This window comes from Panthera pardus, unplaced genomic scaffold, assembly GCF_024362965.1.
Source record: "Panthera pardus isolate Hobbes unplaced genomic scaffold, ASM2436296v1 HiC_scaffold_11, whole genome shotgun sequence".
In the NCBI taxonomy this organism is placed as follows: Eukaryota; Metazoa; Chordata; class Mammalia; order Carnivora; family Felidae; genus Panthera; species Panthera pardus.
Genome location: NW_026526666.1, coordinates 101,025,612 through 101,167,044, shown reverse-complemented (window position 1 = coordinate 101,167,044; position 141,433 = coordinate 101,025,612). Strand labels below are relative to the sequence as shown.

The window sequence follows — 141,433 nt, the reverse complement described above, 5'->3', positions numbered from 1 at the left end:
TATGGAAACGTTTTCCAAGGGAAGTATCACAAATGCGCTGAATTGAAATTTTTTCTAGGCTTTATGTAGAGTGTTAAAGCCCAAAACCTGTGTTTTCACCTCATCTGTAATTAGATACTTGAGTTTTGGAAATTTTTTTTTTGAGCAGGGAGGGAGAGGGAGGTTGGGGGTAGGGGGGGGGGGGAGAGAATCCCAAGCAAGCTCCATGCTCAGCAGAACCCAACTTGGAGCTCAATCCCATGACCCTGGAATCATGACCTGAGCCAACATCAAGAGCCGGACATTCAACCAATGAGCCACCCAGGGGCCTTGATACTTGAGTTTTCAAGAGTGACATTGCAGATAAGGGGGGACAGGTTGGTTATCCAAGCAGAAGAAATGGAGTGGAATCCCTACCTCACCCCATTTACAAAAATCACTTCTAGATGGATTATTAAAACAGAGGGAAAAAGGTCATCAAATTAAGCCCTAAACCCAGATGACTTTACTGTTCACAGTAGTCTCTTATGACATGGCCAAGCTCTATCCTGCATAGATTACTTTACTTGCTGTGTGGAACCTGGGTGGGAGGCAGGCTGCTGGAAGGCAGCTGCAATGGTCCAGGCAAAAAGTACTGAAGGCATGAATTAGGATAGTGGCAGTGGCAGCTGGGACCAAAAGGTGGGACTGGATTCTGGAAATATACACTGAGATGTACGGGTTAGTTAAATGCAGATGGTGAAAAAGACAATCTAAGGATACTAATCTGTTTTCTGCCATGGGAGAGGAAATGAGAAGGGCTGGTTTATGGAGGAAGGTGATATTTACTAAAAAAGCTGCCATTCATCGAGGTGTTCTATGGATCAGGTACTGTGCTGCATGATATATACAATCTGAGTGAATATATAAACTCACTAAAGCTTCAGGAAATGTGGGTAAGGCAGATGTCCTTGTCTTCATTTTATAAATGAGGAAACAGACCTGGAGAGGTTAATCCAGTGCCGTCAAACCCCAAGCAAGGAGTGTCGATCATTCTGGAATATCTCGAGTTTGAGATGTCTGTGAGAATCCATGCAGACTCGCCCAGCAGATAATTGAGCGCATGAGGCTGAGCCCTGGGTTAGGTCGGGGAGAAGATTCCAAGCAGAAGGAAGAGCAAATTCAAATGCCCTAAAGCAGGAAAGAGTTTCTTATTTCCTGTCCATGAGCAAATATTTTCTTTCTTGTGGTGAGTCATGCATAGTCATCGGACTACTGGGTTACTAGGGAACAGCATCCCTAATTAGGTACCTTTTACTTCATTCTCTTTAATTTGGAGGCATGTTATTCTTTGAGGATAACAGACTCTGGCAACTAGCTCCACGATCTCAGACAAGTTGCCAAACTTCTTAGGCCGTCCTTCTTCCCATCCACGGAAGGAGAGGCTGAAATTTTACAGCCTCTTGCTTCCTTTCCCACCCAGCTCTTTTCTCTCTCTGATCCCTGGCCAGCCGCCTGCACCGAGTGGTGTTTACTGCCCTCTTGTGGCAGAGGCGTCTTGTTCTTTGCAGTGTATTGTAGGACGTAATGACTTCTAATGAAATCTAAAAGATCGAATTTTGCAAGAGTAAAGGCCTGCACATATGTGTTATTATGTTTACATTTGAGTATCAGGTTTGCTAAGAGCAATAGGAGAGGAGGGATGAAGGAGGAAGAGAAAGAGGAAGGAAGAGAAGGAGGAAGGGAGGGAGGAGGGGAAGAGAGAAGGGAGGGAGAGAAGGGACAAAGGGAGGAAAGGAAGGAGGAAGGAGGGGAGGAGAGAAGGGAGGGAGAGAAGGGACAGAGGGAGGAAAGGAAGGAGGGGAGGAGAGAAGAAAGGGAAGGAGGAAGGAAGGAAAGGGAGGAAGACAGAGGAAAAAGGAATAAAGAAGCTACCAGTTTTTAGATTCTGAGCCACGCCTCCAAATAGTTACCTTGTTTCTCCTTGACTAGTAAGTAGTAGCTCAAATTTGGGATTTGAAAAGTGAGCTTCATGTGTGTTACTACCCATTTGATGTACTTTTCTTCATAACGAAGATTAGGTGAAAGATTTTTTTTTCCCCACAACTGCCGAAGTTAGAATTCTAGAGTTTTGAGATTTCTAAAATTCAGATCATAGAATAAATTTTTTTTCTGGATTATATTTGAATCTATTTATTATTGACTTTAGGATATTTTAGTTTGCATTTTACACATGGTATTTAAGGAACGTGACAAATAAATAAATATGGTAGCCAGTGTTGGCTTTTTGGGATGAAGCTGAAACAGTGATTGAAAGTTGACGAAAGGAAGCAGACCTCTGACCGTTCTCGGTGTCAAGAAATCAGGTTGCACAAGAGAAAAAGCTCACGTGGCACACGCTTCTAGAAAAGGAGAGAGCCCGCAGGTGGCAGGGAGCAGCCGAATTTGGAGCCAGTTCAGCCCTGTCCACGTGGTGGCCTCTGAGTCAGACCTTGGGCAGGGAAGCAGTCATCTGAAATCAACTTCTACAAATCATGCTGGAAACGTTGTGTTTGAGAGATCTGTAAAGTCTGGAAGAGTTTTTTTTTTTCAATTTTTAATTAAGTTTTCATTTTAATTCCAGTATAGTTAAGAGTGTTATATTAGCTTCACGTGCGCAGTATAGGGACTCACCAATTCTATGCATCACCTGGTGCTCCTCACAAGTGCCCGCCTTAATCCCCATCCCCATTTCCCCACCCCCGCCCTCCTCCCCTCTGGTGACCGTCAGTGTGTTCTCCGGAACTAAGAGTCTGCTCAGGGGCGCCTGGGTGGCTCAGTCGGTTGAGCCTCTGACCTCAGCTCAGAACATGATCCCACAGTTCATGAGTTCAAGCCCTGTGTCAGGCTCGAACTGACAGCTTAGAGCCTGGAACCTGCTTTGAATTCTATGCCCCTCCCCTGCTCATGTTCTCTCTCTCTCTCAAAAATAAATAAGCTTTAAAAAAAAATTAAAAAGAGTCTGTTTCTTGACTTACCTCTCTAACTCTTACTTATTTTTGAGACAGAGAGAGACAGAGTGTGTGATCAGGGGAGAGGCAGAGAGAGAGGGAGACACAGAATCCAAAGCAGGCTCCAAGCTGTCAGCACAGAGCCTGATGCAGGGCTCAAACTCACAGACTGAGAGATCATGACCTGGACCAAAGTCGGACACTTGACCGACTGAGCCACCCAGGCACCCCAGTCTCCCTCTGCCCTCTCCCCTCCCCCCTCCCCCTCCCTCTCCCTCTCTCAACCCTCTCCCTCTCTTTTTAATCTTTGCTTGTTTTGTTTCTTCAATTCCACGTGAGTGAAACCACGTGGTATTTGTCTTTCTCTGACTGACTTCATTTACCATCATACTCTCAAGCTCCATCCGTGTTGTTGCAATAGCAAGATTTCGTTCCTTTGGATGGCTGAGTAATATTCCATTGTGTGTGTGTGTGTGTGTGTGTGTGCACGCACGTGCGTGCTTATCACATCTTCTTTATCCATTCATCTATCAATGGACACTTGGGTTTCTTCCCCGATTTGGCTATTAGAAATAATGCTGCTCTAAACATGGGTCCATATATCCCTTTGAATTAGTGTTTTTGTATTCTTTGGGTAACTACCCAGTAGTGCAATTACTGGATTGTAAAGTAGTTCTATTTTTACTTTTTGAGGAACCTCTATACTGTTTAAATCTGGAAGGTTTTTAAACTGCCTATGTACCCTCTAACTGGCCATACATGGAGTATATGAGGCAAATCGAAAATCTCAGGTCAGTGAGCTTTGCTCCTTCCTTCACTGCACGAAAGGATCCTTGGAGAATGTTATATAATAAGAGTGCAACCGCAAAAATAAATCTGTTTAAAATCTTAATCAGATTATAATTGGCCTCCGATTTCCTGCTGGAAATTGTCAGGAATCACCAAAAGTTTAATCAGGCAGATAAATCTCTTTTTCCCTTGCAGTGTTCCTTAAGATGAAATGTCAGGTCTTTCCCTGCCTCTGTTTTAAAGGAGACAGGCAATATATTTAGGAAGCATTTAAGCACATACTATATACTACATAGGAATTGAGGATTCAGAGAATGAGTAAGCCACACTTCCTCTCTCAAGGGTTTTACAGCCAGGCAAGAAGACGGATGGATGGATGGATGGATGGACACGGGGCCAATATGCATACAGCGGGAGGCCCAGGGAAGGAGGGGTCTATGGAGGGAGGTCGGACTCACAGAAGGAGGCTGCTTTGGCAGATGTTTAAGGAAGAGCAGGATTTTGTCAGGCAGATAGGGTGTTTTAAGCAGAGGGTAAAAGACTGCGGTCGAATCCAGAGTCATGAAACAGCTGGTATGTGCGGAGAACTGGCAATTCAATGCAAGACTGGCTTGGTGCTGGCTGGGATGGTGACCTGGGAGTTTTGAACTTCACCCTGGGGACACTGGGAATCCCTTGATCAAGGGTGGGCAGCACAACGATGGGGTTACATTTGTGCAGTTGGAGACATGCCTGAGGTTGTAAACAGGCTTGATGGTGAGGGTGAGGGACAGGAGCCAGGTCCTTGCGTAAGAGTGTTCGCCTTAAGGCCTCCTCAAGCAAGAGGGCAGGGATGCTGGAGGAGGGGCAGGGTCTAGGGATTACATAGTGAATTCAGCTTTGAAATCTTAGTGAACACGAGACCTCTTCCATGTGGATTAGAGGTTCTGTCTCCTCCATCTGTCCAGCCAGCCTTCTTTTTTTTTTTTTTTAACTTTTTTTAATTTTTAATTTTTTTATTTTTGAGACAGAGAGAGACAGAGCATGAACGGGGGAGGGGCAGAGAGAGAGGGAGACACAGAATCGGAAGCAGGCTCCAGGCTCTGAGCCATCAGCCCAGAGCCTGACGCGGGGCTCGAACTCACGGACCGCGAGATCGTGACCTGAGCTGAAGTCGGACGCTTAACCGACTGAGCCACCCAGGCACCCCGCGTCCAGCCAGCCTTCTATCAGCGTGTCTGTATCTATGTACTTACACATGTTTCCATTCTTCTATTTTTCAGTCTTCACTTTTATCTGATGGTTTCCTCCTTTGATGATCTTTGTCTGAATTAATTACTTCATTAAGGGCTGCAAAATGGTGTCACTGCTGTTGCTTTCTGGTATCATAATTTCCCCCCCCAATCGGGGGTATTTGGTTGCCCTGAAATATGATATATATGGGACAGGCAGGATAAATGTTTAATTCCCTTTCTTTGATTGGGACGGGAAATTTCTTAATTTTTTTAAGTTTGTCCATTTATTTTTGAGAGAAAGAGAGAGAGAGAGAGAGAGAGAGAATCCGAAGCAGGCGCCACACCACCAGCACAGAGCCTGAGGTGGAGCTCTAACCACGAACCATGAGATCGTAACCTGAGCCAAAATCAAGAGTCAGGCACTTAATCGACTGAGCCACCCAGGCACCCCAGGACTAGAAAATTTTATTTCGACACTTAGATTATCTTAGATAAAATCAGAAAAGATGAAAGGATAATTTTTCTTCTGTCATTAACACTGATAGGAAGATGCCCTGATCCACATCCCAGCATCCTATGTGGATCATCTTCAACAGACCCTTCCTCTCTTACAAAGCCACATGAGCAAATGGTGGGTTTATCATTTTTTAAATGTAAAAAAAAGTATTTCTTAATTGTCTATAAAAGTTATTTGTCTAATAAAAAAAAATAAAAGTTGGGGCACCTGGGTGTTTCAGTCAGTTGACCATCTGACTCTTGATTTCAGTTCAGGTCATGATCCCAGGATCATAGTATTGAGCCCCATGTCAGGCTCTGTGATGACAGCAAGGAGCCTGCTTGGGATTTTCTCTCTCTCCCCCTGTCTCTCTGCCCCTCCCCTGCTTGTTCACTCTCCCTCTCTCTTTCAAAATAAATAAACATTTTTGGGGCGCCTGGGTGGCTCAGTCAGTTGAGCACCCAACTTTGGCTCAGGTCATGATCTTATGGTTTGTGAGTTCAAGCCCCACATTGGGCTCCCCGCTGTCAGCATGGAGCCCACTTCGGATCCTCTGTCCCCCCCCAACTCTGTCTCCACCCCTCCCCCACTTGTGCACTCTCAAGAATAATAAACATTAAAAAAAAACAAAATAAATAAACATTTTTTTAAATTTACCATTTTAACCATTTTTAAGTGTACAGGTTATGTACACAAAGCAGTCATACTGTGCTGCCACCACCATCAGTCCCCATCAGTTTTTTCGTCTTGCAAAATTGAAACTCTGTCCTTATGAAATGCTAACATCCCAGTTCCCAGAGAAGGCTGCTTTGTCGCTTTGTAAGGTGCTGCTGCACCTTATCGTCACCCTGTGTTTTTGTTAACCTGGCTTCAGAAGGATTGAATAAGGTATTAAAATGGCCTTTATAACAAGTGCACAATTAATGCATAAAATATGAACATGGAGTCCTTTTGCCACTCTCTTGCCTGTATCTTCAATTTCCTTGTCCCTCTGACCTTCTGTCAGTCTGGGGGCAGTCTGCCCTGCCTCTCCTGACCCTACACAGCCCCCAGTGTATCTGGACCTGCATCCCTGCAGAGCGAAGGCTCACCTGGGTTCTAGCAGCAATCCAAGCCTCCAATAAGGCAGGTCTCATTCTCCCATCCATCAGTCTCCCCTGCACACCCCATATCCATAAAGAACCCCGGAGAACCTTCTAGCAGGCACCCCTCCTGTTCCCCTCCATCAAAACCGGGGGCCTACCACCATCTTCACTCATCTGGCCCCATCCTCCTGTAAAACTGGGGTCTTCTGTCATCACTGTTCCCTGTGTTCTAGGCCATCCTCTGGGTCACCAGGCACCAGCTGCCATGACTTGAACATCTGTATATCACGTTGTTTGAGTCTCCTCAACTAAAAGAGAACACAATTTAGAGGGGGGAAAGATGGCATCAGAGTAGCAGGACCCTAGGTTTGCCTCATCCCAGGAACACAACTAGATAACTATAAAATCTTCCTAAATAGCCCAGAAATTGACCTGAAGACTGGCAGAACAAACTCCACAATTAAAGGGAGAGAAGAGGCCACATTGAAGAAGGTACGAAGTGTGGAGATGTGGCTTGGGGGACAAACAGATCTCGGGTGCTGCAGGGGGTGGGGGGAGCCATGGTCATGGAGATAGGTAAGGGAGAGGAGCACACAGGGGAACACACAAGGAGAATGTTCCCCAATGCCACTGGACTGGAAAATGAGAGGGGTTGAATCTCATGAGTTCTTGCAACCCACAGGGCTTGACTGGGATAGAGCCCAGAGAGCATTGCACTGCTCCTGAAGAGAAAGCAGGCAAAAAAAAACAAAAACAAAAACAAAAAAAACCCAGAAAACAAAAAACAAAAACAAAAAAAGAAACCCACAACAACAACAACAAGGGTCAGAAAGCATGGAAACAGCAATCTGAAAAATGCTTGGGACACACAGTGGGAAAGATTATTTGCTCTTCTCAGAGTGTGTCCCTGAGAAGTAGTGTTCATGGAGACACCTCTCTGGGGAACAAAGGGGCTGTCTGGCACCATTTCTCTCCCCTGCCCCTCAGCATAAACACAGAGCTACCTGCGGGAAGCCCCATAGCACTCACATTGGCTGCCTAACTTGCTTATACCAGACCCCACCCCCTGTGCTCTGGCAGGACACCCCTTCTAAGTCAGGCCTGCCTCAGTCCCAGCACAGTGGGCTGCGCCCCTGGAAGACCAGCACAAACCCAGGCCCACACCATATCTTCTGACCAGAGAATTTTACAGGGCCTCAGTTCTGGTGGAGGTGGTGTCAGGTCTCATTTTACAAGCAGACCAGAGCACATGTGGTTAACACTCACTACATTCAGGCCAGGGAGCAAACACTGCCCACAGCAAGGACAGCCTGAAGAATAGAGCAGCCATGACACAACAGCAGAGTGCACGCAGCACACACCCGAGACACTCCATGAGGCACGAGGTCCTGGACACTACATGATCTCCTCTTCAAAAAACCATTACTTTCAGGAGCAAGAAACATAACTTGCTTTTCTAACACAGAGAAGAAAGCAGAGACTCAGACAAAATGCCAAGACAAAGGAATTCACCCCAAATGAAAGAACAAGATAAAGTTGCGGCCAGAGATCTAAGTGGAACAGATATAAGTAACATGCCTAATGGAGAATTTAAAATAACAATCATAAGGATACTCACTGAGCATGAGAAAAGAAGACATCAGCGAGACATGTACTACAGAGATAAAAGACAAAAAAAAAAGAATCAATCAGCAATGAAGAGTGCAATACAAGAGATTGGAAACAGATTGGATGCAATGAACAGCAGGTTGGAAGAAGCAGAGGAATGAATTAGTGACATAGAAGGCAGAATAATGGAAAATAATGGAGCTTAACAAAAGAGAGAAAGAAGAATTATGGATCACGAGAATAGACTTAAGGGAACTTGGTGACTCCATCAAACATAATAACATTTGTTTCATAGGAGTCCCAGAAGAAGAGAGGGAATAGGGGGCAGAAAATTTACTTGAAGAAATAATAGCTGAAAACTGTCCTAATCTGGGGAAGGAAACAGACATCCAGATCCAAGAGGCACAGAGAACTCCTGTCAGAATCACCAAAAGCTAACCCACACCAAGACATATTGTAATTAGACTGGCAATATAGTGATAAAGAGAACACAGGTTAGAACTGCACAGGTCAGGGGCACCTGGGTGGCTCAGTCGATTGAAGGTCTGACTTTGGCTCAGGTCATGATCTTGCAGTTCTTGAATTCAAGCCCTACATTGGGCTCTCTGCTGTCAGTGCGGAGCCTGCTTCTGAGTCTTTGTCTCCCTCTCTCTCTGCACCTCCCCCATTCATACTTGCTCTCTCTCAAAAGTAAATAAAACATAAAAAAAGAACCACACAGTTCCACTTACAGGCAGATTTTTTCCCCAATAAATACAATAAAGTACTGTACATGTGTTGTTTCTTATAATTTTCTTAACATTTTCTTTCTTTGCCTTACTTTATTGTACATGTCACATACACAATATGTGTTAATCAACTGTTTCTGTTATTCTTAAGGCTTCTGGACAACAGTAGGCTGTTAGTAGTTAAGTTTGGGGGGGGGACTCAAAAGTTACAGGCAGATTTTTGCCATGGGGGTGGAGGGATGGGTGCCCCTAATCCCCCCCACATTGTTCAAGAATCGACGGTACTCCCCACTCCACTAGGTTTGCCAAACTCAGCAAATAAAAAAATACAGGATTCCCAGGTAAATTTGAATTTCAGATAAGCAACAGATAATTTTTAGTAAAAGCATGTCCCAAACCTTGTCTGGGGCACATTTATACTGAGAAATTAATATCATGTATCTGAACTTCAGATTTAAGAGGGCATCTGTGTTTATGTGACGCCTGACCCGCAGGCAACCCCCACGTCTCACACCATCTCCTTTCTTCCACCGTCTGACTCTTGAAAAGTGTGGGTACATTTGCTGTCACTCCCCATGCCTTCCTGCATCCCACGGCTTGACTTTTAGGGTCACCACACCCCTGAAAGGCCTTCCAGTAAGGTGACTGCTTTGTTGCCAAACCTAAGGTATGTTCTACTGTCACCTCCTGGCCTCTTGGTGACTTTGGCCCTCCTGACTCTGTTTTCATCCGCCGGTTCTGGGCACCCTGCCCTGGTTCTCTGCGAGGCCACTTTTCCCTGTCCCTCTCTCCCACCACCAACGTGGTCCTCCGCGGGGCACCCCCAGGGTCCGTGCTGACACTGGACCAGCTCCTTCCTCCCTCATCTCCTCGTGCAGGGCCTCGGCTCTGCCTGTGCATCATTCCCCACAGCAGCCCTGGCCAGAAACCAGGCCTCGTGCCCCACCCCGACAGGCACCCCGACTCCTGTAGGAGCCCCCTCATCTGGCTTGGAGATAAAGGACCCACTGGCCACCTGAGGGCTTTGAGTCTTGACTCTCATTAATCCATTTTCCTTACTGTAATCAGGGAGATCTTTCCTAAGTGCGTATCTGCTCAGATACATAATCTGGCTCTGCAATCATTATCCACAGTTTAAAATCCAAGCTTCTTGGGGCACCTGGGTGGCTCAGTCAGTTAAGTGTCTGACTTCAGCTCAGGTCGAGTTCGAGCCCCACATCAGGCTCTGTGCTGACAGTTCAGACTCGCGCCTGCTTCGGATTCTGTCTCCCTGTCCCTCTGCCCCTCTCCTGCTCACGCTCTGACTCTGTCTTTCAATAATAAATAAACATTAAAAAAATAAATAAAATCCAAGTTTCTTCACATAGCCTATGAAATCTGTGTTTCTGGTCCCTGCTGGCCCTATAGCTTCCTTCATCTGCCCTTGGTCCCCAGCCCCAGCCCTCCCTCCCATTTGCCTGGGGTCTTTGCTCCTTCTGGGAAACACAGTGGAAGTAGATGGCTCCTCCTCCTTCTCCAGGAAGCCCTCCCTCCACCCCTTCTCAAGTGGGCTTCCCACTGGCACAGAGACCCCCCCCCTCCCCCACGACAGCTGTCTCCCTACCAGGCTGGGAGTACTAGTCAGGCAACACTCCTTCCAACTACTTGCACAGTGGTATTCCTGGCACAGAGCAGGTCCTGGTGACATTGCGTCCTTCTCGGGTTGTACTGGTCAGTCCCCTGGACTCAAAGCCCTCAGGCGGGCAGTGGGTCCTTTGTCTCTGTGCCCTCACATGGCCCCAGGTGCAGGGCACTGGAAGGATGCTAGTTCAGCGAACGGGTCGTTTATATTTCAGAGTCAGTCCCTTCGATAGGTTCATCAGAATCAGCCTGTTCACGGGGAGCCTGCGTGGCTCAGTCGGTTAAGCATCCAATGTCGGCTCAGGTCATGAACTTGCAGTACCCGAGTTCGAGCCCTGCGTTGGGCTCTGTGCTGACATCCTGGAACCTGGAGCCTGGAGCCTGGATTCTGTGTCTCCCTCTCTCTCTGCCCCTTCCCCACTCACCCGAATTTGTAAAGGACATATTTGACAGGCTTCAATGACAATTCCAAAGACAGCTATCAGAATCAATACTGGTATAAAAAGCATTCGTTTTCATGTGACTAAAATGTCAGTCGCTGGGAGCAAGAAATCCCAAACTCTAAATCCTTCACATACCTTGGCACTAAAGTCTGCCTCCATGGTTCCCAAAGAATGACATGTTATTTCATTATTAGCCTTTACAATTCAATGTTGCAAGAGTAACGTGAACTTTCTAAAAGATAAGCTTTAAAAGAAAATAAGATACAAGATAAGCGTTTTTCTTAGATATTCTTTTTTTTTTCTGTGAAAATGGTAACTTTGTGTTTTATTATAGAATCCCTTTTTTAAAAACATCAATAATGACCAATATTCCCACCACTCCACCCCCACCCCACAGACCGCATATAACGCACCAGAGCTGACGCCCACTCGTACATCCCACCCACAGATGGAAATGTCTGCTCTCCACAGAAGGAAGACACTCACTTTAGCAGTTGTATGCCCCTCATATCAAAAGTTTCCATCAGAATGACACCTTCCACCAGAGAAAAAAAAAATAAAAATTTGTTCAGAAGTAACCTAAGCTTGTTTTTAAGTATTTAGAAAACCGTTTCCAGCTTGTTCCTCCCTAAATATGCTCATCTATTTTTGTAAAAATGTACCCTCATTTCTATTAAACTGAACTCTTGGATTCCTAAATTAACTCTTAAAGGGGATCCTATTATTCTGTTTTGATTTCCTTCCTCTGTTAACTGCCACTTAAGGAAAAAATGACTCATTCTCCAAGTTGCCGTGGTTTTCATTTTTAAATTTTACACATTTTACCAAAATCTACTATGTTAAAAGTGTCATACAATCTGTGTCACAAACACAGCCTCTGTCAGCGAGGCATAATAAACGGTGGATTTTCCGTGTTTCTTATCTGGGACAGATGAATTTAGTTGAGTTAGTGAGGGTGACCCATGATGGTAGGCCACTACCAATCCCTTTGAGGATAATGGCCAAGGGAAAATTAAACATCGGGTGTCGGAAGCGGAGAAAGGAAGCCACATCAGAATTTATTCCCGAGCCTTGTTCCTGAAGTGGCCTTTGTTATCCACAAGATTCAAAGGCAGATAAAGGTATTCCATCTACTTAAATTAAAATAACACATTTTTGATGGGGCCACCTGGGTGGCTCAGTTGGCTAAGCATCCGGCTTCAGCTCAGGTCATGATCTCACGGCTCCTTAAGTTTGAGCCCCTTGTCGTGCTCTGTGCTGCCAGCTCAGAGCCTGGAGCCTGCTTCAGATTCCGTGTCTCCCTCTCTCTCTGCTCCTCCCCCGTTCACGCTCTCTTTCTCAAAAATAAATAAGCATTAAAAAAATTTTAAATAACACATTTTTTTCTGAACGCATATAATTTTATCATCCACCAAAGTACTTTTAAAAATACATCCTTTAAAGAAGAGAGGAAAACAGGAATACCTATTATGACATTCAATTTCCTTCAGACAGTAATTTTCTTGGAATGTGGCTGAAGTTCAGATCCAAATCAAAGATGATAGAACCTCTGGCTGAGTCATCGGCAATCAAATTATTTTTTCTCCCCCAAGAAAAGTCATTTGGTAAAATTTGACATGCATTCATGATTTAAAATTAAAAACTTAATGTCTGCACAAACCAGGAGCAGAAGGGAACTTAACCTGATTACATTTATCAAAAAATCCCCTGAAAATATCCCCTATAGATAAGATGGAAAAGACTGTTACTTTGTACTGTAGGACCAGCACTAAGTCAATCAGAAAAGACATAAAAGACAAAGGACTAGAAAGGAAGAAACTATTATTATAGTAAATAACACAATTATCTGTACAGAAAACCCCCCAAAATCTACATACGTACTACCGGAAGTAAAGGTTTAAGGGGCACCTTAAACACTTCAGTGGGTTGAGCACCCAACTCTTGATTTCAGCTCAGGTCATGATCTCAGTCGTGAGACTGAGCCCTGTGTCAGGCTCCACGCTCAGAGTGGACTCTCTCTCTCCCCCCCTCTCTCTGTCTCTCTCTCTCTCCCTGCTCTTCTCCTGCTCGAGGTCTCTCTCTCAAAATAAATAAATAAACATTAAAAAAAGAGAAGGCTTAGCAAGGAGGCTGGCTATAAACTAATAGAATCAAATCAATTATATCTTTATGCTCCCACAATAAACACAATCATCTAAAAAGCAAACACAAGGGCCACCTGGCCGGCTCCGTCGGTAAAGCACGCAACTCTTGATCTCCAGGTGGTGAGTTTGAGCCCCGTGTTGGGGTGGAGACTATTTAAAAATAATAACAAATAAAAATATAATTATGGGGGCGCCTGGGTGGCTCAGTCAGTTAAGTGTCCGACTTCGGCTCAGGTCATGATCTCACGGTTCATGGGTTCGAGCCCCGCGTCAGGCTCTGTGCTGACAGCTCAGAGCCTGGAGCCTGTTTCGGATTCTGTGTCTCCCTCTTTCTCTCTGACCCTCCCCCGTTCATGCTCTGTCTCTTTCTGTCTCAAAAGTAAATAAACGTTAAAAAAAATTAAAAATATATATATAATTATGGGGGCACCTGGGTGGCTCAGTTGGTTAAGCATCCAACTCTTGGTTCCAGCTCAGGTCGTGATTTCACGGTTCATGAGTTCGAGCCCCGCATCGGGCCCTGTGCCGACAGGGTGGAGCCTGCTTGGGATTCTCTCTCTCTCCCTCTCCCTCTGCCCCTCCCCTGCTCTTGCTCTCTCACTCTCCCAAAATAAATAAACTTAATAGAAAAATAAATAAAACAAAATTATAAAACAAGAAGCACACACATCAAATTATAAAATAAGAAGGTGCCTAGAAATAAATCTAATAAGAGATGTACGAGCAAAGCTTCTGGAGAAACTTTATAAAACTCTGTGGGACATTGAATTAAATACTCGTATTACCGAGGATCAAGAGTTTTTATAAATCTACTGTAACCAAGACAGTGTGGTACTGGCACAGGGACAGACTCGTTGACCAGTGGAACAGAACAGAGAGCTCAGGAACACACCCACGGATATGGAGAACTTGGAGAAGGACAGAGGCAGTAGTGTAGATCCATGGGGAAATGATGGACCGTGGAATAAATGACACCAGGTCTGGCAGTTATCGGCATACAGAGCTCAAAATTGGACCATCACCTCCCAGCACACACAATAATCAGTTCTTGAGAGATTACACTTAAAACTTTCAGAATAAAAGGTGTGGAAGTATCTTTATGAGACTGAGGCGTCGAAGGGTTTCTTTCATCAAGAAACAAAAATGTGTTGACGATATAAGAAACGAGTTGTAAACTTAACCAGAGTCAGAACTTTTTTGCCAATTACCGGAAAGACGGAGAAGGCCATAATGAAAAAGAGAAAAAAATTACAAACAAAGCAGATATTCATGACACGTACAGGCGACCAAAGATTATTATCGCGAATATATAAAGAATGACGAACCAATAAGAAAAAGACAACCAAGTGTTTAAAAACGAGCAAACAACATGAGCAAGCGTGTCACAAAAAGAAACACCAGTGATACAAAAACACGGGATGAGATGCTCATCAGTAATTCAGGAAATACAAAATAAGACCACAGTGAAACCGCCCTCTAAAACCCACTAGATGGGCAAAATCGAGAGTCTGCCAATCCCAGACAGTAGCAATGATGGGATTTGGTGAGGCTGACAAGACCATGAGTTAGAACTACTGCTCTGAGAAGCGTTGAGCACAGTAGCAGAGTTATATTGTTTGGCCATATTTTCTGGCCCTCCCTGCGCAAAGATTACGCTCTCTGCCCTGTTTGATGCCAGCCTCACCACATGACTCGCTCTAAAGGTTAGACTCTAACCAACCAGCTCTGAGCAAAGTGGCACGTATGCCTTTGCCCTGAGACGGCCAGTGTTCCAAGTAGAAGCTCCCCCTCCCACTAAATCTGAGTGAAATCACGTGGGACGGAGCCACTCTCAGCCTGCCGTGGCCATGTAATGATAGCAAGAAATGCACCTGTTGTTTTGTCCAAGTCCATGAAGATTGGGGGGGGGGGGGAGGGTGGGCAGGGAGGGACATTTGTTATTTCTGCATAACTTAGTTCATAAAGTTGAACATTCATACGCCCAAAGGTCCAGAAATTTCACTCGGAGGAAGTTTCCCTAGAGACACTCTTCCACAAGACACACATGAAAAAAAACATTCATACCGGAGCGCTTGGGTGGCTCAGTCGGTTGAGGGTCCGACTTCAGCTCAGGTCATGATCTCGTTGTGCGTGAATTCGAGCCCCGCATCGGGCTCTGTGCCGACAGCTCAGAGCCTGGAGCCTGTTTCAGATTCTGTGTCTCCCTCACTCTCTGACCCTCCCCCGTACATGCTCTGTCTCTCTCTGTCTCAAAAATAAATAAATGTTAAAAAAAAATTCATACCAACATTGCCTATAATTGCAAAAAAAAAACAAAAACTACAAACGACTCAAATGTCTTTTGATTCAGAACGCATTGATAAATTATTGTATATTTGCACAATTATACAATCGTTAAAATGAATGCATTCTAGTTACACACAATTATATGAATGAATCTTATAAATAAAATTTTGAGTGATTAAACCAAGTCACATACAGTGTAATACCATTGTCATAAGGCTAAAAAACAAGCAAAACTAAATAACATAGTTTTGGAGTACATAAATATGTGAGCGATGATTTTTTTTAAAGCAAGGGAATCGATCGAATTGATGTTCCTGAGAGACGATGCCTGGGGGTGAGGTGGAGAGGTAGGCAGAAGATGAGGGAGGAAAAGCAACACGGAGAGGATGCTCTGACCTTGACCCTGACCCTATAAAGGGTCAGATGTTACATATTTTAGGCTTTGTGGGCCATACAGTCTCTTGCACAACTACTCAACTCTGCTGTTGTAATGCAAAAGCCACCTGAGTGTGGCTGAGTGTTCCCATAAAATTTTATTTATGAACTCCGAAATTTTAATTTTACATACATACATACATACATACATGTCATGAGATATTAGTCTTATTTTGATTTGTTTTTCACAATTTAAACATGTAAAAATCACTTTTAGCTCAGAAGCCATACAAAGCCTCAGATTTGGTCCTTCGGGGTCTGGCAACTTCTGCTCTCGGACCCTGTTTGGGCTACGGGCTCACGGGTGTTCATTCTAGAATTGTTCATTCCTACCCGTTTCCTCGATTAGTATATCAAATATTATGTTTAGTGGTTTCAAGAATTAAAAACACATAAGCCAATTCTTTTTAATGGGCAAAACAGATGAAGGGGCTCAAGAGACACAAACTTCCAGTTGTAAAATAAATAAGGCACAGGGATGACGAGTATAGCACAGGGAGTATAGTCAATGACACTGTAATGACACCCTATGGTGACAGATGGGGACTACACTTATAATTGTGGTGAGCTTGAGTAATGTACAGAATTGAGCCACTATGTTCTACACCGGAAACTAATATAACATTGCTTGTCAATTACACTTCACTAGTAAATTAAAAAAAAAAAACATTAAACAACAACAACAACAAAACATAAACCCTGTCTCAGAGAGGAGAGTCACAAAGCAGAAGACACAGGGTGGAGGGGACCACAAGATGTGCAAAGACATCCGAACTCTTTCCAAAACTCTTCCTGAAGGTCTGAGATATTTTGCCCTTGACCTCAAATTTGGGCCCTGTCATAATTTCCCTCCTCACATTAGTAGAGCTCATTGTGTCGAATGTCTGAACCAAAGGAAGATTTGGTTGGGGGTATTTCCTGGATCTTATGGCTTTTTGTCCTATTAGCGCGCACACACACACACACACACACACACACACACACATACACACACACACACAAAACGGAATTAAATTTGATTATCATTTTAGCTGGACCATTGGCCCACATGATTTCATTTGAAGTATACGTCTCTTTAGAATTCAAAAAAAAAAAAAAAAGAAAGAAAGAAAGAAAGAAAAAAAAAGAAGCATCTCAAGGCTATTAAACATTATCTAGAAAATGCCCCGGTCCCACACATCCACTTAAAAGGGATACATTTTTTAAAGGCCAACCTGTTAGCATTCTGAGAAAACTTGGGGGGTAATCCTGAGTCTTATCTAGGATGGTCTTTTTCGATTTAGAAAGCTATGATAGAGGGATCACTCATGTTTCTGTGCTGATTCTTCTCAAGACGCTCCCAGCGGCGCCGTGGATTTCTGCTTCACAGAACAGTGTGAACACACTCTCCTTCTTCTTCTTCTGGAAATCGGCAACTACAGGCATCTTCCTCCTGGGCGGTTTGTACTCGTCTCATAAACGCTGAAAAGTAATTTAAAAGTGAGTCATCTTTTGTTGTTGGCCGTAACCATTTAACAGCCCGGTTCCATAAATCACAGTCACGGGACATCTTAGAGCAACCACGCTCAACTTTGATTTGAACAAGTTCATCGACAAGAAAAGCGACAGCACGCACGGAAGAGCTTTTTCTCAGGATTGTTTGCAATTTCTTTTTGCCAGTGACTCTTGTTGGCCCTGAACAATGATTGTCTTTATTTGCTGCAAGGGCTTAAAAACTGGAGTGTGAATCATTGGCGCATAAAATTAGTCATATCCCGAACGTAAGCATAGTTTCAATTCAGCGGTGCTTATTTGAGTCTTGAGGTGCTTCGATTACACCCCAGACACTTTCTTTTGAAGAAAATGCTTATGGCACCAAGATATTAGATACTCCCACCACCTCCATCTCTGCAATGAAAGAACTGATCTGCGCATTCGCTCCCAGGTTTCCTTTGACGCGTTGGTGTGAAGTAATTTGTGTTACCGACGAGCAGCTCGGCATCTTAAACTGAGTTTTTTTTTTTGAGTCGCGTGACGAAGCAAAAGCGCCTGCCTCGATATCACATGCTTCTTACTGTAAAAAATCACCGAAGGGAGTGACCTCATGTCACAGGCAACCGCATGTGCTCCTGACTTTGCTTCCCCTTCACAAGAAGAATGACTAAAGACTATTCAAGGGTCGGGGCGCCTGGGTGGCTCAGTCGGTTAAGCGACTGACTTCGGCTCGGGTCATGATCTCGCGGTCCGTGAGTTCGAGCCCCGCGTCGGGCTCTGTGCTGACAGCTCAGAACCTGCAGCCTGTTTCAGATTCTGTGTCTCCCTCTCTCTGACCCTCCCTTGTTCACGCTCTGTCTCTCCCTGTCTCAAAAATAAATAAATGTTAAAAAAAATTAAAAAAAAAAAAGACTATTCAAGGGCAAGACACCACTGGCAGAACCCTAGGACGCAGGGGTGAGGCCGAAGCATGCCCCACCTCGACACTACAGAGGTCAAGACAGACTGTATTAGAAGAGTGACAGAAGCAGCCGCTGTTGACCTCAATGCCCCTCCATCAGGCCAGCACAGCACCACACAGAGAGGTTCTCCCTGAGCCTCCGGCCCCTCCAGTGCCAAAGAAAAGAGAACCCCCAGGGGACCACCAGCCTCTCCCAGCACTAGGGCCGCTTTGCGGGAGACCCTGTTCTGATCTCACGCCACTGGGATGGCAGAGGAAGCTTCAGGGTCCAACCACTGGGAATCTGACAGCAGCGGAGAAGCGGGAGGCGCTTACGGCCACCGGCGCACAGATCCTGGCCTACGGAGTACGTACTTGAGAAGCCCGAGTAGCAAACATGACCAGTAGCTTTGTTCTTCTGCAAAGCCAAGTTGAGGGCTCACCCTGAACAGGGAAGCTGACAGGGTGCACATCTGCCTGATTCAGATCCTCGAGCAAGGGGGTTTGGCCACCCGAGAGCCTGGTTTGCCCAGGCCCAGGCAAGGAGCTGAACCACAGCTCCACTTGCTGTGGGGAATGTCTTCCAGCCCCATGTGACCTGACGGGCCGGCGACAACTCCTGCGAGCCCAAATTCGATAGCCGGCGAAAGTATCTTTCAGGAATGAAGGGGAAATCAAGACACTCTCGGCTGAAAAACTAAGAGAATTTGACACCAGAAGTTCTAGCCAGCACATGGGGCTCCTGGGTAGCTCAGTCGGTTGAGCATCTGACTTTGGCTCAGGTCACGATCTTACGGCTCATGAGTTCGAGCCCCGTGTCAGGCTCTGTGCTGACAGCTCAGAACCTGGAGCCTGTTTCAGATTCTGTGTCTCCCTCCCTCTCTGCCCCTCCCCTGCTCACGCTCTCTCTCTCTCTCTCTCTCTCTCTCTCTCAACTAAGTAAATATTTAAAAAATTGAAAAAAGGGGCGCCTGGGTGGTGCAGTCGGTTAAGCGTCCGACTTCAGCCAGGTCGCGATCTCGCGGTCCGTGAGTTCGAGCCCCGCGTCAGGCTCTGGGCTGATGGCTCGGAGCCTGGAGCCTGTTTCCGATTCTGTGTCTCCCTCTCTCTCTGCCCCTCCCCCGTTCATGCTCTGTCTCTCTCTGTCCCAAAAATAAATAAAAAACGTTGAAAAAAAATTAAAAAAAAAATAAAAAATTGAAAAAGAAAAAACAGGTTCTAGTCAGCACAGTAAGTCAAGAAAAAAAAAAGACATACAGTTTGGAAAGGAAAAAATAAAACTGTCTCTATTTGCAGATGACATTATGGTCCATGTAAAATCCCCGGGAATTCACAAACTCCTCCCATGACAAATAAGTGAGTTCAACAAAATCAGAATATTAGATCAAGTTACAAAAATCAACTGTATTCTGATAATAGTAGCAATGAAGAGGTGGAAACCGAAATTTAAGATACAAGACCACTTGCAATTGTTTAGAAACTTTAAATGCTAAGGCCTAAAGTTATCCAAATATGTACAGGACTTCTGTGCTGAAAACCACACAATGCTGATAAAAAATAAAAGAAAATATACATAAATTGGAGAGACACATTTTGTTGCCCTGGAACACTTTACCTAGTAAAGACATCAGTTCCCACCAAATTAATATACGGGCTGAACACACTGCTTTCAGAATCCCAGCTGACTTTTTTGTAGATACAGATAAGATTGTCCTAAAATTTATATGGCAATGAGAAGGAACTAGGACAGCCGAAACAATTTTTAAAAAGGAGACTAAAGTGGCAAGACTCCACCGACCCTCTACCTAAACTCAAAACTTGTTTTATACCTGCTGTAATCAAGACTGTGTGGTATGGGCAGGGAATAAACACACAGATCAGTGGAACGAAAGACAGAAACCAGAAACAGCACCCACACAAGTACGGCCAACTGATTTTTTGACCAAGTCACAAAAGCAATTCAGTGAAGAAGGATGGATGCTTTTAACAAATGATACGGGAGCAAGTGGACATCCCCAGGCAAAGTAAGTAGCTAAATAAGTGAATAAGTAACACTGAAAAAAGTCTTGATGTAAACCTTTCACACCTGATATAGCACTTAGCTAAAATTAAACCATGGATTTCAATGTAAAACATTTAGAAGATGACACAGGAGAAAATAAAAATCTTTGCGATCCAGAACTTGAAGAGTTCTCAGACATGACTCCATAAATTAAAACAAAACAAAACAAAACAAAAAAACCTGGCAAGTTGGATGTATCGAAATTAAAAGCTTTCTCTCTAGGGGCACCTGGCTGGCTCAGTCGGTGGAGCACGCGACTCTTGACCTCAGGGTTGTGAGTTGGGGTCCCACGTTGGGTGTCGCGATTACTTAAAAATAAAATCTTTAAAAAAATAAAAGTAAAGTAAAACCTTTTTCTCTGCAGAAGACCCTGGGAAGAGGAAGAAAAGGCGAGCTGCAGAGTGGGGCCAAACAATGAAACCACACACCTGACGAAGGACTCATCTAGAAGATATGAAGAACTCTCAAACGTCAACAGTAAGACAGGCAAACAAAAGTCCAATCGGAAAGCAGACCAAAGGCATGAAGGAACCTTTCGCTGAGGAAAACGCACAGATGGAAAGTCAGTACATGGAAAGATGTTTGTTCGCTCCCTAGGGCAAGGCAACTGAAGACCAAAGTAATCCACCACCGTAGGCCTCTTCGAAAAGCCGCGTAAGACACCGTGGCTGCGCGAAATGCTGCTAAGGATGAGGAGACGTGATCACTCACACCGCTGGTGCGATGTCGAAGGGCACGACTCCTCTGGAAAATAGTTGGGCAGTTTCTTCAAACAACAAACATACGCCTACCATATGACCCAGAAATTGCCCTCCTGGGCATTTATGCCAGAGACACGAAAACGTAAGTCCGCGCGAAACTTGAGCGCGATTACTCACAAAGACTTTACATGCAATAGTGAGAAACTGGAACGACCAAAATGTGTCTCAGTAGGTGAATGGTCAAACAAACCGAGGTTCGATGCCACGGAATGCTGGTCGATGGTAAAGGAAAAACAAAAAAAAGGCCACTGTGGAAGCACATTATACCGGGATCTCAGGGACATCGACCTGAGTGAAAACAATCCATTCTTAAAAGGTCACACGCTTATAATCCATTTATTATATCGCATGCTTCTATCTATATCACCTTCTTAGAGTGTCAGGTGTAGGAAATAGACTCGTGACTGCCAGGAGTTGGGGCGGGGGGAGGAAGCGGATGTGACCACAGGGGACCTGCAGGATGGGGATCCTCGCGGGGAGGGGACAGTTCTGTATTGATTGTGCCAGAGGTTATGCCAGTCCACGCGTGTGATCAGGTGACAGACAGCTGTGCACCCACGACACGCCAATGTCAACTGCCCGGTTCGGATATTGTGCTACGGTTACGGACGATGCAACCCCATGAATGGCACGCGAGACTTTTCTGTACTGTCTTTACAACGTCCCGTACACCTATGGTTATTTCAAAACAGAAAGCTTGTGTAAACGACCTAAAACCTTAAAAAATGGGTTACAGTTCATCGCATCTCACCAATTGCCCATCACTACTCTCCTGAAGCATTTTTATAAAGAACTCCATTGTAACCGGGGCTGAAGGTGGGAAGGATAATTCTTTAAATCAGAGGTTTTGGTAAGAGCTGAGGGGGGATAACTCTGTTTTCCCGTGCGTTGTGGGATTTTAGCAGCCTCCCTGACTCCTTTCACCAGCTGCCCTCCACCCCCTCAAGGTTGTGACCACCCAAACTGTCTCTAGATGTTGCCAAATTGCCAAATTGCCCCTGCTCGAAACCATTGTGTTGTACTAACCCCCCAAAAAGAAACTTTTCCTTTCTGCTATAAACACTCTTGCCTCAAAAGAGCTCATAACAAATACAATTGTGTTGGTCTTACGTCGTTTGAATAAATACAGGAGTTTCTTTCTGCTGTGTTTAACAATAGAGAAACGGAGTGCCAGAAAGAACACCAGGAACAGCACGGCAGCTGACATCAGCGCAAGGAAGACGACGAGGATCTGGGAGGTAGGACCTTCAAAAAAGAGCAAAAGGAAAAATGCAAAATGCATGCAGATACACAGTTTTGCAAACATGCTCATATCTACATAGGTATAGGGTACATCGGTAAACCCCCATTCGCAAAGACAAGTGGTACCTTGGACATCTCGAACCAGCCAACCTGATCAACTTGCCTGCGTATAAGAGACCTCTTTTTAAAAACCTAAGTAATTTTCCTAGAGGCCCACACACATTAAGTGCTTTGGCTTCTCTAGAATATAGAAAATATGGGACTCCATAGCCGCCTTTATTTCGCATTATCAAAGGTGAGGTGTTTGTCTGGGTCAAGTCTCACCTTGCTCTGCTTACTAAGGTGTGTGTCAAACTGCATGACAAACACTTGAAGAAAACCGGTGGGCTTCTAGATGCCAGGATACAAGAAGGGAGGCACGGAGGAGGTGCCTGTTGCAGGCAGAGATGTGAGACATCATGGCACTGGGGCGACTTCGATTCCGATCGGAAGAGCCATAATACATTCCCTCCGATTTAATAGCAAGGAGTCAGCTACCTGGATCTCTTGCAGGGGCGGGTATGGTGGCAGAGGTTGTACGTGGAAAGATGTCGGACGAAGCTGGTCCGCATAGCACATCACGTTCCTTCGTCCCGTTCACAAGTACAGACTTGCCATCCAACGAACAGCTTAGACGGTCCGATGAAAAGAGTTCAGAGAATTAATTTAGGTACAGACCATTCTCTTTAAAAATACTGACATCTCCCATCCAATAAAGCAGCCTAGTGACGAAGCTGTGTGGGTCTGGGTTCATAAAGGTATTGTGGAAAATGCCCATTTGGCTGGCTGGCTTCCTGCAGCTTTTACGGCTCTCCGTAGTTGATCCTATTCTACCCACCTAACTGGATTCTTCTTTCTTCCCAGGCTGCGGAGCCTTGTCCCATGACAGCTTGGTTCACTATTGGGACTGGTTAGTCTCTCACCCTCCATTTCCTTTTATTTATTTATTGTTTTTAGTTTTTTAATCTTTATTTATTTTTGAGAGAGACAGAGCATGAGTGGGGGAGGGTCAGAGAGAGAGGGAGACACAGAATCTGAAGTATGTTCCAGGCTCCGAGCTGTCAGCACAGAGCCTCACATGGGGCTTGGACCCAAGGACCGCGAGATCATGACCTGAGCTGAAGTCGGCCGCTTAACCAACTGAGCCACCCAGGTGCCCCAGCATGAACGGGGGGAGGGCCAGAGAGAGAGGGAGACACAGAATCCGAAGCAGGCTCCAGGCTCTGAGCTGTCAGCACAGAGCCCGACGCGGGGCTTGCACTCACCGAGCACGAGATCATGACCTGAGCCGAAGTCGGACGGTCTACCGACTGAGCCACCCAGGCGCCCCTCTACACGCTTATTCTTAATGTGTGCAGTGTTCTTGCCACGGACAGACAACCAACTGTCTGTAGGTCAGCACCCGTCCACGGACCACAATTTGAGTAGCTCTGGTCCTGATCACACAAGGCAACAAGCATATTCTCATGTATGCTGTTGGCTGTCTTACTTCTGTGATGGTCGTGTCTGTCCAGGTAGATGTTATGTTTTTGGGGGTAGGAAATACACTTTACCCTTCCTGTACAATTCTCAGTGCTGGCATTGTACTTGAAGATGGGCTGATCGATGAGGAAAGTAAGAGGCAGCAAAGAGATTGGAAGGCAACAGAACAGGACAGCTGGGGCTGAGGGGCTGATAGTAACAAAGTTCCAGCAAATCTGAGCTAAATGCTCTGGGCGTTGCTTCTGGAGAAAATGCCCACTTTGTGCATCAAATCACTATTACCTCATGCTGCTCCCATGCTGTCTATTCATATGTCCTTCTATACCTATACTTGATAGATTTTTTAAGTAGGCTCCAAGGCCACGTAAAGGCTTGAACTCACAACGCTGAGATCAGGAGTCACGCGCTCCACCAACTGAGCTAGTCAGGCGCCCCTGTATACTGGATAGATTTTTTTAAAAGCTTCAGTGAAAACATTCTTTTTCTTTAAAAAGGTTAACCCAGAGGGGCGCCTGGGTGGCTCAGTCGGTTGAGCATCCGACTTCGGCTCAGGTCATGATCTTACAGTCCGTGAGTTCGAGCCCCGTGTCAGGCTCTGTGCTGACAGCTCAGAGCCTGGAGCCTGTTTCAGATTCTGTGTCTCCCTCTTTCTCTGACCCTCCCTGTTCATGCTCTCTCTCTTTCTCTGTCTCAAAAACAAATAAATGTTAAAAAAAAAATTAAAAAAAAAAAAGGTTAACCCAGAGGGGCGCCTGGGTGGCTCAGTCGGTTGAGCGGCCGACTTCGGCTAAGGTCATGATCTCGCGGTACTTGAGTTCGAGACCCGCGTCGGGCTCTGTGCTGATGGCTCAGAGCCTGGAGCCTGCTTCGGATTCTGTGTGTGTGCCTCTCTCTCTCTCTGTCCCTCCCCCACTCACACTCTGGCTCTGTCTCTCTCAAAAAATGAATAAACATTAAAAAAAAAAAAAACAAAAAGGTTAACCCAGATTTTTTATTTTGAAAGCAAAAGGAAATGATACATACTTTGTCCAGGGTCGACAGGTCCCATGTTTCTGATCATTAAATGTCCCAAAGCAGCAGTCTTTACAACCTTCCATAAAAATTAAAGCAACAATAAGAAAGGGAATATTTTCATGATTTTATAGCTCTCTCTGAGATGAACATAATTACATAATAATAAAGGCATTAACTTAGTACAATCTACACAGATTGTTCAACAATGCTCCTGGAAACGAACCCCCAAGATGATTAAAATTTTCATTCTAATTGTACAGAGAGGATTTTATATATATGTAGAGAATGTATGAAAATACATAATCCTGGTGAATAACAAATGTTGAAATTTCAAGTTTTCTCCATTGATTGCAAAATAATTTTGTAAACATCATAGACTTGACTCAGTGGTTCATTGTGTGTTACTTTAAGGTTCTACTAATCTATGTTCCACTTTATATTCAAAGGACCAAGACCTAAATCAATGACATACATCTGGAGAACAGACTTGCACTAGATTGAGGAAGAGTGAACTTACCTTCTTTGGTTAATTCTTGACCTTGTTTACAATCCTGCTCACACATGGTACATCTTTCCCCCAAGCAGTGGAATCCTGAGATGCACTCACACTCTGCATTGCTGGTGGGGGAACACATTTTCTTGGTCCTGAAAACACCTACAAAGTTTCCCAGTGTTACATTACACTTGACCTCTGAACCCAGGAAGAAAATTTATGTTCTGTGATTTTAAAAAAAACAAACAAAAAACCATGCTCAAAAACAAACAAACCCAAAAAACAAAAACAAAAACAAAAACAAAACAAAACAAGGCAAAAAAACAAAACAAAACAAAACCAAAAACAAAAAAAAAGCACATGCTCACTCTATTTACAATGTTCCTAATGACCTTCAAGTATAAAGTTTCTTTTTAAATCTCTACAGAAGACATTTTTACATCTTCCCAATTAAAAGCTTCTCTCTTGTCAGACATGTGTTTCCTCTAATATTTAAAATCTCAATCCACAAATTACTGCTTTTACAGTGAATTATTTTACTGGACTTGCCTTTTGACAAAGGAACCAGCCTATTTAACACTTAACACTTTCCATCGAAATCAATACACTAGGGAATAAGAACCTGTCTTCCCCACACAGGTCCGGGTAAACAATACATCTTTTTTTTTTTTTTTTTAGTGTTTATTTCTGAGACAGAGACAGAGCATGAGTGGGGGAGGGGCAGAGAGAGAGAGGGAGGCACAGAATCCCAAGCAGGCTCCAGGCTCTGAGCCATCAGCACAGAGCCCGACGCGGGGCTTGAACTCACAGACCGCGAGATCATGACCCGAGCCGAAGTCGGACTCTCAGCCGACTGAGCCACCCAGGCGCCCCAACAATACATCTTTTGAATCTTACCTTCACACTGCCTGCATATGTCACAGGCCCTCTGTCCACTGGTGCTGGAGAAACTATTTGAAGGGCAAGCAATGCAGATGTGATCCTTGTTTTTCTCACAGAAAGTACCTAGGAAGGTAGGTAATGGCTGTACGTGTTGGACAACGGACAGGCATCACCCGAAGTATCGTGACGTTGACAGGAAAACGAGAATACGAAACAATGATTCTCGTCTCTGGCTGGTGCAGCCGTACACTTTCTTTTGGTGGACTTTCTAGAACTGCAGTATTGCCCTTAGCATAGCCACAGAGCTACAACTAAACGAAGTGTGGATATCGCAACAAAGAAACCAACAGAAAGAGCAGTTTCCTTCCTCTGCTGAACAAAAAACAATGATATCTCTCGATGGACCCTGGAGACCAATACAACCGATTCAGGGGATCAGGATACTAACAACGTTCGTGGGTCTGCTCTTCCCTACTCTGTGAAGCCTCCTCCCATGGCTTATGCCCTGCTGTGCCCCCTGCTGAACACAGATCCTTACAGATAAGGCTGACACTTACCAAGGTCTTGCCATGTGCCACGCACTGTTCACAACCTGTCATATGATCTTCCCAGCAAAGCTGGGAGATAGGATCTTTTATTATCCCCAGAGGACAAAGCTGGGGCACAAGAGAATAAGTGACATGGCTGGTATGTCCACCCAGCTAAAATGTAGCATCCAAGAAATATTTGTAAATCAATTAATACAACATCATTGAAACAGAGCTCATTAGCCCTGACTACTAGACTAACCGAACCACGGTGTTCAACAGAATAGATCAAACACACATGCTAATTTGGTTCTTACCTGCTGGGCATTTGCTACAAGAATCCTGCATTGGTCTCGTCCTCTCAAAATTCATGACCAACAACACGGTAGCCAATATGTTGTAATAGCCACTGCCCATGATGAAATCTTGCATAGATGGGATACAAGCAAGGCAGATTGCAGAAGGATTTTAGCCAAAGTAGCTGGTTTCGCAAATACCACTCTGCAAAAGGTAAAACATTTCAAGAATGAGATGGTTTCTCCTTTTTAGAATTACCTACATTTGGACCATTACCATTGCAATTCCATAAGACCGTAACTTGGGGTTTTTCCGAAACAATCACTGATGGAATATTATGGAAAAGGTGGCGAATTCATAGACGTGTCTACGATCAGACAGGCCTGACTACACACACAGCTTTGTGCAGGCTGGCCAAAGTCTAAGAGCACACTTTCCAACATATTTTGCCAAAATGCAGAAATAGCAATAGCAAGAACTTTTGGGGACTTTCATAGACACTTAGCACTGACGTCCAGATTTCAACAATGCCAGCTGCTTGCTGCCTCTGAGACAGAGTTCTTAAAATGACAATCTGTCAGTCGACAATCTGCAGTCATATCTGACAGTTCAGCTCAGTGGGAAGGCATCTCATTATTACTCTCCCCCCCTTGTCAGAACAATACGTGAAAATCTCAACACCGAATCGCTAAAATGTTGAAGCACCTCTCTGCTCAGCTGATTATCATATTTTCTTAATAGACATGTATTTGCCCATTTTGAGGTCTGAAGCTCATATGGTAACAAAGCTCAGAAGAATGAAATCTCCTGAGGCCAGGTTCTTGGTCCTCATGTAATAGGCTATGGATCAACAGTTATTAGAAGTTGGAAGGAAAAAAGTCTAGACCTGAAGAAACAAAATAAAGCCTCTATCCCCACCCCGACTCCATTCCCCCGACTGCCCCAAACGGACAAACCTTGAGATCTCAGGGCTGGTGAAGAACTTTCCACTCCTTGATCTTTCAGAGCTGCGAGGTTCTGACTCTTGAGGAGAGCTGCCAGGTCAAACCCAAGAGTTTGGTGACTCAGCCGGGGGCGGGGCCTTGTGGGAAATCCCCGCCACAACTCTGTGAGGTTGCTCACTTGATATTTGCTGACCCCAAAATCCCCTAGAGCCCCCGTCCCCACTTGATAATGGCACCTCAAGCCGTTTCTTGGAAGCAGCTCTCTACTGTTAGGACATCTCTCTGATGACTTTGGGAAAAGGGTTTTGTCATTTTTTAAAAGAATCTTCCATGTCAAAACCTTTAATGGGTCCCGAACATCTTTGAGGTGTCAGGGATGAAGCCCACCTCTTAGATAAATACCAGCACTTTCGCCATACCCTACCTCTTACCTGTATAATCATGATGATTCTATAGCTATAACTCATTGAGTGCGCTGATGTACCAGGCATCGCATAAGCCCTTTAATGAATACGGTCCTCAGAAGACCCCCAGGAGTTGATATCATCATCATTATTAGAACGGCACTATGCAAATGAGAACATTGAGCCTATGAGTCTGGCCAGACCGTCAGCAGGACGGGGAGCCAGGATTAGAACCCAGGTCAACCTGATCCCTTTCTACTGCGCTCCTTGCTGTGTGGGTGAGATGCGGGAAGGAGGAGGGAGAAATAGCATGGAACTTATATGGCGGATGACTTTGGGTAAAGTTGAGAGCTACGAGGGTTTTTCAGAAAACCATTATTTCAGTTTTTGTTTTCCAAACGGAAGAAGAGGAAGGGGAGAGCAGGGGAAGGAGAGGTGGAGGAGGTGGTCAGGCAGGAGGAAGAGGAGGAGGGTGTTCCAGAGATACTAAGAAGAACCTGTCCAGTATCGAGAGGCTAGGGGCCCTCAGGAAGACAACCAAGGGAACTGTAGAGCAAGAGTGGTTTCAACGAAAACAGATGGTTTTCTGTTAGGATCCAAACAGAAAAGAACTATTTCCCCCCAGGAGACATGGGGGCTTGGTGTCTCCCCCCAGGAGAGATGGGGTATGAAGAGGGAGAGGAGAGAGCTAATGCTTAGTAAACACTTGCTATGTGCTAAGCACTTTGCACGTTTCCACGACTCCCATCATGCCACCGTGCTCCTTAGAAACTTTCAGTGGCTCCCTGTTGTCCACAAAACAAAACAAAGTGGAAAGAAAACCTGGATCCCATGGTCCAGATGGCCCAATATTCAAGGACCTCTGAGACCTGAAGTCTCCGTTTAAAAAAATTAACGGGGCGCCTGGGGGGGCTCAGCTGGTTAAGTGTCCGCCTTCTGCTCAGATCATGATCTCACAGTTCGTGAGTTCGAGCCCCGCATCAGGCTCTGCGCTGACAGCTCGGAGCCTGGAGCGTGCTTCGGCTTCTGTGTCTCCCTCTCTCTCTCTGCCCCTCCGCCGCTCACACTCTGTTTCTCTTTCTCTCAAAAATAAATAAACATTAAAAAGTAAATTAATTAAGATATACCTCAAATAACATAAATTTCACTATTTTGCTTTATTATTAGTTTTTATTTATTTTGAGAGAGAGAGACAGTTCAAGCGGGGGAAGGGCAGAGAGAGGGGGAGAGAGAATCCCAAGCAGGCTCCATGCTGTCAGCGCAGAGCCCGTCACGGTGCTTGTCTCATGAGCGTGAGATCATGACCTGAGCCAAAACCAAGAGTTGGCCACTCAACCGACCGAGCCATGCAGGTGCCCCAAATTTCACTAAAGTGTATATTTCAGTGCGTTTTGGTACATTCACTAGATTTTGCAACTATCATCAGCATATAAATCCAGAACATTTTCATCCCTCCAAAAAGATACACATGAGCCGTCAGTCACTCCCCAGCGTACCCTGGTAACCGCCAATCTGTTTTCTGTCTCTGTGAATCTGCCCGTTCTAGATGCTCCCTGTTCACAGAATCATACAGTGTCTTGTCTTTTGCATCAGGCTTCTCTCGCTTAGCACGTTTACTCACGTCCTCGCGTGAATCAGAACTTCATTCTTTTTCACTGCTGCATAATATTCCGCCGCACCGAGGTCCGCATGTCGTCTAGCCATTCATCAGTCGATGGACATTTGAATTGTTCCACTTTTGACTACGATGAATAATGTTGCCATGAATATTTGCCTACACGTTTTTGTCCGGGTGGGTTTTCAGTTCCCGGGTGCATACCTAGGCGTGAAATTGCTGCATTGTATGGTAATTCCGTTTCACTTTTTGAGGAATTGCCAGACTCTTTTCTCCGGCAGCTGCATCATTATATATCCCCCACCAGCAGTGCGTAGGATTCCAATTTCTCCACAGCCTTGCTAGCACTTGTTATTTTTCCGTGAATTTTTTTAAATTTTTTATTTTAGAGAGAGAGAGAGTGAGAACATGCTCGAGGGGTGGGGGAAGCGGGGAGGGCAGAGGGAGAGAGAGAGAGAATCTTAAATTCAGTGCGGAGCCTGACGCGGGGCTCAATCCCACCACCCTGGAATCATGACCTGAGCTGAAATCAAGAGTCGGATGCTCAACCGACTGAGCCACCCATGTGCCCTCTGTTTGGTTTTTTAAGCGTAAAAAAAATTTTTTAGGGGCGCCTGGGCGGCTCAGTCAGTTGAGCATCCGACTTCGGCTCAGGTCACGATCTCGCGGTCCGTGAGTTCTAGCCTCGCGTCGGGCTCTGTGCTGACAGCTCGGGGCCTGGAGCCTGCTTCGGATTCTGTGTCTCCCTCTCTCTCTGCCCCTCCCCCACTCATGCTCTCTCTGTCAATAATTAATAAACATTAAAAAAATTAAAAAAAAAATTTTAATGTTTATTTATTCTTTGAGAGAGACAGAGACAGAGTGCAAGCAGGGGAGGGGCAGGGAGAGAGGGAGACACAGAATCCGAAGCAGGCTCCAGGCCCCGAGCTGTCAGCACAGAACCCGACGTGGGGCTCACACCCACAAACTATGAGATCATGACCAGAGCCGAAGTCAGACACTTAACCGACTAAGCCACCCAGGCGCCCCTATTTTTAGTTAAAATTTTTTTGTTATAGTCATCCTGGTAGGTGGCATTTCATCGTGGTTTTCATTTGCTACCCTTAGTCCAATTTTATTATGTACCCCCCCCCCCCCCACACACACACACTGTCCTCCACATAATGGGACCAGTAGAGTATGGCAGCTGCTTAAGAGCCCAAGCTTTGCCATCAGACTGGCTTGGATTGAATCGAGGCTCTGCAATTGATGGTCATACGACCTTGGCTAAATTTCTTAACCTCCGTGAGTCAATTTTTCCAATCACGTCTTACAGATACAATAACGCTGTACTTCATCCTTATCTAGTGAGGACTAAATGAGACATTGAACACGAAGTACCTAGCTCAGTGCCTGGCACATAGTTCTCAAGAAGAAAGGAGCTGTTATGATGTGACTTACGACTTTAAAATTTCCCTCCCCCAGTTTCCCATGCTGATCATGTGTACAGCAACCAGGGCAAGTAGCAAGAGAAGGAAAATGCACGGGCTGTCTACAGAATTTATTCCCAGAGTCTGAGAGTCCTCCAAAAGCCACTTTACCTGGGGTCATTGTGGGATCCCCTGCAGCGACTTCAGAGTTCGCCCCGTGGGAGTTTCATACCGCATAAAAATGACACTGCCGATCACCTAACGCTTTCAAAGTCACGATCGAACCAGGTGACCTCCTCATTTACATGTGGTGCTCTGTCTGGGTTTAACGCTGCAGCATGACATTTAACTGGACTAGATTTTCATTTAACTAAGTGCTGCTCACGGAGCTACGTTCTGGATAGTCTGTGGGCACGTTGCCTCCTCTGAAAGTGACGTCTGTCATTTCCCAGCACAGCGGTTAGCTCCCTGTTTCAAGCGGCGCTAGTGACACAAAAGTCTTTACCTAGAGAGAAGATTCTCAAGGCTAGCTTGACCAGCTCATGTTACACAAAATCCACCATTTTCAGAATTAATCCACTGAAGGCTCCGCACAGATTGATTCCGATGTTTAAGGAATTGTCCGCCGTTCGTGTCACCACATTCTTCTTTGATAAAAAACGTCATAGGCAGATTCTGTAGTTCACCTGATGCACACACTCTCTGAGCTCATCGAGATAACCGCTTCCCCGCCGCTCTCGGTCTAGGGCCTGGAATCACATGGTGACAGCATCCCTGTGCTGGGCGACTAGCCTCAGAGCGCAGACACAGCGAGCCCCAGCGTGCTGCGACCGGCAAAGCCAAATCCGTCTCGAATACCTGGCACGTAACCGATTCCCACATAATCTATTATTTTGCAAGAATATTGTGGCCAGTGTAGTTTCCAGAAGTCCCAAGTGTCCATCTTCTTGGTCCTATTTATGTTCCTGTAGTTCTGAAAGTCCTTGTGAATCAGCACAGGATTTGTAACAGTCGCACACGAAGTCTGAGGAAGCCTTTGCAACATTAATTCATATTATTTTTTTTATGTTTGATTTATTTTTGAGAGAGAGAGAGAGCGCGAACAGGGGAGGGACAGACAAAGAGGGAGACACAGCATCCGAAGCAGGCTCCAGAGCCCGACACGGGGCTCAAACCTACGAACCGTGAGATTGTGACCTGAGCCGAAGTCAGAGCCCCCATGTGGGGCACAGAGCTTACTTAAATAAATAAATAAACATTTTTAAGAAAAGAATTTTAATATTGGTTCTTTACTAAAATCAACAAGAAGGACATTGAACCTCAGAATTGCAGAGGTTTAAATTTCTGTGAAAAATATTTAATGGAATTTAATTACATTTCAAAAATAAAAAGTCTCAGATATATTTAAATAATTTTAGATATTTGACATGTATCAATTATAATTTTTATTTTAATAACTTTAAAGCTTTTAGTAGAGTAACTTTTCGAAAACAAAAAATAATGTGAATTGAAAAATTCTGCATATTCACATTTACAATTTACATTACACGCATATAAAGTCTGTATTCTTCGAGTACAATTATATTTTATTCTTTTACTCCTCCAAGTCAGTACTGTCAGCAAAGCACGGATTATGTGACGTTCTCAACAAGTGAAATGAAGGCAAGAGAAAGAAATTGTATGGAGCAAACAGATAGTAATTTACGAGTTATGTGTCTTCACCACCCATTTAAACATTTCCACACCATCAGAGTACATTCAGGCATCTGCAATAATTAAATTCAGTCATCACTGATATTTTCCCAACTTGGTCACATAAAAACAATAATATTTGTATTCTGTTCTTTTGAAGACTTCTCTGTTGGAGTAGAAAAACAGAACACATTTAACACGTCTTGCGCTTGATTTGTCACTCTTACATATGACACGGTGTGCGAGTGCCATTTCTACACCTGCTCTAGGCCCCGCAAACGTCAGTGACAATATTGAGAGGCACGAAGCAGGCATTCAAGAAACCTTTGCCGAATGAATGAATGAATGAATGAATGGGTAAATGAACAAACGAGTTTGTTAACTCCAGTCTCATAGTCTGCCTACCTCTTCATGACCTAACGTTTTCCTCCCCTCTCCCTTGTGAGATCATGCTGGTGGGTGTACCCCAGCCTAAGTTTTACAGTTTCCCTTCTGTGGGGCTCACATAAGATGCTTTCGTGCTGGTTGCTAACATTTGCTGCGGGCTTACTCCTGCAAGGCTCTATTGTATGCGTTTACATAGATCATGCCGATCATACCTTCCAACAGCCTCTGTCCCTACTTTCCAGATGACAGAACCGGAGCATGGAGAACCCGGGTAGGCTGCCCAATGTCACCTGGCTGGGAAGGAGCAGAGAAAGGGTTCAGACCTGGCTGGCTGGCTGGCTCTGGAGCCCTTGCTCTTAACAAGGACTCTTAACCGTTCTGTGCTCAGTACCCTTCAATCCTGTGGACTCTATGCTTGTGGACCCCTCATGGAATTCTCTTCTTAAGTTTGTAAAATATAATACAAAGGACTACAGAGGAAACCAGTTGTTTTGAAATATACCCACCAAATATTTATTTATTTATTTAAAAAAAATTTTTTTTTTTTTTTAACATTTATTTATTTTTGAGACAGAGAGAGACAGAGCGTGAACAGGGGAGGGGCAGAGAGAGAGGGAGACACAGAATCCGAAACAGGCTCCAGGCTCTGAGCTGTCGGCACAGAGCCTGACGCGGGGCTCGAACCCACAGATGTGAGATCATGACCTGAGCCGAAGTCGGACGCTTAACCGACTGAGCCACCCAGGCGCCCCTCACCAAATATTTAAAAAGCCAACTTGTCTGGATGGTTCAGTCGATGGAGCCTCCGACTTCGGCTCAGGTCATGATCTCGCGTGCGTGGGTTCGGGCCCCGCATGGGGCTCTGTGCTGACAGCTCAAGAGCCTGGAGCCGGCTTCGGATTCTCCCTCTCTCTCTGCCCCTCTCCTGCTTGCTCTCTGTCTCTGTCTCTCAAAAAATAAAATAAAACGTTAAAAAAAAAATTTAAAGTCAACTTGCAATGTATAGTAATAGATGGATTCCTTCATTAAGACATACCTGTCCTAATTACAGATTAATCATGAGTATAAATGGTATTTTTGGGTATCTGCAATAACCATAACGTGATATGAAAATAACTGATTTCTACTGGTGCAATATCATAGGTTCCGCTCCCTTGGCTATGCTCTGAGGATTTTTAAATTCAAAAAAAATTTTTTTTATGTTTATTCATTTTTGAAAGACAGAGAGAGACAGAGCACAAGCAGGGGTGGGGCAGAGAGGGGGGGGGGCGACGCAGAATCCGAAGCCGGCTCCAGGCTCCGAGCTATCAGCACAGAGCCCGACCCGGGGCTCAAACTCACGAACTGTGAGATCACGACCTGAGCCGAAGTCGGATGCTCAACCGACTGAGCCACCCAGGAGCCCCCTTTTTTTTTTTTAAAGAAATTTTTTTTCTTTATGAGGATTTTTAAATTCAAGATTGAGGGAAATACTAGATTTCTGCTAGAGGTTAGTGAAAATACAAGATGTGATTTTCACTGTCCGGCTTCATAGACCCCTGAATGTTACCTGTGCCCCCGGGCATCTGAGGACCCCAGGATCACAACCTCTATGCACAAGGCCTCCTTGCTGCCTTTCATGTCTTGTGTTGAGACAGACACTCAATGCTTGGTTTTAGCTCTGGAATTTGCTCTTCCTCTTTCTTCTTTCGAATCTTTATACAGATCCTATGGCTGCACCTTAAGGCAAAACGTCCATCTGTACAATTTGTATCCCTCACCATCCCCATCAAGATGGCACATTTTTATGGTCTATCACTTCCCGTGTTCCTCTCCTGTGGGCCCTTCGCCAATGAATTTAGACAGGTTGCAACACTGACAAATCAACGTCTTCTAATACTTAATAATAGCCAGTACTTGTCAGTTGCTGCCTGCGTCGCTGATGTTCTACTCAGCACACTAAATACGTAGCCTCTTAACGAGTCTACAAGGCAAGAGCTGCTGTTACTCTTCTAATGTGAAAGAAACAGAAGTTGAGAGAACTCAAGTGACTGAGCCAAGCGTTAATGGCGGCACCAGAGTGTCCACTACGGACCAACGTTCTAGCTTCACCTCTGTTACCTCCTTTGATCCTAACTCTATGAAGTGAGGGCCCTAACTCATATGGGGGTCCTGAGGCATGAGGGTCGGGGAACTCGTTCAGGATCATCCAGCTAGCATGGAGGGAGCAGGTCGGGGAACTCGTTCAGGATCATCCAGCTAGCATGGAGGGAGCTGGGCTTAAACGCAGACAGGCTGGAATTCGAGCACATGCATTTTCTCAGCACACCAGACAGCCACCTTTAGAGCAAGGAGACGCCAAGGCCTGAGCCCAGGTGTTCTCATTCCCAGGCTCCCTTAACATTTGGCCAAGGGCTCTGACTAACCCGGGAGCTACTCGTTCCTGTGAATGAACACAAAGATATCTGACTCAGCAACGGAGCCTGAGACTGCCGACGTAGTGGTTTGCGAGCTGAGTCGGAAACCACATCTGATCTGATCTCATCGATGTGAAGGATTGCCAATAAACTGACAGTCAATTTCAACCTCGAGAAATGTGATGAAGGCTGGAACCGATAGCAGCCACGTTTTGGAGGAAGCTAGGTTAACTTTTCAAAATTTAAGAGCATGGAACCAAAGCTTCTTAAGTAAGCAAGTGGTCTGCATTTGAAAATTCTACTGGAGAGAGATAGCTGCCACAGGTCACTTAGAGGGAAATGTTTTGTGGCCTGCAGCTGATAACTGTGATGAAAGAAAAGTCACCCCAACAAGCAAGGTTATCCTGAAGCTTATGACTTTCTGCTGAAAGCCAGCTTCTGCCTGTGGAGTACTGGCCTCCTCTCCCTAGCATTCCCCTTAGCCCTGGGGAAGGAGAGTGCGTCTATAATTAACAAATACACAGACACATCCAACTATTTCCTAAGCTCGACTTCTGTCAACTGATACACAAGTATTTTTCCTCCAAATCAAAAGCAAGACAGCATCAGAGGATGGATTTGGTTTCCTTTTGAACTTTTTATTTATTTTTTTTTAAATTTTTTTTCTTAATGTTTTTATTTATTTTTGAGACAGAGGGAGACAGAGCATGAGCAGGGAAGGGGCAGAAAGAGAGGGAGACACAGAATCGGAAGCAGGCTCCAGGCTCTGAGCCATCAGCACAGAGCCCGACGCGGGGCTCGAACTCACAGACTGTGAGATCATGACCTGAGCTGAAGTCGGACGCTCAACCGACTGAGCCACTCAGGCGCCCCTCCTTTTGAACTTTTTAATGGTGATCAGAATTATCTCCCAAATGATTCCACTCACATGTCAACCCATATCTTCCTTCACAAAACCTGCCTCCTTTTCTTCCGGAATTTCCATTATCATGGAGGGCCACTTCATAAACCATTGGTTTTCACTAAGATTTTCGGGGGCGCCTGGGTGGCTCAGTCGTTAAGCATCTGACTTGGGCTCAGGTCATGATCTTACGTTTGTGAGTTCAACTCCCACTTTGGGTGAACGTGAGCCCTGCTTCTCTCTCTCCCTGCCCCTCTTGGGGTTCTCCCTCTCTCTGTCTCTCTCTCTCTGCTCCTCACTCACTTGCTCCCTCTCTTGAAAACAAAAAAGAAAAAAAAAGATTTTTTGTCCATTCGATAACGCTGCACTAAATGAGAGCTCCAACACACCTGCGCGTAAGTTGTGGGTACTTAGGTACGCCTACTAGGTCTATACCACTCAAACAATTTCCAAGTTTCATTGTTACTGTCATTAAATTATTCTCTATCCCTTAGCAATTCAATAAATTCAACTCACAAGCATCTACTGAATGTCTGATGCAAGTGTGCCCGGGACCTGATCTGTCACTTCTCCTGCTTTGTGTCCTGCCCCTCCCTCAAGCCGGCCTTCCCTGCCCCTCTCGGACGGATGGACCGCACTCCCACTCCTGGGTCTTCGCTGCTCTCTCGTCTCAGATCCTGCCCTCTCACTTTCTAGGTGACTTGTCCCCTCATCTTACCCAGGTCTCCTCCTCTCTAAAAGAGCGCCACCCTGTGATTCTCCATCTCCTCTCCCTTGTACTTGCCTTCCTAGCACATATCGCCACCTGGCACCCACAGTCATCCATGCAATTGCTGACTATCTGTCTTCTCGCACTCTCATGGACATCAGCTCTATCATAGGGGAGGTGTTTTTTTCACGGCTGCGTCCCAGACACCCGGAGCAGTGCTGGGCACAGGACAGGCACTCAATAGATGCTTCGTGAGTGAATTTTGCTGCCTTGCGAGGCATATCTAGATAGGACACCATCCCAACAGCCTTCACAGCCTAGAGAGGAAGGAAGGCGTTTATACCCATAAGGAAGGTAAGGCCGTACAGCCTTACAGATTCTGTAATAGGAGGACAAAGTGCTGTGGGAATATACCTTCTCCTGGAGCGCTTGACAAGGGAACGGGGTTTTGCAGGATGGAGAGGGGCTTGAAAGGCTGGCGTGGGAAGCAGATGGCATTCCAGTTAGAGGGTTATGCCAAAGCATGGAGGAGGTAAAGTACAGCGCATGTTCAAGGAACAGAAAAAATGAATGAGGGAGAGTAAGGTAAGAACGTGAAAGATTTGGAAGATGTCTGAACCCCGGTGTGGAGGGATTTGAACGCATGAGCATACCTTCTATTGATTGTCATCACCTACATGGGCGCGCACGGCCGAAGCCAGCGGATCCACAGCGCTACGCGGGCGTGCCAAAGCTTGCCGAAATGTTTTCACCGTGGGGGCCCCCACGTGCACTAAGTGGGCTAGAGAAAAGAAAGGGATACAAGATACAGTCAGAGGGCAGGAGCAAGGAGTCAGAAGGTTCTGCTAGATTCACACGTGTACTGCTGGGAGGAGTAGCTGATCACTTTGACCAGTGAGAGAAACGTCGGCGTGGCTCCCGGATCACCGTGATCCCAAGATCACTGGAATCTGCAAACACTGCAGCAGAACAGGACTAAAGCACCGCCGCAGGGACCAGCCGCGTTTCAATTCCTCTGAGCTCTTTTTTTACGTGAGCTCTCACTAGGTCCTCACCAAACTAAGGGCGGGCGTTCCTATTCACGTCTTACAAACGGGGGGTGTTTGAACGCTTTTGATAACCCAGTACTGAAGCCCCAATCAGACCCTGCTGTCTCTTCCAGCAGTAAGATGCCAGTTTAGAGCAGAGCAGTGTTTCCCACCAAGACCCGGAGAGACGTGAGAGCAAACGAGGCGAGCGCGGCACAGCCTCGATTCCGACGCCGGGCTCCGCAGATGCTCCCCCAAAGCCGCCGTGGAGCCCTCTGTGACCCCGCGCGCCCGCTGGCGTCCGCCACCGGAACCAATCTGAGCTGAGGAGGCGGGAAGGGTGAACTTCCTGCCTCGCCTACGCGGACCGCAACCTTCCCCGGAAGTTCGCGGTGTCGCAAGGGTGCGACGGTGACCCCACCGTGTCCGGAGGGTCGCTCAGATACTTCCGCCCGCCCACAGGGAACGGGACGCGCGACCCGGACCTCGGACACGGCCGACCGCCCCGCCCCCTCGCGCAGCGCCCCGCCCACTGCGGCGCGGCCCGACCAATCCCGGGCGCCGGCCGCGGGTCTGACGTCACAGCGGCTGGGCCGCTGACCTCCGGCTCCTGGCGGGCGGTGGGATGGGTGCCGGGTGGCCCACGCTCGGGGGGCTTTCACACCGGGGGGGAGCAGAGGCGAAGCCACCCCCCGGGCCCCTCACAGGCCTCGGTGTCAGAATTTCCCCCTTGCGCCAGCGCTGCCTCAAATGTCAGGACTCGCCCACTCTTCTCCTGTTTCGCCGACCTAACCTTTCGGGGGCTCGGAGGGGAAATTCGCCGTTTCTGCCGGACGTCTCCGGAGCTTGCCCCGAACCATCCTTCAGTGGATGTTGAAAAATACATTCGTTGAATTCCGCAAATGGCTTCCTTCCACCCAATAACTCCAGTTTAGCGCCCTCGCCCTTTTTAGTGAACCCAGGAAACGGATGGAAAGAAAGTTACCTTATCCACTGTACATAAAAGTTCCTGTTCGCTGTGCGGTGAAATGAATTAGACGTGGAGACTAAGATTAAAGTAGGGATAAGAAATTGGTTGGAGCCACGTTGTTAACTGTAGTGTTGTATTACAAAGTGTTAGCCTACGGCCATAGTCAAAGCCAGGAACATCTAGGTGAAGTTAAGATAATGCTTAGCAAGTATTGAGCACCGGCTGTGTGCCAGGGACTGTGATAGATGCTATGGACCGAGACAGGAAGGTCCTACTGAGTTCACAGGATTAGAGGAAGACAGATAATAAGTAAACAAAAGACAAAATGCTAAATAGGTACTATCAGTGACATAAAAGATACATTCACATTAATAGAAAATGAGTCTTTTACTGAGATGAGATGCGAAATATAAGTGAGGCATGAAAAAATAACCTGGTAGCAGTTTCTTTGCTATTTATGGTGATCAGGCTAATTTGGGGGAGAGTTGTTTTTTGGAATTAGGATCAGAATGGCCACTGGTGGCCTGTTAACGTTGGGCAGGCGAAAGTTTTGCCTCCTTAGGCTCTCTGGCAGAGCCTGAGAACTAAATTCACAAAAAAAGGTTAACAGGACAAAAGTCCACAAACTTATTCAGTGTGTTACATGACCCAGGGGCTTTCATGAGAAAATGACACAAAGAAGGGACAAAAGCTAAATGTTTACATATGGGGTTGAACAATTGTGGCTATTGTGGCAAAGCAACTAAAAGAAAACAGGGAAGGCTCAAGGAAGAGTCATTTTAAGGTCTCTGTGTGAAAATTCTTCCAGACTCAAGTTCCTCTCTGATGAGGTTTCTTTCCTCCTGGTGCTGGGATTTCACCTTCCGCTTTCAGGAAGAAAAAATGGGAAGCTGAGCACCTTTCTTGCACCTGTTGTTTAAACAAATGCCTGTAACTCGGGGTGCCTGGGTGGCTCAGTCAGTTAAGCGTCCGACTCTTGACTTTGGCTCATGTCATGGTCTCACAGTTTGTGGGCTTAAACTGACACTGTGGAGCCTGCTTGGAATTCTCTCTCCCACTCTCTGCCCCTCCCCGACCTGTGCTCAAATGCTTTCTCCCCGTCTCAAAAGAAATAAAGTTAAAAAAAATTTTAAAAACAAACAAAAAATGCCTTTAAGTCAAAATAATGTGCCAACGTGACATATTTGGAGATAGCATGTCCTGAACTCCGTCACTAACATTATCAACATCATTTCTCCATTGTTGGATTTTGAGCTCAGCAAGGCAGAACAATATCTTTTAATTAAATGTTGCAACTGCTATAAGTTGAAACTGATTTTAAGCTCCTTGAAAACAGCCAGTCCTTTAGTTGGTATTTATGCATAAAGACTTGTCAAATATTGAATAAAAGAAGTGAATAGAATGAGGTTTTTCTGCCCGGAAACAAAGGACTTAATTAGGAGGCCTCTTCGCTACCAGTAATAGAGCAATTATTTTTTTGTGAATGGTTTAATTTTTTTTTGTTTTATTCTGCAAATGTGTGATGAGAAATAGGTATGAACTAGAAAGTTAAGAGAGTGTCATGAGTGTTGTGGACCTACTAATACTGGTAAGAGTTTATGGTGGCAGAGTGTGAAATTTGGTATGAGAATTTAACCAAGGTTCTGCAGGACCTTTTACAGTCATTTCACCCCTCCGGACCCTCAACCTCTGCATCTGTGAAATGGAAAGTATGTTTTCCAGGAAGTCAATATACAATGTCTAAAACCAAGAAGGAGAAACAACAGTATTAGAGTACTATTTAAAAATACAGTTGGCTCTTGGAATAATACAAGGGTTAGGGGCACTGACACCCCCTGTCCCCTTAGGCAGTCAGAAATCCACATGTAACTTTTGACTCCGGGGAAGACTTAACTGTTTTTTTTTTAACAATTCCTTTTTTTAAAAAAAATTTTTTTTTAACGTTTATTTATTTTTGAGACAGAGAGAGACAGAGCATGAACGGGGGAGGGTCAGAGAGAGGGAGACACAGAATCTGAAATAGGCTCCAGTCTCTGAGCTGTCAGCACAGAGCCCGATGCGGGGCTCAAACTCACGGACTGCGAGATCATGACCTGAGCCGAAGTCGGACGCTTAACCCACTGAGCCACCCGGGTGCCCCAAGACTTAACTGTTAATAGTCTACAGTTGATGGGGGAAACCTGATAACAGTCAGTTAACATATTTTGTTTGTTACATTTTATATATACTGTAGCCTTGTAATAAACCTAGAGAATACAAAATGTTAAATCATTAGAGAAAATATTTAGAGTACTGAACTGCGTCCATTGAAAAAAATCCGAGCACAAGCAGACGCACGCAGTTCAAGTGTATGTTGTTCGAGGGTCCACTGTATTCACAGAACTACAGGAAATAATTTAAGGAGTTGAAAATATTTGCCTCTGGAAAGCAGGGTTGAGGGGTAGGAAGGCCTGAGTCAGAAGACTGCTGTTTTTCATTATGAATCTTTTAAAGTTGAATCACTGAGCTGAGGTGTAACAAAATCTGTGCTATTGGGCACCATTTGGCTAAGGTGACTCCTTCAGGTGCAGGTGCGGGTTGGCCGAGGCAGCTCTGTTCCACTTGTGTTCATTCTGAAACCCGGGTTGAAGGGGCAGCAGCAGCCCTGGAGGAAAGCTCTTCCTACGGCAGCACAAAACTACTAGAGAGCACGCCTGATCAGCAGGTCAGTGCTTTTCAGAACTTTGGGCCTCGTCTGTTAACATTCTATTAGCAAAAACAAGGGCAAACGCAAAGTCAACGGGCAGGGAGTATCCCCCACTCATGCAGGTGAAAGAGGAGAGAGTGAACATTTCTAAAAGATAATCCAATCTACCAAAAGTAATACTTTAGTTGTGAACGCTGTGTGTGATGTATTCATTGGATAAAAACTGATACTGACCCAGGTCGATTTCAGATCTTGTTGGTGATGCAGATGTCTCAGGAGTGCTCAGTCAGGTTCATTCCCTGTTTCCCTTTAACTAAAACCATCTGCCTTTCCCTTTTTCTGTCCTACCTCGCATGGCAGCAGGCTACCGGCATGGATGCCTCCTTACTGTCTCCCCATGCTATGGGGACTGGAACCCAACAGCCCATCTTCTCTTGGGTCTTCCTCCAACTACCCAAAATCCCACCTTTTTGAAACACATCTGACCACTGGCCTCACTTTCCCCACCATACTCAAAACTAAAAGCGGGTGGCTTTTGCCTGCTTCCTTGGCAAATAGTCAAAGATGAAGTCATTCCAGAACTCCCAAAATGTCTTTCTCAAATGCCAAAAGATTAAAGACAGTCAAAAATTTTTGCACAACGCAGTGGTGCACGAAGAAATCTACTCACAATTCTTAAAATTAAACAAAAACCGTGCTCACCACCATTGTAAGGATCTCATGAAATCTATTCAAGTGCTTTGTAAACGAACAAAGGAATGTAAGTTAGTTCTTGAAAATAATCATGTTTTTAACATCTAAACTGAAATGTCAAGAACCTGACATACTTAGAAGACTGAGCTCCCATATTACTGGTGAGAGTGCTAAGTGACTCACTCAACTTGCATGGAGTTACTCCAGTGTATTCACACTTCTGAGAATTTCCTCTCCAGTTTCACCTACACAAGTAGGACACAACCTTATATAAATAAGGTTATTCGGTGCAGTGCTGTCTGTACAAAAAACAGCTGGAAATAACCTAAGTCTTACCAGTAGGGCATCGGTAAATAAACTACGGGACATTCCACAATGGCATACTATCTGGAAAAAAGAGAGGAAGTTCTTTTTGATAAGGAAAGATCTCCACCACGTTCGTTTAATAAGCTGGTGGCAGTGCGAGGTGAAGGACACAACAATATGGATAATCTGCTACATTTCCATGAGAAAGAAGTAAAAAGTGTATTTGCTTATGCTTGCATAAGGAAACGCTGGAAAGATGCCCAGGAAACGAATACAAGGTTACCGGTAGGCAGCAGCAGGGATGGAACCACATGGGGACAACGCTGGGAGTCCATCTGTTCAATGTAACTTTGATCAGCTTGGTTTTTGGAATGGGTTAAACCATCAGCATTCAGGGGCGCCTGGGCGGCTCTGTCGGTTAAGCATCTGGCTTTTGGTTCTGGCTCTGGTCATGATCCCACGGTTTAGGAGCTCGAGGCCGGCATCAGGCTCAGGCTCTGCCTGACAGTGCAGAGCCTCCTTGGGATTCTCTCAAAATAAATAAAAACTTTGGAAAAAGCGTCAGTATTCAATTCATACTTGTAAAAACGAAATCTGAGATTATAACTTAAACAGATGTCATTAAAGGGACTGTCAGATCACTGTGCTCAGCAGGGCTCCACACCCTGGGATCTTTAGAAAAAAAGAACTTTTGAGAAACTAGCACACGTGAAATCACCGCATGCAAATAATGCTAAGAGTCGCCAGAGACCGAGGACCTGCAGCCCGCCCTGGGGAGACGAGGTCGGGAACAGGTGGGGGGTGCGGGGGAAGGGGGACACGGGCAGGCCCTCCAAGAAAGGAAAGCCAAGTGCACAGAAGCGAGAAGGCACAACTCCACTCCAGGAAAACGCACGTTTAAAGCAAACCGCCACGAAGGGGTCCCGCCGGGCGCCTCCGGCCCGTGGGGAAAAGCGAGTTAACTCCAGCGGCGCCGAGGGCAGGCCAGACCGCGCCACTCGGGGCGGGGGAGATTCCGTGAGCACGCGTGAGCCCACGGGACTCTCCTCGCGTTGGGTGCTCCAACTGGAGACGTCCCCTAGACGCAGAGTCAGGGCGCGGAAAGGCGGGCCGTACCCCGCAGCGGTCCAAGGTGGGCTCGGCCGGATGTGACGTAAGCGAGCGAGCCGCAAGAGTCGGTTCAGCTCAAAGCTGAGGAGGAAGTGGGGGCCTGGACGGCGGGCGTTTGCGCAATACCGGGGGCGGGGGGTGTCGGGGCAGAACAAGAAGCTGGGCGTCGTGCGCCTGCGCATTATAGGGCTGTGAGGCGGGCGGGGGGCGGGGGGGAAGACGTGAAGTCTGCGCGGCGGGCGTCTGCGCAGTACCGGGGAGGCGGGGCAGGACGTGAAGCCGGGGGGCGCGCGTCTGCGCAGTGCGGGGCTGAGGGCGTGAACCCTGGCGACGCGCGTACGTGTGTGCGTGCGGCCCGTTTAGTCCGGTTCTGGTTCCGTTCGGTCGTCCCCGGCGCGGGATTGGGCAGAGTCGAGGTTCAGGTCGGGGTCTGGGGAGCCCTGAGGGTGGCGAGGGGCCCGCGGGCATCCCGGCGCGGGCTTCGGAAGGGGGCGCCGAGGGACGAGGCCCCGCCGCGTCTGTGGAACGGGCGGCCTTCGTCCAGGAGCGCACGGGGCGACCTCGGACCCTCCAGGATCGTGTGCAGGGTGTCCAGCAGTTTGGAACTGGCCAGTGCTGTGTTTGTGGGAGTGCTTTTATTAGCTTCTGATTTGCATGGACAGCAAGCTGCAGAAAAAGAACAGGCTAAGAACTATCCAGACCCTTGCTTAGCAGCTGCCATTTGCAACGAGAGGGCAAAGTGCAGAGAGAGAATCCAGTTGGGTTGAATGTAGTGGGGGATTCCCATCTTTCTGCGTCATCAAAGAGTGTGATAAAATATTTAACACCGTTAACTTTCCAGAATTTTTCGTACAGTTATTGGAACTTAAAAAAAAAAATCCCCTCCAAAAATCTCACCGGCTAATTGCCAAAGACTACGTGCAGCTTTTCCCCGTGAAATTTAAGTTTAGTCGTTTCTCTGAAATAGTGCTAACGAAAAGAAAACTATCTCCCTACTTTGTGTGAAATGCAAGGCCTGTGCGTTACTGTCTACTGGGTTTTTAAAAAATATGGTCGAAGGAAATCCAAGTGGTAGTATCACGTATTAGCAACCTTACTGTGTTCTCGCAGAAATCCAGCAGTTGAAATTCTGTGTAAACCAATATTAACCTAAGGTGCTTTTTTTTTTTTTTTTTAAATGTTTGTCTCTCCGAACTTTTCCCCTAAGAGGCACCTAGTTACCCTGCTTAAAAATGTTACTAAGCTTAAAGTTTTTGGCTGCTTTAGGGTTGCAATGGAAGTTTTTTTTAATTCTTTTTTTTTTTTTTTTTAAATTAAGTCTTTAAAAAGTACAACACAAAAATGGCTTCCAAAAGAGCTCTGGTCATCCTGGCCAAAGGAGCAGAGGAGATGGAGACAGTCATTCCTGTAGATGTCATGAGGCGAGCCGGAGTAAGTCCCCTGATGTCTTCTACCTTTTTCAAAATGTTGGGGTTTTGAAGTCATTTTGAATAAAATAATATTCAGTGTACTTTATAAAATATTTCAAACACCCACAAATACAGAAGACTGTATAATAATAATTACTTGTTTATTCACTGCCCACGTTTAGTACTTGTTAGTATTTTGCCATGTTTCTTTTAGACCCACTTCCAGAGGAAGAGATGCTTTAAAACATTTTTTTTGTTGTTTATTTATTTGGAGAGAGAGAGCACGTGCATATGTGAGCAGGTAGAGAGGGAGGAGAGAGAGAATTCCAAGCAGGCTCCATGTGCTATCCACGCAAAGCCCAGTGTGGGACTTGAGCCCATGAACCGAGAGATCATGACCTGAGCTGAAATCAAAAGTCGGATGGTCGGCTGACTGAGCCACCCAGGTGCCCCTTTAGGAACAGGTGCTTAAAACAAATAAAACATTACACAGCCCTCTTTGTAAATTTCCCCAATACTATTCCCCTTCTTGCCCCAGAGATAGCTCTGTCCCCTCACTGGTGTGTGTCCATCCCATGCATGTCTTCAAAGTAGCATTAAACTGCAGTTGCATTTTGCATGTGTCTCTGTGTGTGTGTGTGTGTGTGTGTGTGTATGCATATATGCATCCATAGTGAGCGCTTAAATAGCATTTATTGATGCTAGGTGTTATTCTAAGTACGTAACATAAACTTGTTTAACTCTTCCAACAGCCCTGTGAGTTATTGCCATTCTCATTGTACAACTGAAGAAACTGAGGCACAACGACACTAGATGAAGTGTCGACATTGTAGACTTAGCGAGGAGAAGAGCCGGTACTCAGACCCTAGCAGTCTGGTCCCAGGATCTGTTACCTTCATTTCTCTGGTTCCCATAAGTGAAGACACACAGATGCACTTCGTTTATTTAAAATTGCTGCTTGGGGCGCCTGGGTGGCGCAGTCGGTTAAGCGTCCGACTTCAGCCAGGTCACGATCTCGCGGTCCGTGAGTTTGAGCCCCGTGTCAGGCTCTGGGCTGATGGCTCGGAGCCTGGAGCCTGTTTCCGATTCTGTGTCTCCCTCTCTCTCTGCCCCTCCCCCGTTCATGCTCTGTCTCTCTCTGTCCCAAAAATAAATAAAAAAACGTTGGAAAAAAAATAAATAAATAAAATTGCTGCTTAGTATTATGCTGTACGAATATGCTGCAGTCTGCTCTGTTCCAGTTTTGTGCCATTTCAGTTCTGTAATATTCTCCTACGGGTTTCTTTATGCAAATGTGTGGAAGTTTTTCCAGGTTTTGTGACTGAGAGTGGAATTGCTAGGCCAAAGGACAGCCCGTAGTTGGCCTTACCGGATTTTGTCAACTCCCCAAAGTACCGACATGTGGACCCACCAGCAGTGTAGGAAAATTCCCATGTTGCCAGTACCAGCTCTTGCTTATGTCAACTTTGTACATTTTTGCAGGCTAAAGTAGGATTTCATTGTTTTAACTTGTCTTTGTATCTTCAGAAAATTCCATGACACTTAAATGACAACAGTAACTTTGCAAGATGGATTATTAACAGGATGATCATGTAATTGTCGCCCAAACCATAAAGGACACTTGTGGGAGAAAGGACACTCACCAGACAGGGTCCCGGGACAGCATCTGTAAATCAGGACTGTCTCAGGCAAACCGGGACAGACCTGGTTATTAAATATATTTAGCTAACTTACTGGCTGCAAGGCAGCATGGTTTTGTCGCAGTATTTCCTGCCAAGTTATTTTAAAACACAGCAGCTGTGAAAATGTTACTCTAGATTTTTGTTTCAGTGTTAAATGTGATGATGTCTTTCTCCTAGATTAAAGTCACCGTTGCGGGTCTGGCTGGGAAAGACCCGGTACAGTGTAGCCGAGATGTTCTCATTTGTCCGGATGCCAGTCTGGAAGATGCAAAAAAAGAGGTTTGTTGTCCACACCTGGAATTACTCCCTCCTGTGCCTTCTTTGTCAGTTTCTTGAACTGTCTTTTGACTACATCTAAGGCTGTGAGCACAGACTTATTTTAAGAAAGTTACTTTGCTTGGATGTCTTCCCCACTATAATAAGCCCTGGGAAGTCAGGGACTCTCCCTTTTTTGTATCCATGGAATCTGGCAGTTCCCTACTGCCTGTGCTGGCTGGGGGGGGGGGGGGTGGGGGGGGTGGGACGTTTTCATCAGGATTCTTCTGGCTTCGCAGGCAGCTTAGCCTCCTGTTATGACGTACCTGATAGAAGGAATCACCTGCCACATTTCCTGTTCATTTCTTCTTTTTTTTAAAATGTTTATTTACTTTTGAGAGAGAGAGAGAGAGACAGAATGTGAGCAGGGGAGGGGCAGAGAGAGAGGGAGTCACAGCATCCGAAGCAGGTGAGGTCATGACCTGAGCCGAAGTCGGACGCGTAACCGACTGAGCCACCCAGGCGCCCCTCATTTCTTATTCTTTATGCAAAAGTTCCTTTTTGCCTTTCCTTTTTCAGTGTTCCAGACATAGTTATGTGATCCATTTTATGTGAACAGCTCGCAGTTGATTAGTGGTGGGATTAAGGGAGCATTAAGAATTGTTGTTAAATCGTGTCACTTTATGTTGACAGTTACCTTTGGTGGCAGCTAACACCGGGGAATCTGTCAAGAGCTGAGGGTCCTGTCCTCAGACGCAAGCTCACCCACATGTGCACAGATGCTTTTGCACACCCTTTCATGTAGTTCATTGCTTAATGGCCAGTGTGATAGGGGTGTGGGCTCTGTGCTCTCAGGGCATAGATGTGGCAGAAAAAAAGTGGAGGCAGCTCATGGACGGCCACTTGTGCCCTGCTCAGGAACCCGGAGCATGATTCCCATGCCCAGGTGGCCTCAGATGCATAGAGAAAAGTTTACTCCTTTCTAATAAATTCACATAGTTCAGTGCCAGATTGTGGGGTACAGGAATGTTGGTATTTACATAAAAATTGTTGAAAACATTCTAAATAGCACGTTTCGAGTGGGCGAGTAGAAGTAAATACTCGCTCTTCTCTGGTCTTTTTCATCTTGTGGTGTCTGGGTATTTTAGAACCGTGGTTACCTTTGGTGTCTGTTTATCAGATTCTAAAAGGAGTGAAAGAAATTCTGTACTTCATACTTTGTTTAGTTGGTAGTTTTGCTTGGTTTGAAAACAGCAGAATGTTCATAGTCTTGAGTAATTCTGAGTAGTATATGTTGCACTAAGTATGTACTAAATTTTTAAAATGCTAATGACTAAACTTTTGAAAATTTTTTTTAACATCTTAAAGTATTGTTACATCAAATTCCATTTCATGAATTGAATCAAGTTTGGAATCAGCAGATTTGTAGGATGTTAGGTGTTTGGGATACTAAAATACTGTATCATTATTCTCCCCTAAGTTCCATTTTTCATAGAGGTAAAAAACCTTTTTCTGTGCATTTTACTTGAAATTGTTCTTTTAATTATTTTTATTACTGTGCACATTATCGTTGAAAAAACAATGCGTGTAGACCGTGTATACCTACAGAGTGAAAATGTTAAATGTCCCCGTTCTCATTGTCCTCGCCCCACCATCCCACACCACATCTCATTAGCAGCTGAGCTCTCTTCCGTGTGTGGGTACCTGTAGACCCCGTGTGTGTCAGGGACATACACACACATCTGCGTTTTTTTTTAAGCGAGCTCTACGCTCAACATGGGGCCCGAACTCACAACCCTGAGATCCAGAGTCTCGTGCTCCACCGACTGAGCCAGCCAAGCGCCCCCTTTTTTTCCTCCCTTTTTACAAGAATGAGATCATGCTACCCCTGTCATCCTGCAACACGGGCATCCTTTCCTGTTACTATATTCAGATTTTTTGCTAGTTACAACATTCCATCATAGAGATATATACCTTAATTTGTTTAGCTGTGCTTCCATGAACAGTTTTTTGCTATGACCCACGTTTAAAATGTGAAAGTATTATCGGACTATCACTTTAGTGCACATCTCAGATGAAAAGTGTTTGTTTACTTTTTTTGTTTTGTTTTGAAACTACAGGGACCTTACGACGTAGTGGTTCTGCCGGGAGGTAACCTGGGTGCACAGAATTTATCTGAGGTAAAAACCGTGTAAAGGAAGTACTTCAGCATCTGCCCGTGTTCTGTTGGTTTTGTTGTTACTAAAATATTTCAGGAAGGAGGCTGGGAGGAAACTAGAAACAGGTGAAGTGAACAAAATGGTGTTGTAGCTTATTTAGGAAAAACATCCCTAATGACATTTACTATATGAGTAAGCAGAATTGGTGGAACAGTTAATTTGGGAACAGATTCTGTGAATACAGTCCGAATGTAAGACTTCTTTTTTCCTCCCCCACAGTAGAAAAATGAACCTAATTTTGTGTCTTATGAAGGTTTAAGCATAGAAAGATAAGAGACTGGCTGTCTGCTCAACACTAGGGCTGCGGGGGGGGCGGGGGGGGGGGGGCTGCAGAGGCTGGAATTGCCAGCTTGCATGAAAATGGCATCGGAATAGGCCCCTGCTTCTTCATCGAAGTCTTCATCGAGTCCACCTGCGGGAAGAGAGAGGGGAGGGAGGGGCAAGAGACAGAAGCGCGCAAGGCAGGTTGAATCAGACGTTTGGGACTGTGCTGGGCCCTGTTCCTGGCTCTGCCTTCTGAAAACATTCCAGACACCACATGTCCCCCCCCCCCCCGCTTTCCTCGCGGAGCACAAAGCGGCAGGGGTCAGCGTACCCAAGGGGAATTGCTCTTCTCGTCTCATCTTCAAACACCTTTAAGAAAAGAATGCCCTTCTCCTGTAACAAACACCTTGATTAGGGTTAAAAATGTAGAAACTATGAATTTGAGAATTTTTCTATTAATGATTTAGAAATACTATTAGAAAATTGATTGAAGATCTTGCATTTTAAACTAAAAGCAGATTCTCTCCCAGTTTCCAGCTGGCCATTGGCTGTGGCTTAATGATAACTTGATGTGTTTGGGTTTTCTTTGAATAGTCTGCTGCTGTGAAAGAGATACTGAAGGAACAAGAAAAAAGGAAGGGCCTTATTGCCGCTATCTGTGCAGGTAACGTGCGGAACCATCCTGTGTTAAAATGTGTTGTTGGATTTCTCCCAAAAATACGTGATGGGGTAGTCTTTAATTGTGAGATTTTGTTCTAGATACTTCTTTTCCCTTCACAGAGCGTGCAGGGCATCTGTATGGGCATATTTAGCTTGGGCGGCATGAACTCAGTGTCATTTCAGAAATGAGTACAGCTCTCTTTTCTGCTTCTCTGTGCTTTTTGGTCTGCGTTCTGTGAAACTACATGTTTTCCGTCTCTGGTTGACCTCTGAGGAAAATAACGCCCTCTGGAATTCAGTAAACAGCTTGTTACAGCAAATCTCTGTGCCAGAAACTAGGTCTGCCAGCACCAGTCAGCAAGAATCGGTCGGACGTGAGCATAACAGCTCTGTCCTGTGCCTGCCCTGCGGGTTCCGAGGCCTCGGGTGCTTTCCGCCTGGTCCTCAGTGTGGAATGTTTGGTTTCGGGCACCGTACTATCTGTCACGTAAGTTAGAAGAAGAAGGTTGTTCGTGCTTCCTGGATGTCCCCACATCTTGGAAGTCAGTAATACTTTGTTTTCTGGAACCACCATGAAATCCATTCTTAATGCTCCAGTATCATGATATCCAGCCATCTTGCATTTTTCCAGAGTGCAGTTCTTTGTTACAGGTCTCTCTGAGACATTTGTCGAAAGAGCAAGTAAATCAGTGAATGGATGGATGGTTTGATAAGATGACAGTGTTTTGTTCAGTACAGTGGATCTGTTAAGGAAGTTACAAGTCGGGGACCCTGGGGACTTTGCATCACAGCAGACGTTCTCAGAGCTCTTTCAAAGGCGTCATAAGGTGAAAGCAGATACTGATGTTATTTGTCCTTTTCCTTCTTATGGAGAGTGTGATGATGCCACCATTGGGGTGTGGCACACGTGCTCCCGTATTCTTGTGTCGTCAAAATGTCCCAGTTGTAATTTCTGACTTCTAACGCGGCAGTTACAGGTAGATGTAACTCACGTAAAAGCTCAGGGGGGTTCCTAAAGACCCGGATGTTCGAGGACCCCTGCATTGGAGCCTGGGAGGGACCACAGAGGTGACCACTCTGGCAGGCCCTGTCCTTGGGTTCCAGTCAGCACCAGCCTCTTGACCTGCCCTGGGGGCCCAGGTCTGTCCTCGCTGGAGGACCCTGCGGTCCCTACCGCCCGCGCAGGTGCCACTCTCTGGGTGGGGGTCTCAGGTCCTCTTCGATGTACGAGGACTTGGTCCGGTCACTCTCAGCCCCTGGCCACGGCCTCATTCTTAGGTTCTCTAACCTAAGGAAGGGTTTAGTCTGGATTTGTTCCCTTATGAGTCTGCTGAGAGGAAAAACCACACGTGGGTTTGTCCTTTTGTATCACTGAGGTGGCTGGATGATTGGCCATATCTGGTTCACTGTTTTGTGCTCAGGCAGCTCGAATGCCGTGGTAAGGAGCTTAGACTTTAGAATCCTTTAAATCGCTGTTGACATAAACAGCGCTCTAATACGGTGTTTGTATCGTTGAATATCCTGTACTGCCTGGCCTTCTGGTGCTGCAGAAAGTAGGAAGTGTGGTGAAAAATAAGGTGGTTCTTCAGTGTCACAGTTAGGAACCGGGGGCTGCTTACTGAACTGAAAGACTGTTGGCTTAGCCCCGAGTATTGAGTGCTTGAGACAGAAACTGGAGGGCAGACTATCTGGATAAGAAAGTAAAATGACATTCACTCTGGGTCTGGAGGGAAAGGAGCCTGGAGACTGGGTCTAGGTACAACCTCCAAGGGCTTGGAGGAGCTGGGGTGACCGAGGTGTTGTCTGCGTGAGTCACCACACGGTGGCGCTGTTGGCCGTAGTGTCTTGGCTGCCCAGGGGCTCCCGCTGCGGTGCCCTCTGCTCTCGGCTCTGGCTCAGAGCCGGATCCCCGCATACACGCAGCAATATTTTCATCTGCCAGAATGTCAAGTAATGGGAGTTAAATATTTCTTCTCGAATTCTCCAAATAGGATTCTTAAGCTTCAGAAAGCAGAAATTATGGGCTTATCAGGGTGAATAAGCCATCACTGAAGTCCTACGTTTGGCCGAAACGTAAATTTATTAACATTACCGTAGGCAGCAGTTTCATCAACTGAAGGGAGCAGCCTAAAAATTTCTAACTTACCGTACGAGCGATTGTTCTCCTCACTGTACGGTCACCTCTGGAGGTTTGCTTTCATAAAATACAAGATCGTGTAGGTAGTTATTTACTTCTTAACATCTCACAGTGTAAGAATTAAGGGAAACTGATGAGTCCATTCACATAAATATTGAGTGATAATTATTCAGTCTTTACAGACTTAAAATTTGCCACCGTACATAGCTGTCTCGTACACAGGGTAAAAATAAGGTGAGAGGGACATCAGATGTATCTGAGGACTTTGATTTAGGAGATAGAAGTCGGGATTGGCCTGTCAGGTGGAAAGCTTATGTAATTAAGCAGTATTTGTTGATCTTCCTGTGTGCAGCTGCTGTGATCTAGCCGGCAGGTGTAGTCTGTAGCTCCCTTTTCCTTGGAACTGGGTTGAAAACTGAAAGGTCAGAGCAGGTGGGCGGGGTGGCTGAAGCCGAAGCGTACGGGCTCTGTCCTCGGGTCCCAGCCACGGCGTTGCATCCTGACCTGTTTTGAGGGTCGCGTTGCTGTTCTGAAGCATGTTTTTCTAGGTGTGACGTGAGGCTTAGAGAAAAAAGGTAGAATTTTTTTTTTTATAACTTTCAAGGTAACACGACAGTCATAAAATGTCTTTGTTGTAGTCCTTATCTGAGAAACATTACATACAAAAGATGGTTGTGATTCTCCGTGAAATTGACCATTTTCAGTGAATACATTGGGATCAAAATCTGTTAGCAGCTGCGTATTTTAGAGGATCAGAAGCGGACATCTGTGCATGGTCTTTAGTGGTTATTAATAAAGAAACGCTGGTGCCTTTATGTCTCCAGATTTCTGGGCATTTCACAGGTATATCTTCTTCAGGGCTGGACAGTGTCCTAGTCACCTGGGAGGTACGGATGGATAGACGGATGAGTGAGTGCTCATTTTTAAGTAGAAAACCAAAATGAGTCTGTGAAGTAGCAGTCAAGTCCAGAAGTTTGGAGAGTGCCAGCTGCCTTTAGTGTGTGACTAAATCTTCCGTTTGCTGAGAGTAAGGCCTTGGTGGTCTCCCCTCCGGGTATCCCCGGCAGGCTTGCCTGCCGTTCCTTGAGGGACCACACACTGTTTATCTGACGCTGCTCCGTATCATTTGGTGAGATGGCTGATGAAGGATTTTGAGTTTGTACGCTTCTGCCAGATGTGCTCAGCAGATGGTTTATTAGAAACAAACCGTGCCTCTCATACTAAAAGGTGTTTAATTTCAGAATCATCAGGATATGTTTGGTGAGAGCCTCCTGGTTTTGAAAAATTCTTCCGTTGCAATTTTTAAACCATTAGTTTTTTTATATCCGCACTTAAGTCTTTTTATTAATCTTCTTTTTAGGTCCTACGGCTCTCTTGGCTCATGAAATAGGTTTTGGAAGCAAAGTTACGACACACCCGCTTGCTAAAGACAAAATGATGAATGGGAGTAAGTATATGCTTATATTTTATGTATTTAAAGCATCCTTTTAAAGTTTTTCTTGAGAGAGGTAGAGTGAGTGGCAGAGGGGCAGGGAGAGAGGGAGAGACAGAATCCCGACAGGCGCCGCGCCAGCAGTGCGGAGCCCGACACGGGGCTCGAACCCATGGCCTGAGCCGAAACCAAGAGTCAGACGTTTAACCTGCCGAGCCGCCCAGGCGCCCCTGTGCTTGTTTTCATGTACGGAAAGACCTTCTCAGAAAGCTGTGATTCAGCTTTGTGTCCCGCCTGGTCGCCTTACGCAGAGGGACTCTCCGCGGGTTGAGGCCTGGCGTGTTCCTCACCTGCTTCGCCAGTGTCGCAGCCGGAGAGGGAGCGAGCGGCGGGGGGAGGTGGTGCGCGTGCCCGTGTGTGCGCCCTGACGGGGCGCAAGGGCTGACGAGCAGAGGCCAGCCGGAGCCCCGGTCGTCCTGGATGGGCGTGGTTATGAAATGCCAGGCTGACTCGGGTTTTTACCACCTTGCCAGACACTTGAGGGTAAACTTCAAACCTCGACAGCAATTTCAGAAGATGCCCTTTTGCCCACAGTCCAAAGTAAAGTGAATGTTGCTCTCTCCCTGGGTGGCAGGTCTGTTCCTTAGGTGACATGTTTCTTTCATAAATACCAGCTAGACTGTTAACTTTCATTTATTTTTATAAAAACAATTTCTGTTCATGGTAAAAAGTGCAAACAGTGCAAAAGGGGGGTGAAGTAAAAACATAAATTTGCGTTTTCTCTTTCTTCCTCACCCCCTTTCTGCTTTTCAGAGGTAATTTCTGTTAGAAAGTTTCTTGTGTAACTCTAGAATTTTCTCCACATACACTCATTATCCTTTGTAGTTTAATAACTTTATTCAAATGAAGTCTGTTAAATACATTGCTCTGCAACTTTTTTTTTTTTTTTTTGAGAGAGAAAGAGAGCGAGTGCAAATGGGGAAGCAGCAGAGCGGGGGAGAGAGAACCTTACGCAGGCTCCACTCCCAGCATGGGGCCTGACACTGGTTCGTTCCCACGACCCTGGGATCACAACCTGAACAGAGATCAGAAGTTGGATGCTCAACTGACTGAGCCCCCCAGGCACCCCTGCAGCTTGCTTTTTAAACCTAAGATTGTATCCTTTTCTGGGGGCAGGAGAGTAATCTGTCAGGTATTTCTTTAATTCTTTGCGTGACCGGTTACTTACTCAGAGGCTGTAAAAGAAGCACGCCATTGGGGCGCCTGGGTGGCTCAGTCTGTTAAATGTAGGACTCTTGATCTCAACTCAGGTCCTGAGCTCACGGTTCAGGAGTTCGAGCCCTGGATCGGTCTCTGCGCTCACAGTGCAGAGCCTGCCGTGGTCTCTGTCCTCCGGGAGGGAACCGCTTACAGACACAGGACACACACGTCGAATTTAAAACCAGAAGGCAACGTGCAGTTAACGACAGCGCAGTGTAACCAGCCACGTAAACGTACAACTGTGTGACGCTCCCTCAGTAACAGCCACGGCTTCTCAGTGTGACACTCGGAACACCAGCCAGGTAGTGTCTTTTGTCAGACAGGTGGCTTCTCCCTCTGCCATCTGTCCCTGGAGTGCACGCACCAGAGAGACAGAGACTCTGGAACTTGCAGAGAGAAAGAAAGCTGTTGTGGATGATTGCAAGAGCGTCTGAAATTTCCAGGTAGAAGCCAGAAGTGGTTCGGCTGGCATGGAGCCAGCCAGGAAACCGGGAGGCTGGCCGTGTGTGAAACATCGCCAGCCAAACACCAGCGAAGGGACCGGAAGAGGAAACAATAATGGCGGCAGCTGATTGGGAAACAGGCGGCGGTAGATTTTGTCCCCGGTCTCAGCCCCACTCGAGGCTCATTCTGACCTCACACAACGTAGGCGGGTAACATCTCTTCGTCATCTTCTCACGGCCGGGCCGGGTGGCGCATTTGCACGGTGTTGCTTTGTCTTTTTTTTTTTTTTAATGTTTATTTTTGAGACAACGTGAGAGACAGAGCGCAAGCAGCGGAGGGGCAGACAGAGGGAGACGCAGAATCCGAGGCCGGCTCCGAGCCGTCGGCCCAGAGCCCGACGTGGGGCTCGAACTCACGAGCCGTGAGATCCTGACCCGCTCAACCGACTGAGCCACTCAGGCGCCCCTGTTGCTTTGTCTTTAACGAAGAGGTGCTGCTTTTCAGAGCAGTGTTAGGCTCGCCGCAAAATGGAGCCGAAAGCGCAGGCGTCCCGCACGCCCTGCCCGCACACGCGGTCTCCCTCGCCTTCCTATCCCTCGCCAGAGCGGTACCTTTGTCACAGTCGATGAATCTCCACGGACATGGCATCACCACCTCAAATCCGTCATTTACGTCAGGGTTTGCTCTTGGTGTTGGATGTTCAGAATATTTTCAAACATGATCCAAGGTAGTATTTTCTTAAATACCTAGCACTTTTTTGGAGCTGCTGGATCCTCAGTTGTCGATAAAACCATCTGTGTGAAAAGTGGGGATTTTTTACAGAGGGCTCTGGCTGCCGGGCGTTTCTAACGTGGGCATGTAACGTGCTCGGGGCTAACGGACGGGTTTTAGAGAGTCGGAAAGATTGGAATCAGGCTTCCTTTAGTGGTTACGACATGTTGGGGGGGACGCGTCCAGTCGGCCACGTTCCTCCTTTATCCGAATGTGGATCTGTTGTGTCTGTTTTCCTGCCTCAAGAACACGGAGGTGGGTTGGGAACAGGAAAGCTTAGGTCGTTAACTCTCGGCGGCGCTGGTCAGGTGCACTCGCGGGCGTTATCTCCACGGAGCCTCCCGGGCCCCGGTGCCCAGCGAGGCAGCTGTTGGCTTCCCGGAAGAGGACACCGGCTCCCGGAGGCCGGGCCACTTGCCCGGAGTCGGGCTGGAGCTCGGTCCCACCTCTGTCCCGGTGCGGCTCCCGCGCACGTTAAGTTACGAGGTGCTGGGTTCAGCCGGTGAGTCCTCCTGTGGGGAAAGACCGGTTGAGTATCTGCCCTCTCAGGGCGCCTGAGGAGTGAGGCCGTAATCACTCCTGGGGGCCCTGGTCCTCCTCACGTACCTGGCAGAGCGGCGTGAAACTTTACTCACATAAGCAATCCGGTCTGAAGGACGCAGTCTTCCCGTGTCTCGGTTTTTAGATGAAGAAGTCTTTTAATAGTCTTTTAATAGTCTTTTTCGCTTCCTATGTGTCTGTTCTCGAAAGCACCCGAAGCCCCCCGTCACGAAGGTGAGCAGTGAAGGGCTGTGCCCCTGGGCCAGGCGGTGTGGGGCCGGCCGTGGGCGGGCTCCTTCCCCCTCCCGGCCCCGGTTTCCATCCTGACACCTAAGGATATCAGTAGCCCTCGCCTCACAGGGTCGTTGACAGGCTCCGTGAGTCAGCGTGTGTGACGCACCCAGGACGTGGCCTGGCGCGAGCCCGCGCTGGGGGCGGAGGGCCGGTCGGTCCCGGCTCCGGGCCGAGCGCTGGGAACACGGCGGTGAACGGCCGTCCTCCCCCGGCTGCTGCCTGCTGCGGTAACACCACCGCTCTGTCCGGGCCTTCCACTTGATCGGACTCCCGTGGCAGCCCCGGGGGGTGGTGTCACCCCCATTTTACAGAAGAGAAAGGCGAGGCTTAGCGAGATGGGACAGCTACTAAATGGCAGACCTGGAATTGGAACCCAGGGCTGCCATTCCCAGAGGTCGGTGACTTTTCTTAACGGGCAAGATGGTGAATGTCTCGGGCTCTCGGGGCCTTCGGGTCTCTCCAGCAACTACTCCCTTGAGGAGCCACTGACCAATAAAAAGCAGCCATTAGGTGCCGACCCCTCGTGTCTAGGCTCCCTGGCTGCTGCTGCTCTGAAGAGACTTCCTTCCTGGCTCTGGAGTGTTTGGTTAAAGTTAAAAAGTCGGCAACTAATGCTTTGTGCCAGTGGACTGCGGGGTGTGGATTTGCAGAGTTCGTGAATCCAAGTCGGCTGAGGCGTGCCCGCCTGCCTCGCTGGCCCTGGGGCGCGTGGTGTCCTTGTCCGGCGTCGCCGCTAGGTGGAGGTAGCCGGCGAGTGTAGACCTGCTCTTCGGGCTGGAATTTTGAAAAGAGTCCTGGAACCTTGAATTGTCTGTAACTGGTGCAAGCCGTGGTTGTAATACTTTACCCACGAAGAGAGCGTTCAGCGAGCCGTTCAGAAATGGCCTCACCCAGCCCCAGTCCAGGCCGTGCATCTCGCCGCCCTGGAAGACGAGACCCAGTGGGTTTCCTGGTTGGGCATCTGAAGATGTCTCGGCCTGGTTCAGCCGTCAGTAAATGAGGTTAGATGGTCAACCCAGAGATGCTCTTCCTCTGCGGCAGGGTAACTAGGAAATTTGTCTTTCAGTGTCTGTTTATTTTTGAGAGCGAGCGAGCGAGCAGGGGAGGGGCAGGGAGGGAGACACAGGATCCAAAACCGGCTCCGCGCTGTCAGCCTAGAGCCTGAGGCGGGGCTCCAACCCACAGACCAGGAGATCATGATCTGAGCTGGAGTCCGATGCTTAACTGACTGACCCCTAGGAAGACGTTCATGTGCTGTATTTCGTTATTTCAGTGGGTGACTCGATTTTTGTTTTTAATGTTTGTTTAATCTCGAAAGAGAGAGCAAGCAAGGGAGGGACAGAGATGGAGGGGCACAGAGGGTCCGAAGCAGGCTCTGCCCGGTCAGCACGAACGGTGAGATCATAACCTGAGCCAAAGTCAGATGTTCAACTGAGCTGCCCGGGCGTCCCTCGGGTGACTGGATTTGTAACGAGGACAGGAAGACCTAATCTACTGAAGGTCTCCACCACTTGGAAAGGACGTGAACATCATCGTGTGGTTCCTAAAGCTCGTGAATACGGCAGAAGCAGATCACTTCTGCTTTAAGGGGCTCATTAGATCAGGTGACGATTTTCTGTCTGTAGACATCGAACAAGCATTTCCTGGGCTCCTCCGTGACTCTGAGAACAGAAAAAGGAACAAGCCCAAGCTATCTGATGGGAGAGCCCGGTGGTGCGGGCACTGAATGTGGCAGTAGGGGGAGACTAGTCTCAGGGCTGGTGGTGCGACCGGGGAACCTTGTGGGCTTCGGCCCCTCCCCTCAGTCTGTTCTTTGTGTCTTTGGTCTCTGTGTGGTGCCACCATCCACCCAGTTGTAGGACAGACAGCTGGGAGTTCTCTTCACCACCTCCCCGTGTTCAGTCCTGCTCAGAGTTGTGGGCGTTTTGTTTTCTACGTGATTTCTCACACTTTCATTTCCCTGTCACCCCTGGCCCCACCCAGGTCACCATGAGCTCCCACCTGGATGGCAAGTTCTTTTCGGTCTCCCCTTTGGTTCCTTCTGGTCCAGTCTTTGTGCAGGCCAGACCCAGAGGGCGTGCCCGCTGGGATGTGGAACAGAGTCGCCTTTAGGTGCTGGAGAAAGTAGGCAAAGGCCTCTCCTGGGAGCAGAACTGGATAAGCTCCGACGTGCACTTTGGAAAGGTGACCTTTTTTGTGGCGCTGAGCAGAGAGTGGAGGGAAGGACAGGTGGAAGGCAGGGCCGGAACACGGAGATCCTGCGTGAAGGCCGCAGATGCAGAGAGGAGGCAACGAGGGATGTTCATTCGTTCACCTGATGCTTGGGGGCACCTCCGCGGGTCCGTTAGTGTCCTAGGCCACGTGGGGTGGCTGAGGGCCCGGCCTTTTAAAGGGCAGGCAGTAAAGCAGGAGACACACTGTTTTCACGTCCTGTCAGTGCCGGGGGCCCCGGTGGTGCGATCCGGGGGCCTGATCTGGGGAGCGGTCACAGATGCCTCCTCTGAGGGGCGCTGGAGGAGGTGAGAGCTTTCTGGGCAGTGGGAGCCGGGGGCCCGGGTCGTGGGGGTGCGGCTGCTCCCGAGGACTTAGGGCCGGGTGGCCTGTGCACTAGGAGGGTTTGGTGACCACGTGTGCGGAAGGGGAGGCCTTGGGGAGCTGACGCTGAAGGTTCCCAGCTTTGTGGCTGTGATCTGCCCAGATGTCTCATCATCCACTGAATTTGGACACAGGAGAAGCATATGCTGGTTTTACTGTATTTCCCCCCAAAAGCCAACTGGGGGACACGGAAGGAAAGTGGTTCCTGTGAAATGAGTGGGGTTTCTCCTTCCACACACCTCCTCCTCCCTGTGTGTTCTGTGTTGTTTTTGCTAGTTGTTTTTTTTTAATGTTTTTTTAAATGTTTATTTATATTAGAGAGGGAGAGACAGAGGGTGAGCTGGGGAGGGACAGAGAGAGGGGGAGACACAGAATCCGAAGCAGGTTCCAGGCTCCGAGCTGTCCCTACAGAGCCCGACGTGGGGCTCGAACCCACGAATCGTGAGATCGTGACCGACTGAGCCACCAGGCGCCCCTTATTTTTGCTAGTTTGTTTTTGAGATAGAGTCTGTGCGTGATGCAGGCAGTCCGTGTGACAGGACTCCATGTGACAGGAGTCTGTGTGACAGGCAGTCTGTAGGGAAGGGGGAGCAGGGACGTAGGCCTTTCAGAAGACCTCAGTGATTTTCAGGAAAGATGAAGGGGCCCTTGGGAGACTAGATGGGAGGTGGGATGGTTTGTGACAGAGTCTGTCTGGTGTCCACTTCTGGTCTCCTCTCTCCTGGGACAAGAGTCCATCCTCCCTGGCTGATGGGCTCCCGGAAGGGACACGGCGGCCGAGTCCCTTAGGACCTGTCTTCAGGCAGGGCGGGGGCGAGGGGGGCTCAGAGAAAGCCTCTTCCTGCAGTTGCCGTTTGTCCGGTGCCTTCAGCCCAAAGTAGTCGCTGTACCAAAGCGGCACGTTTCGGGGGGCCCCTTCGGCTTCCCCTTCAGTGTAAGGGCGGACCCTTGAGCGTTGGTTGGTGACAGAAATGTGAACGCTCGGCCTCCCTCCCGCTGCCCCGCCCACTTACAAGGTCTTCTGCAACCGCACTTGACTTCCGTGTGTTCGTGTCATTTCGCCGCGGCCGTCAGTTCCTCTCCCTCCGCTGCACACGCCGCCGTAGCATCTCCGCGCGGGCCCGGGCCGCCGCCGCCTCGTCCAGCTACCCTTGTCGTGGGGTTTGGTTTTGGGGTTTTGGAAATTTCTGTGAGACCCATCTTGTCCGGTAACGGGGACTTGAATTGCAGGGCGGAGTGATAGTGTTCCCAGCGGAGCCCGTTCGGATGTAACCCTCTCTCGTTCTTCCTCCGAAGGTCATTACAGCTACTCCGAGAACCGCGTGGAGAAGGACGGCCTGATCCTCACCAGCCGCGGGCCTGGAACCAGCTTCGAGTTTGCTCTTGCGATTGTTGAAGCGCTGAGTGGCAAGGACGTGGCTGACCAAGTGAAGGCCCCGCTCGTGCTTAAGGATTAGAGCGGAAACCTTCAAGGAGGAGTTAGAGAAACGGGCCGTCCGCAGTCATTGTCCCCGTGTTCACTTTAAGCGAAAGGAGCCGTCACCGCGCGGAGGAGCGTGGTCACTGCCCCCAGCGGTGTGGGCCGGTGGCGGCAGCCGCACGGGGCTTCCCCGCCTGCCTCGTGTCCCCCCCAACGGTCCTGAACCTGGATTGCACCATAGATGGCATTTAGCGAGCTCCTGATGGTTTTCATTTATCTCTGGTTTCCCCTTTTTTGTGTGTGAAATCAAGTTCATGATCAGCCTCGCTTGCAGCTGTTAGCTGTTGATGCGGCTGCTGAGGTGAACGAATAGTGAACACATTTGTCACAGAAGAAGGAAAGGCATAAAAGCAAGGATTTAAGAGGCTGTGATGTTCTCTCATTTGTTAATTGCGTATCATTAACGTGCTATTAAAAAATACCAACCAAGTTGGCTGTAATGGTGAATTTTTGTAGACCAGTTCCTTTTGACGTCGCAGAAGGAGTCTTCAGGCGGAAGTGAAAACCTTCCGAGGCCGGCCCGGCCTCCGTTTTCCCTTCCTCTGGTGACCGGCACCGGGGGCCCGGGCCCGCCAGCCAGCGCGGCTCCACCCCGGGGCCTCGGCCGAGCGGTCAGGAGGACGGGCAGGGCGCCTGGAGCCACCGGCAGCCACTCTGTCCCCGAGGAGAGCCCGCCCAGGAAGGCAGATCCATCTGTAGCTGAGCCAGAGCGACTCCCGGGTTGTTCACGGGACCCAGCAGGTTCCCCTGGCTTTTCTGTCTCCCCGTGACCGGCGTGTACTGCCCGGCCGAGGGGCGGAACGGAGTTTGGGCTTCTGCGCAGGGAGCTGGGCTGCTCCGCACGACTGACGCAGAGCCAGCACCTAGGCAGACGGCCTCATCGCGTGCTACCTTTTCTCCCTCCTGTTCCTTTCCCCCTCTCCGCCCTCTGGCAAAGAATAGCCGTCAGCAAACTCTCTGGAAAGGCCAGCTGGTAACCATTTTAAACGTGGGTCACAAAGCCTCGTCGCGGTTACTCAGCTGGCCTTGTAGCACCAAAACAGACAAAAGACGCACGTGAGGCGGTGATGATGGTTGTGTCCAACAAAACTCATGAATCCAGGGAGCGGTGGGGATTTGGCCCTCGGGCTGCAGCTCGCTGACCCCTGGGCTAGGAGGCAAGGCAGATCATTTTTTTAATGCAGATATGTAACTACGTTTTGGGAAACGAAGCTGTAAAGAGACGGCTAGGGGAGAGACAGCAGCAGGAGAGACTTTGTGTTCTGAGAAGCAAAGTGGGGTGAGGAGGCAGCGATGGGGTTTTTTTCTGCAGCCGTGTTAGAGGAGTCCTCTCTGGAAGGGGACCTCAAAAATTTGTGGAGTCGGGTGTGCACGAGGCAAGTCTGTTAGCATGTGAGGAAGGAGAAGCCGGACACGCAAAGGGCCTGAGGCAGGAGGAGTGCGTGGGGTGTGGAGGGACAGCACGAGGGCCGGTTGAGGGGGAACTCGGAGGTGAGGCTGGGGAGGCAAGGCCTGGAACCGACTCTGAGCCGTGGAGGAAGGACCCAACCCTACTTGGCTCAAAGGCCCTGCTGAGAAGGCCTGCTGCAGGCCCCGGATGGGAAGCTCCAGGCACAGGAGGGGCAGTGGGCCCTCTGGGACAACTGTCACATCTTGAACACAAGGTCAAAGGGAGATTCTGCGTGGGGAGCCAGAGAGAGCGATTGGGGTTGAGTGGGGTGAATTTAGAGATCAGCTGGACAAAGCTGACAGGTCTAGAAGATACACTTTGACTAAGGAAAGAAAACCCAGAGACCTGGTACTTTCAAAGTCCCAAATTACCGACCTGAAAATGTTACTCGTGAGCAGTTGTAAATTCTCCCAAGTTACGGGGGTTTTACCAGCCAGCCCCTAGCTCCGAATAAACTCCCTGGAATTTTGGAGGGATCTAAAGGAAGGGAAACGGTTTTTTTGCATTTTTTGCCCTCAGGGCAGCCAGAAAAGGTGGTTCTAGAATGGCCGACGATGAAAAGAGCACTTCTACGGGGAGCCTTTATCAGAGCTCAGGTGTTGTAGTGAAGGGTTTTTCCGGACAGGGTTTGGGGCAAGGACCGCTGGGCGCCTTATCTAAGGCTCGGGCCCTTCCTGGCTTGGTCAAGAATTATGGCTTTAGGCACACTGATAGCAGGTGAAGCCTCCACCCTCTCTAGCTGCTGCTCTGTGCTGAGCACACCTGCTCTCCTTCTTCCAGGAAGTTGGGGGGGTGGGGGGCTGGGGGGGGAGGCAAACCAAACCTGGGCACTGAAGTTTGGCGGTGGGGGGGGGGGGGAGGCTGGCTACATCTGGAAGTACCTGGAGTTGAGGAGTGTGGCCCCTCCAGCCCGACCGGATGGCACCTCCCAGGCCTGGGGTCACCGGAGGTCAAACTCGGAGGGACTTTGGTACCACTCCGCCCACACAACCTCAGCGACAGTAGCTGCAGTTTCGAGAGCTCCTGGGGTCTGCCCAGCTCTCCGGGACGGCTAGGGAGGCCAGGGGCTCCAGAAATGAAGCTTTACCCCGGAGCTCAGTCCCCTTGGGAAAGAAAATTCCCTGGCAGGACGCAGCCCAGCGCGGGGCAGGAGGCGGCCGGGCTCCGTTCCTGGGGCCCGTCTGGGGCAGCGGCCGCCAGCCTGCCCTTCCGAAGGGGGAGTCGGTACCCGTCTTTCCGTAGGACTTGGGAAAGGCTTCCGTCCGTTCCCCGGGTGCTGAATAGGACCGGGAAGGGGCCACACGGCTTATCGAGCGCCTACTGTGCGCCGATCACTGAGCTAGGTGAGTCGGGTCTTTCACACTTTATACAAAAGGGATTGTGCGGTTTGTTCCACTTTTCCGCCCCTCGTTTTGACGCACCGTCATCTGGAGACCTTGCTCCCCGTCAGCGCGGAGAAACTCGTGTGCCGCGTCGGCCGGCCGGATCCTCGAGGCCAGCAGCCCGTCACAAGGGGCTGAGGTCGTCACCCGTCGTAAAAAGGAGGAAACCCTCGTCTCTTTAGAGGTCAAGAACCTGTCTGTGCTGCGCTGTGGGATTGTCGGAAGGATCAAGGCCCACAGTGAAAGGCAAGTACGTTTCTTAAGCTGGGAAACATTCAACGTGAAGTCTTATTTTTAGCGTAGCCGACGGTCTCCTCCCAGAGTCTGGTGACGTGCTCTCTATTCGAGGGTCTTGGTTCCCAAAGGGATGCGAACATTATACTCACCTGAAGAATAATCTCAGCGTTTTGTTTGCATTTTTTTTTTTTTTTTGGTCTGTTTTGTTTTGTTTTTAGGGAATTCCCCGTCTCTGCCCTTAGTAAGGGGACCGAAGTCACACCAGTGAGTCACCAGCCCGAGCGCGTGTCCCCCGCGCGCGGGGCCGGCGGCGAGGTGAGCAGGAAGGGGCCACAGGGAATCCTGTCTGCCGCCGGCCTGGACACGCGCTGTTCGCTCCTAGCGCGGGGTCCTTCTGGAGCTGGCCCGTCTCCCCGGATCCGAGCTCTAGCCTGAGGCCCCCAGGCCCGAGGCTCCCGTGACACCTGGGGGAAGCCTTCACTGTGCCCACCGTACGCCTCCATCGCCACCGTCCTCTCTGCTTCCTGCAGCCCAAAGGGGCTATTTCACGTTCCCAAGCCAGTCGTGGGCCGGCGGCAATGACCCTCAAACCAGATGAGATCGCCCCACCGGCCTCACAACCCGACCGCTTTACTTTTGCCTTTTCACTTCTGCGTGCGACCGTGTCCGCGGGTCTTCTCTTTTTAAAGACGTGTTCTGTTTTTGAGTTCAGCCCGCTCTTGGAAATTTTTACTTGGCTTAAAAAGAACGTGGGAGGGGCGCCTCGCTGGCTCAGTCGGCGGAGGGTGCGACCCTTGATCTTGGGGTCGTGAGTTCGGGCCCCACGTTTGGGGGTAGAGATTACTTTAAAAAAATAAAATAAAAATGAAAGTCTTTTTCAAAAAAACGTTAGCATTAGAATGAAAAGTTCATTGTCGTAGAAAACAAAGACAAGAACAAAAGCGTGGGTAACGGAGGAGGCATCTACGACGCGGCCCTTGCAGCCGGGGTCAGGGCTCTGGGCCTCACTGGACCCACATCTTTCTCTGAATGGCTTCTTTTTAAAACATTTTTATTTATTTTTGAGAGACAGAGAGACACAGAGCATGAACAGGAGAGGGGCAGAGAGAGAGGGAGACACAGAATCCGAAGCGGGCTCCAGGCTCCGAGCCGTCAGCACAGAGCCCGATGCGGGGCTCAAACCCTTGAACCGTGAGATCGTGACCTGAGCCCAAGTCGAACGCTTAACCGATTGAGCCACCCAGGCGCCCCATGACTACCCAAATTTTGAAGCTTGTGATGAGCATAAATGATATTTTGAGATATCAGCAACAATTCTAATGTGATAATGTGATAATCTGTACTTATTTGGTGGAAGTCACAGGCATGCCTAATACTACTTTGGTTTGGTTCCTCATAGAGGAAAATACCAAGCTGTAGTTAGAAATTAGGGAAAACACGTAAGGTTTCTTCCCCTTTGAAGTTTCCCGGGCCCTGAGTTCCATCTGTGTACCCCAGGTTAAGAATCCTCACCCCCAGAAATGCTACACCGTCTCCCAAGATTATGGCGCTTACACTCCTTGCCCAGTGAGTGACCTGTCTCCTCTCCTGGGAGCACTAGCCATTGGCCAGCTTTTCCATTAGTGCCAACAAAGGGCACCTGGCTGACTTAGTAGGTGGAGCGTGTGACTCTCGATCTTGGGTTTGTAAGTTCCAGTGGCATGTTGGGTAGAGAGGTCACTTTAGAATAAAATCTTAAGGGGCGCCTGGGTGGCTCAGTCGGTTAATCGTCCGACTTCGGCTCAGGTCATGATCTCGCGGTCTGTGAGTTCGGGCTCTGTGCGGACAGCTCAGAGCCTGGAGCCTGCTTTGGATGCTCTGTCTCCCTCTCTCTCTGCCCCTCCCCTGCTCGTACTCTGTCTCTGTCTCTCTCGCAAAAATAAACATAAAAAAATAATAAAAATAAAATCTTAAAACAAATAAATTAGTGACAATTTGGTGGGTATGAAATGGAATCTCCTGGAACATTTTAATTTGCACTTTTCTGATTATTCATGAAGCGTCTTTTCATATAGTTTTTTCTTCTGTGTAATGATTACCTTTTGTTCATTTGTCTGTTGGGTTTTTGCTTTTATCTCTTTGACTTGTAGGAATCCTTTATATGAGAAGAAATGGGGAGAGATGAGTGAACTGCTTGTGTTTTTGTTCAAATAAATAATAAAGAAAGACAAAAAAACCCCTATTATTCATATATGTTACAAGTATCTTCTTCTGGATTGTGGCTTGCCTTTTTTATTCTTTATGGTATCTGCAATAGGCAGAAATTCTCAATTTTCATTTTTAATTAATTAAGCAATTAACTAATTACAGAAGGCTCCATGCCCAGCGTGGAACCCAAAAGGGCCTTGAACTCAGGACCTTGAAGTCAAGACCTGAGCGGGGATCCAGTGTCGGTCCCTTAACTGACGGAGCCACCCAGGCGCCCCGCAGAAATTCTTAATTTTAATAGAGTAGAATCTGTCAGCTTTTGTCTTTATAGTTTGTGCAAACTTCTTTTCTATCTGAAGATCATAAAGACGTCCATTTACATGGTGTTCTAAATTATTTACGGTTTTGTATTTCACGTGTAAGTCTTCAATCCACCGGGAATTAATTTTGTGTATGTCGAGATAGGGATCCGATTTCATTTTTCCCCCATGTGGTTAATTAGTTGTCCCGGCACCAGTTGGTGAATCCATTTATCCCCCACTAGTCTGCAGTTCCCCTTCTGTCCGAAATCAAATTTCCATGAGCGCTTATCTTTGGTTCTGGTCTCTATCCTGATCCAACACTATTGTTCCGTGCCGGCGTCAATACCACACCTTCGAATTTCTTTACCAGGTGGAGGCAAGTCTCCCACTTTCTTCGGGAGTACCTTGGCTATTTGCAGCCTCAGCTTTTCCAGAGAACTGTCAGAATCAGCTTGCCAAAGCTCACACAAAATACTCTCGGAATTCTTACTGGGATGGCATTGAATTTATAAAGCAATTTGTGGACAGCTGACATCTTTCAGTTATTGTCTTTTGATCCAAGAATATAGTCCGCTGTCCATTCATTTAGATCTTCTTTAATCTCTGATGTCTTTTCAATAAAGTTTTGTAATGTTTCCAGCAAAGGGCTTGCACATCTTTTGTTAGATTTGTTATTAACTCTTCCTTCTTTCCCGCCTTCTTGTATTTTTCTTAATTTCTGATATTGTAAAGACCTTTTAAAAAATTGTTGCTGTACATAGAAATGCAGATATATACTTTTATATATTGATCGTGTATCCAGGCTTAAAAAAAAACCTCTTATTCTAATATAATGTAGCTATAAGTTATTTTAAGATTCTCATATATTCATATCATCAGCAAAGACTGGCAATTATTTCTCTCTTCCCAATCCTCCAATGTTTTATTTCTTTTTTCTTGCCATTCTACCCTGGTTAGGATCTTCAGTGCAATGCTAACTTACAGGCAACTTACAATAGGCAACTTACGTCCAGTTGGATTTTAAAGGGAATTAAATATAACATTGGTTGTACAGTTGTCGTTTTGGGTATATATAGTATTCGGTCTTTATTTTGTTGTTAAAAATACCACAATTTTAGAGGTTTAGCAAGAAAAATATATTACCTTACAGTTCTGGAGGCCAAACATCTGAGTCTGTCTCTCACGGGACTAAAATCAAGGTGTGGACAGGGTTGTGCTTCCTTCTGGAGTCACTAGAGAAGAATCCATTTCCTTGACTTTTCCAGCTCCTAGAGGTGCCTGTGTCCCTTGGCTGTGGCTCCATCCTCCATCTTCAAAGCCGGTAATGTTGCATCTCTGACCCTTCCAGAGCGACATCTCCCTGACCAGCTCCCTGAATGTGTGTCCACATTCAACCAGCCAGAAAATGTTCTCCAAGTTAAAGGATTGAATGATCAGACTGGATCACCTGGATAACCCAAGATCATGTCCTGAAACCTAATCATGTCTTCAGAGTCCCTTTTGCCATGAATGGTAATGTATAGGTTCTGGAGTGACATCTTTGGGGGGCAGGTTGTGGGGGACGTTATTCCAACCGATGTAGGCTGGCTGGGTCTGAGGACCCAGAGGGAGTCCTACAAAGACCAGCCAGAAGGGTCCCTGGTCTCATACAGGATGAAAACCAAAATGCAGCCGAGAGGAGGTAAGAGCAGAGTTTATTGAAGACGGAGAGAGACTGGAGTGATACAGAGAAGACCAGCATGGCCTCTGCACAAGGATGATGTGCAAATTCATGAAGCGTTCCATATTAAAAAAAAAAAAAAAAAATCTTTCCGGGTAATATAGGACTATTCAGGTTCTAGGGGTGCCTGGGTGGTTCAGTCGGTTTGGCGTCTGACTCTTGATTTCGGCTCAGGTCACGATCTTACTGTTGGTGGGATCGAGCTCCACATCAGGGTCTGTGCTGACAGTACAGAGCCTGCTTGAGATGCTCTGTCTCCCTCTCTCTGCTCCTCCCCCACTCACGCTCTCTCTCTCTCTCTCAAAATAAATAAAATAAACTTAAGAAAAAAAGGATTACTCACGTTCTTTATTTCTCCCTAAGATGGTTTTGGTAAACTGTGTTGTTTTTTTTTTTTTCTAGAATGTTACCTACTACTTTATCTAAGTTTTCAAACTTATTGGCATAAACACTGATATTGACTTTGATAATACTTTCTGTTTTATGTTTTCCCTGCTTTTCAGAAGTTTCTACTCTTATTCTTTCCTTTCCAGACTTCTAAAATTCTAAAGTTGAGTGTTTGGTTCATTCATTTTGAGATTTTCTTCTTTTCTAACAGAAATGTTAGAATGTATCTAATGTATCAGACATGGTACATTATTTCTGTATATGGATATCAGTTTGTGTCCACATTCAGTTCTGATGACTTCCAAGTGTATGCACTTTTTCCCAATATATGTAGCTGTATTTCGTTACTGATTTCTTTTTTTTTAAATTTTTTTTTAACGTTTATTTATTTTTGAGACAGAGAGAGACAGAGCATGAACGGGGGAGGGTCAGAGAGAGGGAGACACAGAATCTGAAACAGGCTCCAGGCTCTGAGCTGTCAGCACAGAGCCCGATGCGGGGCTCGAACTCATGGACCGTGAGATCATGACCTGAGCTGAAGTCGGCCGCCCAACCGACTAAGCCACCCAGGTGCCCCTCGTTACTGATTTCTAACTTAATTGCAGTGTGGTCAGAGAGCCCCGTCTGTATGGCACCAATCCTGTGAAATATGTGGAACCTAACAGTTGGTCAATCTTTGTGACTATTTCACGTGTGATCCAATAGAATGGGTCTTGGGGCGCCTGGGTGGCTCAGTTGGTTAAGCGTCCGACTTCTGATCTTGGCTCAGGTCATGATCTCGGGGTTTGTGAGTTTGAGTCCCACATCAGGCTCTGCACTAAGAGTGCAGAGCCTGCTTGGGATTCTGGCTTTCCCTCTCTCTGCCATTTCCACACTTGCAATCTCTCTCTCTCTGTCTCTCAAAATAAATAAATAAACTTAAAAATAGAATGGGTCTTCTCACATCCATCAGAATGGCTCAAATGAAAAGACAGAATACTGCTAAGCATTGATGAGGAGGGGGGCCCCTGGAGCTTTCACGTAGGACTGGCGGGAACACAAATTGCTACAACCATTTGAAAACCTTTCGGGCAATGTCTGCAAAGGCTAAACATAAGCTAAATATACCCAACAGAAATACGTACACGTGATCATCAGGTGACATGTACAAGACTGTTCATCCGGGGATGCCTGGCTGGCTCAGTCTGTAGAGTGTGCGACTCTTTTTTTTTTTTTTTTTTTTTTTTTAACGTTTATTTATTTATTTTTAAGAGAGAGTGTGTGAGTGGGAGAGGGGCAGACAGAAAAGAATCCCAAGCAGGCTCTGCACTGTCAGTGCAGAACCCAACGTGGGGCTCAAACTCATGAACCGTGAGACCACGACCTGAGCCGAAATCAAGAGTCAGACACTTAACTTACTGAGCCACCCAGTGTGGCCCAAAGCATGCAACCAGTGGTCTCGGAGTCGTGAGTTCAAGCCCCACGTTGGGTGTAGAAGATACTGAAAGATAATAATAATAGAGGTTAAAAAAGTGTTTATCCCAGCCCCATTTATGCTGCTTGCAAGGAGGCAACAATCTAAATATCCATCCACGGAAGAATGGGTACGTGTGGCTTATTCATACAATGGAATGAGAATACAAAGACATTTCTACACACATAAATCTCTCAAACATAACAGTGAGCAAAAGAGTACTACTGTATGGTTTCGTCGATATTCAGTCAATATGGGCAAAATTAATCCACAGTGTTAGAAGTCAGAAGGTGGTTTCCTTTAGCATGGATTGTGACTGGGGTTGGTGCGGTGGCAGAAAGAGGGGTCTGAGGGTGCCATAAAGACCCATTTCCTGATCTAATCCAAGTACTAGGTCTGCCGTGTGTCGACTCCATGAGAATTCATTTGATTTGAGAAACACAACAGATGAACACAGGGGAAGGGAGGGGAAGGGAAAGGAAGGGAGGGGAGGGGAGGGGAGGGAAGGGAAAATATGATAAAAACAGAGACGCAAACCACAGGAGACTCTCAAAGACAGAGAACAAACTGAGGGTTGCTGGAGGGGGGATGGGCTAATTGAGTGATGGGCATTAAGGACGGCACTTTTGGGGATGAACACTGGGTGTCATATGTAAGATATGAATCATTGGGTTCTGCTCTTGAGGCCAAGACTACACTGTATGTTAACTAACTTGAATTTAAATAAAAAAGACAGAATTCCTTTGAGTTATATTTTTGATTTGTGTACTCTTCTCTATATATCTTCTTGTTTAAGAAAAAGTTCAGTGGAAAAAAAAAAACAAATGGAAGCACCTGGGTGGCTCAATCAGTTAAGGATCTGACTCTTGATCTCAGCTCAGGTCTTGATCTCAGGGTTGTGAGTTCAAGCCCCACGTTGGGCTCTGTGCTGGGTGTAAAGCCTACTTTAAAAAAAAAAGTTTGTTCCTTAATTGCTAGGTGCGATGTTTATATATTCATTAAATCAAACTTGTTAGGGGCTCCTGGCTGGCTCAGTTGGTGGAGGGTGGGACCCCTGATCACAGGGTTGTGGGTTCAAGCCCCGCTTTGGGTGTAGAGATTACTTAAAAATAAAATCTTAAAAAAAAAATCTCTTTAAATCAAGCTCGTCAATGTTCCTGTCAAATCTCTATCCTTACTTACTTCTTACACACTTGATCTGTCAGGTATAAGAGAGGTTGCGTTAAACTTTCCCGCCTTAACGGTGCATTTGGCAATTTCTTCTCATAAATCTGTAAATATTTGTTTTACATCTCTTGAGGCTGTATTACTGGATGCTTACAAGTTTAGAATCATTATCTCTTCCCGATGAATTGAAAGTTTTTATCATTATATAGTCCTCTTTATCACGGGTAATGATTTTTGCTTTCTTCTCTGTTTTGTCTGATGTTTAATAGCTGTTTCAGCTTTCTCTTGGCTACTGTTTTCCAGTTTATCTTTTTCTACATTTTCAATTTTTTTACGATCCTTATGTTTTGGAACCACCTCTTGTGACTAACACGTAGAGGAATTATTATTTTTAAGAAGTTTTTAATGTTTATTTGGTTTTGAGAGAGACAAACACATAGACATACGGAGCATGAGTGGGGGAGGGGCAGAGAGAGAGGGAGACACAGGCTCCAGGCTCTGAGCTGTCAGCACACAGCCCCAGCGGGGCTCGAACACACAAACCATGAGATCATGACCCGAGCCGAAGTCGGACACTCAGCCGACTGAGCCACCCAGGTGGCCCTGTATCCAATAATTCTAAAATCGGGCCTTTGTAGTTCTGTGTCGCTGTCTGGTTTCTGCTGTTCTTACTTATGGTGCTTTGCCTCCTTGTGTGTCCTGTGGTTTTTGCTTGGGAAGTGTTCATTTTCCTCTCTTTTTATTGTTCATTCTGTAGGAATTCTTTGAGATTTGGACTGAGGTTGAGTTCTTCCAGGGAGGGTTCACATTTGCTTCTGAAAGTCACCTGAAGGCCCTATTCTCCCAAGATGGTGTGTGTGTGTGTGTGTGTGTGTGTGTGTGTGTGTGTGTGTGTGTATGTGTTTCATATGCACACACTTTGTATCAGTTTTGGAGTCCAGTGCAGAAAACAGAAGCCAGTCAGTGTACATTAAGCAGAAAGAAGTTGAAAACAGGACATCAGGCGCTCGTAAAATCCTTGGAAAGACAGAGGAGTGGTCATCAGCAGGCCTCCCTGGAACTGTTGAATTGATTCAGGCATAAGGAAGCGAGGGTTATGTGGCCACTAAGGCTATTGAAGCTGTTGCCAGAACAACCATATCTGCCCACAAAGCTGCTGATAAAACCTTGAAATACCTAGTCCTGCCACTGCCATGGCTGCCTTTCACACTCATTTCCATGACCTTAGTTGCAGAAAGACCCGCCCCTGTCTCGCTTCCGTCTACCAAATCTGATGCAGCTCTGGGCAACCGGCCAGACCTAATTCACGTCTAGAACCTAGCTGCAAAAGAGCCTCAGAAACGCAGCGTGTACTTTCTAGCTTCTGCCGGGTCCTTTGATCCTATTCAGCTCAGAACCACCAGACAGCTCAGTTCTTGTTAGCCTTTAGTCAACCTTTCCCTAGTGTATCTTTTCCCTTCCCTTATTCTGACTGGGGGAGACACTATTCACCGGCTACTGAACACTCACTTGTGATTTCCTTCTCTCTTGTATACTTTTACCACCTAGGCTGGGGGAGCGGGGCGGGGGGGAAGACTAGCTTCTTTTGTCAGGTGACAACAGTTTTGATTAATGAAACACAAGCTGAAGTCTGTTGAGATTCTGGGAGGGTGTTTGCTTTTCCCGAAAAAGGAAGCAACGTGACTAGTTTTTAGCTTTTCCTTTCCTGCTTTGAGTGTGGATGTAGAGGCTGGAGTCTTGGCAGCCTTTCTGTGACCACGAAGAAAAGGTAAAGAGAAATGCTGAGACACCATCCCTATACTACTGAACCAACACCAGCAGCCACATACTCCCAGACTTCTAGAAGAAAAATAAACCCACTTTGTTAGCTATTGTTAGGTGGTGTTTCTGTTATTTGTACTCAAAAGTAGCCCTAACCAATACAGAGCTTTCTTTTTATGTGTGTCTTCTGTGAATAACAGAGATTTTGTTGTTGTTAACTAAATCTGAAAGTCTCTGTATTCTAAAATGGGGATTCAATCCATTCTCCTTTTGTTTTGCTGATATGTTTTGACTTATTCCTGCAATGTCATTTGGTTTACTTTTTACCATGATTTTTTTTTTTTTTTGAGATTTTAAGTCATCTCCTCACCCAACCTGGGGCTGGAACTCACAACCTTAAGATCAAGGGTAGCATGCCCACTGACTGAGCCAGCCAGGTGTCCCTACCATGATTTTTTTGATGTTGAAATGTCTCCCTTTTTCTTTCCATTTGTTGGATTGATTTTTTTTAAGTTTGTTTATTTATTTTGAGAGAGAAAGAGCATGAGTCGGGGGGAGGGGGGTGGGCAGACAGAGAGGGAGAGAGAATCATCCCAGGCAGGTCCCACACTCAGCACGGAGCCCGACACGGGGCTCAATCCCACGAACCATGAGATCATGACCTGAGCCAAGACACTTAACCGACTGAGCCACCGAGGCGCCCCAGGATTGATCATTTTTTAAAGTTTCATTTTCTTTTTCTTCAAATGGTTTAGACGTTGTACATCCAATTTCTACTATTCCCAAGTAGGGAATTTTCTGACTGCTTTTCTTTTTGTGTGCTGTAGGTCCAAGACTTTCTGCTCATCTGTCTTTATGTTCATGTTATGATCCTTTCTTTTATCCTCTGCTGTCAATCCTCTGAAACAAAAAACATATTTTTTTTTTAGATTGGCATTTTTCAGGCCTAAGATTTCCATTTGGTTCTTTTTTATATTTTCTGTACTACTCCTAAAAACTCCCTATATCTTCATCCATTCTACCCATCATTGCCTATAAAATCTTTATTTTTATGATAATTATTTTATTATCTATATTAATTTAGCATCGGGTTATCTACGGGTCTGCTTCTACGGCTTCTTCCTGATTACGACATGCATTCTCCTGCTTCTTTTCATGTCTCGTAAATTTGTATCATATACCGAACACTATGGATGATAGACAGTTGCTGTGACCTTCCTCTGGAAAGTGGTAAGTTTGGTTTTAGAAGACAATTAAATTCCCAGCAGATAACCTTGATCTTGTGGTGGTTTGACTACAGGCTTTTTTAGGGTATTTATCTCAGTTTTGCCCTCAGTCTGGGATATGGTGCTCACTTCTAAACCATGGCCTTTCTGGGCTTTAACAGAAAGCCCAATGGGTTTACCAAGTACCTCGAAGTTGGCTGGACTCGATATCCAAACTGCTCACGTTCCGGCTCAGTTCCTTTGGCCTTCTGGTTGCTTTCCACCTGATTCCTTGGAGATGCACATGTACGTACACATGCACAGGTCAGAGTTCAGCCAAGGATTCGGGGGGTGCTTGTACACAGATTTGGGGGCTTCCCCCTTTCCACGATCTGCCCTCCCTCTATTCCTATCTATTCTGGAAGGAAACCCTGAAACGGAACCTCTGTCTTTTCAGTCCAGTAAGACTGCTACTTGCTGTTTGAATTCTATTTCTTTAAAAAAAAAAAAAAAAGTTTTAGTTTATTTATTTGAGAGAGAGTGGGGGGTCGGGGAGCACAAGTTGGGGAGGGGCAGAGAGAAGGAGAGACAGAATCCCAAGCAGGCTTTGCACCGTCAGCGCGGAGCCCGACGTGGGGCTTGAACTTGAACTTGTGAGATCATGACCTGAGCCGAAAGTCGGACGGTTAACCAACGTCGCCACCCAGGCACCCCCTGAACTCTGTTTCTTGCAGGCTGAGAGAATTCAGGAACTGTCTGGGGGAAAGCTGGTTACACATGGATCTGCATTAGTTTGATTCCTTTTTTTTCCAGGGCACTGGTCGCTCCCCACTACCTTCACGTGGCTGGGTTTGTGTTTGTTTTTACCCTGGGTTTATCATTGCCATAGGCAGGATGGTTAATCCGATGCAAGTTTTTCTATTACCTGAAGTGGAACTTATCTCCCCAATTTTTTATGTACATTTAATAGTTATTCAATTATTTCCGGAGTTAATCAATTCTGTCCTCTTCTCTTGAGAGACCAAAGCATTAATCTGTCTTCAGTTTCTTCCTCATTCCCTTCCTGCTGCGATTAACCTGGGATCTTAGTTCTCTATTGTCCTTGATTCTTTAGCGATGCATAACACATTATTTAAACTCCACTGTAGGTTATAATGTCTTCTTTTCTCTCCATTGCCCATTGGACACATCTTCCTCCTCCTTGGATTCTTTTTGTCTTGCTGTGTTGCAACCCTTGAGAAATTCTTTCAAAAAGCCAATCTGAGAGTGACAGACTTTCTGAGGTTTGTATGCCCCAAATAGTTCATTCCGACCTTTCACTTGAATGCTATTTTGGCCGAGTACAAGACTGTGGGTTCAGAATCACTTTTTCTTAGACTCTTGATAATATGGCTCAAGCCATATTTTCTCATTTTCTTATTTTCTTCCAGCATATCCTGTGTTGCTGGGACTCCTAGAATTCTTGCTCTGTGGTGGGTAACTTCCTGCTGGTTTTTCCCTTTGGAAGGTGTTTTGTTTTGTTTTGTGTTTTCCAACCTCGGTATCCTGCAGTTTTGGGAAATGTGTCTGGGTGTGTCTTACTTTCAGGTAAATCATTTGACCTCAGAGAGTCCTTTCCATATGAAGACCCATGTCTTTCTTCAGATCTGGTGAATTTTTTCCCATTATTATTTTTTAACTTAAAAAATGTTAAATGTTTATTTATTTTTGAGACAGAGAGAGAGAGAAACAGAGTGCAAGTGGGCGAGGGGCAGAGAGAGGGAGACACAGAATCCGGAGCAGGTTCCAGGCCCTGAGCTGTCAGCACAGAGCCCGACACGTGGCCTGAACCCATGACCTGAGCCGAAGTTGGATGCCCAATGGACTGAGCCATCAGGCCCCCCCCCGATTATTATTTTTTAAACTTTTAATTGAAGTATACTTGACGTGTAACATTCTATCAGTTTCAGGTGTACAACATCGTAATCCAACAATTATATACGTCACAATACAGTATGCTTTATTTACGTGATGCTACTCTCTATTATTGTCTTCTCAGATACTAAATGCATCTTAACTCTTCCTCTGATTTTCTGTTCCTTGGCTCTTTTTCACAATCGCCTGTTTTCGTGGATGTACTACGCTGTCTCATCTCGGAGGATTATTTTAACATCTTGTCGGCTTTGTGAAGTGTTCGTATGGGTGCTGGTCTCTGTTTATTGAATTTTGTTCTTTTCTTGACACGAATTTTCCGCAAGTGCTCGGTGATGTTCGATTTTATGCTCATATTTATGTTCGAAAACCCCCTCTCTCCTCTCTGTGGATCCAAGTTCCGACCACACGGGCCTGGAAAGCGGAAGGGCCGTGCTTCCAGACAGAGCGTGTGGTCGGGATGAGCGCTCTCCAGCAGATGGGTTTCCAGTCCCACCCGGACATTCCTTGTTTTTATTTTTATTTTTTAATGTTTATTCATTTTGAGAGAGAGAGCTAGCGAGTGCATGAGAGGGGGAAGGGCAGGGCGGGAGAATCCCAAGCAGGCTCTGAGCTGTCAGCACAGAGCTCCGCACCGGGCTTAAACTCACCAACCATGAGATCGTGACCTGAGCTGAGGACGTTTCTTGCTACCTGGGACCTTGATATGTTTCTGTCACCAACGCTCCGGCTTATGGAAACTCACACTCACTAACACAGCTTCGTACAGCGGGACAGGGGAAGAACTTGGCTGGGGGATACCCTGGAAGGGGTTCCCTAGATAATCACCCTGATGACCGCCCCAGGGCTCCTTCCTGTTCTGTGTCCGTAAAGGCACAGTTTTTCCAGAACTCTCGGAGCTGCTTTCATAAAAGTCGTGTCCTATGACGACTTCCTTGACCCTACTTCTCCATTGTATCACACCTGTCTGCTCTGTATCTTTCATGAACTCCTGCAACAGTCAGGCATGCCGATAGAGAGGTTTCTGGGTTTTTTAAGTTTATTTATTTATTCTGCGAGAGACAGAGACAGCATGAGTGGGGGAGGGGCAGAGAGAGAGGGGGAGAGAGAGAGAGGATCCTAAGCAGGCTTCTGCGCAGAGCCCAACGTGGCTCACAAAACTGTGAGATCGTGACCTGAGCTGAAACCAAGAGTCAGACGCTTCACCGACAGAGCCACCCAGGCGCCCCGAGAGTTTTGTTTTGTACTTACAGACTGAGCCTTCATTTCAGGAGTTTTCGGGCGATGCTTAGCGGGGCGGCAGGGGCCCCCCTGCGTCCGGCGGCGAGGGACTGATTCTCGGTCACCCTACTGCAGTGCATTCCTGGCTGTGAGCTGCACAACAGGATGCGGCACCACTCTGCATAATTAGCAGCTTGCCTCGGATGAGGTTCGGACTTAGAGGAAAGAGGCCTGCCAACATCAGGATTTACAGCCAGAAAAGCAGTTGAAAATATATCCTCAACGTTAGGCTACCAAATTTTAGAAGAACATCTTTTGGGGCGGGGAGTGAGTCCCACCTGGAACCAGTTATGGAGAAGTGAGGTGATAATTCCAGAAACATGGAAGGCGACTTCTAAGTCAGCCACAGCTGTGGCACTACATACTGGCATTTAAGTAATATGGCAGAGTTTTATGTGCAACTCAGGGTGTGGCACTTAGGTATGATTCAGAAAGAATAATATGAGATTGTATAGCTGGAAATGGGCATTTGGGTGGGGATTAAGCAAGGACAGAATTATAATGCATGCCAGTGGGTGGTAACACCTCTTTTTGCCTGTACTAAGGCTGTTCAGAGGAGACTCTGTATCTAGAAAACTTTTTTTTAAATGTTTATTTATTTTTGAGAGACAGAGAGAGACAGAGCTCGAGCGGGGGAGGGGCAGAGAGAGAGGGAGACACAGAATCCGAAGCAGGCTCCGGGCTCCGAGCTGTCAGCACAGAGCCCGACGGGGGGCTCGAACTCACGAACCGTGAGGTCATGACCTGAGCCGGAGTCGGACGCTTAACCGACTGAGCCACCCAGGTGCCCCAGAAAACTTTTTGTAATTAATGGATACGTGGAATCCTTAGGAATATGATTTAAGAAAAAAAAAAAAAAAGCCCCGACACGAATAGACGTTGCGTAAAGACGGATAGAGAAGGTTTTAGAGAAAAACGTTTTAAACAAGCCTTTCAGTTTGGTAAATCAATTCCTTAATGAGATCCTCATCAATGCCCAGACGACAAATGACAATCTATTCCCACCATTAAAATTTGTGGATTCTTGTATAAGGAACATTTGGACCGATTCAGCATCCACGAAACTCTGAGGAAAAAAAATGTGGCTTTGGAAACAGAAAACCAAAACAGATTTCTGGCTGTGGTCCTCCAGATCCTCCCACACGCTGATTAACTACAGGATCAACATCAACAACTGTTTTGTTACACCACTCCCACAGCACAGCCTTCCTCGGCCAGCCACCGACCGGCCCCGGTGACAGTGGGCTCTGGGCAGGTGTGTCTTCTTTCGGACCAAGTCCCTTGGTTCTAAGGCCGATTCTGGGGATGTCACCAAACCACACTCAGTGCGCCCAGCACGGTACCTGGCGCGTGACAAGTGTCTGACAACCGGGGGCCGTTCACGGGGTCAAGGGCCCCCCACGGGCAAGTCAGATCGGCCCAAATCCCGTCACGCGGAGGGAACCGCGGCGGTGCGGGGACCCGATGCTGTGCTCTTTCGCACGCCAGTTCAGTCAGGCGTGGTGCTCGGGGGTTTTCTGCTGGACCAGGTAAGGGGGCAGGAGGAAAGTGCAGATGTAACAACCAAAAAGGCAGATGGGAAGATAAAACTGTGGCAACGCTTTGGGAGGAAGGGCTTGCGTGGTTAAACGCACTCTTGTTGTCTTTGGAACGCAGTTATTATAATTTGTATCGAAATGACGCACGGGGCTCGGGGGTGCCTCCCCCACCTGGGTGCGCAGGCAGTGAGAACCCGGCCCGCGCTATCTTCACAGTTCTGGGATCATGTGAGCCCGGCCACCTGGGCTCCTGCAAGCCCCAGACGTGTAATTAGAGGCTCCTGGGCCGGGATGATGCGCAGACAAGTCTTATCATGCGTCTGGGCTGCCGTGGGTGCGTGAGTTCCCTCTGCAGCCTGGAGCCCGTGAGCCGGCGCCTGGGCCTCCCTGAACCACCAACCGTCCAGGCTCCTGCTCAGCCAGGAACGTCGATCGGTCACGACACAGAAACAGCGTACAAAGACACGAGTTCATGCGAGAACACTAGGGAGGCGGGGGGATCACGCGAACCCGAAATACAGCCTCCTGTGAGCTGTGGTGCCGGAGGCCGCTCAGGGTTCAGGCCAGAGAGACTCATCCCGCCTTACACAAGAGGGGAGTGTATAAGTCACGCAGTCCCGGGGAGGTGGGGGGGGGGGGGGGGAGGCACGGGGCTAAGCCCTCATGACTGTAAAATGAAGAAATATGCACAAAGCATGTGATTAAGATGTTTATTTGACGCGGATCCAAAGTTACTTCCAAGGAACGAAGTTGCTGCCTTTCTCCACAAGGGCACAAAGTCAAGTGGACGGACAAAGAATACTCCCAAAGACCGGTCCCAAACAAATTGCCTCGTCCCCTGGCCTTTTTACTTCGTGTGTGTGTGGCGTGGGGGGCAGGGGGAGCAGTTTTATGCGTGGTCACGGATGCTGTTTTAGTGAACTTGCCACAGGCCCACCTGCTGAGGGTTCCTGGCAGTTTTCTGGAATCACCAGGTGAGGGCTGACAGCACTGGGGAGGCACACGTAAGCCCAACAGCCTGATGGCAGCTCTTTTTCTCGTTCTCAGAAGAGCCCTGTCCCACTGTCCCCGGCTCCCTCGCCATCCCCGAAGCCCTTCCGCTGCCCAGTGGCGGTGGACGTCGAGGGACGGTTTACAGGGCTGCTCCGATGTGAAGGGTCTCCTCAGACACACCAGGTATGTTTGCCATTGAATTCTGGGCAGGTACCATGCAAGCAGGGGTGAGCGTGTTTAGACACGCTCCCCTGACGGATTCTCAGCAGCTTAGGCAGAAGGTTCTTGAAGTTCAATACATTCAAGTGAAAAGCAAGCATGAAAATTCACACCCTCAAATTGCATTAGACATGCCTAGATCGTGTTATTTCACTCAGTTGCGAGGGATAAAAGGGAAGGCTAACCAAGTTCAGGCACATCTGAACCTTCTTCCCCGTTCTCCTCACCTTTCCCCCCTCTCTGCTTTCCCCAAATAAGACACAGAGAGATTTCTCTTGAAAGTTGTAGGGGGGGGGGGGGGCTGCCTGGGTGACTCAGTCGGTTGAATGTCTGACTTCAGCTCAGGTCGTGATCTCACAGTTTGTGAGTTCGAGCCCCATGCTGGGCTCTGTGCTGACAGCTCAGAGCCTGAAGCCTGCCTTGAATTCTGTGTCTCCCTCTCTCTCTCTCAAAAATAAATAAACATTAAAAAATTAAAAAAAAAATCTTTTAAAAAAAGTTGTAGGATTCAGGGGAGCCTGGGTAGCTCGGTTAAGTGTCTGACTTCAGCTCAGGTCACCATCTCTTGGTTGGTGGGTTTGAGCCCCGTGTCAGGCTCTGTGCTGCCAGCTCAGAGCCTGGAGCCTGCTTCGGATTCTGTGTCTCCCTCTCTCTCTGCCCCTCCACTTCTCATGCTCTGTCTCTCGAAAATAAAAATAAACATTAAAAAAAAAAGTTGTATGATTCACACGTGGAGAGGAAAAGCACATCTGCCAAATGATCTAGTCTGCAAAGAAACATGTCTCTGAGTGGATCCTACTTTGGACCAGACTTACTTTCTAAAGACAAGGGTACCTCAGAGCTTTGGTACTGGTTTGTTACACATTTCAAAGTTGGGGCGCCTCAAGGCTCTGGGAAACTATTCCTGAATCCTCGAGGTCTGAAGTATTGGCTTTACTAGAGCTCATGCAAATGCATCTTGCAGAAAATCTTGGCCCATCAAAGTTAACATGCATCAGTTTTATCTCAGCTACTATCTGCGTAATGAATATTTACACAGCAACATATTTTTAAAGCTTGATTAGCTTTTCACAAAATGCCTAACAGAATGCCAGAATCAATTTATAAATTAATTTTAAAAAGTGGGACCTAAGTCCATTTTGATAGGAACTCTTTCTAAATAAAATACCGTATGGGAAGATTGTGACAAGGTCTATTTCCTGGTTTTGATAATGGACTATAATTTGGTAAGATGTTATCTTTGGGGGAATCTGGGTAATGGGTACAGGGCATCTTTCTGTACAAGTTTGAAACTTCCTGTGCGTCTATAATTACTACAGAACAAAACGTGAACAAACTATGTATGAAATAACCACGCTAAGAGCTTATTTTTTAAGAAAAAGTCTCCATGTACCTCAAAAGTACAAATTAGGTGATGAAAATAAGAACTGAAATAGAGTATAGCTTAATATGTATTTTGATACTCAAGCCAGTGGACAAAGGGATACTGCTCTCTTTTCTCCAACCATGAGATGGTCTAGAAGAATCTGTCGGCCTCTTTTTTTGGAACAGGGCCCCTGGCAGTGAAGAGACATCCTCTTACAGACAGTTCTTTTCCTAACATGGTTAAGATATCCCTAGAGACGTAGGGAGAACTAAGCAACATATAAACAAGATGAAACTTCCATTAGTATGTACGTGGCATTTAATAACAGATAGACAGCACACGATCGATTCTTGCGGCCTGGGAACACTTCACAGTTTCCCCCACACTTTGAATTGACTTACAAATGAGTCCTCTTGACTTTAGCGTCTGCCTTCTGCCGCGAGACAGTCCCTAATCATAAATCCGTGTGGTTTGTGTGGTATTGTGTCTGCTGGGGCACGGTCTCAGGTTGAGGGGACAGCAAGGCTCGGGGATGTGAAGGGGAGCCTTGGCATCGGATGTGGGGGGTGTTGACTGGAGCCTACATTTCCTGACTTTCGGACAGCACTTGGTTACTAGATAGTACCTGCCCGATAACCGTGTGTCCGGCAGCGGCTAACAGCTGTTTCCCCTGGGGCGGGGGGCTCAGCAGCAGCTGAAGCGCAGGCCCTGCCGGCCTGTGCCCGGGGAACCCGCCCTTCCCGAGTTCACTGGCTCCTTGCGTCTGTTGAGGATGGAGCTGGCGCTCCAGACAGCATTTAGTTGCGTAGCATATAGCATTAGCGCCATGGCGAGGTGCGCTTGGTTGGCCATGAAAAGATAGGGAGAAAGTATATTCTTGCAAAATCAAGGAAAAACAAGAAAGTTCAGAGGGAAGCAAATAATGGAACTAAAGATCGTCTTAACCACAAGGAAAGGGGATGGGGGGGGCGGAGAAAAGAGGCAAAAACAACAAATGCAACACAGGGAAAGATGAATGGGAGTGCTCTGTTCACATCTCCCCTGACTCCCTGCACCCCTGGGGGCTGGAGGGTGGGGCACTGGAGCCGGGCACCCCCAGGCTCCTCCCACTGCTGTCCAACCGGCTGCCTCTACCTTGAAGGATCTCTCAAAGCCAGTTTTCTTCTTCTCCCATCCTGACACCCCCCCCCACCGATGCGCCCCGCCACCCCCCCACCCCCACCGACACCTTTGTGTTTCTCTTGGCTTCTCTCCACACAACAGCCACTGTCATCTTAAGACAAATCAGATCCCGTCAGTCCCCTGCCTAGGCCTTTGCACAGTTACCACCCTGCCCAGCGTCCATCTTCCTGCTGCTACTTCTGGCTTCTGGAAAACGCCAGACTTTTTCCCAGCCTTGGGGTCTCACACAGGACTTCTTTCCTGGGCTCTTCCTCCCTGTTCGCTCCACCTCCTGAGGTTTAGCTTCCCTTCTTATCACCTTGGAGAAGAGGGCCCTTTGTGACGGTCACTGTCACCGTCACTGCAAATTGTCATTAGGTACTGCTTTAAATCCAAGCAGGCAGGGAGGATGCCTCTCTCCCAGGGTCTAGCAGGGGGTGGTATTCCCCAACATGTGTCTGTTGAACCAACTCCCTGAGCCCATTTCTTCATCTGTAAAAGGTCAGAAGTAACACCTTTCAGGGCAATTGCGAGCAACCGATGACCACAGAATCCATCCCTGTATTGGGCCTTCACTGCATGCCAGCTGCCACGGTTTACAGGCAGTTGTCACAGATAATTCCACGTAGTGGGTATCATGGCCCCCCCAACCCTCCCCCGCCAACAAGTTTTACCCAAGGACTGAGATTTTAAAGAATATGCCCAGCACTGGGGCACCTGGGTGGCTCAGCTGGTTCAGCGTCCAACTTCGGCTCAGATCATGATCTGGTTTGTGAGTTCGAGCCCCACACGGGGCTATTGTCAGCGCAGAGCTCGCTTTGGATCCTCTGTCCACCCCTACCCCATCCCTCCCCTGCTCGCACTCTCAAAAATAAACATTAGAAAAATAATGAAAAGAATCTGCCCAACACAGACGGAGGTGGAGGTGGCCCAGCTCACTGACCTCCGAGTCCTCACTCCTGACTGTGGAGGATACCAAGTTCAATTAAGGTCATGGAGAGCTTCACCATATTGCCCAGCAGCCTGGGGAGTGGGAGGAGCAGCTGGGTTTTGGCTACAGGGCCCAGGAGAGGGGGGAGCCGGGCGCAGAGCCCCACGGCACTGGGGAGGGGCGCCCTCAAGCACAGAGGCCCAGCTTCCTCCTGCACCTGGAAGCTGCGAGAAGCAGGTCCGTCCTCTTTGTGAGAGGCCAGGACAGGCTGGGGTTCCTTTGGTGGCCTCACATCAAGCAAGAAGCAGAGCCTCCCAAGGGCCCCCGACAACCCGGACCTAGTCCTGAAACTCAAAGTCACGTCCAGTTTGTATCTATGCTCGTTTCTTCCATACGTTCCCCTTGACGGGGGAGCCCCTCCCCAGGCAGGACCTGCTTTGACAGGGACACCCCAGCATCTGCCCCTTGCTCCCTTTCTGAACTGTTAAAAGGAAGTACGGACAGCCCAGCCAGCCGTCTTCACTGTGCATTCGTATAATATTAAACATTAATTGCTCAAGTTACTTTCATTTTAGGGACCAACCATAAATTTCAAGCATTTATGAGGCTGCAAAAAAACTTTCCCTTGTGCTTAAAGACGGTAATGGTTGTGAACGTACCGGAGACATCAACTTTTATAGAAGAGCTTAGGCAAGAAACGCGGTTAACGGTGTCATAAATAGTATTATAACTTTATTAAAATGGAAAGACAATATTCAAAATAATGCAACAAAAATGAATAAAATCCTTTGTCCAACACTGTACACATAATGCAGAAATCAGTGCATTTTTCTAAAGCATGTCTCAACCTTCATGTAGTTCATACTAAAATAGAAGCTTTAAATAGCTCAAATATTCAGCAGTTTGAATTGTAAACAGCTTGTTTAACTGTTAAGAGAACATTGCAGTAATGTACCTCCGTTAGTGAGCACCTTCTCTTTTGTGCTTGTCTACACAAGATACATGCATCGAAGCACGCGGGTGTCTGAGCGCAGGCTGCGGGTCTCACGGAATCCAAGGGAAGCGGCAGCCGGGAGGGTCTCCAAAGCGGAGCGACGCGGACGCGGCCTGTGGCATTAAAACACACTGCGCTACTGGGCAAAAGCGTTTTACGTGGAAGGCACACCACCCCCAGGAAATACTGAACGGGAACCAGCAACACAAGGCCAGCTTGCGTTGTCCATGTTCATTCACACAGTCTACGGAAACCGACACGGAAACACAACACGGGCCCCCCCAGGGACTCTGCCACGTGGCCAGTGGTTTCACGATCGCTTCAACGGGACGCCCGGAGCCCTGGCGACCGGTCTGCCGGTCCAGGGGAGTCTAACACGGTGCCCCTGTGGCTGCGAGGCGCATGCCAGACCGGGCCACCGTGGCGGGCAGAACAGAGCAGGGACCGTAAGGAGAACGGACGTGCGAATTCCGTTAGCTTCGCATCTTTCGAGAAGCAGGGCACGTGTGGCTGCCAGATATGCTGCTGTCCTCCCTGGAATGAAACGGAAGGAGCCGGGTCTCGGGGTGACTCTTAGGCTGGGCAGGCAGAGCCTCAGCAGGGACTGCGCCCTGCCCTGGGGGACAAAGGCTGCTTGCAAAGTTTAAAGGAGAACATCACAGGGCCCAGGAGCCTGAATGCTTCAAAGTTACTAAACTAACTTTAAAAAAAAATTTTTTTTTTTTTTTTTAACGATTCTGATCTAAACAATACTGTGTTTTCTTCCATTCGCTCAATTTTCAGTCAGGAGTTGCCCCCCAGCTTTCACCATCTTGAATATATATTACTCTAAGGTAGCAACTAATTGGTTACCCTGCAGCTACGGTCTATGGTTACAGCACGAGTTTCTACACAGGCCTATAATGTATGCACATGTCCAAGGTTCCCCAGCCTTCCCTGCCTGCCCGCCCGCTTTTAAATTACGGACCGGAACAGACTTTTCTCCAACGCCAGCACGATCGGGGATTCTTGGCCCGAGATCGCCCCGCGACCGCCCCTACCCTTTCTAAGACGGAGGGTTCAACTGTTTTGTTCTGCAATCCGAGACCTCTTCCTGCGAACCTCAACCGGCCTGGAGGGCGGCTGGGGAGCCACTCGCTCCCACGGAACCCCCGCTGACCCGCGACGCCGAAGCCTAAGGAGAAACCACGTAGGACGAGTGTTTACGCCTCACGTGGCCCCCCAGGTCCAGTCTTGTCTTGGAGTCCAGCTTTTCTGCGGCCGAGGCTGTACCGCGGTCAGCAGACAGCGGCTGGGTGTGGGTGCTTGAGTTTGCTTCCTCTGCTTCCCGGAAAAACTTTTCAAACTTGTCCAGGTACGGCGGTCTCTCAGGTAGTAGGTAATAGTGTGTCGAGCTCACCTTCTTCCCGTTTTCGATGACGGGCAGGATGCAGGGAGCCTTACTGGCAGACCCTTCGCTGTTCTGTCTCTGCAGAGCTTTGCTGCTCACGTACTTGGGGTCAGGGGCAAAGCTCTGCGTGGGGGGCATGACCCCATTGAGGTAAGACGGAAGGCTTTTGGGGCTTGGCGTGCGGGAGTTACTCCGTGATAACGGTTCTCTCGGTGGTACTTTGGGAGGCCGGTCTTCATCACTGTAGGTGCTGGAAGTGACTTCCGCCGACCACCTTCTGTAATCTGGCTTCACGGGCCGAGGAGGAATGGGGACCCTGGGGGGCACCTCGGGTTTGTCTTCGTCGGAGTTCGGAGAAGCTCTGTGGATGTAGCTGGATATCCTGATGGCCGGCTTGTTGAAGGATCCAGCTGGTCCCGAATGAGACCTTCTTAATCTCCGGTGGGTCTGAGGCAGAGGAGGATTTGAATCTTGCACACCTCCATTCTGCTCAGGCGCCTGGCTGAGATCTGCCGCGGAGACAGCTGGGGTATCAAAATACGCGTAGTTGATCTGTCCACACCCACGGAAGCTTCGCCTGCCAGGAACATCGTATCTGAAGCCAGAAAGCGTACAGTCTTCCAAGAGGAAGTCCGTGTCCGAGCTGGTTAGGAACTCGACCTCGCAGTCTGTCTCGTCCAGAGAGAGGTCTTCGGAGATGGGCAGTGGCGGGAGGGGCCGGGAACCGCGTTCACAGAGGGCCGTGCAGGGGAAGGGGGAAGGGGGGCTCTTTATGGGTGTGAGCGGAGGGGGAGAAGCACACACGCCGTTCACCGAGAGTTTCCTAAAACCACACGCGACTCGCTCCTCTTCCCGCGGTCCCGGGTGCTCGCCCGGGGGAATGATAAGAGGGGCCAAGCTGGGCTTCTGGGAGGGGCCGTGCTCTGCAAAGTGGCTGCCGCTCCTTGGCGCGGACGTCGCAGCGCGCCCTGGAATGCACGAGACAGAGGTTAGCCAAAGAGCTGCCGTGCCCTCCCCAGCCGCCCGGGCTCCGGCAGCTTTCTGCTGGGGTATCCGACGCTCGGTCGCGGCAATCCCGAGGACACCCAGGCGACGGCCACAGGTGTAATTAGAGGCCAGAAGATTGCTAATGCACATGATCTGGTTCAAAGAACAAATTATCTCTTCTATCTTCCTTGGCCGTGTGCACGGTGCACACCCACACATCTCGGGCAGGTCTGGTGACGTGCGCAAAATTCGCAGAAGGGAGCAGCATATAATTTACGCGAATACCACACCACACCGGCCTAGCCATTTAAGAGACGCGACAATACGAGGCACGCAGGCTGTGAGGGAGATAAGACCGGGTCCTCACGGTTGGAGCCGTCACGGCATTAGGAGAGTGTGGACCTGCCTGCGATGCACTACGCGCTCTTGACAAAAATCTAAGGACCACAGCGCTCACGTCACAAGCACCGGACAGCAGAGAACACCCTCGCAAGTGTTCATCCACACGTACACTCCCTGATCTCCCTCACACGGGGATCCCACACCAGTAAGAAAGGGGAGGGATCTGGCCCAAGGTCTCCACAAGTTAAACGTGGAACAGAGCCGGGCTGAGAACCCGCTGACTGTGAACGACGGCGCTTCTGCACCCAGGTCGCCAGGGCATCGGTGAGTCAGGGTGGAGGCGGGGAGGCTGAGGGCCCAACGCGTTCTCTTCAGAACCTGCCGCCACTAGGGGTCAGGCTACTGCTGGAAATAGTTCAGGTGGCTTCCTCGCTTAAAAGTCACCCCGGAGGACGCACCGGCATCATCCCCACTGTCAACTTCCCCTTGAAGCGCCAGCTCCCTCCCCGTGGAGTTTCAGGACACGTACCAAGAGATGTGAGGTGCTCCTGGGCCGAAGAGTTGAGGCTGTAGGCCATGGTTATCGGGTCGATGTTCAAAAAGTGACTGAAAGGGAAGGAAAAACACCTTGATCGTGAGTGAGTTGCTACCATATTCTCGGTCTTGTTTTAAAATCACGGGCTGGGAGATTCCAGGGGACGTTCCGTCCCGCACTCACTTTTCAAACTCGCCGCGGCCGCCCCAGCAGGCCCTCACGGTCCTCAAGGCTTGGCCATCGTGCAGGAATCCGGTTTTCAACGGGACTCGAATCTCCTGGGCAGCAACTCCTGCTGTGGACATTGTGCCTTACTCTGGAGGTCTCCTCACTGGGGACGCCTAGGGATCTGTCACCAACCAGCAGCTCGAGGTCCCTAGGGGTGGGGATGACAAAAAGACGAGAGAATAAACAATTCCGAAATACCCACACTAGCTAGTACCAGAGAACTTCAGGGGACGCCGGGCAGAAAAACGTAGTGACAGGCGCTCATTCAATTCCGACATCTCTGCATGAGCGAATTCTCACTTCTCATGATGGTACTTAAATGGAGACATTAAGAACAATTTTGGGGGGACATACTAATCAAAGCTTTGAAACGTTTTCAGCAAAGTGAGCTATAACGTACGACGGGCAACAGCAGACTCCCACTGTGGCCAGACAGCTACACAGCACATCGCCCTCACTTGCCCCCAGCACGCAGTTCTCTAACTTCCCATCCGACCTTCCAGGGTGCGGAGGTCACGGCCATGGGGCTCGCCGTCCCCCCAGCCAACAAAGCGATCTCAGAAATTACTGCGTTCAGTGCTGCGGCTCGAACGTTCACTAAAACCCAGAGCTTCGACAGAACGAGAGATCCTACTGCGGCCCCAGGTTACCCCCCTGCCTGGCAGCTGTCTGCAGGCTGTATTTCAGGCTTGGCCCCGGGAGGACAAATTCTCCAGGTACTGCCTGTTCGAGAATAAAGAAAGAGTTCCAGGTGAAGATACTAATTTCCATTATCCTGTAAAAATCAAGTTCTGCAAGGCCACTAGCTTTGTCGGAGGACTGGACAGCTTCCTCCTCCCTCTAGAAAGACAAACTTAAAGGCACATTCTTCACATTCTTGTGTACGAAGTGCCTGGGGATCCGAGTCTTGCCTCGCTGCAAGGCAAGGATTACAGAGGTGAAGCAGGCGCCTTTTCCTCAATCTAGGAGGGCCTCAGTGTGAGGGCCCTCGCCCTTGTCAGATGGCCAGTGTCTGCGGTCCCCCAGGCCCCACACCCTCTTTCTAGAAGGGTTCGTTAGCATCCGTCTCCGCTTTCCTCAGATATTCATGTTTGCTTATAGCCAGTCGAGACTTTTTTCTTGTAGACACTAGGACGCAATGTGTCAACTCTCTGTGCAACGCTGATCCCTTCTGGGACGTGCACAGCCACCTGGCGAGGCTTTCCCCTTCTCTCACCAGGCATGTGTGCGCCCCCCGAGAGCCGGGTGGTGTGCCGAGGACCCGGGGTGACTCAGATGAGCGGCACGTCCGCGGTGGAGGGCGGAGGGGGTACGCGGGCCATTTTGTTGTTGTTGTATGGACAAATCTGTCACCCGCTAGACTGCAAGTCCAGGAAAGAGGCTGGGTCCCGACCATCACTACCTGGAACGCCAGAAGTGCTCAAGAGGTGAATGCTCGCTGGACGATGACTACCCGACCCCATCTGATTTTTACCATCGTCAGCATCCAATGTCTACAATGAATAAAGCACAGTCTTTTTTTTTTTTTTTTTTTTTTAGCTACAGAGCTAAAACATAGTCTGCGAGTGTTTACCGTTTGGTTTTCACGCAAAAGGAAATGGAGAGCCAGCAGCAATGTTTCAGGGACAAAGTGCAGATGGGTCCTGGTCACTGGTCCTCACCTTTTTACCCTCCTAAAGCCAGCTGCTTCGATATGTTAGGCAGAGACTTAAATAGGTTTCAAACATTATTTCAAAGAGTCAAGCATCCTTTTTCTGTGATCCGTTGCTCAAAGACACAGGATTAAGAACAGGGGGAAAAAAACCACCACCCGCCATTTAAGAAATCTAAGTTAGTGGCAGGTCGTCTTTTGATTTGTCATTTTTGGTCTTTAGAGGATTGAAATCAAACACGTGTGTTCTTACCTCACCTGGATTAAGGAAATCTACAAAAAAATTTTTTTTGAAAACCCATTTTTAGAAAACACTGCTTGGGGCTCCCTCCAGGCACCTGGCCTGTAGGTATGTGGCGCTCTCCCCCAGCGCCCCGCAAGCTGGGGCAAGACCACGGGGCAAGCATCCAGGGTGATGCAAAAACGAAAGGCCAGATAGGAAGAAGAATATGGTATTTAAGTAGTTTGAAAGCACACGTTTGGAGATCACTCATCCAGATTACAGGAAAATGCTGCGGGGGATTCTGGAGGCCCAGCCCCCACCTGTCTGCAGGCCAGCAAGTGCTCCCGTAATTACTGTGTGTCAGCCTCCTAATGCCATCTAAATCTTAGCTTTCAACAGAATGATTGTGTAACTATCGCCTCTGCTGGAATGGCCTCGGAATTCTAAACTCACATTTCAGTGGCCCCTGAAAATTTCGTATACGTTCTCGAAAGTTATTTTTTATTCATTGTTCCCATCACCGACTTGTTAGCTTTCTTAAGCAAAAAATTTTTTTAGTATAAAAAGAATTGTGTTCACTAAGCCAGCTCACTTCTGACCACAATAGTGTCTTTGTGTATTCATAGAAGGTGACCCTGCCTCCACATTTCAATGGGGAATTGTGAATGGGCCATGTTATGAAACTGTCCGGACTTCCTACTTGCTGCTCGGAGAAGCGAGCTTCGTGTTCTCTTTTGGAAAATAACTTCCAACTGCAGACTCGGGAAGGGGGACGTGCCGTAGGTTTGGGAGCAAGCGTTTCCTGCGTGTTCCTGGGGAAGCCAGCGGAGGCAGGAAGCCACCTCTTCCCCGCCTCCCCCCGAACTCCCCAAGCCTTCCATATGCACTCCTCCTAGGGGAAGATCAGCCACGTCAACGTCAAGTCAAAAAGAAACACCACTGAGCCAGTGTTTCGAATCTTGTTCCAGTGTGACTGTCAAACTAAGTCTACCTGACAATTCATTAGGCAGCAACGGCAGAAACACGCGTACGCGCGCAGATCAGTCTCTAAGTACAAGATGGCATTCTTGCACGAAACACAAAGTAGGAAGGCGAATGTGCACGCAGGCAGCGCGGTGTAGGATGGGACCTAAATGACCTTGGGTGTAAGAACTTTCCTAAAATCCATCAACTAGTCAGTTAAATAGCAATCCCAGATATGAACGACTTTTTCTTATTAACATCGCTTTTTTTAAAAACTTCAAGACAAAATAGAATATCCCCTAAAACCATCTGTTTCCTGCGGCAGCCCTCCCTCTATTTTCTCTCCTCGCAACCCTCGCCCCCCCCCCCCCCCCCCCCCCAGTTTTGATCCACTGCGATGGCTCCAACTCTACCAGACAGCTCCTCCCTCTCCTGAATCTCCACTCCAGCCCTGGCTCAAGCTTCCACTTTGCATTTCCTATTGTCTGGTGATTATCTTTCCACTTGGACGGTCCTCCGGCATCTGCAACTCTACAGACCGAACTCCTGTCCCTTACTTCACACCCCATCCCCCTTCCCAAACCAGTTGGGGGTCTGTGAGGATGGGAGGATCAAGCTTCCACAGGCACCATTCTTAACCTAGTTACAGGTATACATTCAACGACTCCATGCAGCTTCTCAAACCGTCTTCCTTCCGTTCACTGAACCACACTGCCCTGCGTGTGAAAATACCTAACCCAGCCTACACACCAGACCAGATCAATATTCCTGAACTGGAGCTCAAATTCAGATCTTCCACTGCTCAAAAATCTTCAAGGGCTTCTAAATCAAAGCCCTTCAGGTTATGGCCTTTAAAACAAGGCAGACCCTGACCCACCTTTTTCAAACTCCGGCTTCTGTCTTCCCCAAATCTGTCAGAATCCACCTTGTCCTTGGAGGCCATCTGTCACACCACCTTCTCCACTCACCACTTCCCTTCTGAAAAGCCACAGCGGGGTCTCCACTCTTGGGCTGTTTTGTGCCATGCCCTGACTCCTTACCCATCCTCCAAATCTTCTGGGACCCTCCCCCCACCTCCACTCCTGGGTAGGTCCTGGTGTCATTCATTTCTAATAAATATTTACTAAATCGATACTGAGAAAACACTAATCCCGTTTTTAAAAAAGTAATGACAGGACAGATTCACATTTACTGTAAATCAGCAAACTAAGGGATAAACCTCCTGATAATAATGTAACAAGTTCAGGGAAGCAGCAGGCAAGGCATTTGCATTAAATTCATTTCCAAAACCTAAAGTGGACCATTCGCAGACTGGTTTCTGTTACTGTATATTTACTTAAGCAACCAGGGAAGAGCTTTCTGAGAATAACGAATTTCACCTTCTCTTCCACACTCTTCCTTTTTGTACCTACTGTTTTTGTTGCTAAATTGAAGGTCACTTTCCTTAAAGAAAACAAAAAAGGCTACCACCACAGAGCATACATACATGCTTTATTAAGGTGAAATCACATGCCTTTAGCTTGAGGGAAGTCACTTCGAAAACTTTTTTTTTTTTAAACGAGGCTACCTTCAGAGGGTAACCTAGATGTGTTTACCTTGCCACCAGATCTCATTAATAAATCTCAGAAGCAATCCACAAGAGGGGGAGGGGCACATTTTTGTCATACAACTCACCCAGTTCTGCCCAGCGCTTCCTTATTTAAAAGTGTGATGTAATTTCCTTCTCTCAATCTGGTTTGAGAACCTGATTTCTGTTTATTCAGGGTGATAAATGGGTCTTTTCAACCTTATTTAACAACTACCTACACGACTATTTCCTTACCAAGGGAGATAAAAGACAATCCTACTTAGAGCCAAAAATTTGTGAAAAGAAACTGATTTTGGAGCATGACAAATCCCATGATTTCGGATAAGCCAACCAAATAAACCAACATCTGCGTGTTTATCTTCAGTCTGAAAATGCCTAAAATAATCACCTTTCAGAACATTAAAAACGAAACAAAATCCCATGACTTTTATTGTGATCAGTGTCTAAAGCACTAGCACCCAAGCTATTTGACACACTGAACATTTAGTTTAGCCATTTTACAGAACTGTAACTTTTATTAATAATACGAGAAACTTACTGATTCAATATTCATCGAACACATTCGGTGTTTACGACAGTTAGGGTGCTGCGTGATCTGAGTTTACTTACTAGCAAAGGACTCTTCACAATCAAAGGCCCTAACTCGGGCTTTTTCTCAGATTTCCCTTTAACAGACTGTAATTTGGGCGAAGGGAGTGAAGGGGGAGGTTCAGAAATTTCCTTTGTGGTCCCCTGCTGTCACAGAAAGGATAAATGGCCTTCATAGCAAAAGCATAGAGAACTTAATGTCTTTTATATTAAGTTAGTAAATAAAATGTAATTAGAATTCTCCTGCATGAATTCCAGGTAAACGTGCCGGTCTCAGCAGCGATGGAGACGGTTCTACGTGGTGAGAGGAACATTCTGTCCCCTGCAGCTCCAGTCCTCACCTCTCTCCAGCGTGGGAGCACAGAACGACCCACTTGTAGGTGGTAAAAACTGAGGCAACAAGGAAAATAATTTATCTTCAGACTGTTGAAATCAAAGCTAAGTGACCTAATTTCTGGAATAATCCAGAGTATTTTCTAGTTGAGTATTTTAAGAAACGGCAAACTAACAAAAAACCTATTCGTTCCACTGCCATAGTCATCAATAGCCTTTTGATTCACTTAGTGTCCCACACAATCTTCGCGCAATGGCAGAAATGTACGAGAGCGGGGATAGTCTCTTGTCCTTTGTAACTCTTCCTACAGAGTGCCCCGACCAGCAGCAATACACACACACACACACACACACACACACACACACACACACACACAGGATGGGAAAATATTATTCCTTTTAGACACACACATAATAGATTTCCAAATGGAAAAGATACGTGGGTTCTATTCTAATCTTAATGACAATGAGCACAATAGTCTACTGATGGGAAAGGAGTCTTTAAAACTTTAAATTTACTTAACGAGCACTGGAGTCACCCAATGGGTAACTCCAGATTGTTACAATGAACATAAAGCCAGTAAGAATAATAAACTCATCTGACAGGCATTGTTCTGGGTGATTTATATGTATAACTTATTTAATCTTCTCAACAACCGTGTAGGGCGGAGTTACTACCATTACCTTCATTTACAGATGCGGGGCTGGAGGCACTTGGGAGGTGAGTAACTTGCTCCAGGGTCATAGCTGGTGAGCTGTGGGGCTGACAGCTAAGCCAGGCTCTCACCACCACACCGCTGGGCCTCCACGCCCCTCAGGCTCTTCACACTGGGAATAAGGTCTGACCCACTACAAGGCTCACGTTAAGGGTGGCTCAGACCGTCCTGGGGATTTGCTGCCTGGTACTAGTTTTTCTCGGGTAACCCGTGGACTGTGAAATTTCCTATTTTACTTCACCTCCCTCAAATTCTCCTGTGAAAGTTATGAACTGTGGATCTGGCCTATCCCATCCTCTAGAAGGGCGGGTGAAGGTATCACTCTTATATCCTGTGACCACTTCAAGCAGTTCTTTTGAAGCCCTCAATCTTTAATGATACACTGACGCCCCACCATTACATAACCCGTTACAACATGATATCTGGGATCACACGGATCTGTCTTCACCCATAAAAAGGGGATATTACAATATACCCAATGGGCCTCCTTTTAATATACTCTCCCAGCACAGATCCTAGTGATGGCATTATAATCAGGCTCTATTTTCAAGTCTGGAACTTAGTAACAGAATATCTTGTATTTGTAAAGCATGCTACAAATTACAAAGCACTTTCTGATTAGCTCACCTGAGCCCCACAACATCCCTGGAAGAGGAGGCAGGGATGACACTGTCCATTTTGCGGATGAGAAAGTGAAAACATCTTCCTGTTCGCAGAAGGGCCATCAGGGCTCTTCTGCCCTATGACCCAGCACTTCCTGAGATCCTTCCAGGCCTCTCCTCTCCTCTCCAAAGCATCTTCACTTTAGGCAACAACCTCCCTTCTCCTGCCAATGTTCTTGGGAAACTGATGCAGGAATGGCCGAGTGAAATGTACGAGACCTCATCACAAGTCAATCACCAGAGATCAGAACTCCACTCACAGGGTTTCACTCCCAAATTCTTAGGAAGCAAGGATGAATTATTTTCACAAGTCGTTATCAGATGCTTATTCTGGAGTAGATGCTATGCTAGTGAAGGAGAGAGGGCCGCTGCCTGAGGAAGTCTCAACCTAATGAGGAGACAACCAGCAAGCAAGCAATTTCCGATTGTGATAACTTCCAAGGGAGGATCAGGAAGGGAGACCGGATGTACGCAGGCGGTTAGGGCAGACCTCTCTGAGGTGACTTTCTAAACTGAAATTTAAGGATGAAAAAGAGGCAGCCATGCGAGGAGTCAGAAGAGCATTCCAGGCACAGGGAAATGGTATTTTAAGTAATCTCCAGCTGGTCAATTTCATGTTCTGTGGATCCTCAATAAAAGCTCTGGACAATGTCTTCTCATCCTTACCATCCTCCTGCTTCCTCCGTAATGCTGAACCCTGACACTCTGCAGTGGAAAAGGGCTAAAACTCGCACAGCCAGAGGCCCGGGTTTGACAAATACACTCACTTAGGCCTGGAACACTGTTCTTTTAGTAATGCTACCCAACTTGTCAGTACGTGGAATTGGATTGAAGTCTCAACAATGACTCCAAATTGCAGAATCCTTTTCCCTTCTGGAACCTGAAGGCCACACTACCTTTTCCCTACCTTAAAGCAAATTCCTCTGTTCCGCTGGCAACTAACTAACATTCAGAACTCTGAAACTCACCAGTTTTATCCACCTTTCCAAAGTATGCATTTATGCTGTGTGGATAACGCCAGAAAAGCCACAACTGGATCTTGTTTATCTAGTGATCTAGTGAGTTATTCATTAGCTTGTACAAAGCATGGCCAAACACCAGCACCAAAAGATGCGAAAGGAATCCTGATGATGAGGTTCCAATTCAGATTTATTTAGATTAAAAGCAGAGCTGTTTCTCTGGCAGAGGGAGCTGATGACATTCAAATTCCTGGAATTACCCTTGGCACCACCTTCCCCTCCTCTGCTCACCTTTCTAAAGCAACCTGATGGTATGTAGACATTCAGGTCAGTTTCAAGCATGTTAGATTGTACCTGTAATTTAGGCAACTTGCTTTTAAAAGCTACCATTAGTATTAGCTGAAAGGGAGTATTATCTGCTTCAACTTCTGAGAAGCAGCAGTCAGGAGTTGTTTTCACACAAAAACTCAAGTCTACAGTATAATTAAACCTCACGGTAAGAGGGAGCAGGATCTATTGTGAACTGAAAGGAGGAAAAACAATTCACTCAAACAGTAATTTTACCTATCTGTTGAAAATACGAATAATTCAGACATTTCATAATAGCCATAAAGAGATCTGCTTTCCACCCTTATCAGTGACTGGTCCAATCCTGCTGAGCTTTAAGACGTAAAATGTGCTTTCATGCAATTAGTTATCAACCATCAACTATGCGCAAGGCTGCGTGAGATAGAAGCCGTACAAGGAAGAGTTCCTGCCCTGAAGGAGTTTACAGTCTAATATGTTAGGTTATAAATGCCTAGTCCAGGACCTTAGCACCTATCAGCCAGTACCCACGAAACACACAGGTGAAAACAAGCCTGTGTGAAATGAGGAGAATGACAAAAGAGTGTCTGAAGTTCAGGCTAAAACCTGTGTGTATTTCTCTCCAGATCTGCTAATATCTGGAGGAGATGGGAATATGCTATTTGATAACATACTGGTAACCAATCGTAGCACCATTAACAAGAAACCAAATTTTATTCTGTCTCAGCAAAATTTGGTCATTTAGTGAAATGGGTACCCGGCCTCCTCCTGTCTGGTTTGGGCAAAACCTCGCTTAAAACTATAATTATGGTGGGGGGGGGGGGGGGAGGCAAGACTTGGTATGGTGAACTTAGATATTTCAGTATTCTCAGCAAACATACACCCTTTGCGTTCTTACACATTTATAAAAGTTGAAAACCGTGCAGAACACTGTTCTTCAGAAAAAGAAGAAGAAAAGGCATTTTAACCTCACCTTTCTTCACCTCTGACAGTTGCTTAGAAACCAGTCCGGCCCTACCTGTGTTGCAGGTGTACCTCAAGTCACCAACACATCTCTTTTAAAGCTACAGTCTATTCTGACTGCACTTGAGTTTATGACTAACAATCTATTCATATTTTTTATCAGGGAAGAGACTGGTTTCTTTCAAGCAGTGACGAAATCCTAATAAAGACCTAGCAAGCACCAATACAGCACCAATCATGGTTAAGAAGTCATTTAATTTGTACGAGGCTGTGATACACACACACACACACACACACACACACACACGCACGCACGCACGCGCGCGCAGGAACACCCACCGAGCACTCACGTTCCGAACCCAGAACCCTGCACTCCCCGTTCCTTCGGAAGCAGAATTCAGAGCAAAGGACCACGATTCCGAGACAGGCGGAGGGGGGCTCGGAACTACTCCGCGGGGTTCAAGGACCCCGGCCGGGGACGACAGCCACCGTCTCCGAAGAGAGCGAGCAGGGGGACCGCGGGGCCGGCCATCCCCCAGCACAGCGTCCGGGACGCGACGGACTGGCACACGGCGCGCGCAGGGGGAGCGCAGCCCCATTGTGGAAGGAGGACGCCGAGGCCGCCGCTCCCGCAGCCCCGGCCCCCACGCAGCGCCCCCGGGCCGGCCCCTCCCCCCGGCCGGCCGGCCGTCCGTCGGTCCCGGGAGACTCCGCGTCGCGGCGACCCACTCGGCGCCCCGGGGACCCGCCCAGAGTCCGGAGCCGCCCGCAGCCCCGCGCGGGGGCCCGGCGGGGCGGGGGCGTGGGGCGGCACCGCCCTCCCTTCCCCTCCCCTCCCCACCCCCAGCCCGCAGGCCCCTTACCCCCGCGGAGCCGCCGCTGCCCCACGGCGCCCTCCCGCGCATGTCCGTCCCGGCTGGCTCAGCGCCGCGGGCTCAGGGGCCCGGACACCGCGCAGGCGCCTCGCCGCTCTGTGGCCGCCGCTCCCCGCTCGCGCTCCCCGCTCGCACTCGGCCGCCGTCGGCGCGGTAGCCGACGCCGCGTTATATAGCAAGTGGCGGGGCCGTGACGTCGACGCTCGGCGCCCCACCTCCCCCGCGCGGCCAATCGGGGCCGTGCGCCGCTTAAAGGGGCGATGCCGCGGCTCAGGCGCTGGCGCGGGGTCCACCGGCGTCGCGCGGCCCGGCGGGGCCGCCGCCTTTGTCTCCGAGGGGGAAGATTCTGGGCCTCGGAGGCCTCCGCGCCTTTGCTCTGCCCAGTTAGAGCGGCAGCTGCCGAGCCTCCCCCGGAGTCCTGACATCGAACTTTTCTGTGAGGTGTGCGGGCAGCTCGGCCTCGTTCCGCCCGAACCGCAGGCGGCGCCGCGCCTCGAGCGGGGTTTCCCGTCGTTTCCTGCCCCGGGGAGGGTTTGGCGGGTGTTCCCCTGTCCGCGTGGCGGCCGCCGCGGGGTGACCGGGTGGCCGCAGACTCCCGGCCATGGCGAGTGGAGCCTCTGCGAGCAGGAGGCCCGCGCGCACCGTAGGCCTGCGGGCCGAGGCGTGGGAGGGACCGCAAGGGACGGTGTGGACAGAGTGGGGCAGCACGGGACATTGAGATACGGTGTGGGGCGTCGAGGGACAGAGTCGCACACCGTGGGGCAGAGCGGCACAGCGCGGGACAGGGTGGCCACCCTGGTGAGGGCCTTTCATGAGCCCTCCTAACGCGGGTCTGCCCGGCCACCTCTCCTGCGACCACATGTTTGAAAGTCAAGGCCAGGCCCTGGTGGCCGTTGACCCGTGGCTTCCAGGAGGAGCGCCCCCAGCCCCAGCCGGGCCTCGCCTTCGGTCTCCGATCTCGAGTTTACTTATTAGACCCACGCTGCTCTCCGCATCTCCGGGCATCCGGGTAGCCGGCGATGCCCAAGGACAAAACACCAGCAAGCCTGCAGGAGGAGGCTTCTCCCCTGGAAGGTGATGCAACTTAGGCTTATAGTTTAACCGAAAAATAAATAATACAAATGATAACAAACCAAGAGTAACTAAAGTAAGAAAAAAAGCAAACAGACAGAAACCCTCCAGTTTTAACTGGAACAGTCCCCTGAATGGTACTCTCTCTTTAAGTAGAGGCCACAGACCTCCGGCTGACCTCCTTGGTCTTGGAGAGCCCCTTCTTGGTTTCAGCAATTGTGCCCGAGAGTTACACAGTTAGCACTACCTAATTGGGGGAGTTTAACACATAGAATGAGATTCTGACCTCATTATCAGGTTAACTATTAACTTACGCACTCCATGAAACGATTTGCCTTTTCTCCCCTGTTATTCACTTACATTCTTTTAAATTCGATTCAAAGGCCCAGTTTTGAATTCAAGGGCTTCATGCACACACGCGCGCACCCACAAATCTGAAGTATCCCTTTGCCCTCTCTCAGTTGCAAGACAAACCCATGTTTAGCAGAGAGCTCTCCTCTCCTTTCTGATGGGCTTTTTCTGGTCTATGGGGGCTCTGGGGTCATAGGTCCTGAGTCGGGTCAACCAACTTATGCTCTTATTGCCATTGATTTAGTTATTATTTTAGGATGATGGAAATCGGTTACAACTACTCTCTGGCTTTCTTAACCAAATTAGGCTCTTTGCTGTGCGGAAACTCCAGACTGTTCTCCCCCATTTTGGTGTCATTTATGTTTAAGACTTACCCATATGCTGTTATCAGTGTATAAAAAGAACTAGCCTGAGAACTTGCCAGAGAACATCTTTTCAGACCTCATAGTGCAGAGCGTTTACTGAATGGGGACCTAGATGAACTCAAGTTTCATCCGAAAGGAACCCTCGTTACGCTAATTCAAGCCACTACAATACAGTTGTAATTTGTGCTTTGGCCTTATTGGCATGCTTTTCCATTCCCCTATTCATTAACAGCGATAATTGCCAGAGCAACCATCAAACCCACCCCTTCTTTAGAGAAAGAAGATCCACGGGATACTCGCTCTACGGTTGTCAACCGTATGGTGTCCCGTTTTGGTAAGCTGTCAAAAATCATAAAATCACGTGAGTATAATATATGATTAATCCATTCTTTCTTCCGATCTATTTTATTTTTTGAAGTTTATTTATTTTGAGAAAGAGAGAGAGACAGAAAGAAAGCACGGGCGGGGGGGAGGGGCAGAGAGAAGGAGAGACAGAATCCCAAGCAGGCTCCACACCATCAGCCCAGAGCCCGATGTGGGGCTCGAACTCACGCACTGTGAGATCACTACCTGAGCTGAGATCAAGAATCAGACGCTGAACTGACAGAGCCACCCAGGCGCCCCTCTTCTAATCTATGTTAAACGCGCAAAATAAACAGCTATGTCTATTTGTTTGGGGGGAAGACCCAGTTATAGTTGATAGCTTACTGGATTTGGCTTCTAGTTATGTTCATTTAATATAGCTCTCTCGGCTGTGGCTAAATTACATGAGGAGACTCCTACCCCACAAATCTTTTATCTAATAGTCTATTGGTGATCTTTTGTAATAATACTGTCCTGTCAATGATATTGTATTTAGGGAAGAGTTTAAAGGGAAGGTGCTAAGCAGCTTGCAATAATATTAGCATATTGTGTTTATCAGGCGATCATTCACTGATTTTTAACAGATTAGAACACTAGACTAGAGCTTTAGGGGGAAAATACCCTCTTTGTACTGAACCTAACTTGTTTTAAATTGTCTCCAGGAAGAGAGAAGCTGAAAGTCAGACTTTTTTTTTTCCACCTCTCACAGTCCATTTAATTTTGAAGCACTTCCCAAGGAATTTATATTAGCTGATTATTTTTTAATATGAAAAAAACTAAACATAACATCTAAAATGTTAGACTTACATCACATTGACCCAAATTGTCCCTTTGCACTTGGCCATTTCTCAGTGTAAGAAGAAGCTGTCCTTGGAGTGAGAACAAGGGGACGTTCTGGCTCAGAAACCGTAGAATCACAGATACTGCTTTTCTAAAGATTTTGTTCCTTTTTCTCTTGTCTAGCAATACCAATGCTGGACAGGCGCCTTTCAGCCCATCCAAATTTATGTTTGAATGTTATTGAATCCTGCAGAAGATGCATATTTTGGTGTTTTTCTTCTTGATTATAGACGGTTTTGTCTTAACCGTAGAAACAGTTAAATGTTTTAAAGTGAGACACTTTCTGGATTACCCTCTTAGTTCTAGAGCGTTTACTTTTGTCTATTCATGATATAAATGTGACCATGCACTTTCCCTTTTTTACTAATTTATGGCTGAATGTGCAGTAAAACATGACAATGGAAAGATTCCATTTCTTATAGGTCATTTACTAGTATGCCACTTTATGGCTTGGAGACATCTGGGCACAGATATATATCCAATAAACTTTGTGGGTTACTATAAAACATCCATGCTGATAAGAGCCGAGATTCATTCACGAAGAGTCCCACAGCACAGTGGACGTCTCCTCTGAGCTTTCAACTGTAGCAGCCATTTGGAAAATTGCACGGGAAAAGATTTCTTTACAACTTCCATTTTTTCCCTTCTGTAGTTAGGGATACTCCTCCCCCTTCTTAGATTTTACCCTAAAAGAAAAAAAAAAAAAAAAAAGAAAAGTGTATGTGGTATATATTGCAGATATGCAGACCATGAAGAATGAGCAGGCTTTTTTTTTTTAATGTTTATTTTTGGGGTGGTGGGGCAGAGAGAGAGAGAGAGAGGGAGGGAGTCTCAAGTAAGCTCTGCATGTCAGCGCAGAACCCCATGTGGGGCTCGAACTCAAGAACTGTGAGATCATGACCTGTGCCGAAATCAGGAGTCGGATGCTTATCTGACGGAGCCACCCAGGTGCCCCATGAACAGACTGGTTTTAACTGATCATTTTCTTGTTTCAGTGTCAGGGCCATGGCTTAACTGCCTCCATAGCATGTATAGTTGTTTATATTTAAATTGAACCACTTTTCATTTACCTGATTCTCCCTTAACAGACATTTGATGTGATTGGTGATCATTGTATTTCTTGTTCTAGTCCATTTCTGGAACTTATGACTATCAGAAACTTTTCAGTGTCCCGTACGTACGTTAATTGAATATGTGGATGTTTGCAAGACGATGCTTTTCGGGTTTCTTTTGAACATGAACCTGACTTTATCTTCAGATTTTAACATTTCGTTTCCCCCCCAAGCAAATGCTGTATTTCCCATCAGCTGGCCAGTAGGGTGTGCTCTAGTCCCTTGCCAGATAAATAAATAAATTAATAAATAAATTGATTAAAAAGAAATTAATTAAAAATATGAATGTCACCTCTTCACCAAGAGATTACAGAAATATACTTCACTCTTTCGTTGCCACCCACAGAGATGAAGTATTCTGCCCACAGACACAGTGAACCGTTCAGCAAACACAGTACCTGTGGGGAGCAAAACTGTTGCATTGAAAAAAGAAACTTTGGAGAGGTGGACCCCTTTGGAGTTAGTTCTGAAACAACTTGCTATTATTTTACCAAATGGATCCCTTGGTCACAGATAGTTTCTTTTATTCTGTGTAAAATGAGAATAAAAAAATCTGGTGCGGTGATGAGGAACGCAGACCCTGGGGTTTACATCCTGACTGTCTCAGCCGTGACTCAAGTACTTACTTGGCCTTTTGTAAGATGGTGATAATAGCGGTTCCTACTCTGCAGGGTTCCTGGCCAGATAAATGAGATCGTACTTGGGAAGTGCTTAGAACGTGGTCTGGCCCCAGTCAGGGTTCAGTAACAGTAACTGTCCTTTTTTTTTTTTTTTTTAAATCATTGCTATTCTCACTGTTATTGCTGTAAATTCGTTGAGGGATTTTCTGACACCTTTCTTTGCAAGATTCCCAAATTCTCTATCGCTTATTAACATACATGATTTAATTTGTCTGGGAGGTGCTTTCATTTGTTAAATTTCAGGAGCATAAACGATTTCTAAGATAAACTGTCTCACTTTTCCTGTAGTATTTCCACTTAAGAGACTATAAAGCCTTAAGCCAAAGACGAGGGTCTGCCATAGGGAAATATCAAGCACCAGCCATCCTTGGGGAGATACCCGACGGATGGGAGACTCTCAGCCTCTCTGAAGGGAAGATAACAAGCGGCCACAAATCTATGAGCACCTTCTTGTAAACTCATATTCATAAACACCCACAGGCATTTGTCCTTTTAAGAAATAGGTTTAGTTTGTACATAAAGTACCTGCAGAACTTTTAAATACAGGCAACATTACCATTTTCTCTGCAAGGCAAGGGCAAGGAGATATTACCCAGTGACTAGGTACAGTAGCATTGTAAGAAGTCAGTGAATCCCAACACTTCTTGGGGCTCCACCTGTATTGATTCATACATGTATTCATTCATCAATAAATATCTATTGAACTCCTACTATGTGCCAGTCCATACCAGGTTCGGGGTAGTGAGCAAGAGAAACATTCAGAGAACGTTCAGCGGTAGGATTATAGACAAGCATATGGGAAACTTAATTTATATAAAGTGCAAAAAAGTCTTCATAACAAGACTAGATTCTGTCTCCTTAAATCTTTGAGAATCAAAGACTCTTTGAACCAGTATTTTTTTTAAGTTTATTTATTTTGAGAGAGAGAGAAAACAAGGGGGGAGGAGCAGAGAGAGAGGGAGGCAGAAATCGGAAGCGAGCACTGTGCTGACCGCAGAGAGCCCAATGTGGGGCTCAAACTCAGGAACCATGAGACCATAACCTGAGCTGAAGTTGGAGGCACTTAACCAACTGAGGCACCAAGGTGCCCCCGAGCCAGTATTTTCACTAGTGATACATTGAGGAAATAATCATAAACAGAGAAAGCTTTCTGCTCAAAGTTGCTCAAAGCAGTGTTGTTCATAATAGTGAAAACCTGGCCTGTTAGTAGGACAGCTGGCATGTAAAATATCGAATATCTATTCAGCTATTAAAATGATCCTTATGAAGATTTTGTAATTAGGAATAATAACTAATAGTAGCTAACGCTTTTATAGCATTTGCTAGGAACTGGGCTCCGTTCTAGGGCTTTACCTATAAGAGTTAATTAAACGTTCACACAGTCCTGTGAAGTGCATGTTGTTACTATGCCTGGTTTATGAACAAGGTGAAGTAATACGCCCAAGGTTACAAAGCTGGTAACTGTGGGCTTAAACCGAGGCAGTTGCTCTCAACCACTGCAAATTCTTCCATTATAATGCTTGGTGTAAAAAGTAGAATGTGAAATTGAATATGTAGAATATCTATCCTCATGTTATCAGCACCTTTTTACTGCGCTAGACAGAAAAAAATCCAACTCAGGGGCTCCTGGGTGGCTCAGTCGGTTAAGCGTTGGACTTCGGCACAGGTCATGATCTCACGATTTGTGAGTTCAAGCCCCGCATTGGGCTGGGTGCTGACAGCTCAGAGCCTGGAGCCTGCTTCGGATTCTGTTTCCCTCTCTCTCTGCCCCTCCCCCACTCTCTCAGTCTCTCTCTCTCTCAAAAAGAAACATTGACGAAAGAAAGAAAGAAAAATCCAACTCAAATTCATTAAAATAAAAAGGAATTCACTGCTTCAGTTCTGGACAAGTCTTAGTGGCTGCATGCACTGCTTTATTTAGGTGCTCAAATAACGTCACCCACGTCTGGGCTTTCCCTAACTTTTGGCTTTGTCCTGTTTTGTAGTGACTTCATCTTGAGGTTCTTCGGTGGCATGATGGCTGCCCGCAGCTCTGAGGTAAGATGGCTGCCAGCAAACCCTGGGCCATTTAATTTAAAAAAAAAAAAAAAAAAAAAAAGCTTATTTAATGGTTTGAACAAAAACCAAAACCTGGGCCTGCTTCTCACTAGTTCAAATGGAGGGACAGGGAACGAATGCTCTGATTGGCCGAGCCTGGGTGCAAGGCCACCCTTGGGACCATGGGTAGACTTAGCTCCACCTGAAGCACATCAACTAAATGCAGAGAAGGGGTGGTGATCTCCTACAGTCAAATTGGACAACGGACTAGGAGAAGAGGGAAATGGATGTTTTTGGTATACATCAAGTATCCACAACAATTTCATTATCTATAGGATAAGCATTTGACCCCGTAACTTACACCTTGAAGCTTTCTGTTCTTTGACCTTGATGACACTACACTATCATACCTTTCTGGTGTCTCGTCTGAGTCCTCCTTAGTCTTCTAGTCTTCTTTTTCTAGGATGCTTAGCTGTAGGCATCCTCTGGAGCTATTTTTATCTGTTTCTAAGCCATCACATTCAATTCCTAAACTTTTATTATCACGTCTATATGAATTGTGCCCAAATCTAATTATAGCCATATCTTCTTTCCTGACTTTTATTCCATGCTTTCAGTTTGTTTGTTTTTTTTTAAAGGTATTTTCGTTTTTATTTTTTTTTCAAACGTTTATTTCTGAGACAGAGAGAGGGCATGAACAGGGGAGGGTCAGAGAGAGGGAGACACAGAATCTGAAACAGGCTCCAGGCTCTGAGCTGTCAGCACAGAGCCCGACGCGGGGCTCGAACTCACGGACCACGAGATCATGACCTGAGCCGAAGTCGGCCGCCCAACCGACTGAGCTACCCAGGCGCCCCATGCTTTCAGTTTCTTACCAGTACTCCCCCACCCCCCCTTGGATATTTGTTGCAGATTGGCTTCCTTGGGCAACAGGCTTTGGGATGAAGGATAATTTATTAGAGTATACTCTTGGAATCTATTGAAGGGAAGAGGAAGGAGCAGATTTGGGCAGAAAGAGAAGCTGAGCTGTGGTACAGATCCAAGATAGGCCTTAGCTGATCCTATGGAAAGATTTGGAGCTGGATTGGTCCTCTAGAGTTGTCCCAACTTAGGCAAGGGAGCTGGATCTTTATTCCTTCCACCCCCACTGGCCAGTCATTGGATGTGGGTTGCCCTTGGGAAGAAGAGCAATATTGGGCAAAGCCATTTTATTTAGCTGAGACACTCTTTAAAGAGGGTTGACAGGTAAGGACTATTTTCTGGCAGCAATCATAGAAGTATGGGGTCTAATCCCAGAAGTAAGACTTCAGCCCTCCAGGGGGATCTGGGTAGCTCATCATCGTAGCTTCCATTTATTTTATTTATTCTCCCTGGCTGTTGGTCTACTCTCCCTCACTCTATTCTGCTAATATTATTGACATTTTTACTTAGATATTTTGAGGCTATGTTATTAGGTGCATACAAGTTTAGAATTGTTAAACCTGTCTGGTAAATTGAACATTCTGTTAATGTATGATGAGCTTCTACTAGTAATAACTTTTGCTTTAAAGTTTGTTTTGTTTGGTATTGCTATAGTCACACTGGATTTCATTTAGTTTGTATTTTGGTGAATCTTTTTCCAAAATGTTCTTTTTAATCTTTGAGTTTCCTTAATGTTAGCTGTGTCTTATAAAAAGCACAGAGATTTTTTTTTTTTTAATTTGTCTTCTAAGTAGAGAGTTATTTCACTTGGATCTATTGTGATTACTGATATACTTACTGACAATTATAACTTATTTTTATCATGTAAGTTTGTACCTTCTATTTGTCTCACTGTAAGAAGTTTCTTTTTTCTTCTTTCTTGCTTTTTGGGTAGTCATTACATTTTTTTTTTCATCCCATCCCTCAATTCAAAAATTATACTCTCTAGTTCTCCTTTTAAATGGCTATCTAGAAATTGCAAAATGCATACTTAACATAGTAAAGTCTAAAGCTAATATCTTTACCTTTCTGAAAAATACAAGGAATGATTAAGAACATGTTAACTCACATCACTGCCTTCCAATTTTTATTTTCTTATTTGGAATTCTAATCTCTCTTTCTTTAGCACCACTAATTGGAAGTTGTTGTTATTATTATTATTATTATTATTATTTATATAGTCAATATAGTTGGCCCTTGAAAAACACAGTTTTGAAAATATAAGCATGCAGGTTCATGGATTTTTTTGGATGAATACAGTACAGTACTATAAATGTGTTTTCTCTTCCTTATGATTTTCTTAATAGCATTTTCTTTTCTCTAGCTTTCTTTATTGTAAAAATATAGTGGTGCTTGGGCAGCTCAGTCAGTTAAGCATCTGACTCTTGACTTTGGCTCGGGTCATGATCTTGTGGTTGTGAGATGGAACCCCCCATCAAGCTCTGCACTGTCAGCGCTTGGGGTTCTCTCTCTCTCCCTCTCCTTCTGCCCTTCCCCCACTTGTGCTCCCTCTCTCAAAATAAATACATAAACATTAAATGAAAGAATACAGCATATAATGCCTATAACCTACAAGACATTTGTTAATCGACTATTTCCATTATGGGTAAGGCTTCCAGTCAACAGTAGGCTATTGGTAGTTACAGATTATTACAAATTATTACATTTGTTTTACTCTTTTACATTATTTACATTTTTATTTGAACCACTTACAGATAAGTGGCAGACATGAGGCTATGGCATTAAATTTTTTTTTTCACGTTTATTTATTTTTGAGAGAAAGAGAGACAGAGTGTGAGTGGGGAAGGGGCAGAGACAGAGGGAGACATAGAATCCAAAGCAGGCTCCAGGCTCTGATCTCTTAGCACTGAGTCCGACGTGGGGCTCGATCCCACGAACCTTGAGATCATGACCTGAGCCAAAGTTGGATACTTAACTGACTGAGCCACCCAGGTGCTCCAAAGCTATGACGTTTTAAACAAAAGCCATAAATATTTTTAAAATAGACTTTATTTTTTTAGGGCAGTTTTAGATTTATAGGAAAATTGAGAAAGCAGTCCAGAGTTCCCATATACTCAGCACCCAGTTTCTCCCCTGGTTAACATTACTTAGAATTAATGAACCCATAGTGACACATTATAAATATTTTTAAAATTTTTCTAAATTTATTTTTGAGTCAGAGAAAAACAGAGCATGAATGGGGGAGGGTCAGAGAGAGGGAGACCCAGAATCTGAAGCAGGCTCCAGGCTCCGGGCTGTCAGCACAGAGCCCGATGCGGGACTTGAACTCACAGACTGTGAGATCATGACCTGAGCTGAGCTTAACCAACTGAGCCACCCAGGCGCCCCCCATAGTGACACATTATAATCAGCTGAACTCCATTGTTCATTTGGATTTCTTTAGTTTTTACATGATGCCTTTTTTCTTTTCCAGGAGCCCATCCACAGCACCGTATAACATTTAGTTGTTATGTCTCTTTCAGGCTCCTCTTGGCTGTGACAATTTCATACTTTCCTTGTTTTTGATCATCTTGACAGTTCTGAGGAGGACTAGTCAGGTATTTTGTCAAATGTCCCTCTATTGGAATTTATGTAATGTTTTTCTCGTAATGCTTTTGGTTTAAAAGAGGAAGATCATAGAAGTAAAGTGTCTTTTTTATCACATCATATCAAGGGTATGTGCTATTAACGTGATTTGTCACTGTTGATGTTGACGTTGACCTGAGGAATACTGAGCTATTTAAGGCTTCTGTAAACATTATCAGTGGCTTTCAGGTCAGGTCAACTATTCTGAAAAAAATTTGGAAGTTCAATTATTTTTGAATCATCATGAGAATTGTACAATAGCCGGAAAATTCATTGCAATTCATGGAGCTGCCTATGTTGGTGGGAATTCCTAACTGTAACGTTAATTTTTTTTAAATATATTTTTAAAAATGTTTATTTCTTTTGGGGTGCCTGGGTGGCTTGGTCGGTTAGGCGTCCGACTTCGGCTCAGGTCATGATCTCACGGTCCTTGAGTTCGAGCCCCGCGTGGGGCTCTGTGCTGACAGCTCAGAGCCTGGAGCCTGTTTCGGATTCTGTGTCTCCCTCTCTCTCTGACCCTCCCCTGTTCATGCTCTGTCTTTCTCTGTCTCAAAAATAAATAAACGTTAAAAAAATATTAAAAAAAAAATGTTTATTTCTTTTAAGAGAGAGAGAGCATGGGGGAAGGGCAGAGAGAGAGAGAGAGAGAGAGAATCTCAAGCAGGTTCTGTGTTGTGGGTGCAGAACCCCATGCGGGGCTTGATCCTACAAACCATGAGATCATGACCTGAGCCAAAACAAAGAGTCAGATGCTTAACTGACTGAGCCACCCAGGTGCCCCTATACTATAGGGTTAATTTTATACAGTCTGTTTTTGGTGATACTATGAACTAGGAATTAATGTTAGAATGGAATGTCTTAACATCAATTCTCTTTTTTTTTTTTTAATGTTTTTTTTTGAGAGAAGGAGAGAGACAGAGCATGAGTGGGGGAGGGACAGAGAGAGAGAGAGAGAGAGAGGGAGACACAGAATCTGAAGCAGGCTCCAGGCTCCTAGCTGTCAGCACAGAGCCCGATGTGGGGCTCGAACCCACAGACCGCGAGATCATGACCTGAGCCAAAGCTGGACACTCAACTGACTGAGCCACCCAGGCGCCCCTTAAGATCAATTGTTTAAAACATTTAGCGTATTTGAACAGAGATTTTTGCATACATCCATTTGAAGCTAAGAGCATCTGTATCCATCTGTACCCCAGATGTAGCTTTTGATTTTCTAGAATTGTTTTGCAAAGGAACACATCTTATCTAAAAAATGATTTAGCTGTCTTGTTTCCACTATTCTTGTTTCCATTCACTGAATAAACCTTTTGGATGTGTGAGCAATTACATTTCCCACATCCTACATTCGATCATTTCTAGGAGCCAATAAGAGAGTTCAGTGAAGTGAATTTGAATGATTTATTTGTACAGAAAGAATGAATTTCCTCTTAGCTGTACATCCGACACCCACACGATACCTCATCTCTGATGCTGGGAAGGAACATTTTTGGGAGAAATTTGATGCCCAATTAGTGTGTTTTAATTTGGTCAGTGGAATTTCCATCTGGCTCTGATGTGTATTCTGGAGGACAGACTAGCATGTAGTTATACAGCTTATTAGTTTGTGAGATGGGGTCATAGGTACAGAGGACATTTCACCGAAGCAGGATTTTATAGATTCTGAGTCCCCCCCTCTGTTTTTGTTAGCTACGGGATGCATGGGGACAGAGAAAGCACGTGATACTTATTTTGTGGTTAAACACCTTATTATCAACAGCTTAAAATAAGAAAGAACATCGCAAATGTAGACTGCAGATAGAGGTCTTCTCTCCTGAAGAAACGAGACATTTACAGATACAATGATATCTCACAGATGGGTACTTCCTTGCTGTAGAATTATTGGTCACAAAACTTGAGATAAATGTGTTTAGCAAAAATTACAAGTATGCTTTTAAAGTTTTATTGTTCCATATATGTAGAGGCAGGAGGAGGAGGAGGAAAAGGAGAGAGAGAGAGAGAGAGAGAGAATAAACATTCTCATCCCTCGCAACTTCCGTACGTTGGGAGTATGCACACGCTAATACTGAAAAGTCTAAGATAAAACATGCCTGTTTTAAAAGTGAAGTTTTCACAAACAGGGTTTGATTCCTGTTATGCTGAAAAAAACAGGAGATTCCAGATGTAAGGGATCCTGGCCAAAAACCTCTACTTTCTATTTTTTGCAATGTATCTTTTTAGTCCGTTTCAAGGAGGCACATTCTCTGTTTTCTGGCCTTTGCTGTTCCATTTTTACACACGGGAGCACGATCTTAGCTGATGCTGTCCATGTCCCTTCTTCCTCTAAGAATTACACTCCCTTCCTGGGTCCTGTCAGCTCTACAGCTTTGTCACACGGTGGAGTAAGGTCCACGCTTGCTTGTCTCTTAATGTTGTCCCCGTCCTTTCTTTAGGCACCAAATTCGCACGTATTGTTTCGATTTTCTGTCTTTCACTCAAGTGTAGTAATAACAATCTCAAATGGTTGCGGGATGTCAGGTTTGAATGGGAAGGTCTCAGTGCGTTTCTGAGGCCAGTTCTTGGTTTCAGGTGATTAGCAGTTCATTATTTTTCGGAGAGAGAGGTGACTGTGTGTCCATAAAACTGAAATCTTGACTTCTGCTCATGCACAATTCCAACTGTACTGAATCACGACTTCTAAGATACGAGCGAACAAAGCCCCAGGCAAAGAGGTTTACTGTGAAAACATTCAGTCCTTCCAGGAACAGGACCAGTAATTTCTCCATCTGTCTGTAGAGTCTGAACCTCAGGATGTCTGTGAACGTTTTATTGTGTTCCACTGTACCCTCGAGTCTGTTTCCCAGCCCTGGAAAATGCCCATGAGAAAGGGTTGTGCAACGCTAACTGCTAGTCACTTTATATTTCCTGAATATTCCCTATTTAATTCCCTGGTAGCTGGCAATAACATCTAGGATTTAAATTGCTGAAGGGAATTCGGGAAAACCCACATAAATGTCTAAGCTGGGGCTTGGCAGGCTCTGTGTTTTGGTGACATAACAATGCCATAACGAGAGATTTCATCTCCCAGAAGAGGCAAGAAATCCCTACCACCGCCAGACACCCACTGACACTCATCTGAGTCTGACGATCATCGTTTGTTATAAATGGATTGGACATAGTTTTTCATCTGATTCCCGGGCTGCTGGAATAAAAATTTGGCCCTGGAGTTTAAATGCAACGAGATTTCTTTAGAAATGGGCACCTCGAAGGGTTAGGGGACTTTTTAGAAAGACAGAAGAAAATGTAGTACGTTTTCTGTGAGAGTGGGCAACAGCTTCTCCGTGAAGAGCCCACCCCCCTCCCTCCGGATGGAGTCCGAGCTCTGCGGAGGGACAGGCTGGGCCTGACCTATCCACCAAGCCAACCCCAGCAATCAGATGGGTGATGCTGTTCCCAGGCAGACTTTTCTCGCACCCTAGAGGCTAATGGACGTGATTTTTAATTTAAGACAGCCTTTTACAAATTGAGGTATTATATTTACCCTTATCACTGCGAAAATGGTCTGACACGTCTTGAATTGAATTCCATCCTCCATGTTGTTTGATGCTTTATAAGTTTTGATTACTTCAAGGGACCTTTCCTCTTTGTTCATTTTTTGTTATTATTGTGGTTTGGACGTAAGAATATGACTGTGTGCTCTAGAATTTGATGGCTTTTTTAAAAAGTTTATTTATTTTGAGAGAGAGCAGAAGAAGGGCAGAGAGAAAGGGAGAGAGAGGGAATCCCAAGCAGGATCCACACTGTCAGCACAGAGCCCGAAGTGGGGCTCGAACCCACGAACCATGAGATCATGACCTGAGCCAAAATCAAGATTCGGACGCTTAAGCGACTGAGCCACCCAGGCGCCCCTAGAATTTGATGACTTTTTATTGGGGACACTTGTATACTCGCAAAGGAAGTTCATTGTCCCCCTCCTTACTGTTCTCCGTTTATACCTGCTAATTCTGTTGTAGTTACTGAATCATCCGAGCTACTGCTCTGTCTAGTTCTCTCATATTTAATTCTGTCACTTTGATAAATGTTGAGGTCACCAGTTACCATTATATATACTACTGGCTGCATTTCGCCACGTAAGACATTTTTATTATATTTACTGGATCACAAATAGTATGTTGTGTTTTTACCATTTCATGGTCTACCATTACATGGTGATTTCATCTGCCCATGGTTCTTGCTGTGGCCTTGACTTAATCCGACACTGTGGCGGTCCGCTCAGCTCTTCTGAAATTTGTGCAGGTGTCTCAGAATGTAAGCCATCTCGTTCCTTCAAAGGTGGTCATCGGCTCCTGTTCACGTGACTCCTGTGGACAGGAGACTGTTGGGCTTTGCTGAAGGGTGAAGTCTAGTCTCTTTGCTCATCGTGTCGCAATGATATCTCCTCATTTACATCTGTAGCTCTAACTCCAGAAGTTGGACGTCTAGAAGGCATCTGTATTCATTTCCCAAGGCTGCCATCAAATGTACCGTAAGCCGGAAGGCTTAAAACGAGAGAAATCTGTTGTCACGCAGCTTTGGAGGCCTCAAGTCCAGAATCGAGGGCGAGCAGGGCCACGCTCCTTCCGAGATCCTAGGAAGAATCCTTCCTCAAGCGCCCGATGGTGGCATTCCTTGACATCCTCAGTGCTCCTTGATGTGGAGCCACATCTCTCCAATCTCTGCTTCATCTTCAAATGACCTCCTGGCGGAGACGTTAGTCATATTGGACTCTGGGCCCACCTTGATCTCATCGTAAGGAATTACACCTGTAAGACCCTTTCCCCGAATAAGATCACGTTGTAAAGTCCTGGGGGCTGGGACTTTAACATATCTTTTGGGGAAGGGGGACACAAAATTTTAATATAGTTTTCATTTCATTTTTTAACAGCTTTCTTGAGATACCTTCCTGTGTTTTTTTTGATATAGTTTCTGCCTTATGACCTTTCCGTTTGCAGTGTCTTTGCCCCAGTCTTCTCATGGCCTCCTTAGATCCTTCAGCCCTCTGCTCGAAACTTCTTCAGAGAGGCCTCTTCTGACCGCTCTATTTAAAATAGAAACTCTCATCCACTTACACATATCACTGTCTGACATTTTGTTTGTTTGATGACTGCACATTTCCCCAGGTACATTGTAGGACCTGGGAGAGCAAGAAATTCACCTTGCCGTTGACCAGATGTCCCCAGGGCCTAGAACGGTGCCTGGCACACAGTAGGCGTTCAGTTAATACGTGCTGAATTAATGTGAGAGTGAATATAGTTGTAGCATCATCCATTGCCCTGTCACTTTATTGAGCAGAGTTCTGAATCGGAGTGAATAAGGAGGAGATATATGGGAATGTTTCAGTGGAGCATAGGACAACAGTATGTGCAAAGGGCCTGAGGCAAGAGTGTGCTTGGCATGTCCAAGTAACAACAGGATTGGCCAGTGAGTGTAAGTGAGCAGTAGGAGATGTGATTGGAGAAAGGGACCATATCAAGCCCCTCTCCCCTTTCCCACAATCTTTGGGCCACCTCATGTTCTTTCCCCGGCTGTTCTAATAGCTGTCTTCCCATTCTTGGGTGGTGGCTTAAATACCACCTCCCTCTCATATTCCACCGCCACAGCATCCCATAGCATTTATCACCAGCAGTGAATCCACTCACTTCTTTATTGTCTTGCCCTCCCACTGCCCCAACCGACACATAAGTGCTGTGTGAGTCAAGATCACGTTTGTTTGATAACTGTTGTGTTCCTGGCATCCAAAAAGGTGCACACTCCCGTGTTGGTTTGTTGGTCGAGTGAGTGAATGGAGACGAACTTCTATCAGTAAACGAGTTCCCCTGAGTTGCTTAATTCAGTTTATAAAAACACAGTTTATAAAAGTTTCTCTTTTCCAGGGAGGAAAGGAAGGGGAGAAGAGAGAGAAAGGACAGCCATATCTAAATACGCTTCCATCTCCCATATTTATTACCAAATAATACAGTTATATTTCTGGCATTCTCCTGTGTGACATTTTTCTATTCCCATGACCTTAAGGCATATCCCTTATGAATTCTGAAGCTCTGTTTTCTCTCTTGCCACACGTATCGAGTTTTCACCCAACATATTTTCCCAGTGTTTTTTGATTTCTTTTCACATAGTCTTCATAACGTTAACCTTATAAGGCACATAAATATTTCTCATCTGAGTTTAAACAAGAAAAAAGTGAAGTTAATTGTCTATAGTTAGTAAGTCCATCGATGAACTTTTATTAAGTGGTCTGCTTACCAATTCCCCATCTATTTATTGTGTACATACTGGATACGAGGCACTGGTCTAGGCTCTGGGGGGTCCTGGAGTAAGCTGGGCAGGCGAGATGTGGTTCTTGCCTTCCCAAAGCTTCTGTTCTGGTATGAGGCAGACACTACAAATTATTTTCATGAGAAGTTATTGAATTAAATTTGCATGTAATTGATACACAAAAAAAGGAGTATGTGATGCTATGAAAGCATCTTACAGTAGGACCTGAGCTAGTCTTAGGGGTCAAGGACACCTTCTCTGCTAGTTTCTTCTTCATTAAACATTCTTCTCTTTTCTGTTATGAACAGAACTCTGATTTCGTTTGAATGGGCAGAGTATCCATTTTTGTACTTCCCTTGCAACAAGGGATGGCCACTGGACGTTGCGTTGACTACTCCCGTGGTGGAAGTGGACCGGACGGTGCCGGCTGAGTTTCGCTTTCCTGGAGTAGGTTCCGCCTCTTGGTCCTCAGTGCTTCTTTCCACTTCCTCCTTGATAGGGGTGTCCGTGGAGTGGTACGAAGACCGAAGTCACGAAGGCATTGACGATATCTGGGACCTGGTGCCCCTGCCCTTGGGTTTCTATCCCCCGACCTCTTATGAGGTGCTGACAATGAGCCCCTGTTTGATGAAGCCACAGAAGAGGGGTTTCTATATCACGCAGTTGGGTGCAATTCCTAGTTAATACAAGCCTACTTGAGGAAATGGCATGTGAACTGGGCTTTGAAGGATGTGAGTAGCAACTAACTGAGTCCCCGCGTGCTCTGCGTAGACCTAGGGCTTTTGAACGCCGGGGTCTCATCATCTGAGTTGAAGGGTATCGGAGCACAATTTCTTAAATCCCTCTACAGTCGGACTTGATGACGAACCTGCCGGAGGAGAAAAGGCTAAAAGCAGCAGCTGGCCCTTGCCGTGTGCGAGGCACTGTTCTAAGGGGTTTACACCCGTGACCTCTTTCAGTTCTTACGACAACCCTTTGAGAGAGGTGCCATTGTTGCCCCCTCTTAGTTGAGGAAGCCAAAGCAAAGACAGATCAAGCCAGTGGCTCAAGATTGCATAGCTACTAAACGGAAGAGCCAGGATTTGAAGCCCCGTAGTGTGGCTTGAGAGCCTGAGCTCATTAACTCGTGACGAGTGGGCTTGACCCAAACTTTGGACTCATTCCCGTCTCCTTCCCTTTGATGCCTAAGAGGCCTCCTGAGATATGGTGCCCAAACAGGAGACGTTGACTGTTCTTACCAAAGAGTGCACTTCTGGATTCTGTTCCTCGCTAGCTGATAAGCCAGTTAGGCGATGGTTTTGGAATACCTTCATGTCGGTCCTCTCCTTTCTGTGATTTCTGGGAACCCTACCGAACCAACTGTTCCCTCAAGTCATGAGACAGAGAAGTTCTTGATAGTCTTTTTTAAGACCCCGACCCAAAGTCTATCAATTTGTTCCAAGTTGCGATAAAAATATTTATCGCAAGCACACGCAGGTTGTTTTATTTTTTCCCTAGCTTCTGGACCGTTGCTTTGTCTGTCTTTTATTGCCGCTTCTGGGATGCCCCTGGAAACACGGAAGCTTCCCCCATTAGGTCCAGCTCAGGGCGTGACTCAGAAAGCAGTCCGTGGATTACTAGTTCAAAACCAGTTCGAAAACCGTTACTGGTCTGCAACAAGATGAGTAGGGAAATGAAGAGGCTTTGGGCAATTTGGCATGACCACAATGTCCAAGGATGTGGTCCCTGAGCTAGTCTTGTTGATGGGGCACGGGCCACTCCGGGTGCTGGCGCACTCACCCAATGAGCTGGTTGTCACGGGAGCTGTGTTACAGGCATGGGCAACAGGACCGCTTGGTTCACGATGGATTGGAAATGAGAACAAAAGTGCTTCTTCATGACGCAGTGGCAATTCAGCGTGTGTCATGCAGTCTGGCCCTCGACCTTATTTTGGTAAGCTTTATTCTAGTCATTTCATCTGTGGCGCCTCCTTGCCTGTGATGCCACAGCCTGTCCTTTCTTTCCTTCACATCTACCGTAGCACTTAGCAAGGTGCTGGCCACATACAGGAGACAGACCTCAAATGCTTTGGGGCGCCTGGGTGGCTCAGTCGCTTGAGTGTCTGACTCTTGATTTCAGCTCAGGTCACGATCCCAGGGTTGTGGGATCGAGATGGCAGTTCGAGTCTGCTTAGAATTCTCTCTCTCTCCCCCTCTCTCTGCCCCTCCCCTGCTTGCACTCTCCTCTCTCTCTCTTAAAAAAGGGAAAACAATCCCTCATAACTTAGATTTTAGAAATACAACATCAAGGAAGAAGCTTCAGGAGTACTATTCTAATGACCATTTATGGGAGCCTGTCGCACACCAGGCATTATGCTAGAGGCTGTATTTGTTTCCATATGTCACTTCACTTAATCTTTGGACCATCTCGTGAAAGTAGGTATACTTACCACCATTTTGCCAATGAAGGAGATGACGTATCAGAGAGGCTGAGTGACTTATATGAGGTCACACAGCTACTGAGTGGTGGTGGTCTGTCTGACTTCAAAGCCTGTGTACTTTTTCTTCTTCCCGTTATTACTTAGTGACAGCATGTATTGCTAAAAGGGAAGGTTACCGGATTTAGAAAATGACTTCAAATGTATTTTAAATATCATTTTTCTAAAATAGCCTTTTTGGTAATTGTTGCTATGTCTTAGATTTCCATTAAAGCCCTTTCTGTTCTATACTTTGCTTTTACTGCAGACGATGGGGCACAATCTTCCTCGGCCCAGGCCGTCCAGCAAATTACAATTCCAGATTCACCTTTGCACCTCTTGGGAGAAGACAGACAGAGCCTTCTTTTTGGGGTCTAATTAGGCCACGATTTAGCCTCGTGGCCCTGGAGGTCAGGACATGCAGCTTTAGCAGAGACGTGCGTCCCGTCTCTGGGGACAACAGGGTTGTCACATGTCTCCGTGGTGTATCATATGCAAACTGTGTCTAGTGTGGGCTTTTCAGATGCCGCTTTCTGGCTCCTGGGGGAGAATTGTTTCCTAGTGTTTTTAGTAGTTTCCAAAGGCTTTTATTCTCTAATTTTTTTTTAAATATATTTTTTTTAAACCTTTTTATTTATTTTTGAGACAGAGAGCATGAACAGGGGAGGGTCAGAGAGAGAGGGAGACACAGAATCTGAAACGGGCTCCAGGCTCTGAGCTGTCAGCACAGAGCCCGACGCGGGGCTCGAACTCACGGACCGTGAGATCATGACCTGAGCTGAAGTCGGACGCTTAACCGACAAGCCACCCAGGGGCCCCTATTCTCTAATTTAAATGTATAATTACCTGCTCCTAATTAAGTCCCGTCTCTGAAAACTGCGTCAACAACTTGCTGTCCGGAGTTAAGGTCGAACTGCAGTTTAGACCAGACAAGGGCACATTTACTGAGGACCAAGAGATGCTCAGCCTGGTTGTCTAATTATCCCCCCGAACCCAGATTTATAATTGTATTCCGTTAGATGTATTTTAGAAAACTGAACTGACTGCCTTGGGGATGAAGCAGGTAAAGTGGAGATTTTTATGGTAGTTTAATTTCTTTTTTTTTTTTAACGTTTTATTTTATTTTTGAGACAGAGAGAGACAGAGCATGAACGGGAGAGGGTCAGAGAGAGGGAGACACAGAATCCGAAACAGGCTCCAGGCTCTGAGCTGTCAGCACAGAACCCGACGCGGGGCTCGAACTCACGGACCGCGAGATCGTGACCTGAGCCGAAGTCGGCCGCTTAACCGACTGAGCCACCCAGGCGCTCCCCCCCTTTTTTTAAAGCTTATTTCTTTTGCGAGAGAGGGGTGGAGAGAGTATGAGAGGGGAAGGGGGGGGGCAGAGAGAGAGAGAGAGAGAGAGAGAGAGAGAATCCCAAGCAGGCTCCACTGCCATCGCAGAGCCCAATTCAGGGCTCGAACTCACAAACTGTGAGATCATGACCTGAGCCAAGACCAAGAGTTAGATGCTTAACGGCCTGAGCCATGCAGATGTCCCCCCCTCCACTTTTTTGTTGGTTTTTTTTCCTTGTAAGTAGGCTCCACACCCAATGTGGGGCTTGAACTCACAACCATGAAATCAAGAGGCGCATGCTCTTAACTACTGAGCCAGCCAGGCGCCCCAGGATTTGAATTTCTAAAGCAGAATCAGGTCTGTACTTTACGAACTATTTTTATGTTTAAAAAAAACACAAGGTTACTGGGAAGTGTCTATCCTCAGTGTGAGTTCGTCGGTCCCTAACACATTCCAAGGAAATTTGACTGTGGAAAGGTGTTTGAGAAACTACGTCTTTTATATTTTGTTTATGTTGTGGTGGTCTCGTAATTAAATGAGAAAGCAGACTAATAGTGACTCAGGATTCTAATATGAAGAGGAGAGACATAAGGAAGGAAGAAAGTAAATTGCCCTCTTCAGAACGTAAGCAGTCTGCTGAGAAGTAGTCTATCCAGCATAGCATCTCTCAAATAGATGTGTGTGTACTTAAGTAATTTTTCTTTAGCCAATTATCTCTGTCACATCACTGTTTCTTTAATCCCTCACATCTAATTGCTGATCAAAGCCTAAATTCCAGCTGCTAAATGAAGCTCTTAATCTGTCCCTTCCTCTCCAATCCTGCCGCCCTATAGCTACTTTACCTCTCGTTCCTGAACTGGTCTCCCTTGACCCCAGGATCTTCCATTCCCTGATCCGACTTTTGTCCTGGTACCATGGTGGTGGCTTATTTGAAAACATGTACTTGATCATGTCACTCTACCACTGAAAAGCCTTCATTTCTCACAGGAAGAAGGAGGAGGAGGAGGAGGAAGAGGAGAAGAAAGGAGGAGGAGGAGGGAGGAGGAGGAGGAGGAAGAGAAAGAGAAGGAGGAGGAAGAGGAGGAGAAGGGGGAGGAAGAGTGGGAGGAAGGAGGGAGGGGGAGGAGGAGGAGGGAGGAGGAGGAGGAAGAAGAGAAAGGAGGAGGAGGAGGGAGGAGGAGGAGGAAGAGAAGGAGAAGGAGGAGGAAGAGGAGGAGAAGGGGAGGAAGAGTGGGGGGAAGGGGGGAGGGGGAAAAGGAGGAGGGAGGAGGAGGAGAAAGGAGGAGGAGGAAGAAGGCAGAGGAGGAGGAAGAGAAGGAGAAAGGAGGAGGAGGAGGGAGGAGGAGGAGGAAGAGAAGGAGGAAGGAGGAGGGAGGAGGAGGAGGAAGAGTGGGAGGAAAGGGGGCAGGGGAGAAGGAGGAGAAGAGAAAGACAAGGTAGAACACAGACACGAAAGAAAGGTAAAGACAAGATGGAGCACAGAGCCCCTGCTTCATGATCCTTGTCCACCTTTCCTCTAGCATCCCTGCTAGTCTAGCCTCAGGGCCGAGCCGGTGGCTCCTAGGTCTTTCCTTCGATCAAACTGCTCTTGGTCGAGGATGCTCTTTGCCAGCCTGCCTCCGATCCCCAGGTTTTGGCATCAGCTCCTCCTCGGTAAGCCTTCCCTGACAATCTCTTCCTGCTCCCTCTGCTTCTACTTAACAACAATCCCAATGTGTTTTCAATATCAGTCTGGGTGCCATCTATTTTAATTATTATGTTTTTATCTAATTATTTTATTTTATTATTTTTAAAGGTTTATTTACTTATTTTGAGAGAGACAGAGACAGCGTGAGCAGGGGAGGGGCAGAGGGAGAAGAGAGAGAGAATCCCGGGCAGGCCCTGCAATGTCAGCACAGATCTCGATGTGGGGCTCGAACTCATGAACTGTGAGATCATGACTGGATCTGAAGCCGAGAGTCAGACGCTTAACCGACTGAGCCACCCAGGTGCCCCTAATCCTTGTATTTTAATAACAGTGTGCTGACCACCTAGATTTGGATTCTAGCTTTGCATTTCCTAGCTGGGTTAAGTTGACAAGTGATTTAAGTTCTCTGTACTTGGGTTTACTCATTTGTAAGGTGGGGATATTAATAGTGCCCACTTCTTGGGACTGTAGTGGAGATTCAGTGAATTAATGTGTGCAAAGCTTTTGGAACCCTGGCTGGGACAAGCTGGGTGCTTCACTGATTCCACGGAAAAGCCATTATGTGAGTTGCATAGATCTTATTTGAGAAAATACTTGAAAAGCATTTTATTTCTGCTCTTGTGCTTACTTGTGAGATAAATAATTGGATAATATTAAAATCTGCAGCAACAACTTGCTATTTGTCTGTAGCGTTCTTAGAAAAACGAGAAACTTTTCAAATAAAGGACTGTTATACTCCTGGGCAGAGAAGTTTACTGCAGCTTGAATATTAGTAATTTTAGTCAGAGCCTTGACTGATCGGTAGCTTATCTGCAATTTACCCAACTCGTTTACTTGGTTTCTGAGTTACCTTAACCACACAGCAGAACCATAGGTAAGAAGCAAAGATTTCTGGTGTTGGTTCCTGGACCATGCGATTCAGGGAACGGCCGTGAGGTTCCTCGTTTTCTGTGGGTGATTCTATTTTTCACCATTATAAATGATGCTGAAGTGAACATCCTTTACCCAAAACTCTTGTGCACCTTTAATTATGTCCTTAGAGCAAGTTGATCAAAGTAGAATGATTGAGTCAAAGGAAACAAATGGATATTAGTTATTAGCTTACCTTCCAAACAAGGTTTTATTCGTTTATACTCCTACCAATAGCACTTGGAAGTGTCCCGTCTCCTCCACACTTCTGCTATCACTGAGTATTCATCTCGTTTTCTTTTTTTAATATTTATTTATTTTTGAGAGAGAGAGAGACAGAGACAAAGTGTGAGCGGGGAAGGGGCAGAGAGAGACAGACACCGAATCTAAAGCGGGCTCCAGGCTCCGAGCTGTCAGCACAGAGCCTGATGCGGGGCTCGAACTCACAGGCTGTGAGATGATGACCTGAGCCGAAGTCAGACGCTCAACTGACTGAGCCACCCAGGCACCGCTTTATCTTGGTTGTTTTTTTTGTTTTTTTTTTTTTTTTAATTATTTCCTTCCTTCATAAGCCAGAGGAAAGAAAAGACATATGAAGAAGGTGTTTTGCTCATACAGGGGAGGAGATATTCACCCACATTTCTCTTCCTTATTCATCTGTAACAAAAGATTCATTTTTAATAAGAGACTTGTGCTTTAGACTCCACTCATTTTCTGACCGCAGACTTTTAGTAATCAAAACTTTTCATATTCAGTACGTTTCTTTTAAATCTTCATAAATGAGGTGCAAGAACAGAAACCTGCTAATACTGCCACTGTGTGTAGTCAGTATGGATAAGAAGAATCGCAAAGACTTTAAACTCCAGAATCCCAAGACTCACTTTTAAAAAGGGACGCGAGGAATACCAAACACAGTGGGAATCAAAGAAGCTCAGCCTGGAGCGTAATATTTTCACTTATTGGATAGGACTGCGTAGAGTTTAATGAGTGATAGCCTTTAATTTCTTTAAAGTTTTTATTTATTTTGAGAGAGAGAGAGAGAGAGAGAGAACACAAGCAGGGGAGGGTCAGAGAGAAGGAGCGAGAGAGAGAATCCCAAGCAGGCTCCACACCGTCAGCATGGAACCTCATGGGGGGCTCGAACCCACGAACTGTGAGATCATGACCTGAACTGAAATCAAGAGTCAGACGCTCGACTGACGGAGCCACCCAGCTGCCCCCAGAGACCTCTGACATACATGGTTTGTGGAGCGACTCAAGATCTCTTGGTGACATTGTTTGAAAAATGATCAGAACAGTTAATTTTATTCTCTTTTTATGCAAAAAGGTGTGAATTAGAAAGATTAATACATAACTTTGTGATGATTGGTGGTACTATTTATTAGTTCCTACAGTTTTCTTATTAGGTACTCTCTGGAATGATTATGTATGTATAAAGGAATGTTAATGCATATTTATAGCTAAAAAAGAGTTAGACATGGGGATTTTCACTCTACTGTATATGTATATATATTTTTTCACTATGTATATGTATGTATATATACATATATATTTTTTGAAAGAAAGGGCCTTCATGATATTCGAAAGTAAAAATCTGGGGACCTGCGGGAGGGAAGGAAGGGGTTAAACATGGCAGGAGGGTGCCAGGACAGGCCTCTGGGCTGACTTCTCATCAGGAAATCTGGTATTTCAGGTTGGACTGGGCCTTGGGAATGGCTGCTCCTTTGTTCAAGAGAAAAAGTGCATTAGATCTGGCTGCACTTTCAAACCTGACTTGTAGAAAATGAATTCTAGAACTTTCTAGGGTCAGAAAGTGAGGCGGCCCTGCAGTACCTTGAACAGAGGTAACCCCTTGAATCGGAGATGGTGTCCCTGGTCCTCAGGTTACGCACACTGACAGCCTGGCGACAGTGGTGACGGGACACCCATGGTGGTGATTAACCCTACGGATCCCTCCATTCCCCTCACATTTATTTTGAGATTCGCTCTTTAGTAAAAGCGACCTTGACGCTGGCGGGTTTTTTTTTTTTCTTCAGATTTTATTTATTTATTTATTTATTTATTTATTTATTTATTTATTTATTTCTATTATGAAATTTATTGCCAAATTGGTTTCCATACGACACCCAGTGCTCATCCCAACAGGTGCCCTCCTCCATGCCCCTCTCCCACTTTCCCCTCCCTCCCACTCCCCATCAACCCTCAGTTTTTATTTCAAGTGCTTTTGTTTTCCTACTTTTCACAGCTTGGGATACATTTATTTATATTTCTCTGATGACCAGCCTCTGTGCGTGGACTCCCTTCTTGCGCCGTTTTTTCAAAAAGTTGCTTCATTTAACCTGTGACTAATTGGTTAGATAAAACGAGCATATGTACTCCTAGAACCTAGGAGTACATTTCGTTCCAGGCCTGGGAAGGAGGAGTAAGTTGCACTTCATTCCTGTCATTCTTTCTCTTTCCCTTTCCTGCAAAATTATCATCAAAAGTCGTGTTGGAAAATTCTTCATTTGTCTATCAGAGCTCTTTCACTCATTCGTGTATTATTCCGTAAATCTCCCCCCCAGCCAGCTCCTGGACTCCAAGTGTCCTCCCACCCACACACAGCACAGGAAGGGAAGCTTCTCTAGGAGAAGAAACCGGTCAGGAAGGAAAGAGTAAGGAGTATGGAATGTCAACTAAGTGAAAAATTTGCGATTTGGTGGAAAGAACAACGGACCAGAGTCTAACACGTGGGTTCTAGGCTTAGCTTCCTACTGGTGGGTTGTGTGAACTTGTACAATTGCATCTAATGTCTTGAGTCCCCACCTCCTTCGCTCGTAAAATGGGGTGGCCTGCTTCCCTAGGATGGTTGTGGGAATCTGACGAGACACTGCACGCCAAGTCTCTCTGTAAACGCTCAGGCTCTTTCTGAAAGCACGGCGCCATCATTATTCTGGAAGGAAAACATGAGACAGGCAGGACAGGGCGTCCATGTTGGGAATTCATTCTGGAGCGAGGTTGCAGCAGTCATGGGGAAGAGTCTTCCTTGGGCAATTTCCTATTTACTTATTTAAGTAATCTCTACACCCAACGTGGGGCTCGAACTCATGACCCCGAGATCAAGACTCGCTTGCTCTTCTGACTGAGCCAACCAGGTGCCCCATTCCATGGGTAACTTAAATGACAATGCCTCAAGGAATTTTCCCCGGCTCTACCCCTCCCCAAGTCCAGGTTGTGCCCCTGACATGGGCCCCTAACACTGTATACTTTTTGTCCCCGGGCATTTTGCAGGTAGCGGTACCTGTGTCCATCTACAAGACCGTAAGCCCGTCGAAGTCAGGGCCTGCTCTCATCCATCACGATGCCCACAGATCCTGGCGCTGTGTCCATAGGGACAGTAAGTAGACAAGTGGAAGTATTTCTCACGAGCGAAGACCCGAATGAGGCATTCGGTCAGACAGCATGACACGTCAAAGGATTCTGCTGGGCACTTACGCCGTGTGGGAAAGTCAGCAGATTGAAACCAGGTTTGGGGTCCAGAAGGCCAGTCTTAAGTCCTAGTTAGTAGTCTCACTGCTTAGCTATATTATCACCAAGACATCCCTGTGCTATCGGGAAGCGTGCTATCGCTTCTCAGCTTCGGAGAGTGACAACCTCTCTGTGCTTCAATATCCTCACTTGAAAAATGGAGCAAAAAAACACCTTCAAATGCCTTATCTTCTTCAGCCACGTTAAGACGCGGTTTGGGTTTTTGTTCACGGCGCCATAAGCAAATGCTCTAAAACGTTTTGTTTGGTTTTCATTTTCCTGAAAAATGACAACATTCAGATACTTTGCAGCATTTCTCAAATGATGGGTAACATTGTAACAAGAGCCTTGTCCTTTTTCTCTTGGCTCATCTGTAACTCCAGACTTCCTGTTTGTTCGGGTTGTCGGATGGCTTGGAATCCTGGAGGTTTCAGGGAAGCCGAGTACCTGAATAAGGCTAATGACTTTGTAGAAGCCCATACTTGGCTAGCGCTCACCTCCCACTACCACTAGCCTCGCACAAGCCGCTGTCATCTCTGGCCTCCTAACGTACTTCCCCTTCTTGCCTCCAAACCACTTTTCACAGCACAGAGCAGACGTTCCCCAAATGCACATCTGATCGTACTCCTACTGACCGAGAGCCCTTCGGGAGGCCCCCCCTGGCTGGCCAGGGCTCTTTCTCAGGATCCTTCTCTTCTATGTCAGTCTGTCTGTCTCTCTCTCTGTCTGTCTCACTCTCTCTGTCGCTTTCAGTTCCCCCAACCAGCTGGACTCAGTTCTCTCCACCCCAGACCTAGTTCTGCTCTTCCTTCTGCATGGAATATTCTCTTCTGTCTTTGCCTGGCCAACTGTACTATCATTCGCGTCTCAGTTTTAATGTCACTTCTTGCTGGTGGGCCTTTCCTGACCCCCTAGACCAGACTGAGCATCTTTGTGATGTGATCCTGACTCTTCCTCTGGCTTGCCTCGTCCCGTAGAGCTGTCTGTAAACTCCATGAAGGCAGGAGCAAGCTTCTCCTGTTCACCTCTGCACCTCCAGAACCGAGTGCCGTGTGCCTCGAGTAGATGGCGTACCTCAGGTAGGAGTGTGCCTGTAATGGGTTCATTTTAATAGAAAGGGTAGTTCCAGGGTGCCCGGGTGGCTCAGTCAGTTGAGCGTCTGACTTCGGCTCAGATCATGATTTCACGGTTTGTGAGTTTGAGCTTCGCAACGGGCTCGCTGCTGTCAGTGCTGAGCCTGCCTCCTATCAAATCCTCTGTCCCCCCTCTCTGCCCCTCCCTTCTCGTGTTCTCTCAAAAATAAATAAAACATTTTTTTTTTTTTTTTAAAGAAAGGATAGTGCCACCTAGCCAAAGCTATATCATTTACTCTTCCATTATGGTGCTCATTAATTCAGTTGTTAATCCTCTACTCTGCCCAGCACTGTTCTGCGGGCGGGGCATACAGCACTGAACAACACAGCCATAGATTGAGCTGGAAGGACATTTCAGGCAGAAGGGAAGCCTGCAAAGCAGGTGGTTTCAAGGAACAGCTCGAAGGGCGGGCGGGAGGCTGGAGATCCATGGGCCAGGAGAAGGAGGAAGGAGTGAGGACTTTGAACTTGACTCTGCCGGGGGTCTGAGCAGAGGAGGTAGGGGAAATCCAACTGACTTACGTTTTAAAAGGATCCCTCTGACCTATGTATAGATTACTGACTCAAGGGAGATAAGGCAGAAAGCCAGGACGCTAGTTAAGGAAGCTGTTCGAAAATCCAGGCGGAAGGATGGCAGTGACTTGACCCAGCAGCTAGTAGTGGGGGTGGTGAGAAACAGTTAGCTTCTAGATCTGTTTTGAAGGACGGGCCAAGAGGATTTGCTGATGGGCTGGATGTGGGATGTGGGGAAAGCGGGTGGCAAGGATGACACCCAGGGGCTTTGGCCTGGGTGACCAGAAGGATGGAGCTGCCGGCAAGGGGACGGGCAGGTGGCCTGTAGAGCAGGTTTCGGGGGACAGATGAGGAGCTCAGCTTCCACATACTAAGATGCCTATTAGTTGCCGGCATATTTTTGCGTCCTTAAGTAATGCATCTAAGACGGCAATTTTCTTTAATCTAGATATGGAAATAATGAAATACCATACATTTCCCTCCCCCCACCCCCCCACCCCCAAAATGGAAACACAAGATTGCCCTTTTCTGTAAAATTCTATGCCTGGCCATTTCCTGTGCGGGTGCACTAGGATTCCATGTTTCTTAGAGTAGACGTCAGCCCGGATCCTGTTTTAGAACCAGTAGAATTGTGCACTGCTCATGTTTGCTTCATTGTATAAGATATTTATTTACTTTTTTTTAAGTTTATTTATTTTGAGAGAGAAGGTGTGAGCAGGGGAGGGGCAGAGAGAGAGGGAGAAAGAAAGAATCCCCAGCAGGCTCCGAGCTGTCATCGTGACCTGAGCCGAAATCAAGACTCGGATGCTTTAACCAACTGAGCCACCCAGGCACCCCTAAGAAACTTATTTTTATAGTAAGCCTGTTGGGGAAAAAAAACAGGTAACTTACTCTATTTCCATACCTGAGTAAAATGATGCTAAGTACAATTTATCCAATGACTGAGGTCTTGGGTCACCACTTAGAATAAGCAGCTGCCCGCTGGGCACGCTGAGGGCCTCCTATGTGCTGGTAGCTCTCCTCACTGTCACCGTGACAGGTATGTGAGGTCTCTTGGGTGAGTTGGAGTTTTTGCCATGGTGTTCGCTCATTCTATCCTTCCCGCTTTCTTTCCTTGTGTCCACTCCCCCCCCACACACACACATACACACAGATGATATTTTTAGCACACTTGCTTTTCATTTCTGTTCTGACTGTTGAAATACCTTTTTCTTTTCTTTTCTCTTCTCCTTGCCTTCCCGGCGAGTTCCAATGAGCTGAGGTTGCCATATGTGATTCTTAGATAAGTGGGCTGTTACTAGTTTTGCATTTTCCCTTCTGCAACTTTAACTTTTTGCCTGAGCTGCTGGGGGCCATACTTACACGCCAAGGAGGCTGAAGGGCCGGGTTGATGCTGAAAAGCTACTAGTGGATGACATCCGACAAGATACAGATAATCAAGAGTATAGTCCTGACTATGTCTATGCAGAACTGGTCTGTATCCTTTTCCTCGGCTAGATAAGTTTTATATACTCCCCCCAAGAATAACATTCTTTTTTTAAAAACGTTTTTAAAAGTTTATTTATTTATTTTGAGAGAGAGAAAGCGCACACAAGCTGAGGAGGGGCATAGAGAGAGAGGGAGAGAGAGAATCCCAAGCAGGTTCCATGCCGTCAGCACAGAGCCCAACGCAGGGCTCGATCCCACGAACGATGAGATCGTGACCTGAGCCGAGATCAAGAGTCAGATGCTTACCCAACTGAGCCATCCCGGTGCCCCCACCCCCCAGGAATAGTATTTTTTACAGAAGATGCCCCAATTCGTGTTGTTGATAACTAACACCGAGCAGAAACAGCCATTTCAGAGGAAGAATTTTCGAAACTGGAAGACTGTGTATGCCGTGAAAATTAATGTTAATAAAGTCAGATATGTTGCTAGATATTTGTATCCAGAAAAATGGATTTATCACTGAGTTAACTTAAAAAATTTTTGCCTGGTCCAAAAATTACTTTTAATTCTAACTACTGAATGATAAAGCATAGTTCCTAGAACGGATGCATTCTTCCAACAGCTGGTTTACTCGGATTATTCAGGATTTTTGCTGGAATCCAAGTGGTTTTTCAAGAGAACTGATGATTTTCTGATGAAGCTGTTCACACGCTTTTGAAGCCAGGAGAAGGGGTGAGTATTAATTTGCATTCTCTTCGGCTATAGAATTCTCTCTCAGGCCAGCAGTGTTTGATGAAGTCTGAATTTCCATTTCAGTTGTATAGACAACAAGACTGTATGAGGGTATGAAATTGTCTTGGTAAGACAAAGTAAAATTGGGCCACCACACAAGCAAACATGGACATCACCTGTATCTGGAATCTCAAAGTCACGAAATACGCAGTGTTTGAAAGGATACGAGAAATACATTGATTTGATTTGATTTTTTTCTTTTTGGCCATCCTTCGTGTTACAAAACAGTTGAAGCTTAGTATCATTTCAAGCACGGAGTGTAAAGTGATCGGTGAGGCTGGATGGAGGAAAGGCAAAAGAAATGAATTTGAAGGACAAAAAAAAAAACAAAAAAACCCCACATATCCTTCGAAGACCTCCCTGTCTCGAGGACAGAAAATGCCTTGGCAGTCGCGATTTTTGTGCAGTCAGAAGGGAGCTGATTTCCCAGCTGTTCTGGTGCATTTTCCTTATTAGTCTTTGCTCCCACGGTCTAAAAGCAAATACCGGATCTAAGCGCCTACAGTACTGGTCAAGGACTGCAGCTTCCCTCGTGTGTGACTCACAGGCGTGAGCAAACCACCTACTGTAACAGCTGGCCCCAGACCCTGGCCCGGCCACAGCGCAGCAGCTGCTTTGCTGGACCCCTGCTTGCTTGGCTATTAACTGTCTTAACTGTTGCTCTTACCTTTATGGGCTGTGGTAAAGGCAGGCTTTGTTTATTTATGTTTGTTTGTTTTTGAGAGAGAGAGAGAGCGCACGCGCGCGTGCGAACAAGTGAAGGAGGGGCAGAGAGAGAGGGAGACACAGAGTCCAAAGCAGGCTCCAGACTCCGAGCTGTCAGCCCAGAGCCCGACGTGGGGCTCGAAGTCACGAACCGTGAGATCATGACCTGAGCCAAAGTCGGACGCTTAACCAACTGAGCCACCCAGGTGTGCCAAAGGTGGGCTTTAGATACATAGACCCTTGGATCCATTTTTCCCCAACTGTATTTCTCGGTTTTTACTAAAAGATCTCAGAGGTCACCTGAAAGCGTAATTTCGATTTAGGATGCTAGAAGGCCGGTCATCATTTACAACGGCCCTTCATGTGCTTTTCTGCATGCGTGATTACTTTCTTGATGAACAAAGGTTATGCTTAGTTTCAGGCTTGGTTATTATTTGTTACTATTATGACCAGTATGAAGTGAACCACCTTTATAAGAACTTGTTTCCTTTTTTTAATGTTTATTTTTGAGAGAGAGACAGAGGGCAGGCGGGGAGGGGCAGAGAGAGAAGGAGACACAGGATCCGAGAGAGGCACCACGCTCTGAGCTGTCAGCGCAGATCCTGACGGGGGGCTGGAACTCCCAAACTGTGAGATCGTGACCTGGGCCGAAGTCGGACGCTTAACCGACTGCGCCACCCAGGCGCCCCTATGAGAACTAGTTTCTTAAAACGGGATGGCATCTTGCTGCGTTTCTTTGACTCTCCGCCATACCTCTCCTCTGCCCAGAGGACCATTCTCAAGGCTTCACTAGAGACAGGGAGAGCACAGCACCTGGCCTCAGAAAGCCTCCAAACCGGTTGTGGCTACAGATTAATGTGTGAGAATCAAAGATTCCCAAAGGAAGGCAAATCAGATGCAATTTCAGAGAAAGGAGAGATTTTTTTTGCGGGGCAGGTCAGTCTGTGCCCCAGTGCTTGTGTCTTGCAGCCTTGTGTTTTACTGGGTATTAGTAGTGTTTCGCAAAAGTTGTTCTGGAGTCACACGCCATGCTATTTTCATCTTTCGATCTCCCTATTCTAGTACATTCCGGCCCCTGCACGGGACACGACACTTTACACATAACACGTGCCGGGTAAACATTTGCTGACATAATTGAATGGGAGAAGGCTTTGTGGAAAAGGCAGAGCTTGGGCCCAGCTTTAGATAGAGAGGGGAGGTTGGCCAGTGACATACTCTGCCTGTATATGAGTCATTCGTTCTGGGCCTTGAGGACGAACTTGCAAAGTCAAAACAGAGCGGAGACACATGCCAGGTCGAAAGAGTAACTACGGCAGAGCAGAGGGTTAGTGTATGAAATATGGGGTCAAGGAGGAGGCCTGGCAAGACGTTGTTCTGGAGAATAACTGGGACGGCAGGGTAGCCAGATACAACAGCAGGGCCCCTCGGAGGTGCTGTGGGTGGATGGACACCAAAGTAATAGTCTTTCTCTCCCTATCTCATGCTGAGGACACACTTTTCATTTGTACCTTAGCGCATTTATTGTAGTCTTCAGGGGTGGGCGGGACCTGTCAACGTGATGTCGTACTTCCCTTCTTTACATGCGGATGTTTTATTTGTTAATCAGTTTGTTCTGGAATTGGTTTGTTTTCAGGAAAGAGGTGGAATGCATTTTGAAACACCATTTGAAAATTGGATTGAGAACATTAAAGTTTCTTTTTTTCTTCTTTTCTGTTTTTCCTGGGACCCTGGATGACTTTATAGCGATGCCATGGATGAAGAAAAGGAATTCTTGAAAACTAGAAAGCTACCTAGCTTGGGGCAAAGCAGGAAAAAAACTGCAGGTTTGGGGAAATGAGTGTTTCTGCGCTGGCAGTATTGTGGGCCATCTAAGAAGAGACAGAAATTGCCATTTGAAATCAGGGCTCAAGTGTGAGAGAAGTCAGGGCTGGAAAGAGATTTAACAGTGGAAGTGGTAGTTAGAAATGGGGGACAGTGCCTGGGGAGAGCAGGTGGAATGGAGTTCTTTTTTTTTAAATTTTTTTTTAAGTTTTACTTTTGAGAGAGAGAGAGAGAGACAGAGTGTGAGTGGGGGAGGAGCAGAGAGAGGGAGACACAGAATCCAAAGCAGACTCCAGGCTCCGAGCTGTCAGCACAGAGCCTGACGTGGGGCTCGAACTCACGAACCCTGAACCGCGAGATCATGACCTGAGCCAAAGTCGGACGCTTAACCGACTGAGCCAGCCACACGCCCCTGGAATGGAGTCCTTAACTGGGATCCAGAGTGGCTCTGGTGATTGAGGGTCAGGGCTCTATAGCCACCGGAAATTATGAGCAGTATTTTCTTTGAGTTTCCACTTGGCATGTTGGGATGGAGTGTGTTTGTAACTTTGGTCAGGTTCTTAGAGGTATCCAAAGGTTAAGAAATCGCTGATGTAGAATGGGAAGAAGAGAGCAAGAAGGTCAGAACTCTGAGGGGAAATCAACATTTAAGGAGTTCTCAGAGAAGAGCCATGGAAAAAGGCCAAAGAGATTGGGAAGGCAGAAATCTATCTGGGAAGTCAGGCGGATGCGGAAGGCAATGGAATGCGTGGGCGCAGGGCAACAAGGTTAAATGGTATCTGAAGGTCGGGTAGGGCTAAAAGAATGTGTTCGATTGACCACTAGGAAGTCATTGGTGACTTTCAGGAGAGCAGTGTAAATGGAGGCACATTGTGATAAGTGACGGATGGGACTCAGGGAGCCGGGAAGTTAAGTCCAGCTTTCTCTTTCTGGAAGGTTAACATTTGACAAGAGTGAATATTTACTGAGTTCCTGAGAAGGGCTGGAACTTGGCCATTCACTGCAGACATAAATGTGAGCAAGGTAACATAGGCTTTGCTCTCACGGATCTTAGGGTCTCGTGGGAGAGATAGGCATTAATCAAATAATGACACAGAGTAAGCATGTCGTCACAAACTGGGAAGAAATGTGGTGCCCGGCACTGAAGCATGACCTAATCTGGGGTCAAAGAAGGACCCCTGAAGAAGTGAGCTTTGAGCTCAGACCTGAAGGGTGAATAGGAGTGAAATAGTGAAGAGAAGGGGGGCAGAGAGCAGAACATCCTAGGCAATGAGGGAAGCAAGAATGAAGTGTACAGAGAGCGAGGGAAGCCCAGCGACAGGAGTCCATGCTGGGTCTTTTAAATGGGCATAAAGATCTGTGTCTAAGAACATTCAGGAAACCGCTAACCTGTGGATGGTTGCGCACGGTTTTGCATTTCAAAACCAAATAGAAGAATCCAGGTGAGAAATAATGGTACAACCTTGGACCAGCATCCTGGCAAAGGAGATGGAGAGGAGCAGAGGGTTTCAGGAATCATGCAGGAGCTGAAATAGCACCAGAAGGTAGGAGAGAGAACGCTACCTTCTCTCTTAAAGAGTGCCTTAGGAGGTCCTGCGAAAAGTAAAGTTCTCCTTCAGGTGCTGAATACCGAAGCTCATTTGTAGGCAAAGGGAAAGAGCAGTGGAGACAGCGAGCTTGAAGACATACAAACCCGGAGGGGACACACGGCTACTAGAATCGGAAACACTGTTCTCTAAATCGCGAAGACGGGGCTGGTGAATATACAGGTGTGGTTACAGGTAGAAAGGAGGCAAACCGAGACATGAAGACTTGGTTCATGAAGGGGGGCTTCTGTCTGCTTTGGGGTGACTCTGTGACCCCCCGCCCCCAAATATTAGGCTAGCATCAGGCTCTGGAGGATGAACAGCAAGAAACTCTAAGACAGTTCATGGAAGGGACACATTTACCATTTGTGTACGTGCACAAACACTGCCTGACCCTCACGTACCTCTTGGAGCCCATGTTTCAGTTTTATGATTAGAAACAGGGAGCTTTAAATGTGCAAATGTCCAACAGCTATCTCGAGCTGTGTTCAGAAATCTCCTTTTCCCCTGAATCCGTGAGGTGGTTTGCCCAACATTGGGTGGTGGGTGTTGTACAATAAGGAAAAGCACAAATCTCAGACACTTGAGTTGTTACTCAGGAGAACCGGATCATTGTCTTACAGACAAGGCACCCACACAAGTCTGAATTTCAAATGACATGTTAACTTGCATTTCATGCTAACAATTAAGTCCTCCCATAGGGACACCAGTGAGGTCAATCAATCTTTAAAACTCAACACTAATTTTGGGGCACCTGGGTGGTTCAGTCGGTTAAGTGTCCGACTCTTGACTTCGACTCAGGTCATGATCTCATGGTTTGTGAGTTCGAGCCCCGTTTCGGGCTCTGCGCTGACAGCTCAGAGCCTGCTTGGGATTCTCTCTCTCTCTTCCTCTCTCTCTCTGCCCCTCCCCTGCTTGTTCTCTTTCTCTAAATAAATAAGTAAGCTTAAAAAAAAATTAACACTGATTTTAAGTTTAGTAAGAAAGATGCAGTGAGAAATCATATGTCAGATCTCTCAAGTCGAATGTGCCTATTTAATGTCCTAGCTCAGAAAAAGAGATCGGGCTTTTAGTTGACCTTTAAAAAAATGATCTGAGGGATTCATGTTCATCCCTCCCCCTTTCCGATACAGTTGTGGGAAACTTGGACTCTTTCAACACATCAGGTCCAACTGCAGAATCTCCGAGCGAATCTACGTGTTTGTGACGACTCATGCTGCAGAGGTACGGCTTTGTCACAAAATGGCTTTTCTCTCTGCAAGAAAAATGTGTATCCTCTGAGCATGGTAGGAACGCGCCATGTTGAATTAGAAATGAGCAGTGCGGTACCGGCTGGACGAATAGCTCTGCTTGGCAATCTTGAAATAAATGCAGCTGGGATAATTTTCGATTCAACCCTTGGCAAACCTTCAGTGTGTACAAGAAAAAAAAAAGCTGTGGAGGAGGCTTAAATGCTGTAGGCGCTCAGCAGCCATCACTCTATCTCTCGAAGTTTCCAGTAAACAGTAGGTCAGCTCTGCGTCCTGCTGAGGTCTGGTGAGCACTCTGGGAAGAAATGATTCTTGTTAAGTGAGTTCATACGTCTAATTGCTGAGCACAGGGCCTGGCACATTGAAGTGCTTAATGAATATTAGCTTTTATTTTTAAAAAGTATTATTATTTAGGATTATTAACTTCCTAGGGCTCAATGTGTACCCTGAAGGGTCACGATTATGGACCCAATTTCCTCCTCTACCCGTATGGTCTCTCAGTTCCAGACTGACATACTCAGGTTTTATACCCCACGCCTTCAAAGGAGACCATGTACTGCTGGGAAAGTGGCTTTCAGTTCCAGAGCAGCTCTGAAACTGATTTCTGTATTACAAGGTTTCAGGTGATCACGGTTCACTGGTAGAATCAGGGAAGTTCAGCAGCCGACAGAATCTCCCCCTTCTGGGCCGATTCCTTTCTGAGTTCCCAGGAGAACTAGGTTTTGGAATTTTCCCTGAATGTCTATCCTCCTAGGGCTGAATCGAACCTCTGGCGTTTCCTGTTCCACACTGGGAACCAGAAGCTTTCTGAATTATCTCATAGGACATTTCCTGATCTGTGAATCTTTTAGAGCCTGAAGATCATGTTTTTCCCCTCATCATCTCCTGACTCTCAGTCTCCAAGGAACATGTGCGTATTTCATTACAACTCCACCGTTTCCCGCGTTCGGTGATAAATATGTGAGCTACAAGAGTGTACATTCATAACACAACACCAAAGGTTGGCAGTACAGATTTATGGCTCATTACATCATTTTAGTGTGGGGCTGATTCACCCAATCAGTTTATTTAGCAATAAGAGAATATTAAAGAAGGCAACTGTACCAACCTACACCAGCCCCTGTCTCGGCTGGGTCCATTACTTCTGCCCTCTCCTATCAGTGGCTTGATAAGGTCGATCTGCGCTCGCAGAGATAGGCCTTGTCAGGGAGCCAGAGCGGGAGCTTCCCAACAGGCCCTGTCTGTACTCAGGGACTTCAAGAAACAGAGGACGCTGTGAATCTAAAAACATAGCATTCCTCTCATAAGGATTACATTTTCACTTTTGAGGTTTTGAGTGTTCTTCTCTCTTTTTTAGTTTTAGTTTTTTTAAATATTTATTTTTGAGAGAGAGGGAGAAAGAGTGTGAGTGGGAGAAGGGCAGAGAGAGAGAGGGAGACACAGCATCCGAAGCAAGCTCCAGGCCCTGAGCTGTCAGCACAGAGCCTGATGCGGGCCTCGAACCCACGAACCGTTGAGATCGTGACCTGAGCCGAAGTCAGACGTTAAACCAGCTGAGCCACCAGGTGCCCCTCGAGTGTTCTTCTCTTGCTATTGTTTACTCCATCCTTTGTTGTTCAGATAAGCTCATTCTGCCTGCTACCTCCAGAATGAGGCTCTCTTTCCTGTGACATCCTGGTCAGCCAGAGTCATTTTATCCCACCCTGCCGGTGTCACTGGTCGCAAAGCTCTTGACGTTCAATTAGGAATAAATAAGTTACCACCAGAATCAAAGTCAAGTTGAGTCTATCAAACGTTGGGTGTTTTTGCATGGGGGGGAAGGATGGTGGAAATAGGTGGTGGGGATGAAAAGGACACTTACCGTCATGAGCAGTAGGTAATGTACAGGATTGTTGAATCGCTATACTGTACCCCCCAAACTGATATCACGCTGTATGTTATCTGTGCTGGAATTAAAATTAAAAAGCTTAATTTAAAAAAGGGATGTTTCCAACATTTTATTTTTAAAAGCTTCAACTATACAGACATGTTGAAAGAACTGTGCAGTGAGCACCCCTCTACCTGTCGCCCAGAGTCCACAGTTAGTATTTTTATTTATTATATAACCATCTATCCACCCATCAATCCATCTTATCATGTTAGCTTTTTGTTTTGAAGTAATTTTAGATTTACAGAAAAGTTGCAAGAATAGTGCATAGGGTTCCCAAATACCTTTCATCAGCTTCCCCCGATGTTAGCATCTTACAGAACCATAACACAATGATCAAGTCAACATTAGAATGATCTGACACAACACTGCCAGTAATATAACCTTATTTTTAAGAACCTTTCTAACAGCGAGTTTCTATTTTTTATTAAAAAGATTTTTTTTTCCCAGCTGGACTTTAAATAAAAACTTGGGAAACAGTACTGCAACACTATTAATGAATCTACACATCTTATTTGAATTTCATCAAATTTCCCACTAAGGTTCTTTTCCTGGTGGAGGATGCGATCCAGGCTCCCGCCTGCATGTAGTTGGAGTATGTTCTTTGTCTCCGGCCTATGACAGCTCCTCTGTTTCACATACTCTTGACCCTTTTGATGTATACTAGCCATTTATTTTTTGAATGTCCTTCAATTTGCGTTTGTCTGAAGTTTTCTCATGATTACACCAAGACTGCATTTTTTTACAAGAATACCACAGAAATGAGATTATGCCTTTCTCTGTTCATCACATGGTGGGGGGTGGGCATCATATCACCCTGTAAAATTGCTACTGATGTATCTTTTATCAGTTGGTTAAGGAGTTGTCTGCCAGGCTTTTCCACTGTAAATTTATTATTTTTCAGTTTGTAAAAAATAAGTGTTTTGGAGGAGATCCTTTGAGACCATGCAAATATCTGGCTTCTCCTTAAATCTCGCCTACTAATTTTAGCAGGCATTGGGGGGTTTTGCCTGGAGCAGTTATTTCTGTGGCTCTCTAATGGTGCTTTCCCATGACCCCCATTCTTTCTACATTGATTAGCTAGGGTTCTACCTTAAGGAAGAGGTGTCCCCTCTTTCCCATTTATTTATCTGTTCAATTATTTATTTATGTCAAGACGGAGTCAGGGATCTTTCTTTCATTCTTTGGGTTCCAATCCAGTATTATCACAATTTATTTTGTTGCTCTGTCTGTTGGATCATTGGAAACTCCCTTCAGATTAGCTCCTGCATCCTTTTGACCTGCCCTGGCATTTCCTGAGCACTTCTTTACTTTGTGGCAACACAAGACGTTGCAGACTTATTTTGTATTTTCCCTATTTTCTCTAAGGAGCTCTGGGTTCTTTTATGAGAGATTGGTGTTTAGAAACCAAGATCTGGGCATTAAGTGTGCTTACTGCCGTGGGAGTACCATTCCCAGTGAATGGAGCTAGAAAGTGTATGTGTGTTATGGATATGTAACATCTATATTTCTGTATTTATCCATCTCTGTGTGTGAGTAGATATGTGCACATATATTTATATATACATATTCCTCTATATATTAAATCATGAGCTCATGCAGATGCCCTTGAGTCCAACTGAACACCACGGTTTTATTCAGGACTTCCCCTTTTCTTAATTGCCAGCTTCTAGCTCTGCAGGGGAAAACCTGGCTGTCTTATCCATAGTATATTTACTTATTTGTCCAATCCTCGTACACACATAAAGTAGTTTCAGAGTTGCTAATCCATACCTCCTTGGAGGGACAAATTTACTAATCAGAGTTCAATATTAGTACACAATTCTTTTTGTCTTTAGCATTATAGTTTGTGGCCAAAAGTTGCTTAGATTAGTTCTTTTCTTCCCCACCCTCTTCAGGGTGGTTGAGTTATTGGTTTGTAATAATACAGTTAGGTTCATTTGTTACTGCTTGTATTCTATTTTGGATTCCCTCCATATCTTGATTGATTTAAAAAATTTATACTTACTTTCTTGGTGTATATGTGGGCAATATGTGAAACACTGCTGTGATTATTTTTTAAATATTTTATTAAAATTTTTAATGTTTACTTATATTTGAGAGTGAGCGACAGAGAGAGAGAGATTGGCGGAGGGGCAGAGAGACAGGGAGACACAGCATCCGAAGCAGGCTCCAGGCTCTGAGCTGTCAGCACAGAGCCCGACATGGGGCTCAAACCCACGAATTGTGAGATCATGACCTGAGCTGAAGTTGGATGCTTAACCCACTGAGCCACCTAGGTGCCCCAACACTGCCGTGATTCTAAAGTAGGAGTAATAAAGAAATGTTCACCCAGAGAAGTGCTGCCCTTTCCCTATTCTTTCCACCACATTCTCACTCTTTGCAGGTGACTAATCTCATTTGTTTCTGGCTTATCCTTCTTATATTTCTTTGCACATGTTAGCAGCTTCATGAACACCTCTATGTTTCCCTTTCTTTCTTCCATGAATCCACCTTCTTTTTGATGCATTTCACAGAAAGTTGCAGCTCTCAGTACATTTTTACCCTAAACACTTTGGCATGCCCGTCATTAACTAGGTTTCAATTTTTGTCTATTTTTTTTTTCACTTTTATTTCTTTCAAGGTAAAATTCACACGCAATAAAACTCAAGAATCTTAACTGTACTGTCGAATACGTTTTGACAAATGCATATACTTGTGTAATGCAAACCCCTAACAAAACGTAGAGCATTCCCATAACCTCATAAGTTTCCCGCTCTGGCTCGGAGACAACCGGTATTCTAAGTTTTTTCTACCATCGTTTGGTTTGGCCTGTTCTAGGCTTCCTAAAAGCGAATTATACAATGTGTACTCTTCTGCACGAAGCTTCTTCCACTCTAGCCTGTCTTTGAAATACATCCATGTTGTGTGTCTCTCTAGCTCATTCCTTTTATTGTGTTAGCATTCTGCTGTGTAAACATACCAGTGTATGCAGGATGAACAGTGTAGATTTTCTGTTGATGTGGAGTTAGCTTATTTTCATCTGATGCTTCAGATTCTTCTGGTGTTACAGTGCCGTGCTACACATCTTTTAAATTATTTTAAGTAATTCAGCTTTATATGTTTTGCCTTGTGCACACATACATGGTGCTTTCCTTTCAGAAAGCTCAGTGTTAAAACACGATTAGATTCTCTCTGTAGAGACAGATAAATGTACTTTAAGACATTTCATACTGAAAAATTCATACAACAAAAACCTAAGTCAGTGACTATTTTATTTGCGAGAGAGGCGTGGGGGAGGAGGGGCAGAAAGAGAGAGGGAGAGAGAGAATCCCAAGCAGTCTCCACGCTCAAAAGGAGCCCAGTGCGCGGCTCAGTCCCAGACCCCGAGATCATGACCTGCGCTGAAATAGAGTCGGAGACGCTGAACCTACTGAGCCACCCAGGTGCCCCTCGGTAACTATTTCTCGAACATTGATTAGACGCAATTACTGCGTTAGATCTTTGGGAAAACAGGCACGAGGAAGACAGAGGGCTGTTTATGGATGTTTCAGGGCATTCAGGGTACATTCGGACGCCACCAGAGACAGGATTTCCCGAGAAGAACCCCAATCATCATCTCAGTTGTGTGCTCCAAGTCGTGTGAGCAACGCGGTGCTCCTCCAAACAAGTAGTCCTTGTTGAGAAGCTGCGTCCTGGTTCTTGCAGCTGTCGCGTGGGCTCAGGGTGGTGGCGAGGGATCGGCCGGAGCGGGGAAGACAGGGGAACACGACGGAGGCTAACACAAGCCCGGAGCTGTGCCGCCAAATGGGGATGGCATCAGGAAGGAAGCATTTCCGGAGCATGTGGGGCCGGCATTTCCGGTGCATGCAGTGCGGCCATTTCCGGAGTATTACGTGCCGGCATTTCCGGCGCACGCGGTGCCGGCTCTCACCTGTGGCGGCCGCCGCTGGCACCCAGGTGGGAGCCGGGCCCAGTGCTGACGGAGCCGCCAGCCACCGCTCAGGCCTCCGATGGCACGGCGGGGAGGAGGCATCTGCAAAAGGCCACAGGCCCCGTCACCCCTTAGCGTGCACGAAATGAGGCAAAAGGGTGGCTCAATAATTTGGCCCAGGACACACCATGGAAGGCGTTCAGTGAATGCTAATTTAATTGTCTAGGTGGGTCCATTTAAAATGTCTCTCTCGCTCTCTTTTTGAAATCTTAGCAACCTGGAAGAAACTTTTTGGTATAAATTCAGTAACTTCTAGCCTTGGAAATGATAAATGCTTTTTTATGTTTTATTTTTTAATAAAAACATGAACTGGAATGGAATGACTTCCTTCCAAAACACTTTAAAGAAACAAATTGTCATGTGGAATCTCATTTTGCATGAATCAGAGTACAGTAAATCTCAAAATATCCACTGAACTGCCTGTTGTGGTTTACTAAACAGGAAAATGATTTCAGCAGGATGGTCTTTTCCCCTAGATCCACAGCAGGCAGCCTTTTGTGCTGTTCTGAAAACATCTTAATTCTTCCCCAAGTACCATGTTTCTTGGAATTATTCACCGGAAATTAATAGTATTCTGAGTTTTAAAGTAATTCAAACCACAAGTGACTTTGTAATCATGCTTAGCAGTAGTATAAAGAGCCATCAAGCAAGCAGAGGTTATGACAGTATTAGTCACAATTGCACATAGCATCCCCCACACAAAGATGTATGTTTCTGTCCCGACCGTGTTCACTGGGCCGCCGTACTGGGTAGTGACGACAAACAAATGAGTAAAATGTGTTGGATAATGTCAAATGCTACAGCGAAAAAATTGGGCAAAGGCGGCTCTCAAACATGCTTGGGATAGAGACAGAGAGCTGTTGAAATTACAGATAAGGTGGCCGGGGAAAGGTGTCACTGGGGAAACGATATTTGCATAAAGACCTCAACAGTATGTGAGTCACGTGGACATCTGGGGAAGAACATTCCAGGCACGGGAAGAGCATGTGCAAAGGCCCTGAGGCAGGAGGGTGCCTGAGGAACACAAGAGCATAGCTGGAATGTAGTGAATGAGGGCGAGGGAGTCATCAGGGACAAGGATAGAGAGGCACGGGGGCCACATCGTGATAGGCCTCACAGTAA

At 46.6% G+C, this 141,433-nt stretch overlaps 4 protein-coding genes, 3 long non-coding RNA genes and 1 pseudogene across 11 annotated transcripts; 5 read left to right on the top strand and 3 right to left on the bottom strand.

Annotated features, from left to right (window-relative positions):
* Positions 1–15,414: 15,414 nt before the first annotated feature.
* TNFRSF9 (TNF receptor superfamily member 9) lies at positions 15,415–29,411 on the bottom strand. Of its 2 annotated transcripts, XM_019461267.2 has the most exons (9): positions 28,384–29,411; positions 27,965–28,042; positions 27,029–27,212; positions 26,200–26,307; positions 25,327–25,464; positions 24,819–24,885; positions 22,812–22,942; positions 22,143–22,277; positions 21,316–21,704 (listed from the first exon to the last, which is right to left on the bottom strand). In XM_019461267.2, exons 3-9 carry the CDS (start codon positions 27,141–27,143, stop codon positions 21,604–21,606), a joined length of 795 nt encoding a protein of 264 aa, XP_019316812.2. In that variant the 5' UTR covers positions 27,144–27,212; positions 27,965–28,042; positions 28,384–29,411; the 3' UTR covers positions 21,316–21,603. The 2 variants fall into 2 exon arrangements, with proteins under 2 accessions (XP_019316813.2, XP_019316812.2); XM_019461268.2 differs by lacking the exon at positions 21,316–21,704 and adding an exon at positions 15,415–17,257 and having other exon boundaries at positions 27,965–29,410.
* A 3,670-nt stretch (positions 29,412–33,081) lies between these two features.
* Positions 33,082–38,908, bottom strand: LOC109274043 (uncharacterized). 3 transcript variants are annotated; one of them, XR_008420894.1, is made up of 4 exons: positions 38,667–38,908; positions 38,119–38,246; positions 34,216–34,407; positions 33,082–33,749 (listed from the first exon to the last, which is right to left on the bottom strand). It is a non-coding gene; the product is annotated as an uncharacterized LOC109274043 (long non-coding RNA). The 3 variants fall into 3 exon arrangements; XR_008420893.1 differs by having other exon boundaries at positions 34,216–34,401; XR_002083404.2 differs by lacking the exon at positions 34,216–34,407.
* Positions 38,909–44,542: 5,634 nt separating this feature from the next.
* PARK7 (Parkinsonism associated deglycase) lies at positions 44,543–62,129 on the top strand. 2 transcript variants are annotated; one of them, XM_019461271.2, is made up of 7 exons: positions 44,543–44,674; positions 45,577–45,689; positions 47,527–47,628; positions 49,725–49,784; positions 50,682–50,751; positions 54,245–54,331; positions 61,517–62,129. In XM_019461271.2, the coding sequence occupies exons 2-7, from the start codon at positions 45,600–45,602 to the stop codon at positions 61,675–61,677; spliced, it is 570 nt and encodes a 189-aa protein (XP_019316816.1). In that variant the 5' UTR covers positions 44,543–44,674; positions 45,577–45,599; the 3' UTR covers positions 61,678–62,129. The 2 variants fall into 2 exon arrangements, with proteins under 2 accessions (XP_019316816.1, XP_019316815.1); XM_019461270.2 differs by having other exon boundaries at positions 44,550–44,680.
* A 6,821-nt stretch (positions 62,130–68,950) lies between these two features.
* On the top strand, positions 68,951–69,049 carry LOC109274359 (U6 spliceosomal RNA; annotated as a pseudogene).
* A 16,005-nt stretch (positions 69,050–85,054) lies between these two features.
* Positions 85,055–98,758, bottom strand: ERRFI1 (ERBB receptor feedback inhibitor 1). The gene is made up of 4 exons (XM_019461273.2): positions 98,643–98,758; positions 88,783–88,975; positions 88,594–88,670; positions 85,055–87,703 (listed from the first exon to the last, which is right to left on the bottom strand). The coding sequence occupies exons 2-4, from the start codon at positions 88,902–88,904 to the stop codon at positions 86,520–86,522; spliced, it is 1,383 nt and encodes a 460-aa protein (XP_019316818.2). The 5' UTR covers positions 88,905–88,975; positions 98,643–98,758; the 3' UTR covers positions 85,055–86,519.
* LOC109274046 (translation initiation factor IF-2-like) lies at positions 94,427–113,916 on the top strand. Its single transcript, XM_053899174.1, has 5 exons — positions 94,427–94,468; positions 98,109–99,095; positions 100,674–100,802; positions 105,422–105,473; positions 113,451–113,916. Exons 1-3 carry the CDS (start codon positions 94,427–94,429, stop codon positions 100,677–100,679), a joined length of 1,035 nt encoding a protein of 344 aa, XP_053755149.1. The 3' UTR covers positions 100,680–100,802; positions 105,422–105,473; positions 113,451–113,916.
* Positions 113,917–123,635: 9,719 nt separating this feature from the next.
* Positions 123,636–126,507, top strand: LOC109274047 (uncharacterized). The gene is made up of 2 exons (XR_002083410.2): positions 123,636–125,052; positions 126,161–126,507. It is a non-coding gene; the product is annotated as an uncharacterized LOC109274047 (long non-coding RNA).
* Positions 126,508–127,358: 851 nt separating this feature from the next.
* Positions 127,359–132,188, top strand: LOC128775912 (uncharacterized). Its single transcript, XR_008420892.1, has 2 exons — positions 127,359–128,989; positions 129,074–132,188. It is a non-coding gene; the product is annotated as an uncharacterized LOC128775912 (long non-coding RNA).
* Positions 132,189–141,433: the final 9,245 nt, after the last annotated feature.

Excerpts from the sequence above, each read along its gene's own strand:
- LOC109274046 (XM_053899174.1), top strand. The coding sequence starts at position 94,427 with ATGGCAGAAATGTACGAGAGCGGGGATAGTCTCTTGTCCTTT. Across the intron at positions 94,469-98,108 it reads GGGATAGTCTCTTGTCCTTT|GAACACCCACCGAGCACTCA; the intron begins GTAACTCTTCCT and ends ACGCGCGCGCAG.
- PARK7 (XM_019461271.2), top strand. The coding sequence starts at position 45,600 with ATGGCTTCCAAAAGAGCTCTGGTCATCCTGGCCAAAGGAGCAGAGGAG. Across the intron at positions 47,629-49,724 it reads TGGAAGATGCAAAAAAAGAG|GGACCTTACGACGTAGTGGT; the intron begins GTTTGTTGTCCA and ends TTGAAACTACAG. Across the intron at positions 49,785-50,681 it reads GTGCACAGAATTTATCTGAG|TCTGCTGCTGTGAAAGAGAT; the intron begins GTAAAAACCGTG and ends TTCTTTGAATAG.
- TNFRSF9 (XM_019461267.2), bottom strand. The coding sequence starts at position 27,143 with ATGCAAGATTTCATCATGGGCAGTGGCTATTACAACATATTGGCTACC. Across the intron at positions 24,886-25,326 it reads TCAAGAATTAACCAAAGAAG|GTTGTAAAGACTGCTGCTTT; the intron begins GTAAGTTCACTC and ends TTTTTATGGAAG. Across the intron at positions 22,943-24,818 it reads ACCTGTCGACCCTGGACAAA|CTGTTCGTTGGATGGCAAGT; the intron begins GTATGTATCATT and ends GGACCGTCTAAG.
- ERRFI1 (XM_019461273.2), bottom strand. The coding sequence starts at position 88,904 with ATGTCCACAGCAGGAGTTGCTGCCCAGGAGATTCGAGTCCCGTTGAAA. Across the intron at positions 88,671-88,782 it reads GGCCGCGGCGAGTTTGAAAA|TCACTTTTTGAACATCGACC; the intron begins GTGAGTGCGGGA and ends CTTCCCTTTCAG. Across the intron at positions 87,704-88,593 it reads GGAGCACCTCACATCTCTTG|GGCGCGCTGCGACGTCCGCG; the intron begins GTACGTGTCCTG and ends CGTGCATTCCAG.